The following is a 125,847-nucleotide window of genomic DNA, read 5'->3' as shown; positions in this document are numbered from 1 at the left end:
TTTTGGTAAGTATTCAGTAAATTCTTATGCCGTAAATTGACGGATTATTGCATTTCGATAGTTTTTTATATTTTATATTCAATTGATTTTTATTATCTCATTCTAAATGTTTAGTCGCGTGTGTTATTTAGAGTATTCTTATTAATTAATTCCTACATTTACCTTAATAATAATATAATTCGATTACATACGGTATAATAGCACGTTTTAATTACGAAGGCACGCGAATAATTTATATCCTGTAATTATTTTCGTTATTAACAAACATCGCTTAAAATACATACCTACACTGAAATTCAGTTTTTATCTACATAACATTACAAATAGAATCATATAAGTATAGGGAATATGTGAATCTTTAAAAAATAACCCTAAAATTCAGCTGCATAAAGATGCTTTTACATTGCAACAGAAAAACTTTTGATTTAAAACTTTTAACTTTCGAAAATTGCCAACCCTATTATGATCAAGTTAAGTAAGAGAAATGACGCACAGTCGGAAACCGGACCGGACGTCAGCTGACGGTTTTGGAATCAGGATATAAGTAGTACCAACCTTACTAATAATATATACTACCAATGAACAACAAACTTCAATGAAACAGGTAAATGTAATTTCTATTATCTAACTGTAAAATGCTTAATTAGAAATTGTATAACACACTGTTACATGAATATATTATGTTAACGGTAACTTGGTTATTTATTAAAAAATGTGGATGTTTTATTTTTAAACTTAAATTGTAAGAAATTTTAAGAGCAGCCATACTTATGAGTGGTTTTCTGAAGGCAGTAGTGGTAGGTAGGTGCTACTGCATTCATAAAACAATACGAGTCACAGATCACGAAAAACTCTGACAGAAATTTGGACAGTTTTTCAAAAGATTTCGAGAAGGAGGAGGATCTCAACTTTTCTCTATATTTCGTTTGTTATGTCAGTACTTTGGACTGGATGAACCGACTTTATAGCTTCTTTTTAAACTATTGTAAAGAGACTCATTTTTTTTTACTGCAGAATTGAGTACGTTTTTGTTCTTAAAAAAAAACTATGCCATTATACTACGGTACCTACCAAACATTTTTTACTTTTAAAAAGAGTGAATATTTTTAATTAAATTACGTTTTGTATTAATATTTAAATTAGTTGAAAACTTAGTGAGCTCAAGACAGATTCTAGAAAAAGGTCCCTGAAATAGGTTACGTAAGCAGAGAACTTGCTCAATTTGCATTCGATTAGAATTTTTCTTTAGATTATTTGCATATTTAGCGTGAATGGTTTTATAGTCAAATAATATTACTGAGATTTAAGTTTAACTACACCAAAGTTCTTTGAGTATAAGTGTCAAATAATGTGTAAGAACGTGAAAACTTTTTAATGGTCTTACAAGACATAAAACGTATCCGCCAATACTACTAACTAGCACTTGCTGTCCATCATAATGAACGAACAAGTTAATATTAATAAAAAAGCACCTGCGGCGCCGGGCCCCTTGGTTCAACGCACCAGGTCGTCGCACCATACTATACCGTACGCCGAGAGCCATAAGAAATACGCCCCGCCAACCTAACCGAATGAGGAAGCGGTCACGCACCCAACAAACGAACGCATGCAAATAATCTCCGCAACTCAGCCGGACTACCATTAACAGCCAAGCGTGACGTCACCGCATAGCACAAAACGGGTTACAGGTGATTCTAGTCTTAATGACCTTTCCCAAAAAATAACCCACGAATTTTGAGTCGGTGAAGAAACAAAACAAAATTGTTGGTTTACCAAGACTCGTCGTTACTGTTTGCTATGGCACGCTAATGGTCGGTATAGTACTTTTATGTTAAGCTTGTGTATTGAAATGAAGGTTTTATGCTTCTGTCATTTACCATTAAAGAACGTCTTAACATAAAAAAATAAACAGAGGCTACAGAAATAAATAATATTTAGACATGGTTACATCGTAAACCGAATACCATCTACTGAATATTAACATTAGTCATTAATTCAATGATTAATGGGTGCTTTATGCTACATAAATGTTTTTTGTTGTAGCTTTTTATGTGATGACAGGATAAGATTGAATTATTGTGCTTAATAACTAGATTTGCATTACATGAATTAGATTTAGTTTAGGAAACTAGAAATTGTTAATTATCATAAATGTTTCGTTGCGTGAAATAGTTTTTTTTTTACAATTATAAACATTTCCGAAATTAACTACGATCAAAGAAAATTTGCAAGTCTACTGTGTCATTTAGATTCGGAATCGACGATAAGTTGTATTACCCTCAACTCTTTAATAATTTAAATTTATTGATTCAGGTAAGATAAAAAGTAAGAAGTGTAAGTCCAGGGTTCGTCCATAAATCTTACGATACATTACCCATTAGGTACATTTTTTTTGTAAATACACGACATTTTTCCAACGACCACACATTTTTTACAAATGGATATGATAACATTTTTTCCCTTCAACACCTAGCATCATCAACGTGATTTGCACTTACAAACAAAACACTACGTTCCACGTGGTCGAAGCTATACCCATATATGGACAAAACTGAATAAAACCTATAAAGATCAATAGAGTAGAACAAGCAAAAAAACAAATGAAAACTTTTTTCTCGCGTTCTTTTTTTGTGCGCAGTACATACGTTTATGGCATATTGTATTAATAATGGCCGGTAAATGTCCCATTCTTCGGCGTAAACACGGTAATGATATAGTTAAACCTTCATGGCTTTACTATGGCAAGTGTCTTTCCATGTAGAGGTACATTTTCATATCACAATACAAGGATATATTTGATTACTTAAAGAATTATTGCTTCAAAAGTGCGCGAAAGAGCGTCAGTAAACTACGATAGGCCTAGACATATTACAAGTTGAGCCTTACTCTGATGAACCCTTTGATGATTACAGTCTAATATTAAAAATTCTCCATCCGTAAGAGACAGGACTTGAGGTACACGTTTAGCATATAAATAAGGCGTATGTAGATTGGGTAACAGTGGCAGTGCTATTGAACTGTTTCAACAATTTGGGCAGACTGGCAGACTGAAAATTGTACGACATTTGATAGTTTCTTCCTTATTTTTTATTCAGAAACGATTTAAAAAAGAAATTACAATCTTTTTCTGTCCAGCCAATCTTTTTCTTATTGGCAAGTCTGAAAACCTAGAGATAGAGCTATGATGTTCGACGGAAGCCAGTAAGAAATATGTTTTAAAATCAAAACTTTCTTTAACAATATTCCAATTCAAAAAAAAGCTATAAAAAAATGTGGAGTCCACCCGTAGCGCCGCGTGCCGTACCTGTTATCAGGCTCAGGTATTTTGTGTTCAGCCCAAGTTTTTATAAGCGACCCTTATCCATATAAATATGCCGTTGGAGTATTAAACTATGCGACTGACAAATAGCTTCATATCTACATGTGATGTGAATAGATTCATTCATTAAATAGTACCTAATTGACTGTTTCCGGTTTTTATCAGGAATTTAAACGCACGAGGTATTTTAATATTATTGAGGAGTCACTCTTAAGTTTCGCCTTTTTAAGTATCTTCACATAATTGGCCAAAAAAAAGCCAGAAATCATTAGTAAAAAATTAAGGTATTAAAAAATATGCTAATCTAATTTCGAAAATGTGTAAGATAGGACGCGATAAAATGATAAATAGTCCAAGTTAAAATAATAAACATGTTTAAAGATCAATACAAATTATAGTAACTGATAACAGTGTGATAACGATAAACAAGCAAACAATCTAACGTACGTTTAGCGTCAATTTAGTTCAGAATTATCCTTATGTACTCCAATACAAATAGACGAGCAAGTCTTGTCACTTAAAAAAAAATGTATTTGTATTTTGTCTAGGCACCGGGAAAATGCCCAAAACAAATGATCCAAGACTGCAGATTAATTTAAACAACGGTTGTACAATCAGCCAAGCGATGGTAGACAACTTAAAATATTTAACTACATGCACCGTTCATCCGGCCCTTCACGCATATAATAATGTTATGATAACAATGATAGCACCATCTGTATCATTAACAATGTGTGCACTCGTATCACCGATTAAAGTCCGAACGACGGACAATTAGCCGTAAATTCCTCATTATAACACGAAAAATGTTAATTATTCATCAAAACAGGTTTTACAGTTTGCAATCTGCACCTACAAAATACTAAAACTGGCTTCCCGCTTGCAGTAAGCATAAGCAGGTCTTAATTAAATCCTTATTAAGCATGACTGAACTGCCGATATAAATCTAATCGAAGCTTTCATGATGATTTTTACATAACGAAATTGGGGAACATTCTAGATTCAAGTATTGCTAACACCGATGTTTCGATTCAGAATAATTCAACATACATTTGTCTTGAGAATATTAACAGTTGCTTGCATGGTGCACCTACTGTTGATTTAATTACCATCGTACCACCGAACAGCGATTGAAATGTGATTCAGTCACAGTTTATCAACACTACAAACGAAAGTTTGCGCACATACTTAGGCATGACGCTCTATATACTCTCACAAATTTCTAGAATATCAGGGTTGTCGCTATTAGAAAGTTATAAGAACAAGATCACCTCTGTTCACAATTTATTTAAGGAAAATTGCGGTGGGAGGACTAATTAAAACTGCAGGAAACTCCGTGCGTTATTATAAACAAGGCTACATACCTACATGGAGAGCGTTATCAACGCTATCAATGCAAACTTTCATTCTAGTTTTATGATGGTACGTATAGGTATATTCGTGCAACCGAGGTATGCGAGTTGCAAACTTTTTCTTTACGCGCGTATTGTTCAGCGATTGTTTCGACATGAATGGAAGTTGGTTGGACTATAACATTCAAACTTGTGTTGCAATCACTTTAGGCGTTACTAATAACACCGCACTTTTTTTACGGTGTTAGCAGATTCCTAATTAGATCGAATTGTCGCAATAAAGCGATAACAGATATCAATGAAGGTCAACTCACCGGGTCAATGTCCGCCTCCCAGACGTCCTTCAGATCGTTAGAGATGTCGAAGTAACCCTCCATGTCGGGGCCGGTGTTCACGACGGCCTCCGACCAAAACACAGTGAACTTCCTCGAGAAAAACTCGCACAAAACACAGCAAACTGTCACTCTTTAACTGTCCTCTTCCGAGCGGGCGGAACTCGGCAAGAATGCAAACTGCACTATTACCAACTGTCAGACGACGCAATCCTCACAGAGCACTGTGCATCATCACAAGTTTACGTTTCACTATCGACGCCCATTTGTTATTGGAACGAAATATTTTTTTATAAAGTTTCACTTCACGCGAGGAATGTTATGAAAATGCTGAGCGCAGACAATACACACACTCGCGGCGAGGTACGGCCGGCGAATGCGAGAGCGGCGTCGCCGGCCCGCGCCCCTCCCCGCCCCTCCCCGGGCGGCGGCACGAACCTCTCATTCATAACATGATAGGGGGTAAAAACGTCACTCGCCGTTAGGGGGCTGCCCACACGACAATACGCCTGTAATTATGTGGGTACTTATCACTCAATCAAGTGCAAGCCAGTCGAGATATGAAGCCGTGGGAATTCACATCGCAGCACTGGACCAATAACAAACAATAAACGTTCATAATGTTTATTAAATAAATTCGTAGCAGTACCGTACATGTGTAATGTGTATAAATAGCTTATTCCGTTAAAATATTTAGTGAGACAAAAATCTGTCTTCTATTAGTTTTATGATCAGATTTGTTATTAATTGTATAAATGTAAAATAAGAAGTACGTATAAAATGTTAGATGTGGCCGAATTAAATCTTATATGTGGTAATAATCCAAGATACTTTACGTAGACACATTATATACAGTATGTGATTGAAAACCACACTTACTAATGGAATGCACATAAAATAAAAATACATACTTAACTTTGTTTCCTACTTCAACATTAATGACTTCAAATCTACACATTAAATAATATAAAACTATAAAAATAAGTCTACTTAAATCTACCTTCAGATCATAACATAAATTAAATAAACATTCTCTAATATGCTACATTTTCGATCAATCAGACTCATTGAACTCTTTTGTTTTTCTTACCACACTAGCGATTTCAGATGTTTTTATTCATTTAATAAGGAGCCAAAAATCGTAGGTACAGCTTATAGCGACAGTTACACAAAACGCATACCATACTTTCATCCTATGAAAAACACTGAAGTTTAATTAAAAGAAAATCAATGTAAAAGAAGTATACTGAAACCGTTAGTGTGATTAGAATCACAATATTGCTTAATAAACATTTTTATTTATTTATGGTGTATAAAAAGTCTGCCACAGTACGCCAAATACTCTCATTTCGTGATCAAAAAAAGTGGAAATAACAAAAATACGCAAAACGACATTCAATCACAATGTTCAAATAAACCGCTACGGTTTTGGCTACGCTATATTTTTTATAAAGTTTACAAAATCGTAGAAAATTGACAAAAACTTTTTTGGGTTTTCCTGCTCTGGTTAAGCCATGGTAGCTGCTTGTCGGTCACGTAAAGAAGTGACGAGGTCCACCTTCATGTAGTGGACGTAAATTAATATTAGGCCAAATGCTAACTCTCTTTGTAATCCGAACTTTTACGCAACCGGCAATTGTCTGGTTTAAACATTTTTTTTCGTATTTCAGCAGTTTATAATTAGGTTTTTATGAACACGTAATTTAAATCCAGAGCATGTAGTAGACTTACTCCCGACAGAATCGAGTTGGAATTCTGTACCCCGGACACAAGCGCCATTTGTTGCAGTGGCAAGAGTTGCAACTACGCTTGAATGACAGCTGACGACACTGATAATACTGCTTCGCCACTCGATCTTGGTTTGGTCCGATAGGAACCCGAACCCGAATCAAAATCATAAATAGAATCACACCAGTTACGGGAGTAAGCCTTCAGAACATACTGTTGTGTAAGCGAAACGCACTAGACTTCACATAGCAGTGTCTCGCTCGCACTACAGAAAAAATCCAGGTCGACGATTCTGTTATTTACAATGGCCGATGAATGACTGGCAAATGGATGGACTGTTCCTATTCTCTTAAGAATTTTTCCAATTCTGTATTGATCGTGAGCGTTTCGCCCCGTACTGAATTTCCAATCATTGTGTTGGAATGATTAGAACAATACGAATAGTGCCAATTTAATCCAATTTCCATTCATTCATCTGCCATTGTAAATACTAGAATTGGGGCCCAGCTGTAAGAAGTTTGGAGTACACTGATAACTGATAGCTACAATATAAAATCTACTTATGACCATTCCTCTTGGGTGGAACAGTGAAGAGTGAAGGCACGTGTGTCAGTAACGCTGATATTCCTCCGTGGAGAATACACACCTTTGGCACGTTGCACTTTACCAGGTAATCGCTGAACTGCAACAAAAATATGAATGTGATATCTAGTATTTTGTTGTTAAAACAATCCTATATACATCGAGTTTAAATTAAACCCTAACTGCAAGGATAGTTGAGTGGAATAGATCAAGAATCCCGAGTGGAACAAGGGTAGGAAAAGCATTTGTGTGACTCACAAATGCTAGTTCTGCGTCCTAATTCCTTAGAAAAAAAAACCAAGATGATTGTTAAACAAGAAATTGTGTTTCCACACAAAATTGTAATCAGCAGTCTGTTTCATGGATACTATTGTTTTCTTGAAGAAATTTGGTTAGTTCTAAGCACAAAAGCGATATTTGACAAATTGAATACATATTAAAATTGCTACAACATGTTATCACTTTGAAAGCCAAAGCTATAGCTTCAATGAATATGTCATTTGAAGTTTGTTCATATTTTCCTTGGCAAACCAGTTTTTAATTGCTTTTCATTCGTCCAAACCACAATAATTAGATAAATCAATTGCACAACATCATAATTGTTAGTGTTAGTTAATTACATTTCTCCTTTCTTTAATTAGTTTTAAAAATTTCTGTGTCAGTCGTTAGTTATTAATTAATTTAAGGCAGAACAGAAAAAGATGCACTATCATTTTTACTAAGGTTATTTAAGATATACATAGAGCGCCGATCCAATCGGGTGTTTGACTAAAAACCTTATTAGTCCAAAAAAAATCGGAAGCGTATGTTTGGCCGCGCAAACAAAAAAAAAAATCTCGTTTGACGTACTCAATATCCTTTTACCGACAAATGACGTAATGAGCCTCCACTTCCATGTTTTACCATACTTTTTATCTTGTATTATATTTTATAAAACAAAAATACTCATCCAATTAGATATCTAACTGACGGAATGATTCCCTATTGCTAAAATGTATGGAAATTTCTGGAAAATCTTTTTCAACGAGTGACATCACTTTTACTATAATTGCTTATTAGAATTAGCGCTCGGAGGAATATATACTATTTACAGCCCAATGATTCTACGCGATTGAGTTACATTCTAAAGCCATAAAATTATATTTTCATTTAAAACCAGTAGAATTTTACAAAGTGGGTAATATTTAATACTTACGCTTAACATTTACTTAACGAAATAGGTTAACGTAATGATTACACAGCCTGGCCAGTTATAGTCGATTTAAATGTACAAGCATCCATATTTTATTTTTATATATTCGTGTTGCCAAGACCTGTTCTGCAGATCTTGTTTTAATTTATGAAATACTTTATGATAAGGTTGTATCAAAACAATATTAATACTGTTGTAAGGTAAGTAATTTAAAATGAGTGGTTTACTTCAAAATGAACTTAACTTATAATTATAACTTAAGTGCAAGTTTTATATGTGTTTACTAGCTGATGACCGCGGGCCCGCCTGCTACAAATATTAAATATTCAACGGGAACATAAAACTATCCCGTTTGTAAACTATCTGTGTACCCAATATTTCGGTGTATGTATTTTAAGCGATGTTAATTAATTACGAAAATAATTACAGGATATAAATTATTCGCGTGCCTTCGTTATTTTAAACATGCATTATACCGTATGTAAACGAATTATATTATTATTAAGGTAAATGTAGGAATTAATTAATTATAATACTCTAAATAATACACGCGACTACACAGTTAGAGATATTGATTATGAGATAATAAAAAATAATTGAATATAAATTACAACTATTCTGCAGTGCCTACAGTGTTTTTTTGCGTGAAAGAGTAAAATATACTAGTAAATACTAGTAACATACATACTAGAAGGATATGATCTAGGACAAAACACTAGTCGGTTTGTTATTTATCGGTTTAGTAGGTCTCTAAAGTTTGCCACTTTGATTGCCGAGTTCCTGTGATCTTCCCATTTCATACTAGTGCATGGTCGCGCATTAGTAATGCGTGCAAAATTTCATCTCAATAGGAAAAGGGAAGTCGGACTAAGTTGACTTGTTCTAATATAGACAGAAGGGTCAGGTTTAGGTCAATAAAAAACGAAAGAACGAAAAGGTTTGTAAAAGGAAGCATGTGAAACCACCGCATAGCAGTAAGTTACAGATCAATAGCACACAAAGAAAACAAAGATAAAAAACCTAAACTTAAAATTTCTTCTCGTTGACGAGGAAAGCCGTCTCTTAAGTTAACGAAAACAAATTAACCAGTTTAGCCTTCAAAACAACCGATCAATTAACGATCGTAAAAAAAATACAGAAATTAACAGAATAATCACAACATCTGGCAAACGAACTGGTGATTTGCAAAATTTAATAAATTGAAAACTGATGAAAACTATTACAAGCCAATTACATTGATCAAAGGTCTAAACGGACTTATATGTTGACGTTTAGAGTTAATCACAATCGTTAGCTGCAAACTTTGTAAGCCGAATCATTACAGGTCATCCTACCAAACCTACTGAGCGCGATACGAGAGTTAAACAAGCGGTGTGTTGGGTCTGGGTGTCTCACGCATGTGAAACCCAAGCGACACAAAGATTGGGTTCCCTACTACAAAGGTATTTTTAATTTTAGGTAAATAGGTCGAAACAAAATGTTATTGTTTCATCAACGCCATCTATGGACAAATCAAGGAACTAAGGATTCAAAACACTTACTAATTGCGCGGTCTCTTCCTGGGCTGAGGCAACGACTACAACCTTCTTCAGTTTGATGGCTTCTTGTAGCACCCGCTGTGGGTGGAGGCCGAGCGCCCTGAGCTCGTGTTGTCCGAGGTGGACGCCGCTGTATGGTACGTTTATACTGCCGTCTATACAGCTCTTCTCGTAACTATGAAAGGAAAATAATGGGAATTTAGTAACTGTTGTCGTTTTTCTGTTGGTCTGCAATAACTACTTAAACGACAAATTTTGGCCCTTTCGACTTATGCATGTGATTCAGACTGGACATGCATACAGCTTTTTTTATAGCCATTTAAATATTGTTCGCATTGTAATATTGTTTCTTTTCTTTTTACTGCGTTCTAAGATATAAAATATTGTACGCTGGAAACAGCAGAAAATTCTGGCTCCTATTTTATTTTATCTGCACCGTGCCAAATAAAAAAATATTCTAGTCTAAGGTTCTTTAACTGGTATCTGAATACTTATTCTTGAAACGATCGTTACATTGAGCCCCCGTGTCAATTATTAATATAAATTTAATATATCAGATTACACTTCACACTATTTCTGATTTGGTCTAAGCAAAGGATCGGTAATTATCAAGTCAACTAATAATATAGGTTATAAATTACTGAAGGACTACATTACCGTCTACGCCGTTGAGATAAATAGTTAAAGAAACCAATTCAGTTTCATTTTTTCCAACAAGGTCAATGAAGAAATATCTAGATAGGACAGGCAAAGGGCATCAGTACGAAGCAGTTTTTATGAAAAAAAATATAGAAAAAAAGGTGAAGGGAAAATGATTACAAACAACAATACAATAAAAATTATACTCACAGCAAATTAGATCTTATGTCAATGACACAGCATTTATCTTGGCATATCAGCGAGAAGAAATCAGATAAATTGATTCTAGGACTTATTTCCGTGAATAATACTTCCATTGGTATTTCAACTATATCCTGAAAACAACACTGAAATTTTATTTACGTTCAGAATAAGGTACATAGCTACAGTACAACGCAAAACATAGGCAATCCGTTTTTAGAGAGTTAATGTCATGTTTTTACGAACGAATTTGATCTGTTAAGAGTTCCAAAAAATCGAACGTTTGAGTTCGATTTAGTTTGCAATGTGTATTTGTTTTGGCTAATTATCTATTACAGAAATAGATCCACGGAGGCGTGTTCCTAATCTACATGCCTGTTAAATACATGTGAGAAGTGGTGTAAGGATTAAATCCCGTAGACTCGCCCTACGGAAGGACTCGAATCGTTGTTGCGCTAGTAAAAGAGAGTCGTTTATAAAAATGACAAGCTCAAATTATTTTGTAAGAGTCAAACGGGTTGATTGTCTCGGGGATGTCTGCATTTCCTCTTACATATAATCTTTACTTACCATGGGGTCTTTTACTTCAGCCTCATTTGTAAACCTTCTATAACTTATACTTCGCGGTGAACTGCGACACATTTCTATTGATTCCTGTTGAAAAAATTGTGTTTTAAACATAAGAAAAAGGATCATAATTATTCCTAATTTAAATTACATATCTAGCGCCGTGCAGAGCAGCATTGCTGTTTGCTGTAAGTTATATATTTTTTAATGTTTATTCGCTTGTTTGTGAATTAAATGAATAAGAATTATTCGAAAATACAAAACCATTTTTTTTATTTGATTCGTAATAATTCGTATTTTAATTTTTAAATTTGAAAATACAAAAAAATATTAGCATCGAAGATGAGGATACGTATGAAAGTGGGGGCTAATAAATTTGTCAGTAGTGCACTGATAAGTGTCGTCACAGGAGATTTAAACTAACAGTATCATCTGAATTACTTGATTACAAGGTAAAAGAAACTACGTTTCCGATTTTTTTATACTCAATTATAACGTGTAGACCCGACCACTATAAGTTATTTTCACGCCAATAAATATAAATAAAACTATGGCCATTGACCTCAAATTCATGCTAAAAATTAACACGATATACAATGATTTTCCATGAAGTTCTATTTCAGTAACCGCGAAGTCATCAATTCTAATGATTTGATAACAACCGCTAAAAGGTTGTATTCTAAAATGATCCGGATCCGATATTGAGAGTACATTCTTCACACTTAAATGTGAAAAACAAAGCAGAGAACATCTGTTGCTTTTTTATGGAGAAGTGATAATTAGTGTCCTACATTTACATGGTTATTTAACTCAATGGGCACTAACTGTGCAGTGAACAGACTTGTTAACTACACAATGATCAGAAAAAGGATGAAACTTCTTTTAGACCAACCGTCGACTGAGTACTAAAGTATCAATAATTATTTATTAATTATATGCTACAGCTTTTACAGGGCGCTATCTATTCTACAACTAAGCAAAGACTGTATTATGATAAGACAAAAAGGTAAAACTTACTGCAGATATTTTTTTAAATACATAAATAATATAGATAAATAACACCCAGACAGAACAAATGATCTTATTCATCACACACTTTTCGGATTGAGAATAGAACCCATTAACTCCGGCATGGTATGGTCTAGGACAACCACTAGACTTGACTAGAACAAAAGGCCTTAAAAGGAAATTAAAAGTAAAATAAATCTGGATTCTCTTTCATGCTCATATCAAACACAGGTTTACAACCCCCCCCCCCTCCTTATACCAAAATAAACCTTCGATCATTTCCGTTGTAATAACTCAAACAGTACAAAAACGACAGTACAGATGTAACTACCAAGTACCAAGAAAATCATGTCAAGGCAAAACAGTCTTTCAGTACCTAATATCAGTGAAATTACGTTAAGGATTGGCCATTGTTAAGCGCCCTTGACACACTCAACAATGTCAATGTCACGAAGGTCAATGCAGTTGTGATCGTTACTGTATGGAAGACGTGTATTTGTGGTCTTTTGTGCGTCAATAAAAAGTGATTGATGAATTTTGAAGATGGAGTTTTTCATTTATGTTGAAATATTTTTTTAAAGCGAGAATTGAAGCTTCGTATGTTCTTTTTAGTGTAAATGTTACATGTATGGGAAGTGAGGAGTGTCGTTTTTTTTTATTACATTTGTTTGTATATTCTGCTATCTACAATGACAAAAATAGGCAAGATATACTATATAATACAATTTATGAGGGCGACTTTTGGGCTAAGCATCGTTTTATGAAAACCTCTTCACTCATAAAGTGAACATTTTATAATTAGGCGTTTTTTTAGGATGAGATGAGGATCTGCTGCGTCACCTTCGCTACTAATGTATCGCATGAAAAGGCTGCTTAGGTACCATAACTAGTAAGGCCACTCAGGAAAATGGACAATAGTATATCGTAATGGTACATAATCATTTTAACGACAGAATATACTTGATATTTATTTACATATTCAAAAGAAACGTACTTATTTCACTTCTTTCGAGATATTAAAGTGTACAAACCTTAACACACTCCCCAATATCAATTTCTGGTAGATCAGAGAACAGTAGAATACATTCGTTGAATCCGGACGCTAGTAACGTGTCTCTCAGCTGTCTGAGTATACCGACACCCATGAACAGAGGCAACGCCGGCCCCTCCACCAGCAGCGCGTCCCATAGGTGCACTATCTTGTGTAAGGGGAATACGTCTGTAAAATAAAAGTTAGATAAAATAAGGTTAAGCTAATAGGATTATAGAAAATCAGTTGTTCTATTAAATTGGCGTAATGTGGTCACTGTTATACGCAGTATAAAAAAACTAACGACACTGGAACCAGAATAATCTAGGGCAGGGCAAATACAGCGAAGCACTTAAATAAGAATGAAATAATTATGAAATTTCATTACATATTGTAAAGAAAACCAACTTTGCCAAAAACTACATTCTGGACGATGACTTTTGTTCTAATTCACTCAATAAGTCCAACTCACAACTCAATGTTTAAATTGGTTTCCAATAGGCCAAGAGTCAACAGTTTTCCGGCCAGACCTGTGTCGGTTTTATACTAGACTAATGGTTTATTATGACCATTATTTATCATATAAATTTGCGAAAGCGTCGTTACAAGCACCAATGGTTTAGCAGTGACATCTACAATAAAACAATTTATTTTATTACTTACGTGAAAACATAGTAAGGAACCAGGGTATCGCAAACAGCTCTGGAACAAAGTTGATCTCGTGTAAATGAGTTGCTAGCTCCGGCTCATGGAAGGCTGTCATCTGCCAGAACTTCGCCAAGTACTCCTTTATCACAGCGCTGTTGTCTTTTAGGAAGAACTTGTGAAGGAACTTTGGTACGAAGGCTGAGAGGCAGGCGAAGGCGCGCGCTGTGGGATAATTAAACTGGAAGTTAGTATTAAGGTTATTTTGAGCCATTTAGTTAATTTTAACCTTTTCGAATAAAAACGAATAGAATTTTGCTTGTTTTCACAAGTTCTTTGATATGAAGGTACGTGAGAAAATCTGCATTCTACGTATTGAAATCTGGTATCACAAAGCGGATGATTTTTCTGTGGATGTTAGATAGACACTTAACGCTAAAAATGATAACTAGCCGACTCGGTAAGAGTCTGGTATTGGTTACGGACGCCAACCAAAACTTAGCTTAGAGAAAGACTCTGGTAGAAATCTGTTCCAAATTCATAAACGATTTTGCTATTACCGCAGAAATTAAAGTAAATGAAAATCAACAAACCTTCATTACAGAAGTTCAAATATAGGAATGGTGCAGTCAACGAGTCTAACCCTTGCCAGTAAACGTACTGAGGGTTGGTTAACAACCAAGCTTTGAGCAACCGCTTTAATGTCCGATGTCCCGCCGACCCGCAGAGCAACCAGCAGTATTGGTGACAACGGGGTATATCCACGTCTATCTGTTAAAGGAAATTCAACTTTAAGAGTGAGCAGGTTAGGTTCAGAATTGTGAATCACCTAAAGTCTCAAATCAAAATTTCCTTCTTATAAATAAGTTAATATTGATTGTGAACTATTTAATATTATTCATTCAATTTAATAAGATAATTAGAAATTTCATAACATTTTTCCTGATAACGTCATCAGCAAAACACTTGTTATCAGCTTAAAAATATTTATCATTGTAAACCGATAAAATATAAACATTAGGTAATTCCCAAACTACAGGAAACAGTAGTAGTAGGTACTTAGTTAAATAAACATGTATGAGTAACCTGATAGTTAATAGAATTGCATCTTTGTGCATGTATCTTGAACGTTTCCCGCGCGACACAAGGTTCAAAATCCAATGCCAGGAGTCGTTTAAGAAAAAATAGAAGAAAAAAGTTTAGAGTCTCACCTGTCTGTCAGTAGGAGTGGGGGTTTCCTTATCAATCCTTTCGTATTGCTCCTCTATATCCCCGACGACACCTAATAGGGCTGCCCATACGTCGCCGCGGACAAGAGGGGGGATGTCGATCTCAGCTTCCGCCCTTATGTACGGCGCTGTGTAGGGATAGCCCTGGGGAAATATTGGGTAATTGATTAATGACCAAAGGAACGATGGATAGATTGTGTAAAAGACGATATGGCTGCAAAGAGTGTTTCTTGTTGGATGACGTCCGATAGAAAGGTATGCGCCGAACCCAAATAAAATAATTAGGATAAGAGCAGGGGAATGATGATGATGGATTAATGAATGAATGTTAATTGTAAGAATGTTGGAGAATGAAAAGAGTACCTTACCTACAGTCTCGCAAATTAAATTACCAAAAAAAGTAACATAAAAACAAACTAAAAGAGTAATCCGGCTATCAGTTATTAGAATAAGAAACTAACAAAAAGTACTCCGATATAAGATACGTATAATTTACAATACAAAAGAATGAATTAAAGTGAATTACGTTTAGCACATCTGTAAATTGGAAACCGACAATTACGATCCAATATAAGTTAAGATGTTATGAATATGACTCTTATTGCAATACATTAAGGTTTATTTTCGCAGAACTTTAATCCTTATACTTACATGCAAGAGTCTCTGAAACCACAGCAATCTATAAAACTGATATTCAGTGTCTCTTTCCCGAATTATCTTTGGTAAGGCCACAGCATCGTATTCTTTTTTCCTTTCGTGCATGAGAGGGTAATAATCTTGAGGCGGTACGTGACTTAGGCGAGACTTTAGCAAGTCTAAGCTATATTTAGCTATCCGTCTGTCGAATAAGGCGCCATCTTTACCGCCTATGGTGCATCCATCTAAGAGAATCGCTCTGTAAAAAGTAAACTATATATTTTTATGCCGCCGCAAATACAACACGCAAATAAAGTTATATGGAGAACTAGACAATATTTGGGAGTTCCCTTTGGCTTTTCGAAACCTATGTTGCACTAGCCGTTTTTTTCTGCAAGTGTCAATAATTATGCCCATTCTTCTTTTTTTTGCTTCGAGTGTCAAGATTTTAGCCGATGTTCCATGGACCCATGTATCAAATATTTAATCATCACGATAGTTGAGTATTTTTAAAAAATATTTAACAGCAAAAGTTCGCAGTAGAAATGCTTTTAGTCTGTAGGTATGGTGATGAAGCAGAACAACTTTTTGCCCATTAACAAAAAGAGCAGCAAATAGTATCTATTGTAGAAATGAGACTTAACTCTATATTCTATTGTATTAATTTAAGTTTTTGTCACACAGAAGAAAGTTAACTGACAAGAAATTTTGGAATTAGAAATGAATTTCTGAGAATTTTACTATGTAACAAGTTTTTCAACTTCATTGAACTAAGCTAAAATCGTGCTACACAAGCAACTAAAACTTTTCACTTACATAGGCATGGATAATATGGGCGGACTGTTTTTTATAAGGCAATTTCTTTTTAATTCTGCTTGTATATCGCCTCCAGCCAGTTGCCACCAGTGGTAAAGGTGTTGCAGCTTACAACCCATCAGACCTCGAGCTGGTTTTACTTCAACAAGCTGTTTTAAGTCCATTTGAGATAGTTCCTCAACTAATTCATTAAATGTTGCTCTCTCACTGGGATAGATTTTAAGACATTTTTCTATTACCTTCCTTAGATTTTCTGGTACTTGCTGAAACAAAAAGATCAACATGTACATAGGAGACTACTTTATATGTCATGCACTTTTTTAACTTTTCTAATTGTCTACATAAAGTCAAAGTAAGCGATAAAATATTTGCTAACATCATTTTTTTTTGGTATTATTATTACTTTTTATTTTTATTTGCAAGTTATACCTAATACCATTACAGACAACCCAAAGCAATTGTTAATACACACTACATGTTGGTGACATGTATTGATATAATCATGCTGTTTGAAGATAAATAAATAAATAAATGCGGACAACATCACATACATTGTTCTGAACCCAAAGTAAGTTGCTAAAGCACTTGTGTTATGGAATTCAGATACAACGAAGGTACCACAAACACCCAGACCCGAGACAATGTAGAAATGACAATTTTTACATTTTCATATTGAGATACAACACAAATGAGTGCACAGTTTCATTAAAATAGCATCTCCATAGTATTAGCTCTAAAGTATAAAAAAAAATACCCACTTTATACTGTTCAAAGCAATCATGTTCTCTAGCTATCCTCTCCGCAGGGTTGTTGGCATGTACTAGTGTCAGTATCCTTCTCAGTATAGGGCCAGGTTTTAGATTGCTCCAGAGTTTTCCAATGCACATTTGAAGTAGGATGATACCATAACTCCATACATCAGCTGCTGGACCACCACCATTAAGTATTGTTTCTGGACTTAAGTATCTTGGTAAGCTGAAATTCATGTTTTAGTTTTAACAGTAGAATATTGTGGTAGCAATTCTTTAATGAAACATGTGTAAAATATAATTGAAATACCACAACTCATTTCATACAAAATCTTGAGATTAAATTGAAAATCTGTCTCATTTTTGTAGGAATAAAAAGTTTCTCTGGATTTGAATTTAGACTAAATACAATAAGAGCTGTTTATTCAAATATTGTGATATTATCTTTTGGAATTCAACGAAATTCAGTGAGTCTTAAAATTTTTGCAAAACAGTTTGAAAATTCAATCATAAACTCTCTCAGTTTTATATTCATGTTAAAGTAATAATGTATGTATTAATAACTTACCCCAAAGGAAAGGAAACTTCACTACCAGCATCAGTCATGTAATACAAGCCATAATTGAAAAGCTTAACTCTTCCATTGTTATCTACTAATATATTATCATCAGACAATGTGCGATGTATTATGTCCTGATTGTGCAAGTACTTGAGGGCAATAGCTACTTGTTTCCCTATATTACTTATCTCCTCATACGAAAATTTACTTTTACATTCTTTTAATGATTTGCCTATTACCTCTGCTACCACTATTATTCTTTCTGTAAATAAGAGTTCATTATTTATTTATAAAATTTAAGATGAAAAACAGACAGCAAGCTTTTGTAACATACAAGTAGAATGATTGCATACTGTGAAAGGTTTGTTTAGTTATAATTATATAGGAGTAACGAAATATTATCTATGCTACATACATAAATAATCATCTTAAATGAGCAATTTATTTCGATATCTGATGTCCACACATTAAACAAACAGTTTTTCCACAGATAGTACTGACTTAAATGGATGTACATTATTTGATTTGAAATCATGAGAATATGGATGTGTTTAAGTAAAAAAAACAATTGAAAACTGAAATACAGCATAAATGATCAAATTAACGTACCGTGTTTGCCTCTGATTACATCGAGATAGGTGCATAAGTTAGGGTGTTCTATGGTCAGTAGGCGCTGAGCTCGCCCCAATATAGTTATAGAACTTGGCGTAAGGGGTAAACCGTTACTACCACACATTTCCCCAGGGTGATTCCTCGCAAAATACGTACAAGACGCAAATTTGTAATCATCTTCGTTTTCTTGAAACATTTTCAAGTAATGACTTTACAAACAGTAGGCTGTTTATTATTACACTATTAACTTACTATACGAAGCACTGCTATTATTTTATTTCCACAAAATTTTAGAAAATTTTAATGATTATAACTTTGTTTTGAAAATATTTGTCAAAATTTAGGGGCGGAGTCAAATACAATGAAATATTATTTCCCGGTTTCTGACACTGACACTTTTCCTGACGGCTGATATTGACGTTTTGCTATTTTTAATTTACTTGATTTGTAAATAAAGACTTATTTTACTTCATTTACTATTTTTAGACTGTAAACGTAAGCAAACTTAGTAGTAACGTTAGTAACATTCTGGTTTTTCCTCTTAAAATTACAAATAAACCATTTTCTTTCCTATTTATTACCTCGCATTGATAACACATGTTATAAATGCGATCAATATTTCTTAAAATACCATGTTTCAAGTTTTTAGTAGAGTTGGTAGACAACCGCCATAGACGACATAGACATTTCAAAGGGATGGCGGCGTCACACGAAACTATCGATAGTATTTTATTACTTCGAAATCAATAATTTAGTTGGTCAACTTTTTTATTTTACATTTATGTTTTATAATTATATTAATAACAGTCCTCTTTAAATTTGATCTTCCAAAAGCCAAAGGTGTAATTTTAAACAATATTATCCAACCCCGATTTATTGAAACTGTTTTTTACCTAGCTGCGTAGGTCACAAAATCGTAGAGCCTATTAAAAATATTGAAAAATCATTTTGAAATATTTCATAAAGAATAAAATGAATAGATAATAGATACACCAACCTCGATCGATTTTGTTTTTCGTTAAGCGATTAATTAAATAATTATTTCATGGTACGTCACACACAGCAGCTACTAATTTTATCGATAAACTTTGTCCGTCACTATATCTGAAATTGCTCCTGACGAACGGGCACAGATTTGGAGAACGAACAAAAAGTCTGAAAAATATTTTATAATTTTGTATCCGAAAGAAAGTGCCATAATAATGAAGAATTAAAAACGGTACGTATGTGAAATCAAATCTTTTATTTATATAAAGCACTTAGTAAATGCTGTTTGTTTAATTAGAGTTCAAAGTAAGAAGTTGTAAGAACTTTCTATTACTCCAGAAGACTGTCAGTCAAATAAATATGGCTTGTGTTGAGAATATACCGCCGCCAAACGCGGATTCGGAGATGGAAGAAGGAGAAATCGTGGACGATTTGTCCGATATATCATCGGAAGAAGAGTTCCTATTGCGTCAGAGACTACAAGTGCTTGAAACTTATAACAATGTCCTTGAGCGTAAGAAAGCTAAGCGGTCGACTATGGGACCGGGTAAGATGTTCAAAACATAGTTCTTAATCTAAGTTATCACATAAATGTCAGGTTATAACCTATACAAAAATGACCTTGGGAGCTCAACCTTTGACCTAATTTTATGTTAAATCTGTTGTCCCATAATATACACCAGGATAATATTTTATGACCTCTACTATTGATGAATCTCAACATAAGATGTGGCTTGTAAAAAATTTACAAGTAAACATTATAGTTCTCGATGAGCACTTTTTATTTGTTGCAACTTCGGTAAAAAAATTTACTTAAATAATTATGAATGAATAAAATTCAAATTAAAAGTAATGAGCTTTATTAGTCAAAGTTGATTCATGTTCAATAAAATGAAATTAAATCTGTGTTTTGATCAACAAAAGCTTAAGATATATACATTTTGTCATTTTATACTCAAATAAATATCCTCCACAGGACATGGTAAGACATTGCATCCTTAGTTTAAGAGAATGATAATCGTTTGTAGGCACATAGAGTGCATTTTATAAAATTTTAGGTACAAAACGTAAAAAAGTGGACACATTAGGTGATCTTTCGGAAATTTCTGCAACCGATTTGGATGACTATTATCCGCAAGTACCCCAAAAAACGATCAAAGTACAAAAAAGACTTAAAGTACATCATAGACAAAGAAGAAAAAAAGATGAACCCATTATAAGTTATAGAAAAACCAAAGACCACAAAAATAAAACTAATTATCCTAAAAGGAAATTAGAAGTGAAGGTTGTAAGTGAAACTAGTGATGAATCTGAAGATGAATACAGAAATAGAAGAAGAAAATTGGCTGATGCTGTAGTTGTAAACAAAAATAAAAATGATAAAACCTCATTGAGTGAAAGACTTCAAAAAATGCTTTGTGGTATTAACCCAGAACCAAAAGCCTTAACAGAGATTAAAATTGTGCATACGGAAGATTCTCCCATGTCTCCTCCACAGATAGACAGACAGCCAGTAGACAAACATGCCATTTTAAAATCAAAATCTGAACCACCACAAACCAAATCCAAAGATAAAACAAATTCATTTGAATTTATAGACTTATGTACAGATGAAGACAGTAAAACTAATACTACTGAAGTAGGGCAAGATACTGTTGATTCGGTAAACAGTGGTAATGTCATAGAAGGAGGAAACAAGAAAATTTCTGAAATAAATATATCAGACCAAAACTCAGACGAAGATCTTGAATTACTTAGGCAACATGCTCTGAAAACAAAATCTGCTAAAGAGAAAGTAGCCTTAACTAACCCATCTCCTCAAGACAATAAAGTAATGTCTGAAGATGAAGACAGTGACACGGCAGAGTTAAGACTGATTTGTCTTAAATCAGCATTACTAAAGAAAGCTATAGAAATGAAACAAAAGCAGAAGTTAAAGAAAAAGTTATCACAATCTACTAATTTTCCAGATGATCTTATTACCGACAATAATACTGATATAGAATCTGTAGATATGGATATTGGTTCAGATGCCGATGATAGGGCAAAAGAGAATCCTGAAAATTGTGCCAAAATTATTGAAACAGATGCAAATACAGCGAATGAAAATGGTACTGAAAAAGATGTTAAGACTGCTAATATTCCAGAGCAAGATGAGTTAGAAGATGATGAGGATTTGTTAAGGGCTAAACTTCTAACTTCTCTGAGTAAAAATTTGCCCAATTTGGTCAATCCCAGTATAGTGAGTGCTATAGAGCTAGAGAGTACAAAAGAACCTGAAGCCATATCAAGTATACCTTTACCCCCTATAACAAAACCTGTTGTAAGTGCTAATCCTGTACCTGAAGAAAAGAGATTTATTATAAACCTTGGTGAGTCAGATTCTGAAGGGGAACATGAGGCAACTAAGAATCTAACTAAAATGCATCTAAAACTATCAGAACAGATAGACTTCCAACAAAAATTAGATATGTTTTTGAAAAGTACAAGGATGGAAGTTGAAAAGAAGAAACTACCTGATGTAGTCCAGGAGTCAGATACACCAAAGAAAAATGAAAAGTTTGTTGCAAAGGTCTGGAGATATTATCTTTTTATTTGTTCGTTTTTCGATGTTGTCCTTTCTTTCAGACATTACAACGTTGATATTGCTTTTAGGCTGTTAAACATTTGCCAAAATCAGAGCAGATTGAATACAAAATCTTAGTTAAAAGAATGGCGGAATTGGAAAAAATAAAGCAGGCAAGACAGTCAAGTATGAATTTGAATTTACAAACGAAAATGACTACACCCTTAAAAGATACATTAAAGCAAAGAAATGCAACCATAGACTCCACGAAACTATCGGCTTTAAATAGTTTAGAAGAAAAAATAAAAACATCAAGGTACACTTTTTATTTTAAGCTTTTTTATTTTATTTTGTTTCAAGCTCTTCGATTGGGTACTTATTTTACAGAAAAAATATTGCTGAAGAATCAGCTAAGATGCTCAAATTAAAGGAGGAAGGAAATAAGTTGTCCCAGAAGTATAAAATTGTTGCCACAGAACTGCGCAATATTAAGACTGCAATTGCATTGAATAGAAAGCAAACAAGATCTGTTCAAAACACTCTTACGAAAATAAGATTGCACCACCAAATGCTTCTGAAAAGGTATACTTAAACTTTTTTTAAATCTATTCATTTCCATTTCTCTGATTGAAATATAACTCTCTTCCTTTTTTGATTGCGTAGTCTTGGGCCTACTATTATTATGCTTTACGTAACACAATTGTTTGTTTCTTCCTCTAAAATTTTATTTTTCAGCTCAATAACTTCGACACATTCCAAAATAAACGGCGTTATGCCGCCTATAAGTCACATAATTCCGAAATTGCAAAAAGAGAACAATCCAAGCAAAAAGGATGAATCTAAAAATCCAACAGTACAAAAGACTGCCAGAGTTGTAAGAGACCCAATGCTGATCACTCCGAGATTATCAGTGCAGATTGACGTCACTAGTAATATAAAAGTTGTCAAAATGCCAGATAAAACGGATGCTAACGATAAAAGTAAAATAAATTTGAAGGCTGGTAATAAAGATGATTTGCCTGAAAATAGAGGTCTATCAACTCATCCGGTTGTGGAAAAGGGTGGAGGGAAGAAAGAGTTGGAAGTGTTGGGAAACAGGATGAGAGATGTGGATGATTACAGATCACCTCTAGACGCTTTTGGGAGCACAACGTAAGTCGCAAGAAAAGGCCAAATATTAATACTCGTCTAAAGTACTACTGGGATTGTTCATTTGATATAATGTTAGTTGTTACTTTGTTGGCCAAGTAGGTACTTGTATTTCAGCAAATAACTATTTTATGTTATATCTCTACGGAATGTATCATAATTCGGTCTTAAATGTTGATATTTCAAATCAACTTCAACAATCAACACGTAGATTATCTTTTTCGTTTATAATAATGCTCTTTGCTCATCAGTTAGAAATCAGTTAGCTAACTGCGTCTTCGTCCGACTTTAAAACCTTAATTAGAAGTATGATGGATGATGCCAATTTTCAACCAAAAAAAAACATCACATTTAGCGCAATCGTTTACACAATAATTATATCAACGTGCATTATCTCCTAAAAAAAAAAGCTACAAATTCTTTCATAGTTATAGTTCATAGGTACAAAATAGCACGAAACAAAAAAAAATATCTAGATAATTTCTGTATCGATTAAAAATGATCATCAGAAAATTCTACCACATTAAATTATTTACTAATTATTACTTTAAATTATTCAGACTTGCAGTTTACCGAGCTAGTTTGTTTTTACAATATGTTTATGGCAAAAAAATCTTGAGTATAGCAATTATTCTGTTTTTAAGTTTTAGGAAGGTAGTCTAGCTTTCAAGTGTACCGTGAATAACTGTAACAGTGAATATATGTAATTTCAACAGGCCTACCATCATCATATCAGTTGATCGTCTAATAACTTCATACTTTCAGTTGGGAGGGTGACCCGAACGCGATCCTTTGCCCCTTCGAAGTCGGAGGCGAGTGCAAGGATGCCGACTGCAAATACCTACATACGAAGTCCCGTACAAAATAACTCACACACACGCACATACCCACCCACACAAACACACTGGACTGATCCCATCCTTTCCCCTGCCCCGACAGCACAGGATTCCACAGCGATGTGTAAAGTATACATCTTTTTAGCAAACCTACATTTTGTAACCTGTGATTTAGAATTTGTGCTAAGATCTGGATTTTATATTAACTTTGATATTCCCAATTCCATCTTGTAGTGCGTTTATTGTATTTTTGCATGACATTCTATAAATTTACTGATGCGGTTACTGCCGTCATTTAAATCCATGTTTTGTTCCACATAAATGTATCAAATGCTGCCCGTATGACAATAGCAAAATGTTTGATCTCATTTTAAAATAGTTTTAAATATAAATATAAGCACTTCTGTGATTTTAAATTGTGTCACTTGATTGGCATTTACCAATAAGTATAGGGTTACAGCTCTTAAAATTTACTTATAATATATAATTGGTTTTCTACGGTTCTCTTGGCATGTCTACCCAGCAGTGTTTGAGGTGAAGGCATTGTTTGAGTACGTTATTTTGGAGTCTGGCTCGCAATAACATGGTGTTATACAATTTTAGTTGGCGCTTGGTCGTGTATCTCCGTCGCATCGGCTTTGGTGGTAAGTTTCGAGTAACTTTCTAATAGTGCATTTGTAGTGCTCTGGACTCTGGTATTCGTACGACACTACGGGACAGCGAAGACGTATCTGGTAACGTGTTTTGTGTTACGTAAAATATATCAAACTTTATATTATTTTTTATTATTGAACTTTAAAATATTGTACACATGTAAAAAGTTATTTTAATAAATGATACTTTAAAATATTGTATTTTGGACTTTTATTGAAAATGAAACAACATTTTTAATCTTACAAATAGACATTTTATTCAGACATTGTAAAGAAAATAAAAATTAAAATACCTCTTCACACAGATAGGTACACTTAGATAAAAATATGTACGTATATTTTTGGAATAAAATTCGATATAATTTATAAAACCCTCGAACTGACGTGAGTTCATTCTATTGAATGACTACTAAGTATTAATAACTAGTTATGTGACAGGATAACTGTGGGCACACGTGATAGTACAGAACATGAGAATACACCACATCATCTGGATAAATATACAAAAAAAAACTTTTCCAAAATTAACGCCTTATATAAACCTCTATATATTCATAAGATTTTTCTTTGGGTGTTCCAAAAGCTCAATATTTTTTTCCTCGAGAACAGTAAGGAGTTATGTAAAGTTTTAACAAGATAAATATGTTTCTACTACATTTGTTATAATATTTATACATATATATGAAGTTAGAGCCCACAGTTGAGATTGGACAGTACAGAAGGCAGGGAGTGTAATACAAGTCAAGTCTTCATAAGGGGACATTAAACTTATTTATATACCCTAAACGTGGGGACATTGGAACACGCTCACATGACATCTCACTAGTTTATCGGTGAGCGATAAATCTAGCGGATTATCTACATTAGGTACCTCTATAATCAGTGCTGTGTAGCGATAGTTTATAACTTTCATAAATAACATTTATTATTCAGTGTTTACAGTTCTATGTAGATACTAAGTAAACCTTGCCCTCAATATAGACAGCTATAATAAGGGTTGCCATCTCTAACTGGCAAACTGGCAACCAGTACCAGACGTGGAAACCCCGGATTCTCGGAGCCCAGGACCCTGGTCACGTCAACAGTTGTTGCTTTTAAAACATGCTGTCTTAATTTTAAGACGATTCTTAACTTTTTAAACCTGTATGACAAATATATTCCCCCTCCGGAAGTTCCTGGGATCCCCTCTGAACTATGGAAAAGCCGGGGTAATCCGGACTGACGGTAACTCTTGCTATAGTAGATAGGTATACTGTTGCTACAGGTTTTCACTATCTATTTCCAAAAATTAGGCTCGAGACATTTCGTTAATTTCTGTCTATTTATGGCAAGGTACAACTAGAGGCATTCGATTAAATAAACGTTGCCTACCCACATTAAGTGCATAATCGAAAGTAAACCTCAAAACAATTATTTTGCCGTCTAGCCACGCTCACTAATAGCACTGAATAGAAAAAATGCATTTAAACTTGACATTATTGATAAGAACTAAGTACTCACATAAAACCGCAAACACTTACATAGTTACGATAATATTTCGATATCAATAACATGTTATATCAATGACTAATGACATTCAAGTACAACTATTGTAAGATTCAAGATAGGGAACCGTGACACGACGATTAGACGAATTCATGAAGCTATTAAATATTGAACATGTTACACGTATTGCATCTACACAGTTATTAAAATATGCCAATCTTTGGCTGTATACTGAAGCGACCAGATACGAAGTACCTATAAGTATACTAGTATAGGATAATTATTATAATGTAGATTATTGTTATATTGAAATGACTACTATAGTTTGTAGACAAGTAACAGGTATAATGGTGATTCAGTGACGTCATAGGGATTAATGTTTAAGTACCTACTCGACACATTGAACTACATAGCTAACAATACACATTGATATATATTAGTGGTTAAAAAATACTCCGTATGCGTCTAACTTCTAAGCTTCGTGTGTTAGAATGTGGGATGTTGTGAAAACAAATATTCTGCATTGCAAAAATGTTGGATTCTATATTTTCTACCTACCTACCTATCTAGAAACGTGTACCCGTGCTTAGTTGTCTACCCTTAGACCAAATCAATATTTTGAGTTAAATGCCTCCATACTTTTAACATCCAACCGTTTCTTACTATTTGAGGTTTAAAAGCGTTCTTTCTTAGTTATTTTGTTTAGTCTTCCATACCACACCCATTTAATCTCTATGACGCCAATGCTAACTATACAACAGTCATATCTACAGAAGGACAGACTTAACAAGAGTTGCATAAGTGCATATACATGCATAAATCGGTCTTGGATGAACTAGACGAGGTGTAACCACGAGCTATGGGCAGTCTATCTGAGGGTGTGCCACATGGCGACGGCTTTGCGTGTCTCGTGCGCCATCTGCGCCCAGTGGCGGCCCTCGGCGGCCGGCTCCGCGCCGCCCACACAACACCAGCCCACCACCAGCCCGCTGCTGCCGCCGCTCACCACGCATACCTGATAACAATTGAGATTTTTAAGAACGGAAAAAGCAAGGATGCCCTTATCTATTTTGGATTTTAATGGAACAAATATTTGTCTGCGAAGTCATTTGCAAATGTGCAATATTCAGGGTAAATCTTACCAAAGAAGTGGGTTCTTAACTTTATTCTTTGTTAACTGAGAATTTCGAATGTTCTATATAACAAAAACTAACTTATATTGTCCTGTCCTGTTCCAATAGTACCTTACTACGTTTTAGTATTTGATTCTTCCTATTAAGTAGCCTTGAAAATCAGACAGTGTTCATGGAGTTTTTTTACCGACTCTTTCATCCGGCCTAACCACTTTTACACTTTTAGCGATTAAAACGTACTTGTGTATCTCCCTCGCAATTAATATTTATGGACTTAGTAACTTTACCTCAATGGAAGCCTCTTGTAGATTAGCAGAGGGCAAGCTGAAGGATAGAGCCTCGTTCCACACGGGGCTGTTGATTTCTTTCCTATTTGTCTTCTTCTTTTTCACGCGCTTGCCATTCACCAGCAGGTATACTTTGACATATACATCTGTAAGTTTTAAGTCGGAAAATACCTATTAGTAACAAAACCGAGACATTTTAAGCACCTTGAGGGATCTGGTTAAAAAAAATTGTCTTTTTTTGCGAGACCAGTTACGAAAGCTCAATTTTTCTGCGTTGCTATAGCGATGCTAATGTAAGGTAAGGTATTGATTTAATTATCATATATCTACCTAAAGCATCTTTCCCCTCTTGCGGCGGCAGCAGATTCCTTGCCTTCAGTACAACGACGGTGAGTCGTTCAGCTGACGGTAGGTAAGATAGAGACAGCAACAGTTCCTGCAGCTCCTCTGGTGGTCGCCGCTCTCGCGACAGCTCAGCCCACACTTCTGCTCCCCCGGCTACTTCCACGCGGGAGAGAGGGACTTTAGCAGAGCCCATAACTTCGTTGCGAGAGAACCTGGAAATTAAATGGGGATGGTTTACTTAAAGGGTCAGAATATGCAGGCGTAGTTTTTTATATGTTTATGGAAATCTTGCCCGTTTTTCCTCATTACTGTGAAGTTTTAAAAGTGCCTGGAAAACGGCCTGCTTGAGATAAAACTAATTATTCTATTTCTTAGCTTACGATGTAACTAAGTGGGACGATGTAACGAACGGACTGAATTCTTCCGAGTATCAAGAAGTATCTAACAGTAATTTTCACGTTTATAGATTAAGGGCCGATTTTTCAATCGTCTGATAACTTTTATTTGACGAATAAGTTTGACGTTTTGACAGCTTTTGTATAGAAAATATGTCAAACGGCCATATTTATTCCTCAGATAAAAGTTATCTGGCGATTGAAAATTCGGGTCTGAGAGTAATATATATTTTAAATCGAATCGAAGTTTCAATGTTTATTTGCTGTCCTGTTTAATTACCTGTCATAATCAAACACTTGTAGCAACAGCGTCTTATCAGACAGCTCATCATGCGACACGGGGAACTTGAAGTGTTGGTCGAAGAACGGATTCGCCTCGTTCCGGTGCACTGGCGTCTGACGCACTCGAGTGTCCACTTCAGGCAGTAACGTGACACGAACGTATGGGTCATTGAAGCCGCCTGCTTCGTAACCAGCTAGGTCGTGAGCTGGAATTTGGGATTAATTCAGTTTAATATGTTTTCAGAACATTCTAAGTATATGGTAATTCATTGCATTGTCACCAACGATTAACAGATAAATTTATCGCGATTGCTCGAATAGTTTTGGTCTCAACTGAAGTCCTTTGTCACAAGCTAACAAAGGCTACCTACCACATATTACGATGGTACTTAGGTACCTATATGATAAGCATAAAATTTAATTACACTTCAAGATCCTAGATACGATTTTGCAGTTGGTTAGGGTATTTGTAAGTATATGTTTGCCATTGCTAATGTTCTGTTTTTCAGAAAGTTTGATCAAAGCAGAACGGTAGCGTAGGTATGGCTACCTACTATGTGACGACACACAAAAATTTATCGATCAATGGCTATTAATAGAATGGAAACGACTCACCAATCATAGATAGATAGCTAAAAATAACTTTTGTTGGTATTTAATTTTGGACTAGACAAGTTAGCACCGTGTCTAACTTCTGAAAACAACATTTATTACCTACTTACCCTTTACGGGTTACAAATAAATAGATAGCCCACTCCAAATAAGACTAAAAAGCTCTATTTACTAACCATTTTTATTAGTCTCCCGTCCAACGAACCACGCTCTCCAAAAGTTATAGCTGTCCAATACAATGGAACCACAGCATGAGCCATGAATATAATATGGGAGTTCGTAACTGTACTACATGTGGTTGTATTCCTCCCGACAACGAGCTGAGTTTCAAACTTTCAAATATTCAACGAAACAACTTGTTAGCTAGCTATGTTTCGGACAATAGAAGTTCATCCCAAGTCTTCTCGGTAAATAATATTATAGGCTTTGTCGTGAAGACTTGAGCAAGTTATCTAACTATCTAGCTACATAAATACTTTTAACAAAGGGTTCTGCACTAGTTGGGATGCCTACATGCAGAGAATAATTGGAAATCTTAAAGTAAACTTAAAAAACGTTTTTGGAATGATGTTTGGGTACTTCCTCTAATAGGTTTCTAAAATGGACCACGGATTTCATTGAATTTCGAAAAAAAATTGTCTATAGCTGAGATTTCACAATCTCAGCTAGGTTCATACCTTCAATAAGATGCACTTCCAAATCAGAGCGATCGAAGTCATACTTCAAGCGCAGATGGATCCTGCCGAGCGAGGGTCCAGCTCCTTCCAGTTCTATTACCAGAGGTGCTTCTCTCTTGGTGTAGAGGTCGGGCTGCAGAGCTCCCAGCGAGCTGATGGTGGCACTGGCGCCAGGACTCAAGGGCCCGAGGCCGCTGCTGCTCTCCACTAGAGAATTGCTGCGGTCTATCCGCCTGGAAAAAGTAATGGTAAATGGTTCAGTGAACCTTGTTTTGTATGCAGTATTAGGTGCTTTCTGAAAGAAGGAATGCTTGCATTTCAAAGGGAATTCCTAAAGCTTTTCTTAACTTATGCCCCTTTTTAGGGTTTTGTACCCAAAATTTAAAACCGACACCCTATTATATTAACCGAAGCCACGGAAAATCAAATTCACTAGAATTTGTTTTTCAGTGGCTTATATTTACCGAATCCTAAGTGTCGTAAGTATTTGACCAATTCTTTTTATCATCTCATCCTTTAAAGTGAGTACCTAAGTAGGATATTATTATGTACTTAATTGACAATCACAAACCTAATTACTATCTGCACTAGGATCGAATATTTTTTGCGACAGTTTTCTACCTCAATCTTACTCAGATAAAGCTACGTCATCGTCAAAAACTGTCCGATATCAAAGATTGTATATTTACAAAGTTTCTATACTGCACGAAGAATATTTAGCTTCCTGTTTTGCGACGCATATCGATATCAAAAGCCTTTTTACACGATCGAAGGACAGTTGGATACGTCAATATTTTAGCGTTCAAGGGTCGTTGGAAAATAAAGTCTTCGGGTATAGTAGACTTGCAAGTCCTCGTTGTTTGTATTTTCACACAACGCCAGCTAGTCTTAAACTAAACAAAGCTTGTATGATGAGTACTAGACAACTGATAAACGTACATAAATTACACCCAAGCACAGAACGAATGGTAGTGCTCATCACACAAACATTGGTCCTGAGTGGGAATCGGACCTACAACTTCGTAAATCACTCAGTTCCACTATTCACTAGACCAGCAGGCAGAAACAGAAGTTAGGCGGGGCTTTCCGGCTTATTTTATAGTACGTTGAATAAACGGTAATGGGCTGAAGGAGACGTCAATATACTCGTATCCTGAGCTCATTACCGTTCCGTTCCGCACGCACAGCAGTTAAGGAGCTTAATATCGGTAAGACCCTTAGCTGCAATGCTAAGAGTGAAATGAAACGATTTATTTAAAATCTTTTGTTTTTCAAATAATGATGGCATTATAAGATCCTTTTAAATAATAGGTATGGAAAAATTGCAGGTAAAAAAATTACTGTTTTTGTTTGCGCGTTAGCACTAAGTTAGTAGTTATTCGAATTGGATATAAAAATATTCTTAATATTACTATGAATGTTTAGAAACGGCGAAATTTCCAGCCTTTTTTAGTAATACAGTTCAAAATATTTGCTTAAAAATCTTCCAAAACAGCAATAGAAAAGAGGCAATAATATCACATATTATACAACAAAATGGTGACTTATTACAATTGCCGTCAACATCCAAAAGTCTCCCAACAAAATAAAAAGAAAAAAAAAAACTCGCGTCATACAGCCAGTATGCTACTTTGATCATCACCCAACTCAATTACGATCGAGCTTCATAAAGGGGCGATACAATATCTACATAGATAGATACGTAGATATATGTACGCCCAAACGTAGGTAACTAGGTCATGTCATTCATAGGTATATGCGGGTTAACGGGGAAATACATGACCCTATCAATATTTTAACAGTACTCAGCCTGTGTAAACAGGAGTACAAACGGCTTTATGTACTTGAGGTTTTCCTAAAGCCACAAGTTGGTGTTAAGACGATTGGGAGAAGAGGAGATTTTGTTAGGAGGTTGGGTGACGTCTAGTTATTCTTTTTAAGTACCTATGCTTAAGTGGGAAATGACAGAAACAGCACAAAATTAATCATTAGGTAAGATCTAGATTGTATTTTCATTGGCGGTCACGATTTTCGTTTTGTTTTTAATTAGAATCTTACCACCACGTCTTAAAGTATTATTATAAAGGTTGTGAAAAGAGACAGTACAATATACGGCGTAGATCGACCGGTCTCTCTTCCACACCCGCAATAATTTAAAAATAATTTAAACAGAGCACAATGTTTCCAATGAAAAGTATACGTCATATACCTTCTTCGTGGACACATTAAAAACATTTAACAAACGCATTTTTTTAACCTACAATCATGCAATCGTTTACAAAAATAGTTTTCTAAATTAGACACTCATTTTGTTTTTTCAAATCGTTTTTATCACAAGCAGGTCTTTCCAAAGCTACAAATAACCTTGTAGGTATACGTAACTCCACTTAAACTGACAAACAGCTTTTGATATTCCGATCCATAAAACACAGAGAGACACTATGAAAGCACAGAATGCATTTCACTCAAACATTCGCAGAACTAAATGCGTTAATCGCGAGTTCTGTATTTTTTTCCTTTTCAATTAGTGTGAAAAGTTTTTACTCGGATCGACATGGATGCTTAATTAGGTCACACAGAGTGGTCGTACAAACTTTAATGGTAATCTCATCGGATAACGGGGATTCTAGCAGTTTTGTAGACTTGCAAAAATAGTATGTATTGTATGTAATGTAGTTTTTCATACATTTTGAAAGGGGTGAGATCATTTTCCGCTTTTGGCCATATGGGAGATGGATTTACGATACTAAATTATTGTTCCGTACAAATAGGTTAAAGAAAAACAAATCGGTTGGGTACTAAGTAAAATTGCCCGTACGTATCACGGTTCATGAGATACCACCTTGTAACTGACGGAAAGAGAGCCGTGTCTCAATAATAGGGGGCTGTTTTGCTCTTACGGTACCGAACCCTAAAAAACTGTTCTTTTGCTAGGCTTTTTATCGAGACACGCTTTTAACATTGTAATTTACCTTTATAAAAGACGGATGACGCATTAAACTAGGCATTAACTCTTCTCACTTTTCTAACAGCGACATTAATGTTTTAAGTACGATAACGGCAATAAGGCTAGTCAACAAAGAAGGATAGACCTTCTTGGGTGCGCCGGATGTGCTTAGTTAACCTTAGGTCACTCGGGAAAATTCTACTTGTACCTATTTAAAAAGTATTGCACCTTAAGTTTTGTCAACGGGGTCTTAGTACATTGAAATGCTTCAAGGAAGAATAAACTAATAGAATATAGTAAGCTGCCTCGCTTGCAAAGTATCATTTGGTTAACGTTAATAAATGTCGCTCAAACATATAAAATGACTTTTCTTGTTATGATAAGTCACGTGACTGTGATATTTCATCTCCATTTGAACGTTTCTAATGATGTGACGAATGCAGAAATTTTACAGACAGTTCTAGAGTATAGAATAGCTAGCTGACGATAGCAATACTGTCAAAAACACACAATAATTAGATGAAAATATCATGTTATTCTATCAATCCAGTTGGATCATACTGCAAACGGTGTGCAAGTGAAAAGCGGTTAAAAAATTATATATTAAAAGAAGATAACAGTTTGAAAACTCTGAAGTGATATTAATATGACGTTTAACATACACGGTGATTTTTTAGTCGTCTTACAAAAGCAGCCCAGTTCATCAACTAAGATAATAAGTACGAAGAAAAATTAAACAAGAGAAATCTGAAATATACTCTTAAAAATGATAAAATTGCCGCCGCCCGCGCCCCTCACCATTGGCTCGGACCGCGCTCGCAACAGAGATGTGTTTCTAAAAAACTACGAATTACCTCATAATATTGAATAAAAATTGCATTTAATTGTTTTTCAAATCTCATAAATACCTATTTTTTTTATCATGAACGTGTTCTAGTCATTGGATACATGAACTGGGCTGCTTTTGTAAGACGACCAAAAAATCACGACGTATAATAATACGGTTCGTTTTATGTCGACAAATATTTCATATCACTATTAATTTATGCAGACAACGTTAATGCACAAATCAGATCAGTTTAGTAATTGTTACACTAAATTTGTGAATTCGCTTTTCAGCTTATTTGATTGTTACCGAATCACGATACACGAGGCATACAAATGGAATTTTGAAATCAAACTGAATATGTTACGAATATACGGCAAATGTCCCGTTATAATAAACTCAGTAAAATGTTAGTACATTTTACGAAACGAAATGTTATTCACAATACCTCCGCGCTAACAATACACATTCCTACAAAATAGTTATTAAAAAAATGCCAAACAGTTAATTGAATTTATTTGCTTTAGTTCGTTCATACAAAATTCCATTTTCCAATTAAGAGCCAGTCATACAAAACGTTTCGCTCTCGACATTTTTTGTTCAATATTTTCCGAGGTTGAACTAGGAGTTTTACTAATTAACTTTTACAGAATGTATATTATAGTTCTAGGTGTATCGATAAGGGTTAATGTTGTAGGCGACGCAGGCTGAGTGGCGCACTCTGCGCGCTCAGTCGGCGGGTGCCTATCAAAATTGAGTTTATCACAATTTATGTCAGACGGGACGCGGCATTGATTCACAATGGGGTAACATGACATTTTCCGTACCTATGTATATTTCGTAAAATAAATACGTTGTTATGAAGGCAAGAGTTTTCCGGACGTTTCTTGCAAAATATACAAATAAAACGGGAAAAACTCTATTACCTCAGTTATGAGTTCAGACAGTTATATTATCTTTTCATTTTCATTCAAATTGTCGAAAAATACCGGTTTTAAAACATCATTTAGAAGGACTTTTAAGCTAATAATAAAAGGACAACCAAAAGGTTCCTAACTAACAAACAATTACATAATACGCAAACAAAGTATTGGTGAGCATCTGTGGCGTTTATCGTTAATCACGAGAGGCAGCCGGCGACAGATGTGCTCCCTACTTTATGGAATTGAACTTCAAATACACAGAGCAAAGTATGTACATTGTACGTACTAAGTGCAGAAAGTACTTACTGAATACTGAATAGAGACTTTAGTAGTCTCCCTCACTATATTTTTTAGAAAAAACGTAGATATAATGTCAACAAATTTTATTTCTTTGAAAATAATTGAACCATATTCCACCATTCCATAATACATTTATACGCCATCGGAGAAACAATAGTTTGACTCTTTCATATATTTTCAGGAATCTACATTGTGGGTGGAATTGCGTTTGGGGGGAGAGATACGACATTTTACATACATTAGGCAGTCTCTCTGTAGGAATTGATAGAATGGCTGTAGAGATCTCTGTGTAGATATGTTTCTGGAGGGTTCCCCCTTGTTCTATGATAATGGCAATTTCCTTTACTTTGGGCCTGTTTCCTATACATATAATTGAATCTTTATAGCGTGGTACCAATTTGGGGCATGTCACAATTAAGCATGTTTTCAGTTAATGAAACTTTGCAACCATTCAACATTGTTGACAAAAACATCAACACATTTTGTATATTCTTCCGTAGATAAGATTCCTTCAACTTCTTTTTAATAAAGAAATCCGCTAATCCTCTTTCCTCTTTTCGTCATAAAATTCACCTCATCTTTATTCCTGCATTTTTGTGATGTAAATTCCCTCAGGAAAAGGTCAAGTGTTTCTGGAGAATATTGCTTTGTTGATAAATATTATGGCTCTTGTATTTCATAAAACGGGATTGCCAGAGAGACTCTTGTTCCTGTTGTTACTTGTTCTTGAGACAGACTTTATATCCTTCTATAATGGTACGTAAATATTCTATCTTAATCTAAATAACGACAACTTTTTCCAAATGCATTTTCATGAGTCACACTAAACCGTAGTTAGAACAGAATAAACAGATCAAACATTACATTTGCTTCTACTTTGTGCAAGTGATTCGCATCAATGCTGTGCAGACTGAGGACTAGTCACAATAGCGTTCTGTTAATGATAGCAGGTATACTTGACTTTTCATACAAGAGTCACTGTATGAATGCTCACATGAATGTTGATACTTTGATTTATGGGTCAGCCGAGTAGCGAGTAGATTAAGGCTGTAACACTAAAATTTGGATCCTTGGACAAGTTAACGTTAAGTTAATTATTTGTGTTTCATTTTATCCAATTCTCATTCAGCAATTTGCTGCTAGAACTGTGCTAGTATCACGTGTATGTACCACAAGCATATTATGCATCTACGAGTGAATTTCCTTTATACGAACCTAAAAAATGTAATCGATCGCTACACGAATTGCTAGCACTTAAGACAAGAACTACTAAAGCAACTTAGTAGCTTATATAAGGTCGTTTCACAGTCAATCATGAGTTCTAACTGCCGAACGAAATGCTGGGCTTTTAGTCCCGGATCCAAAGGTCAAAGGTAACGCCCATAGCGCTCAAGCTTACGTGTAATACTTTATTAAATAACTGATGAAGTGTAACGCGGAATATTTGATCTCAAACAGGACTCACGATGTGATTTACATACCGTGTTAATTATTTAAGTGAGCTCTTCAATTAGGTTGTTAGTCCCGTTTCCTTTTTTTTTGGAAACTCAAAGAGATTAATGTTTTATAAATGAATCTGACTTACTGAGGTACTTTTAACTGCTGTTGTGACTCAATTAACGTAGGAAATATGCTTTTGAGAAAACATTTTTACAGGAATTGTTTTAAAGTTATTATTAAGTCCATTACGTTTCTTGGAATTGTATTCTATCATAGAACAGCAAAAATTGGTAGTTTTAAACTTAGAATGAAGCTCAACCGCTTGCAGACTATTACAGTAGGTATATACCATTACGCCTGGAAACTGGTTCTTTGCCCAACAAAAGGACCAATGCCTTTGGCACGGATAGAGAAGTACGTATCTACAAGGTACAAGATGGCAGTGTAAATAGTGTTGGTAAATTACTGCCTGGTCTTGTACTTTGAACCTGGGTGAAGCATGCAACTATCACTGACCCAGTTGTGGTCTCCTCCTTAATTAATAATCTCCATTGAAGTGCACGCTATTAACGGGAGTGAACCTATGGGGTTGTAGGCTATGGTAAATGAAGTTTCTGAAACTAGATGTTTTAGGTAAAATAATAAAGTAGTAAAGAAAAGCCACGAACAGTAAAATTTAACGAAGACAAGAAAATAACAATTTACCATTATTACTGAATTTGCATTTCGTGCGTAGAGTTTAAATTCAAAGAAAAATATCCTGCTATATAGAATGTTTATGTTTAATTTCTCTCTTTCCAAGGAAACTTTCGATCCGGATTAATGAATTTACAAGCCCTAATAAGCATAGTTTAAATTTATAACCTCCTAACTTAATTAATATTTCATCGTCTAAGTATGACACTGACATTATAAGCTGTCGTGTTTCAATATGATCTAGACTTAGTTAAGCTTTCGGATTAGCCTTTGAAATTAACTTGTGGTAAAGTTACTCATTACGAAGTATCCAAGGAGTTAACTCCCGTCAAATGTTAGATAGATAGCTAGATATTGGTATCTAGATGTATTTTGTTGCATTATTACCGTTCAAAACGAGCACACATACATTTCAAAATTTTAACAATAATTTTTGGAGTAATGAACTTTCTTTTCTGGAATTCTTTTTATATTAATAAATTATTTAATTTCAATTATATTTTCGTCAATAGTTATGCTGATATTAAAAGCTTCTACGATGTCATCAGAATACATTAAGAACGAATCTTCTTCTTAGCTGGTAACCTTGATTTAAGTGGCTTAACCTTTTTAGAACAGTACTCAGCCACACTGTCAGCTTTGTATATACCGGTACAATTTGAGCAAAAAACGAAGCCATTGAAAACATATACATACTAACCTTGGCGGCATCAAAAGTGGTGATAGGCATCGTGGCGGAGCGTGCCTGGGACTGGAAGGTGTCGGTGTATCAGCAAGCGACGCGAGCGAGCCATGAGCAAGGGGTGCCGCCCTCACGTCCAGGGAGGCGGCGCGCAGCGGCGACGGTGAGCGTGGCACGCCGCTAGCACCAGCCTCCAGCGTGCGACCATCAGGAGCGAAGGTACGGATCGCTGGTGATGAGCCGCGGTGACTCTGGGGAAGAAGACCTCTGTTAAATAATTAGCTACAATGGGAGGGGGGGGGGATTAAAATAACGGTGCGTTTTTATTTTACTGCTATAGAAATTAAACTGGGGAGGGTATAAGAGGGCATCAGGGTGCTGTCTATTAAATCATAGTCAGTAAGTGTAGATATTTGGTGAGTTATCTGATTTTTTTTTTAACTGTTTTGGACCTAGTTTTGAAATTATTTGTAACCCACTTCGAGCGAAGCTTCTCAAGTTTTCCTATTAGTTAACTCATTATTTTAAGGTTCGGTACTTTAGCGGAGAGCTAGTTTCTGGACTGATAGAGAACGCGTCAAACTAAGAAAACTGGCTTCTTAATTCCACAATAGCAACAATCCTACTTAAGGAACTCATGGTAATCGTGCAACTTGCTCGAGAAGAGCATTTAATATGCTTCGTCAAAGCACGTGCTAAACTGTAGGTAACTGCTTATCTCGGCGTAAGGTTGCGAAGTTAATTGACTTCCCAGCCATTTCACTTCAGCTCACCAGAAACTTTTTAATTGCAAGCGCTCAGGTAAAATGTCTTAAGGAAAATACCGCGTTTAAAGTATACGCCTAGACAAGGAATATAGGTGACACCGTCCTTAAGATCCGTCGGTGATTTTTCTTTAGATCTGCCATGATTTTTGATCTTTGGGAAATTATGAAAAATAAAAATGGCCAAGTTGGAGTCGGATTTGTGAAACATTAAAATGATTTTCAGCCTAAAAACATACGAAAAAAGGGTTGCCAATAACAAAACAATATATCCTTGATGTTTTTCGATAACTCAGTCATAAGTAAAATTTTAGATGTTCTCTTCTTTAATAGCGCTTTAAAATAGCTCCGATTTTCTCTTATAGGGTTGACTCACGCGTACTCACATGAAACGTTTTATTATTCATATGTTTAAGTTCACGTAAAAACTTTGTCACTTTTCTGTTATATTTGAGTTATAGTTCTTACAGTTCATAATTTCCTTTTATAAAAGTTGAAACGAATGTAGAAAGTTTATAGGTGAACTGTTTTGTTTACTGTTTCGTACATGAGTACAATTTACTATAGTAAATAATGTTAATTAGTACGTCATTCGAGACGTATTTCATATCAAAGGGAGACTAGATACTTTTTGTTTCTTGGTCTCCTTTTTTTTTAGAAAATTATCTCGCTCTCAAGAAATGTAATCCTTGTATCGTGGGGGGTTTCACTAACATTCAAGTCACATGCACAAAAACACTCAAACTCAGGACCAGTATTTGTGGATCACACAAATACAAAGATCGACCTGAGAATAAATTAAAAAAAGTAAATTAATCTTAAGTAATTTAACAAGTGAAAGTCTAATCTAAACCACAAAAATGTGTGAAAGAAAGAAAGCGCGCTACACTTCGTAGAGCGGCATCTCTCTTGCACACCTACTTCAGGACGTGGTAGCAAGCCTCCAGGGTTAATGACCTATGGCAGTTTTCCGTCACTTTATTATTCATACATTTTTGTTCTACCTTGAACCATTATATCGCACTTTGTTACCGAGCTTTGAAGCCTATTCAAGTTTCCGCGAGAAATGTATAATGTTATGAAATGTTATAGCGACTTCGGGAAGATTTTCAGCTTTACTTTCGTTGTCTACTTCATTTTGGATGGCATTTACTGGAGTGATTATTTGATTATATTGTATTGATTTGCGTCTTTTCTTATGATATCCACCATTTAACTACTAAACAGTTTTGACGAAGACAAACATTACATTTAGTAGAATTAACACAGTTCAATAATGAAACCATTACAGCTACGAGTCCAAATTAAGAGTATGTTGAGGAATTTCAATTAAAAACCTAGCTATAACAAGACATTTATCGTTTCTGACACACAGCCTCGTGTTAGACGGACATACTGCGGATCTTAAGTAATAGAGCTCCACTTTCTCTTTGCTTACGAAGCCCTAAACACAGAACATTATTTTTCTCCTCCACCATTACCTATACACTAGTAATCCGGAACGGATAAGTAAAATGTATTATCTAACCATGAATACAACATAAATAAGTCATTACTCGTGAATAGTGAGAAGATAATTATCACACCACTATTCAATGCCGGTCGAAATCATTAATCTTCGAATAATACAGGAACTCTGGATCTACCAATATGTCTGAAAGTAAGATTATTCTTGCTGTTAAAGAGAGATGCTGCTATAAGCTGTGTAGAGCGCTTTCTCGCTCACACAATTTGTACAGTTTCACTTTAGTTGATAGGTAGTACACAGACACAGGTGGCTGATAATGTTGTAAGCTTGTTATATTCATGATACAGATTATAGATATCCTTATTAATGAGAAATACAAAGTGACATTGTGTTAGACAAACTTGTCTGTTTGCAGGCTTTGTTTGGGGGCTTGGCTTTCCATAGTGGCTTAAGTAATTCGGTTTCCTCTGCACCTTCTCGGGGGAGGAAGTAGGCAGTGACTCAGACTCCTACTGACTTTAACTGAACCGCTTACAAGGTCTTGCAATTCATCATACATTAAACCTATCTTCTATACATATAATAAAATTGTAGAAAAGTGAAAACTGTACATTGAATATTTTTTTTAAAGAATAATTGCTGGGTGGTCTACGAATGATTCTGAAGCCGAAAATATGATTTTTAGAATTTTTGTCTGTTTGTCTGTTTGTCTGTTTGTCTGTATGTATGTCCGGAAAGATCTCGGAAAGTACTGGATAGATTTGATTCAAATTTTCAGAGAATATCAACAAGAGGTCCGGTCAACATACTTTTTACTTATTATCTCGCTTTTCCTTACAGGGGGTGAGCAGGAGCCTTTTATATCTATCAACAAATATCAAATCATTTCATAAACTACTGAATAAATTTCATTCAAATTTGGCATGAACATTGTCGAACGCTTGATTCAACATACATATAAAAACCATAACGCTACTATGCGGGGGGCATGAGCAGTAAAGTTTTAAATTTTTGGTCCCACCGTAACATTGTGTAATATAATTATGAGGTGTATTTTCACCCAATTTGGTAGTGGGTAGTACGGTCATCAATTTACACAAAAAACATCACGCTATTTATCTTAAGACTTTTGGCAGAGTAATAATATATTTTTTCGAAAATTAATCATTTTCACAAAATTAGTCATTTTATTCTCTTTCAAGTCTATTACAGGCCTAGCGCGACTAAATCACAAGTAAAATAAAAGAAACATAAACTATCATACCTTGCAATTGTTACTTTGTAATACATTCTTGCAACATTCGAACTTAAATTATTTTTATTTTTATTGATGTACTAAAATTACTCAAGTTCAAACGTGAAATGCTGTAATACTTATTTTGTATTTATTTACGATAGGTATACTTTAAACTTTTACTTTTACCTATATGTTTAACTGAGTGATGTTGGCCATGCTACTTTAACATCAAAACATTCGTATTCACACTCAACCCAAAGTCGCATGTAGGTCACATTGATCTCATCTATACCTGTGCATAACAATAAATTAATGAACAACATAGTTATTACCTTGGTTCATCTGTAACAAGTAGCAACAAATATAGGAACTCATAGCCTTTCAAAAAATGAAATCATGTTTTCTTAAATTTGCAACATTACATGGGCCAAAAGTAAAAAAAACCCACAAAATGAAAAATTTGCAAAAAATCTGCATATGGAATGTGGAAGATATAGATCTATAAGACTAAAGCTATCATTGAATAAGACGGTACGCTAGACGGTTTTGACATATGTATCTATTGAATTTCGTTAATTATATCAAAAACACACAGACATCAATAGAACAATGTCTACTGATAGGTATCTGGGTTTTTTCAATGTCTTGCGGAGTTTATCAGTTTACTATATCCGCCATTATAGAAACCGTACACATGGTTCTTCCAAATATTCATTCCTATCCGTCATACACTGTCTGGAAAATACTTTTGGCTGTCGATATCGGCAGTCTTCGTGCGGTCAGCGTAACTTCATCACCAACCTCATGGAATAAACCAGACAAGTGAGGGGCTAAATAAGCTGAAAAGTTGAAGCTTGGTTAGTGTTTAGCAATTCCAACAATTTCTTATATAATTTATGACACTCATTTTTACAGATCGTTCGAAAGACAACAACCTCTCAATATCTAGAAAGGCTAGGAATATTATACTTGCATAAACTGCTAACCCTCTTTTTTTAGTATAGTTCTTTATTTTAATTCCATTTATGCAATAGGGATGTCGGTAATGCACTTCAATGATCGTCACGTAAGTTAACGAATAAAATACGTAATTTTTCTTCGTAAATCGGTACAGTAAATGGAACTCATGCATAAAGTCACTTTTATGTTCATATTTTGCTTAGTCCTAACATTCCACATCTAGGAGATGTTGTCTTCAGAATTTTGTAACTGTCAATTTCAAAAAATGCGTGATTGATATTTTTTTATAATCACGCTATTTATTTATCATGCTATTTAAGAGCAAGTCATGATCAGAACACCAGGGGGCCAAGATAACACGTGTAACAACTTTTCTATTTTGTAAATAATCCTCATGTTTGTTTGGAAGATCAGTTTTAATATTAAAAGGACTGTCAAACATAAAGTGTTTCACTTCACCAGTTCCGTCCACAAAAATAATTTGACGTCTCCTTTATATCGCCAGAAAACATCGTGTGTAGAAATTATTTACTGTCTGACTATCACCGTTCCTGAGTGCATCTCAGGAACGGTGATAGTCAGTTGACAGACGAATAGACAACGGGGCCTCAGTAATATGGTTCCGGTTTACCTCTTTGGTTACAGTACCTCTACCATGAGTTGCTATCGAAAACGTCAATGACTTTACTACAGTCGATAGCGTATAAACGCGAATCGAATAGTTTTCGATTGGACTCATACCATGAGTTTAAAAAACCTTGACGCGCTCGCTATCGAGAGCTCGATTGTTATTGTAGTATTCGTGTTGTCATACTTGTCATGTTGTCGAACGTGCCTAACTTCACGCCTAATGTAGTTATTTCTTTCTAACGTTGCTTAAAAGACAGAGTAAGATATATATTCCCGAAAAAGCTTCAAATCTACATTAATAATTTCATGCAGGACTACGGTAAACTCGATCGAAACCTTATATGAATAACAAAACATAAAAATATATTGATTTTGAGTCGACAACATATATCCGCAGATTTCGGATTATGGAGAATTTCGTTAAATTCCGATGGCAAAAAACAAACCGTTCAAGTCGCCATCTTTACCGTTGAAGTTTCGCAAAGTTTTTTTTTTTTAAATTATGCGATTGATGTAGATATACGAACTCTTTTGATATCACAAATAGATGGACACTTTTCTTGCTCTTTTGGGTTTTAGTAATTTTTCATTATTAAATTGAAAGCGGTGTCGTGGGTACCTAGGAATGGTTATGTGGCGCAACTTTGGGGAGTACCTATGTCTTCCGATCGATCGCTTTAGTTTTGTAGAATTGTTTCATATATCGATAAACTGTGCATCTATTGAAACTCATATTATAAATGCGAAAAATTATCTGTCTGTCTGTCTCGCTTTCACGCCAATCCTACTGAACCGATTGTATTGAATTTGACAGATAGCCTGATGGAAACGGAGACCACCGAACGCTATAAACTGAAGTCCACGTGGACGGAGTCCTGGGCTACAGCTAGTGTTTGAATAATCCTAATACTTTTTAAACTTCATAGAGCATAAAATATTCAGTATATTTTAATATAATTTAATATTACTTAATGAACTATTGGTTGGGATGGAGCCCTCTGTGAACGCTGACTTATTTCCAGCGTTTCCTTAATAATGAATTTATGTATGTTTCATTGTAAAAAAGTGACAGCGTGTATTCAATGTAAATTGACTTTTAACTAGTGCTACTTGATTTTAAATACTCTCTTAGCGACATGATTCTCACAAGAAATACTCAAAACTAAACAATTACTATAAACCGAATACCGTTTCACACCTTGTTTAGCAAGTGAGTTACTTAACTACTATCGTAATGGTATTTGTCGATACCATCTGTCAAATTTGTGACTCATGGTACCGTATTCTTAGAGAAACCACCGCAAAACGTTACGCGCTCGCTACTCGCTGTCGAAGACGTTTTGAATGTTTCGATAGGTTTTATTTGTCAACTCATACTACCGATTTTAGTTTTTCAAGTGACCGCTAGGGGCGCTGTACATTTTGTCATAGATATTTTTTACGCAGACGCTAGCGAGCTCCGTCACTAAAAACTCATGGTAGAGGTACAGAACATAAAAATTGAATGATACCTCAACTGTCATAATCCGTCCAGCCATTTGAGGTGTAGGGCGGGCCAAAGTACAGGCGTGCTCGAAAATCATAACCCACCCTTCTACAGTTGTTGGGTAAATAAGAAAAAATTAAGAAATGGAAATTCCTCGAAAGTAACATATTTTTAGCAGAAGCGCTAAGACTGATTTATAATCTAGCTTGACAATCTGAGTTCTAAATCCATTTTTCTACCACCAATGTTATCATCGAACGAAACTAAGAACTCGCTTGATTAAGTCTTTAATATTCTATTTCTGTTATTCTTTCCTACTTACAGCCTCAATTTTTAAAAACTCGATTATTTCAAACATGTCTGAGAAAACTCGCATATAATTCACTTTTAAAACTAAATTAAAATTGCTCAATACGTTCGTCAGCAAATTTATAAACCCCTCTTCTTGATAAATAAGAAAAAATCATTAAAAACGCTGTGAAATATTTGACACCAGGATAGTATCGTAAACGATGAAACGTGTTTGATTCAAACATCTGATATTAAATAGTGATTGGGGCTCTAGACTCATACAAATTTAGAAATAAAAAAGCAAGCTTAAAATGTTAAACAAAAATATGTTTTCCAATATTGCGTTACATTTTTGCGATGATCATTTTTATTAAACTTCATTGTTTTCACATCTTGAAAATCACGCAGACAAAGTCGCGGGCAACAGCTAGTTATTAATAAAATTAGTGTGCAGGCGGGTGGTATCTCAGGAAACTTCTTTAAGAGTAATGTCATATAGATCATACTATTTGGCTGACAGTACACATTCACTCTGGAGTAGTCCGTGTTATGTTTTGAAACGTAAAGAAAGGTTTGGTTTTGTTTGCAATAAATGTATTTAAGCGTTTTCTATAGCCCTTGACTCTGGTTTAATAGGATAAAAACTGAACCTTATTACCAGTGTCACCAGGTTAGGTTAGGCAGGATAGCTTTTTTTTCTATGATATTTGTCTGTTTGTATGAACTTTCGTGAGGATGTCTCAGATCGCGTTGCATCATATAATGATATGTTCGCTTTGTCTATATATTTTTGTTCAGTATCTGTGCCGCAAGTCCGACTTGACCGGCTTTTTTATATCATTAAAGAAATTCTTTACGGCATGTAAAAATTTCTTTTGAAATCCCCTCACTGTCTCGCGAAGTTAATGTATCTAGTTCGTAGAACATCTTCAGTGATCAGTCTCAAAGTAAGTGTAAAGTCTTTTAAAGAACGTGCCCGCATAAAAGTATCGCTTCCTTTTAGGATTTATTATTACGCCCAGAGGTGCGCTGCAGGCTTAATAGAATAAAACATGGGTTTCAAACTAGCATTATAGATAAACTAAGATTTTTAAAATGTTCAGGGAAATATATGGATGTTTGTAATATGAAAATAACCTAGCAAAAGACTCAAGATGGAATTTTTTGTATATACAAAATGGTAAATATGTTTAAATTAAGCATTAGAGACTAATTAACGAAATTACCTTTATCAAATGATACCTACATATAAATTAAATCATTAATTCCTGAAGTAAGTATATATCATTGCTTTGGTCATTCTAAATCATTATACTAGGCCTCTGTTTCTCGACTCATCCAAAATGGCAAACGAACCTCTATCAGCAAATCAAAAATCTATACTAATATATAAAGCTGAAGAGTTTGTTTGTTTGAACACGCTTATCTCAGGAACTACTGGTTCAAATTGAAAAAATCTTTTTGTGTTGAATAGCCCATTCATCGAGGAAGGTTTTAGGCTATAAACCATCACGCTGCGACTAATAGGAGCGAAAATAAAGTCATAACTTATATATTCTAACCACGCAGACGAAGTTGCGGGCAACAGCTAGTCAGGTATATGTGGCGAAAATAAGACTTAGTTGTAAGTTCACACATACTATTTCGTAGTCTCAAAATAGCTATTTCAGAAGCTCAGATAATAGAAACAGTCTTGAAACAGTTCGTGTATCGCGTGTTAGTCTGATTGCTTTTCTTTAATAGTATTTTTGACTTTATCTGTAATACAATCGCGAAGGCTTACAATGTAAACGTCGGAAAATTAGGTAGTAGTCAAATGAATTGGACTTCAACTATTAGTGTGGTTAACACGAACCTTTCGTGTTTGAAAGTAAGTATTTCGTTAATGTAAAGAAAGCCAAGAAGAATTCAGGAGTAGGAGTAAGCGGAGAGGAAGTCTGTACTTTAGTTAGGAAAATAATGAATAGAAAAGTTTTTAGCTTAAAGCGTGATTTGGAAAAGGAACCAAAAAAGCGGATGTAATTAAATCCCGCTTCTGAATAAACAGTATAAGTTTTTATAAAATCGGCCAGATGCGAGCCAGACTCGTGACATTGTGGTAACCGTACATATAGGACAATTAAAAACGAATTGCTACTAAAAATAGTCATATTTCTTAAAGTCTATTGATTATCATGGTTCATGAGATACAGCCTGTTGGCAAATGGACAGGTAGAATAGACTTTCACTTTTGGATAATATCGTATACTAGGTACCTACAAACAGCAGCTACGTTTTAAATATGATCACGCCTTTTATTATTAAATAATTTACTTTGAATATGGCTCCCAAGCTAACATTTTGAACTTAAAATTATCCAATACCAACAATATCTTTAATGGCGAAAATATCCAACGCGTGTGTCATAAACTTCGGCCATAAATGTGCCGAACGACCTATTTCACTTTAATGGTCTACGTCAGCAAGAGGAAAATTTGCATAAATAATTATTTCACTCCAAGGATAGAATATAACCACCGCTCCTAATCTTTTCGTAATCAAAATCTTTCAGTCCTCGGCTTTTTCTGATATCCTTCCTCTTGGTCCGTCGAATTTGAATAAACTGGATTATATTTATTTCAATCCGCTTCATTTAAAATTCTATTCAATGCCAACAACGGCTACAGATTTCTTTTGGAATTTCTTGTAGTAGTTACTATTTCTTTGATTATGAATTCAATTGAGTTTTTATACAGTATTTTTTAATGTTGCTCACGTTAAACATTTTTTTGAGATGAAACTTTACGTCACTGATTTATAATAAATTAAACATTTTATGATTAAGAAAAGAATAAAAAAGTTAAGGATAAAACAGTAATAGATCATACCTAAGAATGGAAGGCTTCACAGAGAGGCAGTCACGGCAAAAAAAGGACCTAAGTAAATTCAAAGGACAGGAAGCAATCGCTATTATGGCGGCAAAAAACCTCCTTAATTAAATTGTAAAAAAAAGAATATTACGAGTTTCTTTATTGCTTTTTCTATAGTCCAGTAAAACGGGGCTGTTTGGAAACCTATTTGTCAAACATTTTATCTTAATTTAGATGTGAATTCTCGTTCTATATTTACGTTATTAACGATTATTACGGGCCACGTTAGTTGAGGAACTGTGGTTAAATAAAACTGCCCAATACGATCGATCACTGGTTAAGCCACACTTGGTACGATTATCCGTGAATGGGTGATCATCTATGTCATTAGGAATTCTTTCGTGTTTTGGAAGGCACGTTAAATTGTGGGTCCCAGCTGTCATTTATACACCTGTGACTGTCGTTACGGTTAGAAGGTAGGAAGTCTGACAGCCAGTTTTATTAAGGGCTATCGTGCAGCCGACGATACGAACTAATTTGATTGAGGAGGTCAAGCAGGCAGTCGCTCTTTGTAAAACACCGGTAAGTTGCTGTAAGCTGCAACCGACCTAACATTGATAGGAAAAAGGGGGGTGATGTAAACAATAACATTAGATGAAAACTCTTTAATATATTTAAAACTGATTTCACCTCGTCCCTTCATCGTGCCAAAAAGCACTCAACAACGCTATGACGTAACAACTTGACTGATGTCACATTCCCAGCAAAACTAAACATGTAGCGATCAGGACAAACCGAGGTGTGACACGCGTCACCTGCGAGCCTGTCAAGCGTTAACCACAGCGCTGACGTACCTAGATTATCTGTTGGGCTATGCAACCGTGGTAAACATAGCACATGAACATACCTAGACACGTTGCAGGACGGACAGAACGTGATAATTGAAGTGTAAATGTGTAATAGGCGGGGAAATTGTGCCGTGTTTGTGTATCGTTAGATATATTATGTAGGTATGTTTGATAGTGTTTTGTTTGTTGTTTCACATTTGAGATCTGGGTACTCGTATATATATTTTAAATGATTCGAGGAGTAGCGAATTTCATCCTTGAGTCTTTTCAGATACATTCACAAAGACACACAGAATCAGAACAAGAATTTATCGACGCAGATCAGCCTGGCAACAATGTCGCAGCATGACTACACGAAGAAGACTGGAATAACTATTCCACACCGATAAAAATCCAGTAATAGCCCAAAGCTAGTATCTTGGCCACAAGTTGGACGAAACCAGGAAGTTCTTACAAGAAAGACATACCATTGAACATTAGTGAACGTTCAAAGCTACGTCACGAATAATTAAACCGATCACCACATACTCAACGTTGTCCAACTAAATTGACATAGATTGAGAACATATCAATTTACTTGACGTGTCTCAAGATTGATTGATCACTGAAGCTAGACATGAAATTTGAATAATAGCGTTAGTTCTAATCGACGAAGTAAACAAGCGATTTGATGATTAGTTAAATTAAGTACATTTACTGGTTGGCTACAGGTTTCAATCTGTTTTGCCTTTTGCACCATAAAAAACATCCTTGATTATTCTAAAATATCACTTACACTCGGTAATGGAAAATATAAGGAAGACACCTAGAATCTGACAGGAAATCGTAAAGCATCAACGAAAAATTGACATTTTTGAAAAAAGGCCATTGACAACGGGGTATGTAAAGGCGAATTAGAGGAGTAACTCTATCAGGGAAAATTATATGGCAGTTTAAAAAGTGTTGCCAATCATTCAGTTAAATTTTCTGGATTGAGCAACTTATAAAGGCAATCAATTATCAACAGCTCTATGCTAAAAATACATCATATTGTAAGAAAAGCTAACAAGGGACATTGTTCTGAATGGGAACCCCACACTTAATAACAAGTTTTTGGTCACGCGAAGCATTAATCAATCGTCTTGTAAGCTTTCTTTTGTTTAGTAGCATTACACTAACCCAAAAAATATTAAATGGTGACAATGAACTTACAGCTATGAAGGTAACTGAATAAGGCACGACACATTGGTTAGGGCAAAGGTATACAACTAATTTCATACACGTCTTATTTAAAAGTCGTGGAGGCCTTTCAGATCTATGAATGGATTTACATGCGCAAGATGCAGGTTCGATCCCAATGCAGAAAAAGAAGCATGGTGACTTTTTAAAGTACTTTCTTCAGCACTATCCTGCAGATGCAGGAAAACATTGGCAACTGGGATTTCAAATATTGGATGTCCCTTCAGATCTGTACAAGCCCTCTAGGTGTGGCAAAAGTGGACAAGATTTCTGAAATAAGCAGTACCCTTGTTCAACCTAATATGTTTTTTGTACTATTTCGTGTACACAAATTTGAAAAAATAAAAACATCGTAATGAATTTAATAAAATACACGTATATTATTAAACAATTTTATATTAAACAGCGTCACTTGAAAGCCCTCCTGTTTTGCCTAACGAGTTGAAATTAAACTCCAAAATAATTTAATATAAAAATCCTTGAACGTACCTGGATTAAGGTAGAGTGTCATACCTTCAAGCGAAAAGATAATACCTTTTTAACATTCAACTTTCTGGGCAACTTCAAGTTAATGGGAAGGGGGAAATTAATTAAAACAGGGGTTTGTTTTAAATTGGGATGTTATTATCTTAAGGTATTGTAGTTTTTAAAGAGAGTAAAATCGATTTTCTCATTAGGGCCGCAAATAATTATCAATAATTAAACTCTGTAGAGAAGTGTCTTAGCAAAAATCTAGCGATCTAAACTAAGAGATTCACGACACTGGGGATTCTGTGCAAATTGACATTCATTTTAATTGATGTAATAGCGACAATAATAGTACATTTCTCTATATAACGGTTCATGCGATACGCCATATTTATAGACGGGCAGACGGACTAACAGAAGAGCGATAGTAATAGAATAATTTTACCCTTTGGGTACGAAACCACAAAGCTACTATCGTGATTATAGAAATCATATACAAATATGGGGCTTAATCAAGCATGATATATAACCTTTTTTCTCATTTTAAAGAAAAAAGAGCAGGTACACCGCACACTGTTTATTTATTTAAAAAGAGAGCTTATAAATCCCTAGCATCATTAGATATTAAAAACTATCTGACGTCATACGGTATTACGAGCACCTATATTACACAGAGCGGCTAAAACAAAACATTGTTAGCCATAGTTTTCGCAGCGCCCCAAGCTCTCATTAATTCTAAATGTACCATGGCTGGCTTACTGGAATATTTATGCTGTGGCATACCTGTATTAACATAGGACACTGCAGTGCATTATTAATTTTATCGGATGTCGTCGCTCGCCCAAATGTCAAACATTATCTAGGTATATTATTAAATATGGACAGTTCATTTTTAACAAAAAAGTATTTTGTTCCTTCCTAAAAAGCTGCGGAGAATTGAAAAGTGTAGAAGACAATCGTTGAGTACAAAAGGGCTAAGGCAATCCACTTTGAAAAATATATAGTCACCAATCATCTGAAGAAATATCATGAGTTTTGCTACCACGGTTTATGAGATGAAGCCTAATAACAAATGGCGAACAGAGAGCTGAGCCTTATGATAAGGTTCTTTTACACTTTCAGGCATCCTGTAAAATGCCATTTAATCATGGACATAAATAGGTATAATACTCGGTTTCATTCTTATTTCTAAACCTGAAGGATTCCAAAAGCCGTATAGCAATGGCTTCCTCATATTGTTTTCCAAGTAAAATATAAATAAAAAGTTAAGTAACCCACTAAAAGAAAAGTTTGCTAATTCAATACGTTCCGATCTTTCCTGAAAAGCGGAGCAAATGTTTGCTATATGGCTTCTTACGTGAAAGCAATCGGTTGACTTTTATCGTTGTAAATTTTCCTCTAAATGTAATTTTGTAAGGATGCTAGTTTCCAAACTAGACTAGAACTTTGCTCTCTTTGAGAAACAAAAATAACAAATATGTTTGGACGAGTTTTTTAATGTCTGTACATCTGACACCAGGCTGTATCTTGAAACCACTTGATTGTTTGTTAAACTTTTCCTGTTTCCACTATAGCAACAAAGAATAATGATTAATATCGAAATTAAGGGTTTGGTCGTTAAATTGATGGCTGACAACTTTCTTACAAAAATCTGGGTTTCTCACTGCATTTTTACGGAACAACAAAAACATTTTTTTCACCCTTTTGCGTTACCAAATCAGCCTCTAACCATATTGTAGCCTAAAATGTATCAACTCTGCCTAATCTAAATAATCTGTGATAATTTATTCGTGTATGCATTGGTGTATTGATTGTCAACCGCCGCGCTGCAAACAATATGATTTAAGGCAAACCACATAATTAAATTTAGCTTTCAACAGATTGCAGGCTTTCATACTCATTAATATGCATAGGCTTTTAATTAGGGTGCCAAATAAACTAAAAGCTAAAAAGCAGTCATTCTACCATAATTTTTATTAATGTGTGTTCACTTATATGAAGAGTTAGGTGACCGATAAACAGTAAATATTTGATTGCTTGGAAGTCAGTATGTAACATGTGTCTTAAAAATAATTGTGTTTTTTTTTGTAAAACTCAACTAGAAACCTTAATCTGTGGGTCTAGCACTACGTCTTAAAGTAATACGAGTATTATTATGATTGTGGAAGCGTGATAGCGCAATACGCAGCACATGACGGCATCTCTCTTCCACACCATAGGAACATTACTTTAAGATGTGGCTGAAGGACCCCTAAGTGTAATGTAGCGAAAACGTAAAAACTGGGCGAATGAGTATTTAGTATTTCGCTAAAAACCCCTCAGCCAGTTCTTAAGACAGATGCTTATGTAAAAGCACCTCTTACTATCTCGATTTTCGTCTACATATCCTGCTATCCACGACAAGCAATCAATTGATTGTTTAGCAATCAAACGAATTTCAACTCTAACACTCAGCTTAACTAGGTTTCTTTTTCAATACGATGGCGACGGGAATTTTGGCGTGCATAGTTATAAAGTTTCAAGTGTTACTCACGGTAGCTCTGGAGGTTCCGCTATCAAGGCTGCTCTGGGATGATATGGAAGGGGTTCTGGCCAGCCTCGCGTGTGGCAGCGAGCTGGCTGCCCGGCCCTCGGTAGCTAGTGGCTGCACTCGACATTGCTCCTTCGGTATCAGCATCTCCTATCGACAAATAATATCCTATAGATCCTGGAGGAATAATACATTTTAAAGAAAAAAAAAACTTTCGCAAAACTTTTGATATAAGGACTGCAAAAGGGGCCCATATTGTCGAAATTCTACTTTTTTATAGTCTCGTGAGACAATACAAGAAGGATACCTTTGACAGGGATGAAGATGTATTTTTATGCTTCGTAAATAATATATTATACACAGTCATGTTCAGTATATTAGTTTAGTTTAATAAAGTTATGCAAAGTAAGAGATATAAGTTTGCATCTTAATAAAAAAAGACGATTGAAATATTATTTTGTTATGGCCTCGTATAATATCTTAATGAGAAGTTATGGCTTGAAAATAATGAGTTAATAACTTCTTTCATAGGCAACACAGCATTTAATAGACATTTGAAAATGTTTAGTAAATTTCATATTTATTGAAGTGTAAAAACATATCCCTATACATTTCTTAGAAAACCGGTGTATCGTAGAGGAGAAAATTTTATTTTCTTGAAAAGAAAAATATAAGGAGCTTAAGCATCATAATATTTAAGACGCAACGCAGTGTAAAGTCTTTGAAATATCCGACCTTCAGAAAAGACTGGTTCGTACCGGTATTTTTATACGCAATATAGCACTTTACAACTTTATTAAACGACCATTTTCAGGTTTAATATTGCACAAGAAACCGTTCATATGAATGTCCTTTTCTATAGAGCGAGAACTGGTTTGTTTTTATATTTTTTTTTAAAAGCTTTTTCCTCGCTTCGTTTTTTTGTACTGTTCATTGAAACTTACTGTTATGATCTTCTGTATGTGTTTTAATATCGAACAGTTATCATCTAAACAGGTTAAATACCACGAAAAAAATCTGCTGAAACTTTTCTGCACTAACATGCATATCCTAACAAAATTTTAATATTTCCAAATGCAGTCCTGGAATGTCAAAACCCATGACAAAAAACGTTCTGAAATCTGCGAATAACGTGATTTTTGATAACATTCTCAAAATGAATCGTTGTTAAGTAAACTTCATACATTTTCGCTTACCGATCGTGTGAGAGTTTGCCAAATCATTTGTGAGGGTATAACTCAATTAGTTGAAGAGGAGTCTGACAAGTCATCATGAGTAGGTAAGAAGGAGGTAGCGAGAGAGAGGATGACTACCCTACCTACATAATATATACTAAACTAAGCAAGTTTAAAAGATTTGTTATTTTTCATCGATATCTACGGCTGATGATACGAAATCGACATTTTTTGTCTTTAAATATTCTTCAATCCTTTTCATCAATTTCTAATATTTTGTTAAAAAAATAGTAAAAATAGGATTGGAGGAGCTCGTGGCTAAGCTATAACCGCATAAGTGAAACGATCACAGGTTAAGCTATGCTTGACGCGGTTGGTCTGTAGATGGGTGACCATAACGAGTTCCTCCGTGTTTCGGAAGGCACGTTAAATTGTGGGTCCCGGCTGTTATTCCTACATCTTTGACAGTCGTTACAGGTAGTCAGAAGCTTGAAAAAGTCTGACAACCAGTCTAACCAAGGGGTATCGCGTTGCCCAGGTAACTGGGTTGAGGAGGTCAGATAGGCAGTCGCTCTTTGTAAAGCACTGGTACTCAGCTGAAACCGGTTGGACTGGTAGCCAACCCCAACATAGTTGGGAAAAGGCTAGGCCGATGATGTTAAAAAAATAGTCAAATCTTAATTTTGGGAAAACTAGTCTTAGTACGGAATATTGTATTAACCTGATCCCACATTAACTAAAGATAATTATAAGATCAAATAAGACAGTTTCAAACTATAAGAATAATAAATAGCAAAACCTGTTCAAAGCCAAACTCCCTATTCATAATTAAGACACATTGAACGAAGATCCAAAAACGCTTTTCTGCAAAACTATAAATTAAATTTCTGAGATATTAAATGTTCCTCAAACATACGCTGTTGACTCTATACCTCAGTATATCAACATTTTAATTAAAACTAAGAGAAAATCGCATTAGAATGTTGAGTCTACATTTTCACGTGTGAGGTTCACGTATTTACTTTTATTAGTGTGTGTTCAAATTTAATATCATACGTAAATCTAAAGACCCTCTGAATATTGACTTAAGAGTGTTACTTTACGTTTTGGTACTTTTTTCGTAAATTTAGGTTGGGCAGGGTCTTTTTAAATTTAATTGCGAGCTAAGTTTTTTTGTAAAGACTATACTATTAAATGTTTTCTTTTTGCTATTTTATTTTTATATCAATTCTTAGAACGTGATTTTTGTTATAACATCTAAAAGCAAATTTTATATAGAATTAAATCTATTTAAAACTGTTTTAAAATACATTTATATTTTCTTAGAAAAATCTAAAAATAATACATATGTGCAACAGGATGGAAGGGTTCATTTTATATACAAAATATTTGTATGATGAATCCAGGTATATACCAGGAATCGATGAAAGGCTGGGGATTCTGAATTTCTCCGTGTTTGATATGACCTACATTACTACTACAAACTAAGTTCCGGGTAATACATTATCCCATAAATCAAAATCAAAGGAAAAACGTTTATTTTAGGTACTCCTGTATTTTAGACGAGCCTGTTGGTCTAGTGGTTCGATTCACTGACTGCTATACCGTAATACTGTTTGAGTTTTAAGCACGATCATTTGTTTGTGATAGGGTGTAAGTTATCTATAATGTGTTTGTATTTAGAAATACATTCGTATTTTTATCAGTTGTCTAGTACTAATACAAGATTTGCTTAGTTTGAGACAAGATGGCGTTGTGGAACATTATTATGATCAGATACTTTCGAAATATGACATTCCTGGGGAGAAGAATCGGCAATAAAACAAATATAGACATTACACTTTACTTCGCCCTGGGGATGGCATAAGGGTGTGCCGGACTTTTACCGGCTGTTGCCCCGTTCCCTATAGTCGAAAGCTAACTGGGAGCGCTTTCGCAGGCTACCGCGAATCAGGCTATCAGATTTTCACCTCGAATCCCCATCAAGAATCAAGAAAAAAGTTTAATTCGTTTACATGTTATGGAAGCAGACTGTTACGAACCGAAGCAAATACATTGTAAATAATAAAGGACAGAAAGCGATTCCCTTTGCTACGATAAACAAAAGCACTTCCATGGGATTTTGATTCCGCATAAATTATGTATGTGCTTCAAATTGCCTGTCAAATCAGCCCTTTACCTTACTTCGAAGGGCTCAGAGACAGAAGACTATTTTTTATTTATGTAATAGAAGCAGTGACTGTTACAGCGTACGTTGAGTGGGTTACCGGGGAAAATATATTGACAAAGCTTAATTTTATGTTTTGCTGGTGGAGTTTCGCGGTTTTATTTGCGTTCTTTGTAAACAGTCCATTCGAAGGGGATCCTGTAGACAAATTCCTAAATGTCTATGAAGTTATTTATCACTATTTTCGTGAATTCAATTACACAACTATCACACATGGAAAATTTATTATGTTCAAAGAAAAAATAGGATATTTTGACTAGACAGGCCGCTCTGCGACTCGCGTAGTATAGTGAACTGACACGCTTCTACAGCTGCAATAACATCACTTGTCCGACACGTTGGACGAGGCGATATGTCGCCTGGTTTGCACTTATCTAAAACATTCTGTAAATCGAAAACATATTTTAATCAATCTCTTCCGAAGCAGCTCCCGTGATTTTAACCTTACATCGAAATAACTCTTCAACTTTATTACATTAATATAAATTGTAAACTATGCTATTCAAAAGTTTCTGAATAACTATCACGCAGTTTTTAAGTAAAAACCCTTTGACGCAAATTTTTTACTAAGTACTGCTTTTTATTTGAATGTAAAAATGTCAATAAAAATCTACGTACGGAAAGCAATTGTAAAGAATATGCATGAAATAAATTCGATAGGGAAAATGTCCGAGCTTTGTGTGGAGAACGTCGTCGTTCTTTTTAATTCTGGTAAATGTTACATGATTCTGCAAATACATTGGATACGAGATTGGTATTTGATCTAATAGCGTAAGTCAAAAGTTTGAACTTACGTACTTGAAAGCTGAATGGTGCGGTTTTTCCTCAGCTTAATGTTTTGGTATTGATAAAAACCAAAAAAAAAAATGTTTCGGAAGGCAAGTTAAATTGTGGGTCCCGGATGTTTTTCATACATCTTTGACAGTCGTTACAGGTACCGAGTCAGAAGCCGTCTGACAACCAGTCTAACCCAGGGGTATCCTGTTGCCTAGGTAAATGGGTTGAGGAGGTCTGAATCCGGTTAGTCTGGAAGCCGACCCCAACATAGTTGGGAAAAGGAATGGATGATTTAACTGACGCAACATACAGAGACAAGTCAACCTATTTTCGCCATAAAAGCGTTTTAAAAATCGTAAAACATATTTAACTATCTATATTTCTTCAAAAACAAAAAGTTTTACGACAAACAACAAGAAATATTGTCTTTTGTTTCACTCAACGAGAGCACCTCGTTATTCCGATCTTTTGGATTGTAAAAATAATAAGCCGCGGCGGCTTGTTGTTTTAACTAGTAGCTCGCCCGCGGCGTTGCTAGCCAAAACACTGTAACGATACTGTAGGACGAGGAAAGGCTCTCAAGTACCCCTCTAACAACAGATTTTTCGATGTTTCTCCGTCGAGTGTCTGGCTCCTACGAGTCTTCTACCACCACTCAAAGTAAGGGCCCGTTTAGACGATTCGAGAAACACAACGCGAGTTGCAATACATTGTTCAGCCACGCAGCTCGGGTATCTAACATGATTTATGCTCGCCAGCAATGTATTACACATTGCACGATATTTCTCACATCGTCTAAATGGGCCCCTAATATTATTAGAGTTGTGGAAGAGAGACGCCACCTTACAAAGTGTAGTGCGCTATTTCACTTCTACAACATCAATAAGATTTCTCAAAGACGGTATCGGTAAGCACTCTTTTATTTTATATCGTAAGTTACGCCATTTTGATGAAAACCTTTTTTGCATGCACGGATTATGGGTATCGAGAATTTTACATTCATTCTCGGGAACTGGATTTTTGTTAATACTTTTAAAACCCATTTCAATCTATCCGTTAGTGGAATATTTCGGTACTGTACATGTAATATTTAGAGCGGAATGTGAAAGAAAAGTTTGAAAGGTTACTATGGTGGTGTGACTAGTGTGAAAATATATTTGCAAGTCTGTAGCTCGTACTCGTACAAATTAAAATTCGTTAACGAGAAATTATTTTAGTGTTGGGCAATACTGAGTAATATATAGGTATGGATGAAGATGTTATTATATTTTAGCCGCGCAGAATGGTTATAGTCACCAATCAAAACCCACTGTACGCGACATGTTGCGGGTTCGATCTCCGGGATTACGAATGCTTATTCTGAGTCCCGGTCTCTTTGTGCATATGACTTGAATTTTTGTTTAATCACGCGACACAACGATTAAATTTCTTATTGCCGGAGTAACGTTTTTTTTAATCAAATTGGTTGTCTTTGACGTTATAGCTTTACGAATGTTTTTTAAAGTTCGTCCTGAAAATATCCCAACGTTTATCGTTTACCATTCCAGGATCTAGTGTAGTTTGTCAGTCGATCTTTGTATAACGAGAACGAACCGTGAATGTATTTCTAAAGCTCTCCAGAGCTCGGTTAGAGTCCCATTTCATTTTAAATTAAAGCTTTGAGAAACTTTCAATGGACTCAAGTCCCGTTGTTGTAAAAACACTGGGGTTTCATTTGATGGCTTCTTACATAAAGTGTTTTTTCTGTAATGAAATTTGAAACCAATTAGTTGCGGCATTACTTTTTTTTCTTCGTTAAACATTGATTGTTTGTTGAATCGTTAAAAAAATCGACACGCATAACATATTTGTTCTTTTAAAAACATATTGCTCTATTTATTTATTTTTTGAGTACAGAGGCATCTAATCGTATTGTGTCGATACTTATAAAAATGCACAGTTTACCAGAGCCCAATGTTGAAACGAAGTTAGATAAGCACAAAAACAAAACCAGAAACAAGACTCCTCACTAAACCATTTTATCGATAATTAATCAAAATCTATGTCCCAACACTACTCCACAGAGCATCTTAAGTAACTTTTCTCGTCGTCATAAAACGAAACTAAAAGGAGTGAAACACATCGCATAACTTACATTAAGACTGCCATGTGACTTGTCATCGCCAAAACTGTCAGTAGAGTTGTGACTTTGTCCGCTACTGGCGCTCGAAGTTCTTTCCCTTGCCGCTCGGGCCCACGACTCCAGCCGTTTCTGCGCGGCCCACACGCCGGGCGGGCCTAATCCACTCATATCGACTATCGATTACACTTTTACCATCACTATACACTACTATATAGGCCGTTTGTGTTTTTTGAAGACTACTTTTTAATGGTCACTTATTCGTTGTAGGTTTTTCGGTTATTGTTTTATCACTAGCTATGGAACAAGAGGAGAATTAAGCTGATGTTATTCGACTGTCGTTGCGACACAGTGCTCAGTTCAAGTATTTAAAAAAATCAAGTATAACAATTATGAAATTAAGAAACTGATTGCCGTTAATCGTGATAGTATAATTATTGTAATAACATTTGTGAACTGAGTTTGTAAAGGTTTTTTTGACATAGAATAAAAAAAAACTGTTGTGTTCTAATCTGTCCCTACTACATCAAATTTATAAAATCACAAAAGATTTTTCTATAAAAACATTATCTGGTTTTAAGGGCCACCAAACTAATTCCATTACTTGGGCAAAGAAGAAACGAAACTTGGCTAAAATTCTTAAAGAAATATAAAACGTTTGTGAAGCGGAAAGTAAAATATGAAAAAGAATAATGTCACTTATAAAAGTTTGAAGGCGTCTTTGACAAATTATGGCGGTTAAACACAACGAAGGAAACTATAAAAAGCTTATTACTTTAATTAAAAGGTATGATGGATAGAGCCGCCAAGTCCAGTGCCAACCAGCCATGTTAATATAGGAAAGATATTACAGCTGTTAATTTGCTTTTAAGAATTTAATTTTAATATATGAGGTGTTTGTTAAGGAAAAATTTCGCTCACTCACGAGAGTATTTCTTTACCCAATGTTTTTTTTAAAGTATCAAGATATTGAAATGTATTAGAAATAAATCGATTTCATGGTATTTGTTTCTTGTTTTTTTTTACATCAATTTTAACTTGAATACAAAATTTATGATTTATTAAAATGATTAATGATTAAAAACTGTCTACATATATTGAATTCTAATCCTCACATATAAAAATGTGTGAGATTTATCTCGTGTGGCACTTTTTAATTTATTTGATCCAGACGGCTTGCCGCCTACCATGACGGGGTCGCAGACATCGTTTGACTTGCGTGGGCGCCGCTCATAGTATCGTGACCACACAACAGAAACATCAGAAGTCAAACAGTGATTGATAAAGCTTAAATTGAACGCTGGCAGTGACTAAAGGCGATAATATGAGTTATCGGGTAACGCTTTCGATTTTTTTAAATTGTATTCTCCATCAATTGTTTTCGTTTCTTATTTCGTTGTAAAGGGGGACCGAAATTATCAAGCATTATTGGATATTGAATTCAAACTTTTAATGTTTTTTAGAATCGCTTACGCTCACCCAAGCCCCGTCTAAACTATTAAAAAACATAACATCAAATGAGCTTCGAACAGAATTTCACATATCAAAAATCTTTTATGTATCAAACAGTTTTAATAGTCTCGAGGGTCCTGTTTATTAGTATAAAGTGGACTGTTCAAAGTTGATTTTCTGTAATTTCTTGTTGCATATCCGTAGTAAGAGCTACTACGTGTCGTAGTAATTCTACGGTATTAGATGTGGGTGTTTGTTTACTCTCATCGCTAATCAGGCTATACTCGAGCTGAGTATTTCTCCGTTATTATCAAACAATTCATAAGCAACGAACATAACAACGCGCATTGGAAGTTTTAGAAACAATCACGAGTTTTGATTGATCGCTTCTACTTTTCCACCAAATTAGGATCCTAAGATGGATCATTTGATTTTATCTACGTAATAAAATACTAATATAAGATGAGAGTACGCGAGATCGAGTGACGGCCGCGCTTCGATACAATTCTCTTGAACAATATTGATTTCACATTGACATTTCGTGAACGTTATAGCCCAATGTCTCGTGTAATTGCTTTTATTTACTTATTTAGTAAAGGTTTCAGGCAAGGACATCAATCTACGTCGGCCCCAAGTTGGGCGCCACAAATAGAATACAATTACACAGTTAACAAGAATCACATTTTCTTATCGAATATGAAAAGTAATTAAAGGGAATCCTCTCAGTACAAGCAATGGTGAGGTGATTACAGGGAAGCATAATAAATCCAATTATGTTCTGACAGCATTTTAATTACTTTTGGGGAATGCTTGTGTTTAGCTTCACATACAGTACGTTACATATTTTAGAGGGTACAGCGAACTAAAATTGGTATTATAAAACGCTCGGGGTTTTCAATTTGAAAAAGGATCTAGGGAGACGTTAGACGTGAAAGTGGTTTCATACATCGGTAATGCGGCCGTGATAAAAGACGGGGAGAGATTATGGACTAACTGTTGCGCCTCAACACTCCCCCGAGAGATCTTATCGCGGAGATTGCAGCTTTATTTGAATATTTGAGCTGATGACGCCGTGATTACGTTTTAAGTATTAATGAATTTGAGGTTGGAAGGTTTATTTTTAAGCCCATTGTTTTTAACAGCCAAATTCTCAGTAAAAATCACACGGTCGTCGTTTTTGAAAAGCTGTCGTCTCAAATGCGCATTTTCGTTCTTTAGGGTAAACTTGCTTATAGTTCAGAAGTAGTTTTAGTTGTTTAATAATGGAAAACACGGCTTAAAAGCATAATGCACTGACACTTTAAAGTAAATATGTAAATTCGCATTAATATGCAAATATGCGCAGACTCGGCCGTAACACGAAGATTTACAAAATACATCTAAAGTTTAAAATGACACCGTTGTATAAACAGATCTCATTAAAAAAAAGAGATGAACATTCTTCGATTAAATTTTAAACATTTTAAAGTAATTAAAAAAAAACAACAAGACGCGACGCACTTAATTCAAAAACCGAGAACAAAATTCAAAATTACTTCTTAATTTAAAATCAAATTGAGCACTGCGCGGTAATCGAAACGCAACACGGAATTTTTGGCCGCGGACTTTTTTTTAAACACGTATAACTAATTAGAGGTGTTGTATAGTCTGTTGTCACTTATTACTAGGGGTGTCTGGGAGCGGTCGGCGCGGCTGACGGCTCGCGCACACTGCCTCCGCCCGGGCCGGTGTTGCCATCCTTCCCCCGCAACACTACACTGACATCGCGTAATAGTTTCAAATGTGCCCATCCGTGTAATTGGGGCTCTCGGGTCAGTGCGGATGTGCAGGATTTAGTCTAATTGTCAGTCATTAGGTGGACGTTAATGAACGGAATTATTCAGTAGGAATGAACTTAGAGGTTACGTATTGTACGATCTCGTAATCGTCACTACTTTCTTTAATCGTCGGGCATTCAATTGGTTTGAATGTTATTTGGCGTTCATGAAATAGGTGTTTTGGGTTGAAATGAATGGTGTGGTTACGGAAAAAAGCATTGCTAACATTGTTTTTACGGTAAACACAAGTAGAAATGTGATATTATAATATAAAGGATAATGGAAATAATTAGTATCGTTAGATTACCTAAGTAACTACTAATGTTCAAACAAATGCCATTTCGCGATTGATCTAATGAATCGAATTTAAATATAGGAACTCACATTTAATAAAGGTACATAAAAAAAATTATACAAAATTAGTTCTTTAGCTAGGACATCGTTTACCAGCTCCTGTCGCTGTTTCATTGGCAAAAAGTATTACTTAGTCCTTCAACATCAATCTTCCAAAATAAACTTAATCACCCGTATTTCGGGCAAATTAATAACCGGGTAACCCCGAGCGACGGCGCATTTCAGCCGCGTCACTTTCTCGAGGCACTAGCAACAGGTAAGCATTGTACACACGACGAATTCTAAGTCGAAGTAGGACTTGTGTACGATACTACATATACCAGCTATAAAACCTTTTTTAACAACCTACTTTAATTGCTTACCGATTCCCTCTCTGTACCGTTTGAGGGTCAATCGATATCATCGATTCGTAACGGTTAAAGTTTTGGAATTCGAACGTTTTAGAATTGGAATTGGGGTCGTAAATTAATAATGGCGACGCATTTTAAATTTGGAATGATTAGTCTATTAACTGTTTGGGTTATAACTATATTAAGGTGATTCATTTTTGTAATACGTTCTTATTCATTGTATCTATGATTGAGCAGCTCTGCTTTAGATCTTCATTACTTGTGGAGGATATTTGTTATTAGAACTTCTGTCATTTATGAGCAAAAATCACGTTACAGTCTAAATATTTCATCGTATAAATTAGAGACCCAATATCATAGACTTTTGAAGACATGCAAATGTTAAATTTAATTCCAGTTTCATTGTTTATGATCCATTTAACGTACAATACAATACAAATATCATTTATTCCTCTCAAAAAGGTTTAGGTTAGGTTACAGTAGGTAATAAATGTACAGCCTATTATATAAAAAACCTTTATGAGAGCTGGAGTCCGCACTAGGTTCAGTATTAATGAGGTTTTCTGTCTCCTCGTAGTCCAAGTCAAGGAGCCAGTCAAAAACAACTTTTTTGCATTTGAGTGTGGTCATAGGATAAATTTTGAGTATTTTGTTGATTTTGTTATATAAGAACGGACTTAAGAAGTAAAAACAACGTTGGGCGAAACTAGTTTTAACAAGAATCGGTGGACATAGAACTTACAACGTAGAAAATAAGCGAAATATCAAAACACATCACCCTTTCCGTAAAGTAAATCAAAATTATACGGCACATCATTTAAGCAACCCAAAATAAATTATAAAGCGATGCTATCGTGGAATATAATCAAAACAACAAATAGAATTCAAGGAACGTCATTCGGGCTCAAGCTTTGAGGGATAAAAACCGTAAAGGAGTTTCAGTTAAGTTAAACAGGCCGTAAAACTAATATTTGTTTAAGAAATGGGGTTCTCTATTATGCCGCGAGCCACGAAGATTCAATAACAGAGTTAGGAACTCGTATTTCGGCAATAAAATAAATATAAATCCTACTAATATTATAAAAGTGTGTTTGTATGTATTGATTCACGCACAAACCACTGCATAGATTTAAATGAAACTTGATACACAGATAGTTTATAACCAAGATTAACATGTAGAATTGACATCCTTATTTTGTGTGTTCGGTGGGATTATTTCCGATTTGAAACAGCTAGCGAATATATATGTGTTTAAATACATATTTGAAGTTTATCTGCAGTTAGTTTTGCAATGCATTAGGACAGTCAACCTTACTTACGTAGTTTTGGACACTTATTTTGTTACAGTAGTGTCTAATAAATAGTATTCAATTTAGTTGGTTTATATTTCATACTCGCTCATTATAGATTCATTGGTTTCATGAAATCAATACACCGGTAAATATTTCGTACAATCGCTGATGTTTTCAACCGCAGAATTATCCGGAAGGCATACTGAATTATTTAATGGATCATCGATGTCGTTTCATAGATTATTTTTATCACTTTTCATTTTTAATTTTTTGGCCATGAAAATGTTTAGAATCCTGAGTCGTGTAGGGAATAAGAGAACTTAAGAACTTAGATATTTATTCTTGATATTAGTTACTATCCGACTTTTTTACACGAATTTTCGACACGCAGTTCGTTTGCCTAACTAATCAAATATCTCACGAAAGTTTCAACACCCTCTAAAAGATTTTATTTTACTTGCATATGAATGCAAGAAAATAATGGTCAAATTCGAGCCCGCGACCCGTAGGGTTCTGTACAAAACAAAATAGCAAGGAAAATTGGTCATCTATTTAAATCAATATTATTTTTTATTATAGTGGCAACAGAAACACATAGTGAAAATTTTAACTATTAGGCTATTTCGGTTCATGAGATAGAACCATATGACAAACGACATTTGAGCTTTATTAAGGCATTAATTCGGTCCCATTTTTAAAATATGGTTACGGAACCCTAACCCAATTACCTAGCAACTTGATGAACGGATAATTCATCATTTATCAATCGCGAAAGATTGATAAATTGTAAATGATTATGATTGATCTTGTGGCAAACTTACTAAGCGGGAGAAAAGAAGTGGTTCCCGGGTTTCCTTAATATTTTACTAAAACGGTTTATTGTATTTACTGTTTATACTAAAGCGCCTATTTGAGTTTATCTATTTCTGTTTTCTAATTTTATAGTTTGAGCTCTTAAATGTGGCCATAAACTATTTTAATGAGTTCGTTTTACCGCCAACACCGCCAATGACATGACTTAGAGCTGATCTGATTCTGAAGCTAGAAGATGGCCATAGAAGCTCCGCTGCATGACACCAAAGAGTTTAGATTCGTTTCAATTGTTTTTGTTTTTGTACTTCGCTTTCAAAACCAAAGCTTATTTCTATTTGTATATGAGCTTGTTTTGGAGAGCCACTTATGTTTTTGTACTAAAGTGCATTTTAAAACATGAAATACATTACTTTATTAAAGCTGCCGTGTGCATTGAAATACACAAGCCTTTAGGAACTATTCCTTCAATCAAATTCAAAAATACAGTAAATAAACTACTAACAAGTTAACTGGCCTTGCAATTATGAACACTCTGATAGCTATAAAGCAAATCATATTGCTTTTCCATCGCATCCAATTATTATGAAGTTTCTTGCGAAGGGCACGTATAAATGTTGTTACTAGAAAAAGTAAATACCAATTAATTTTTCTCGTTATCAATATTTAGTTCCGAGAAATTGAAAATTAATTATTTCATTATAAGTTCTTCATTACGCCTATCTACTATGGACTCTAGAAGCGAGAAAGTTGTAGAAGTGGAAACGAGACAATATACTAGTCTGTATGTAGCAGCTTCTCGCTCATATAACGGCAACAGTATTGGTTATAAGTCCATGGTACGGTTGATCTCCCTTTCAAGTACTGAGAGCTTACCAACTATTATACCTATGAAAATACATACACGTGTTATGCTATTCAGCGTGATAATTTGAATGAGGATAGTTCAGAAAATAAATTTAAAATGTCGCTAATATTTAAGTAAATTTTTCTTTTTCTTTAAAGGTGAAAGCAACTTTCCCTGTCTACCTGAAACGCCTTTACAGCTAAATCGATCTTACTACTTTACAGAAAAAATATTTGGGAAATTGTGGAACCTAAAGACGCTACATAAGGGGTGGTGCGGTAGCCGGCAGCGGTATCCACATGAGCTAAGGCACAGGATTATACAAAATACTCTCATCCATGTCATAAAAATAGTCCTTACTATCTGGTAAAAGCTATTTGCAGAGAGGATTCATCTTTCAACACATTACCGGCTTAGCATTGTACCAAACGAAACACATTCAATTCGTGTTCCAAAAGAGAATGCTTAATAATAGTGCCGTAAAGAGCATAGTTGATTAGCAAACATCTGACCAAGGTATAATGTCTATTTCTGTAAGACTTTCGTCGTAGTCTGTACTATTGTTTTGTTTTATTTTACTAGCTGTTGCCAAAATCTGGTGACAGACGGATAGACAGATGGTGGTGTACTGAGACACCCCTGTTTATAGGGGTCAGGGTTTTTTTGGGACTATTTAAATTTTATCGATGATGTGTTGTTTAAGGTTTCATACAGGACACCTGTAGTAATGTTAGAATTTTCAAAATGACACAAACAATAAATACGATTTGTAAAAAAATACGCACAGTCAAACATTCACACATAATTAATAAACCTTGATGAGTGCAGTACGGCCTCATTTGAACACTTTGGACATATGCATAGATTAAAATAAGGTTAATCAATAATAGTAACTTCATACCCGTACCCATACACAGTTACAGCAATACTTGCCAATAACTAATCAAGTGTTCAATAACATCAAATATTCAACTGGGTTTGAAAACGAAATATAATTGGCCCTTACTAACAAACTAAGGGCTAACTTAAATTATTTACAAATGTTTGTTCACCGCCAATAACATCAGAAAGTCAACTTGAAACTAAAACAATTGGTAGAGATTGATTGCAGTGCCCCCTGCACCACTCCCTCTCATAGTAAGACCTTTGTATAAGTGGAAGCGAGACGCCACTATTCGAGTTGTAGTGCGCTGTCTCGTTCCCACACTTGTCGCAGTTTCACTTTAAGAGTTCGTGGTAGGGTGTCAGGTTTACACTCATACAATTCATTTCGTTATTGGCAATATCAATTCACGGCAGAAAACCAATATTTGTACGGCATACGGTTATTCACATGGGCATCGAGTACAAATATGAGAAGAATGAATGTGAGAAGGAAATATCGGCAATACTGGACTTCGAATAAATTGTATTGCAGAGAACTAGTAGTAAGATTGCTTTTGTTTTTTATTTGTAATCATAAGATTGTACTCTGCGATTTATTTCTTGCCATTAATTTGGTAGGTTGCGAGCCAGAAATTGAAAAAGGTAGATTTTTTTTTTCGAATTTCTTTCTTGGTCACTCAAGTGTTTTAGTGGTATTATACGTACTTACACAACTCATAACGAGAAATAAACAAAAAACAATATGGAATCTTTCAAACAGGAATAATATATGTTTGAAAAAGGAAACGGTTTGACACACTTTGCTTAATAAAAAGACAATATTTGTACCCATTGTTTTTCAACACCCATTGAGCATCTCTTCAAAAAATATTAAGGTAATTATCAAATTCTAGTAATTGACCTTTTGCATGTACCATTATTTTTCGTACTATTGTTCCCGGCGAATGAACTCAAATGTAGCGAAGGGTCTGTTTAATCGCCGATTCTAAAGGAATAGTTAATTACACGACTTTGTGCTGTAACACCGATATTAAGCGTCAAATACCAGCTAAGTCTGTACGTTGAACTGGCCGATACGATCGTTTGTGCATGTCTGAAACAACTTGGATACAAAATGTTTTAAATTTTTGAGAAGATAGTTGACTGAACTTTTGAAAGTGTTTATGCGAATGGTCGTTTGAAAAGGAATGCATTAATATAGTTTGCCCTGCAATAAAGCTTAAAATTTTAGAAGAATAATATCTGTATCTGAAAAATGCGAATGGAAGCAAGAAATTGACATACGTCAAATTTTTAACCATACCAATTGCCGTACACCGTCACATAACCATCTTTTAATTTCGATTTTGATTTGGCTGTTATTGCGGCAACAGAAATACGTTAAATAATTTAATAAATTATCTAGTTTTAAGGTTCATGAGATACAGCCTGATCACTGAGAGACTGACCTGACTTTTTCTGTCTATATAGGTTACAGTATGGTAATTACATCTAATATATAAAATTCCCGTGTCACGATGTTAGTTACCGTACTCCTCCGAAACGGCTCGAGCGATTTTTATGAAATTTTGTATACATGTTGGGTAGGACTGAGAATAGAACAACATCTATTTTTCATACCCCTCAGTGATAAGGGTAGCTCACACTAAAAAAAAATATTTTATTTTTTGGACGAAATTGTTTGTTTTTTTTTTATGATGTGGCATTAAAAATACACGTAGACTACGTCACTACAAGTAGAAAAAAAATCGGCAAAACAACGTTTGCTGGGTCAGCTAGTAATAATATAAATTAATACCAATATAAAAAATAAATTCAAGTCATGTCTGTTGTCAGTCATGTTATTTTTTTCCAGATATTTTTTTTTTTAACTCTTTAGCCTCATAATACCAATAATACACATTTCAGTAATATGTTAAACATGGTCATCTCTATAACTCTACAAAATAATAACAAACCTATACATTGTTACACGGCTACTTAATTCGGAACCTTGAACGGAATGAGTCGTACTAATGTATCCAGCATAGCTGCATGCCAGCCCCGCGGGCTAAGTGGCAATCACAAGTCTCATCTCACCCTGTAGGTGACGTAAATGCGATCTAGCTTCAGAATAGATGTCTAAAATATATAGGGAATACAGCTTTTGAAGGAATTGTGAGTTTGACAGATAAGTTGAACAATAAGTCGCTGCTGAATTATCACCGTTTGAACTGAATAATGATTTGTAATTATAACTACCTAAAAAAGTACGCAGATTGAAAGTAGTAAAAATAGCAACAGACTTGTGGCATTTGTTAGTGTTTTTTAAATAAGTGTCTCTTAGAGTAGTTTCATAGATTAATTAAGACTTGCGGTGATGTAAACGCCGATGGGCGACTATCGTGACCAAGACTAAATCTTAGACAATCGCTAAATTAATACGTTGATTTTAAGACATATTTTTCTTTATTATTATAATGACTTCCGGGAGGCAGATTCATAATTAGCTACTTAATAACGGTTCGGGATAGCCGTAATACACGTGTATAAACCGTTATTTAAAAAAAAAAAAATTTTCTCTGCTAGGTAGTCCCGAAGGACTGGCAATTACTCAAAATTAAGCTTCTACTTAAAACCAGCGCCTGTTTTAATAGCTATAACAGCGTTACACACACATTCACTTCCATACTGAACGGTGTATGCTTTGGATGTTTGACTTTGAACCGAGTGGCGTTTATTCAAACTTTGGAAATTACTCGGCGCTCTGGAGCCGTTGCCTAACATGTTTATGCGACCTAACCTATGTTGGAGTAGATGTTCACGCGGCGTATTTACTAAATACAGGACGTATGGAAACTTTCAATAGTGCTTTGTAAAAGCAAACTATCTTATTCATACTCGCGTGTAATGTATTCAATTATACAGGGAGGAGCTGGAAATATTTGGCAAAAGTTTGACAAAGAGAACGTTTGCTTCTGGTCATCGTACATTAGAATTAGCCATTCTTGGTATTCATGAGGATCAGATATGTGTTTAAATGAATTTATCATTTGGACTGGTCGTCTGCCAGACCTATGCAAAATGTATAGTTCATTAGGACTGTTAACGTCCTTAGTCTTTAATCATTCTTCCTTTTTTTTCTAAAAATTCATATTGGTATCGGATACCAACCTAAACATGTTACTCATAAGATGTTATTCAACAAATACAGCTAACACACCTCCAATATTCACCCCGAATTTCTCATTTCAAAAAAACAGGGAAAACAACATCGTATTTTAATTGCGTTTCGTTCAGGAAGCGTGAAAGCTCCTGAAAAACGCGCCTGCTTCTGATAGATTGGCAGGCCCTTTTTCGAAACAAGTTCACCGTGGAATAACTTTCGAGTTAAAAATAACTGAGGTTTAGCATACAAACACCGCTCGTGTGTCAGTTATAGATTTTCGGCGAAACACTTTGATATGTTTGTGCAGGGAAAACTTCGGTTATTTATGGACTGTTTTGTCTTTGGATTGACTTAAAATATTATTACTTAGACGATGGACAAATCTTTAACTATAGTGTGGTTTAGGTATTGTTATTGAAACTTGCATGTTACATGAACAGAGCTCTTTATTTAGAAGCTCCGTACTAATTATAACGTTGACGTTGCGAATACTTTGTGGATACATCGAGAATATATTGCGGGGTTCCGTGTCCAGGGTGAAAATGGAACAAATATTACTAAGGAACTGCAGTATCTTTCTCCGATAGTAATATACTCAATAATGAAACATAATCTTATGTAAAATAGCGTTTCGGGACCGAACACTCATTTTTGAAACAAGGTTTCTTTGCATGATAATACTAATTTTTCTTCAAGGAGTAAATAATACTACGACTATTTTAGTTAATAATATACTATTCCACAACTTTCACACAACGATAATAAATTATTTTTTCGGATTAGGCTGTGTTACTGCTGACAGTCTTTTATGGCTCACCTTAATGTGATAACAAACTAAAAATATAACTTAGGAAATAACAAAGGAAACTAAAACACACTGTACATTGGACAATATTGTCGCGTACAAGCATCGCACGTCCAATAATTGCAATATGGCGGACGCAACGCAACTACGAAATTGCTGTAAACACGAAAATGAAAATCAGGATGCATACTACACTGCGTACTACATTACTCGCGAGAAAACAAACAGAAAAACGAGACATCGTGCCTTTGTTGACGAAGTTCCCAGGTACTGAGCTTAACTACGTAAGTATGACTGAAGGACATTCACGATAGCGACGTTTAAGGAGCCTTCAAAGTCGTTGGTCAAATAAAAAAAAGAAAATTTCGTTTGTTTACGATCCATGTTGTATTTTTTTAATGTTAATTTGTCGGAAGATGCAATATCATGATCCAACCTTATTTGTCGTCTTTTCAATGATGGACGTATAGGTAAGAAATCAAATCACTAGAGCAGTGTGATGTGTATGTATGTGAGTGTTTGCTTGGACCTTCATGTTGTGACCTTGGTCGGTAATAAATTAGTATCCATTGACAAGGGTGGTTTAATTTGGTAGCTGGCAGATTTCGGTGGCTACGAGTATTCAAGAAAAGATGGCCAGAACTCAATAATAGAATTTCTCCAAACTTTTTTGTGTTTCTACATTCACAATCAAGCCTTGACATAACGACTTGAAACCACACTACATTCTACGACGGTTTGACAGTAAATACTCCTTACCACTCAAATGTCTTTCACTCACACAGGCTTGAAAGTTCCTTATTTAGTTGAGTAGTTTGTTCGTGTTTTAAATTGGAATGAGGTCGAGAAACTCATCTACCTTGATTAATTACCTTTTAGGTTACTTGTGTTCAGTTCACCTTTGGGGTTGTGGACAGAAAGTAAATATTTGTGCATGTGACTCCAATATTTATGAAACTACCCGACAAAAAGGGAACATTTTATGACATTACCTCATGAAGTCCTTTAAGAATTTTCTGCCTCCAAACTATATCCACGTTATCGGAACTCTGTCATTAATTTAAACCAAATTATCCTCCAATCAGCTCAGATACCTCAAAGGGAAGGTACTGAATAATAAAAGCATAAAGTAATGATTGAACATTCACAATAATTCAACCCTGTCCACCGGATTAATTGATCGGTGTGGCGGGCCGCAGCACGTCAAAGGCTATTTCCTACAATTTAATTGTGAGATGAGGACCGACTGATAAATAATTACATTTTATTGTAGCATTTTGTTCGAATGCAATGAGTTTCGGGATTGCCTTTGTACGTATTTTAAAAATGAAGATACTGTTTGCTTTTAAAGAGTTCTTAAATAAAAACTGTTAAATCTGTATTTTAAGGTAATTTACATAACAGGTAAAGATTTTTGCATCGATTATTAAAACGACATATTTTTTACATATTCAAATGAAATAAAATGACACCATAATTATCTAAATATGTGAATAGTTTACTATGTAATTTCGAATAGTCAGTGTAGCTATCACAGTTTGGAACATTTGAAATTACATTGGCACAAAACGTTGCATGCAATACTCGACTAAATCTGTGAATTATATTGTATTCCCAAAGCGTTGATGCGATCGCTAAAACCCGCATCGTTTGAAATTAATGTTTCCACTTATCTCATTTTAGTATTGTTTTATTGCCAACACTGGAAATTAAATAACATTTATTATAGAACCCTTTATTAGCCTTTTACTGTCCTTTGTTTTACGTGTTTTATTAAGTGGATAATTTGATACACTCTTAAGCAAGTTTTACAAAGATTTGGATATCTTAAAAAAAGAAAGTCATAAAAAAAATTTGATTGAACATTTAATTTTTTAATTAAATGAATCAGGCACCCAACCAATTTTAAATGCAACGTCATTTTAAATTCTTAAATTCTTTAAGAATTTAAAATGATAATAATTTAGATTCTACGGAACGCTAGAAAAATCAATTATCAAGACAATTTTGATGTTTTTCTTACGTTCCGTTTTAGCTGCGTACGGCACGTTGCATTTAAAATTGGTTGGGTGCCTGATTCATTTAATTAAAAAATTAAATGTTCTATCCATTTTTTTTATGACTTTCTTTTTTTAAGATATCCAAATCTTTGTAAAGCTTGCTGGAGTGAACTATTCCAAACTGGCTACGATGAAAAGAAAGGTCAAAACAAACACCGGGGTGAAAAAGAAATCAACACCAACAACATTTTGACCACATCATTCGTGTTTAGGTATCTATCCCACTGCACTATACCACGAGGCGTCGCGTGGCTGCATATTAAATAAGCGATAGTGCTTCTGATTGCCATCTTATACGGCATCAGACATGAGAGTAATTGAACCTATTATATTATGTTCACACTAACACACGTTATTAGATTCTGGTGTTCCAATTTCTTGTGAGTTTGGGTCAGTATTTAGGAAGAAACTGTTCGCTGATGAAGAGAGGATCCAGGAGTTAGTCTCTATAATGTCTTTTGTCCGTAGGATTACGTTTGTCTTTAGGTGTAAATATGTCACACATTTGCTAAATAATATAAGTTCAATTGGGCACAGGACCCTTCCGATATTGAAAAGAATTCTTGAAAATGGTTCAAAATATAATCAGTGGATTGTTGAAAATTGGTATAATTATTATTCTTTGCTGTCGACTTGTAATTGATTCATTTAGAGTTAGGGTTAGAATAATGTGATGATGGCGCGTAATTGGGGATTGTCCAGCAGCCGAAGAATATGGGCTGATGATGATGATGATAATGATAGTGATGAATGTTTCTAAACAAATTCTAAAAGAAACTATTGTATTATGTTAAAAAGAAACAAAACTTATTTGTGAAAGAGAATATTATGGTTTTTTGTTATGGCTCTTAGATAATAGAATAATCTCATTGTAGAATTCCCGATGCAATCTTAATCCCTATTAACGCTCATCTGCGAGCGATTATAACGTTATTTTTCCCTTTCATTGTGTTATTCTAGCATATTATGTATTTGCGGTTGTTATCACTAAGATATAGTTCAGCCATAGGCATTTTAAGTGGGTATTTCAGGTTAAAACTCGGTAAAATACAGTGTGTCAGACTTTCGAGACTGAGGATGCCGCAAAGAACAGGCTAACAGGAAGAAATTTGCACCCAACGCAGCAAACGCCACATTAAATAATGGAATGACTTGAATTATAACAATGAAAGTTAAGTATAGTTGTTTACTTTAACTTAAATTTATACTATGTTGAGTAAACATACTGTAATGTCTAAATATGAAACCGGAAAAACAGTTTACCGATATCTATGAACTGAAAAATTATGAGTTCGCTTACTGATTAAAATTCTCATTCCAAGACGAAGTAAAATTCACTTAAGTCGCGGCTTCCCGAATATTTCCCTGAGTTTCATAACAAAGCATCTAATTAACACCAGTCTTGTACACAATTAACTTCTTAAAGTAACCTGCCTTGATAAATATTATTAGATTTATAATTATTAAAAAATGTACTTATTAGTATATTTCACGTGTTTAAAAGTAGTATTTAGTAATTATGAGTAATATGGTAAACAGCTTATCATTTTCATAAATGTTTTTTCGAAATGGATCAGGTAATTTATCTGTACATCGATACACGTATATAATATTGCAGTGCTTGTTAATAATATTAAAGTAACTGTTTTTCACTACACGCATATAAATATATTTACGGTACACATCTGTCTATTTATCATTCTGTCTGTCTATTCATCTGTCTATACCGGCTAATGTCTGAAATGGCTAGACCGATTTTGACGGGACTTTTATTGGTAGATGGTAGGAGTAACGTAGGCTTCTTATATTTTCTTAAAGTATTTTAGATCAATTCCGTGATCGGGTGAAAAAGCTAATCAATGAAGTTCATGTTTCTATATATACATATAAACAATAATTTATATTCAAACAAAAATGTTTACTTTTAATATTTAATTTTAAATTAAATCTATGAGAACTAAGTTTGTTTTCAAACTGATAGATCTTTCTCCAGAATTCTCTAGGTGAAAATTTGTGGCAGTGCAATAAGTACTAACTACAGCTCAGCGATTCCTTCGGGAAATATCGAGTTCTAAACGAAAATAATGTGTTTCGTTCGTCCCAAGCGGCGTTTATTCTATGATTTAAAATTTTAGATTAGAATTGAACTGTTTTTTCAGTAATTATGACTATTGAGATTAGAAACTGTTTAGAAACTGGGAATAAAAAAAAATACCAATCTCTTGCGATAGTCGAGTGATAAAAGAAAATCGTTTAAAAATTTAGAAATTAAGGTACACAGAGAGAGAGCCCTTTCAAACATGTCAATAATATAATTGGCAGTATTATAGCGGGTTGAAAAGCAGTTAATAACTTGGATTTTTTTCTATTTCGAGATATTTATTATGAAGCCACTCGATCAGATTGTTGTGGAAGGCCTCTCAGTGCTAATGCTCATACATTAGCACTGAAACAAGGCATCCCGGTACCAGGAAAACATAAGTTTAAGAAGAGTTCGGGGCCTGTTGCTATTGTATTTAGATATTTGGCCTGTTGAGCGCGGCAACAAGTGCTGCATCGATCAGTGACGCAAGCAGCCCCCCCCGCGCGCCCCGCGTCGCCTTGCCCCCCTCGCCGCGCCTGACAAGCCCCAAAACCGATTTACGGGACGATCCTCTATAAATGCGTGTATTGCGATTATCCTTCACAAGTTAGTAAGGACTGCCTTTTATGTACAACGTGATGAGGGTTCGAAGGTTTTACTTTAGTTACATGATGCAGTTAAGCTTTTTTAACTTAATTCTTGAATAAGACCTCCTTACTACTGTTTGTAATATTTTTTTTGTACGATTACCTCCTTGTCCAGTTTTTGGGAGACTGTTGATTGTGTTGGAGAAGGGTTAGGTCAAGAGCGCCCTTAATCGAGCGAACAAAGCGTGTGATGGTGGAAATGACGCGAAAGAGGTGTGTCCCTCCGTTACGAGTGGGATATCGTTGACATTTTTTACCCCTGAATATAAGCGTGAATTAATCTTTCCATGTTGTCCTTACTTAACTTTCAATGTTGGATTTTGTCGCTTTGAACAAAAATGGAAAAGACAACTATGCAAGGTAGCAAAAGCAAAGGGGTCACTGTAAAATTGAATAGGCTCCATAGAGAATAGGATTAAGTGATAACCAGTATATATAAACATAGGTAGATAAACTAGGTAGATCAATACTGCTACGAATGATTAGAATCTAGTTGTTTTGACTAAATTTAGGCAAAATAGTAATAAGTAAAAAAATCTAGTCGGTTCAATATGTGTTTCGGTTCTACGATATAATAAGTCCTGAAGCTGCATAAACACGAAAGATTAAGAACCTGTTATTATACCGATACCCTAAAATATTACTAAAATGAAAAATCTCATACATATTAAGTTTTATTTAAATTTCGTAAATCTTCCCTTATGCGGGGTCACATTTTACACTATTGTCCTGATAGGGTAGAAAAAGGCTAACGTAATCTGGAAAAGGGTACAATCACATTTACCTCGATCAGGTATTAAAGTGAATAGCAGCTTTAAATAAAATAAGTCCTTACGTTCACAGAAATCTTCAAATACAAGTGCTTTGACGCTATAAAAAAGTTTACGAAAAGTAATATAATTTAAATCAATCGATTATTGACAACTTACTTATTCGTAGAAAAGCCGCACTATTAATTTAATTTTTAATTAAAACAGTGCTCAACAAGCCTCTCTACGTCGTAGCAATAACTTCGTAGCAGCACTGCTACAGCTACGCGGCGTAGCACTATCATATTTTTACTAGCTGTGTTATTTTAGGCTGCAGCTGCGACTACTAATTATTAGTCTAAACTGAATAATGAATCTTATTTGTATCACCTATAAGCTTAAGTTACATTGGCGAACAACAGAATTCGAGCACTTAAAGAGTAACAAGTTATGAGATGCCAATTACTGATGATCTATCTGCGAGGTGCTATTGACCGGGCCGGGTCGGGGCCGCGGCCCGACAGCTGATTTCGGGCATCTAATGTTATAAATATACGTACACTATATAGGAGAGGTCGTTAATTTTACTTGCTTTAGGATCCTTGGTAATAGCCAAGATAAGTATAAGGATGATTTCGGATTAGTTGGACGAGGATGGATTTCGTAACTTTATGATTGATTTAACCTACATTTTTTTGAAACGAAAAACGTAAGTAATTTTGTGAAAAAGAAATGGACACTAGTCCTATCAAAACAATTATTTTAATCATCATCAACATGGTTACTTGGGTTTATCACAGAACTATGAATAGAGCTGACTAATTCCCCTTTCAAACGAAAAAATCGAAATCGCTTCATCCATTTAAGAGCTACTATACAGACAAAGCATTAACAGACACGTCAAACTTATAACTCGTTCGTTACTGACAGTTTGCTAGAATTAAGGAATTGGATCCAAACCAATTTTTAAGTCGAAATTATGTAAAATTTCAATCTCAGATTTATGTAGCGTGGCATTTTTAAAACCCATCAAAATTCTATTAAATCTGCACACAAAGGTGACCTTCTCTATAGTAAGAGGGTAAACCTGCTTAGAAATGCATATTTTAAACTATGCAAAACATTGCACAGAGTGTTCTATATTGGCGAAGTTAATTAAAAATCGCTTGGATAACGTTTTATAGGTCAAGTGCAGGCGAGATACTTGCGTTGTATGAGTGTTTGTGTGTAGGTGAGTACGAGGCGCGGGCTGTCAAGGATTGACAGGGTAGGTATTCCACATTCGAAAAATGGCCCACTTGGATTTTGTTTTGCTTTTATTATAAAGGCTAAGTACCCTTATTTAGATTATGTGATTTGAATAGAAATCGAAAGATACTAAAATGATGGGTGATACATAACAAAAGTAACTTAAGGATAATAATGAAAGTAAAAAAATTGATCCTTTTTTAATAAAGTCAAAGTAGAGACGTTATCATATTCACAGATTAGACAAGGAAGTCGATCATAGCTACGCTTGATACGATCTGTGCGTAGATAGGTTACCTTCTGTCCAGTACGTCGTAACGAGTTCATTCCGGCATCTTAAGAAACGTTGATTTGTGGTTCCCAGCTGTTATTAACACAATTTTAGCAATCGTTACGGATAGTTGGAAGCCGGAGAGTCTGAGACTTACTAATCAGTATCGTGTTGCCCAGATAACTGGGAGGCGGAGGTCAGATAGGCAGTCGCTCCTTGCAATAAATTGGTACTTAGCTGCAACCGGTTAGACTGGAAGCTGACCCCAACATATTCGGGAAAAAACAAGAATCACGTTCAGGATTCACGATAGAAATATATAATTGAAATATAGAGTAATGTTATTATAACGTAAACGAATATTTAAATGAGAAATAATAAAATGATTAGAATAATAGTTATTAAATAAGACTGAATAAACCTCTCTTCCTCTCTCCTATTTTTACTTTTACTTCTACTTTGCTGTGCCCGACAGGGTCCATGATGATCTCATATTTTATAATTTACCACCTAAGAAACACATTGTGGAATGCAATAAATGATTGAGTATTGAGTATTGAAGATATAAATATAACATTGGAGTGTTTTATAATACTGCTAACGATTGTTATGTCACTTGTCACCGGGAGCCCTTAAGTGTCTACAAAGTAACTTTTCCGCATTTTAGTAAAACTGCAAAGCGATAATTTCATAGTACAGGTAAACAGATATAATAATACACGGTTTATCTGTTCGAAGCGGACGGGACATTAAAAGGGTCCTGACATAATTGAGAGTGCTTTTAACGAAAATGGAGTTGTAATGCTATTATACATTACGATATTTTATTCGGCGTTCGAAAAATTGCGATGGATATTGGACAAGTTTTGTTAATGAGTTTTGTGATACATCCAAAATTATTTTTATTTTCCCAAATTACTTAAACTAATAATATTTATTCAGAAATATTACACTATGTTATCATAAGAGGTGGTTTTTATTTAAGAGTTTAAGAAATAGTATTTTCATCGTTTCTGATTCAAACAGAATAGCTGTTGACACTTTAAAAAAGTCATGAAAAACAATTATAAGGTATGTCGAATTAGGTCATCTTTGCGGCAGCTCAGCTAGAAGGAACTTATGGTGTTTGGAGTTTACAGTCAAACTTACACTGCCATCTACTATAAGCTAAGGATCTTAAATTCAGACTAATGGGGTAGAGTGAACGATACAGGCCGTACCGTAGTATTTTAAAGTAAAAAACAAATACTCTACCTGAATATTACTTTAATTTTTTATAAAATAAAACGATTTTGTTGTATTCGAAATGGTTACGATATGAAATTAAACATTAGAACCTACAGACGTCAAGGCATTTCAATGCAACGCCACCTGTCGGTAGTTTTCAGTAACGCTTGAAATCTTTCGAGTCAATGTTCTAGTCTGGGAAAGCTTCGACTTGGTTTGCTCGTGAAACCGATAGGTGGAGCTCTATGTTAACTTTATCAAATGACCACAGATGTCAGGGTTAAGAAGTACAACCAAATGGCAGGGTATTAAAATTAATGAAGACTGTAATAAAAGCCTTTTAGGTAAAAAAGTAACAGGAAGAAATAGGAGAAAACACATTGCAATGATAGAATTAGGAATCAGTACCGAAAAAAAAATACAGGTTTTTATCACAAAAGGTAAATAAGGTAAGGTTAATTTTGTATTAAACCTAAGAAGATACAACAACGCAATTTCCTCGCAGCATTATCTGACACGAGCTTTATGAAGGTTTAATATTTCTAGGAAATTGGAAAAGGCAAGAATTAGAAACAAAACAAACCGTGCTTTTTGTATACGGGAGGTACAGCGACCATAAATAATTGCTTGGACGACACCTACTCATTTTTATTACATTTGAATGTATTCTTTAATATTGTAAACGACAAGACAGGTAATTGAGTTTATTGCGCCGTTTCTTCTCAAGTAGCGCTTAGATAGCAGTGGTTTGCTAAACTGGGTGGTATCTAATAGTACTACTTAGCCTAATTCGAATAAATGACTTTTGATTACTGATTTTGATTTTGATTAAAAAATACAAAAAAATACGCCCTTTGGGTAGTAAATAATGGTTTTCGCATCAATACACTTAAATAGGAAAATCGATCACAAATGTCCTTGTGCATGTGACTTGGACGTTTATAAAACCTCCGCAACATAGGATTGAATACATTAGAGCTTGAGTAGTAATAGAGAAGCAATAAATGTTTCGCCATATAACAACTTCAACAATTTAATTTAACCTCCAAATGTATGATGTATACATACATATGTATGTCCGAAATCAAATAATATGACGTAAAACATGCTAAAATATTTAAACCAAAATTCAATAAAAGCTTCGCAATTCAAATGGTAAACATGAAAAGTAATTTAATAAAGCAACCGCGAGAACAAACTTTTCATATTGTCATGAAAACTCAACAAATATTTATTTTGGGATGAGTATTGGGTTTTCGTTACTTTATCAAGTTTTTCAAAAGGAAAGCAAATATTATACGAAATATAATGTAAAATGGTATTTCGCGGGTATTGGATGAGGTAAAATGAGTATAGTCACGTGTAACCTGTTTTAAAATGGAAAGTATGGTTTTGACAGACGATAACTGAGTAATCTCGTTGGGAGAGACTGGACTTGTGTTGTAACAAGATAAATTAAAATACAGTTTATTTTGCTATCTGGCAAAACGATTGCTGAAAGGAAGTTAACGTTGTATTAAATTTAAAGTTAAAGTTAAGTAAAATGGGGAAAAATAATGGAAGAGGAATAAAATATGTCTGCTTTTTGAAAAACCATGAATGAGAAAAAGTCAAGTTCCAGTCTCAACACCGATAGCTATATACAAATAGGCCAAAGAAAAAAAGCGAAATATTAAATGAAGCTTAACCTTCGATTATTTCAATTTGTTGTTGTAGCAACAACAATATATTATCCATAAAAAATAATAATCTGGCTATAACGGTTTTGAGATGCAGCCTAGTGACAGTCGGACGTACTGAGAGACTGGAACTTAAGTTACTGGTGAGTAAATGGTTCCGTTTTTGCAATTTGAAAATATTATGGCAAATCCAGAACACAGTACATGTGAAAATAAATATCTACTTACCATAAATATTTCGGCAAAGGCAAAAATGACTAGGATACGAATACGGGATTAGAAATATACTGCTACAGATCTAGTTCTAAAAATAGAGAGGCTTACAGAGCATCATCTGTAGCACGCTTGAGTAATAATAAAACAACACTCAGAAATTAGACAATAGATACAGACACCACTAGTTGTGAGAGAGTGATGATGAGTTCGATAATAATCCCAAAGTAAGTATATATTATGAAAAATTTTGTTAATCATCAATTGCTTTGTCATTCAAAGCAATTCCGGCTTTAATAAAAAGAAGTGTATTTTTTTTTGCTTTAATAATCTTCCTAGAGATTAATAGTTTATTGAACATAATTAGGCACACATGAAGGACGTACGAACAAACATTTATTCTAACTAGAAAGGCGAAAGCGTTACAAATTGAAGTGACTGCGTGTGATTGTGGACACTCCAGCATCGTCAAAGTGGAGACTTGATCAGATTTCAAAGTTTGCTTTACATTATCTCCCACAGTATATTATCTCGCAGCATATTTACTAAGGAGGTTGGATATAACGAAATAAAGCTCAAAATACAAAAGCCCCTTTAGCCTAGAGACATTTCTACAATTCTTATGGTCAATATATGTAACATATATCGTCAAGTTCAAATGAGACTTCCAATGTCATTTCCATGAATAACATTTGTTTTCGATAATTACGTGACCGACCTGTCGTCTCCAAACAATTGAGCGTTTTCTATTGTAGTTAAAGGCTTTTAAAATGACACTAGCATTCATGTTTTGTAAAGAAAATATGTAATGTATTGTTTAATACAAATGACGACCTTCTATACGACAGTCAAAAAGCAGTGTCGGTTTGACTCAAAAAAATTCAGACTTGATGCAGCTTGTTAAACTTTTCTCAATACATTCTTTCTTTCTTTCTTCTTCTTCATTTACGTTAGTTTGACTGTCGTTTAAAGGAGCATCAAACGGTTACAACAAACTCATTACAAGTTTGATCATCTCTTTTAAATATTTAGGTTAGGAAGATATTTTGAGGTACTGAAGGACCCTTAGTCACGTAAGAATAGGTATTACTGTTTAAAAAATCTAATGACTATTGACACCGGTTTTATGCAAACAGCAAAATCAGACCAAAAATGAATTGCATACGTTAATTTCAAGATTAACAGTCATTTTTGGGACACACCGAGTATTTAGTGTTTCAGTAGTATTCGTTGGTTTTATTCAAATCTTCTCTAACTCTCTAACTATATTACAACTTTGCAATTTTCGCTGTAGATTGTGGCTTCATTTCGACGAATTTATCATTGTTTGCACATAACTTACACTGTTGCTGTATTTTCGTATTACAAGTTTGATCATCTCACTGGGCCTTAATTGAATAAATGCTGCATAGTCTAGCTATGTTGACAGGCTAATTAAAAACCCGTTAAAAATAGACTTTTCAGTCCTTGGTAATGAGAAATAAATACTCCGTTCGTTTATATGTGTGTTCGGACCTTCGGAGCTAATTAACTCTTAAGAGTTGGGTTATTTCAGGCAAAGTTTACTTACAGCTTTCAGTCCCAGCGGTTTCTATTATGGAACAAATCTTTGAACAAAAAGTTGTTGATGTTTTAATTGTGAATGAATTTTTCGCTGTTGAATTTCAATTAAAAATGTTTTCCTTTTATATTTTGGAGTGTTTGTAAATAATTTGTTGTTGTATGTAAAACGATTTCATTGTAAGCTTTTTTGAAATGCTTTTCATTTGCATGTGGATTACATAAATGGCGACTCAGAAAGGAAAAATACTATCGTCAAGGCGGAAATTCAATATTAATATTATGAAGCGGAAAAGTTTGTTTATTTGAACGCGCTAATCACATTAACAAGTGGTTCGATATAAAAAAATATTTAAATGGTAGATAGCCCATTAATAAGGCAGTCTATAACATATTTAAAAACATAACACACACGCCGTGATATAAGGATTAATGAAATATGTTAAAAAACCGAGAAAAGATGCATGCCATGCCTAGATAGGCATGCTGAACAGCTAGTTTAGCAGCTAGCAGCAGCTAGTTTATAATATATTTATGGAATAATACACTTCTTATCGTATGACAATCACCAAGGTCAATAAAAAAGTTGCCACAAAGCTTCAACATTGCATGTGCATAAAACATTATAAAAAAGAACAATATTAACACTTATGTAGTTCATAAGAGTCTTCAAATAGATTTAGGTACTATGAAGCTAATAAATAAAGTGAGTTAAAACTAGATTTGTTTTTAGAAGCGAATTAATTAGCGACGTAGTTAATTACTGCTCCAATTAATGCGTCAGTCGTTAAAGGCTTTAGAGCAAGCAGATTATATTACAGTACAGGTTAGCATAGATCAAAGTAAGGTGTAGCGTTAAGTTAAAGATGGCCGATTACTTTTTCAATGACAATCCCGGTCAAATATTGTATTCGACAACAAAAAATCTGATCATCAAACAGATTTCTTAAAAAATATTGTATTCGTATTTCTTTTTTATCTCGTAAACAAAATTGAGCGTATACACTTACATTAAATTTCATGTGACGTCACTTACCAGTTTTTTACTAGTAAGCCCGCACTACACTACATTTCATCATTTTAAGTGCTTTTAAGCTTCCTAAATTTCTTAATGATGTGATAAAATGAAAAATACCTTTTTAATATTTTTGGGTAACCTGTCTGATAGATTACTTAGATTTTTTATTAAGTGAAAATTCCAACTGCCTATCAATCACGGTTATACAACCTAGTGACAGACGGATACACTGAAAAATATGCATACACAATATGTATAACAGAAATAAACAAAACATCAATACAGAAAATAGCTTATGCAAGGTTAGTCGCAGAGCAACATTACAAACATGTTATCTGAAATTTAATCTCGAAGTTTCTTTCTAGGAGCAAATCGAAGAAATAATAAGCAAAGAGCGCATCGTGTGGGCTGAAGGCTATTCACCGGAACGAAATGGAACTCCTGTGTATTTATATCGTAACTACATTCGAATGAGTATTAAGTACAGTCGCAGAAATATAGAATGACATTGTATGAACATTTTTCAATCGATGAATTCTAAATTTGATTCAAAGCTTTTTGTAAATAATCAACAATTTTCACAAAAAAAACCGACTTCAAATAAAATGGTGATAATTGGACCACACGGGAAGCACAAGCTTTCAAATAAAAAAAGAATCATGAAAATCGGTTCACCCAATCGCAAGTTACGAGGTAACAAACATAAAAAAAAAATACAGTCGAATTGAGAACCTCCTCCTTTTTTTGAAGTCGGTTAAAAAAAAAACGAACTGAATGACAAATGATATTATTATAGTATCTAAGTACCTAACTTTTGTAGATTATTAGTTAGGAGACAATATTATTTAGTAGGTATTGCAATGGATGAACTGCATATATGGGATTAGAGGATGAATCAGAAACGTCTACTCTATTGAATGAGCATTCAAGATTATTATAGACACGTAAGTTACAAATAAGCATTTTTGAGAAATGTCTACCGCTAAGTATAGGAAACGAGGTGTAAATGTGAGTAATTTAGGAAAATAAATCTTATGAAGGATATTTTTGAAAATTCAACCAATGTAGCACTTCATGCCCTGAAAGATATCATTTATCAGAATAATCTTATTACGTCTACCTCGAACTCTACCATACATATAACACATAGCAAAACATGGAATGTATTCATGTTGAAGTACTTTGTGTCAGTATTAGATGTTGTAAGCCCACTGTGTCCCACAGATGGACAAAAGCTGACCTCGTTCCGCTTGAGAGATGTAGGACGAGACCTTTAGGAAAGATTGAAGCTTATTTCGCTTTCTTTTGTACATCATTCGTTATTCGTGAAACATTTTCTTTTAAATATTTAGGTTAGGAATATATTTTGAGTTACTGAAGGACCCTTAGTCACGTAAGAATAGGTCTCACTGTTTACTGACTATTAACACCGGTTTCAGGCAAACAGCAAAATCAGACCTTAAGATAATTCCAAGATTAAGTCATTTTTTGGGACACACGAAGCTTAACTGTTTCAGTAGTATTCGTTGGTTTTATTCAAATCTTCTCTAACTCTCAAACTATATTACAACTTTGCAATTTTCGCTGTAGATTGTGGCTTCATTTCGACGAATTTATCATTGTTTGCACATAACTTACACTGTTGCTGTATTTTCAGCGTTATATTGGCGAAGGTAGGATGAGGTTTGAGCACCTAGGGAAATTAGGATGACCAATTGCAATCATGCAGTGCTTTGACGAACTCAAAGTCAACGTTCACAGATCCATTACGACTGTGATATATTGATGTACTATTGCGATTAATTTCCTCATATTCCCTGATTTGATCCATATCTCCGATAAAGTTGGCAGAAATGAAAATATGATTACAGGTTTATATGAGCGTGTGTAACAGTTGCAAAATATCTTTATGCCTCTTTACATTTTTCTGAGCTAATGCGTTTGTATGCTCTCCAATGTATTGAACTGACTATTTAATGTCAAGTAAATTAAAAGATTTGACTACAATGACATGTGTCCTCCAAGTATGCCAGAAATCGTTTGAGACTAAAATTGTAGGTTAAAGAAGATTTGAAATACATCGTGTACGCAATACCTTTGCTCAGCACCTGAGCAAAAGTATTAGAACGATTTTTCTCAAATATAAAAATCAATTTTGGAGAGATGTAACGAAATCTGCCAACATCTGGGATTCTGGCTTGATTGAAAATGATCGAAATATATTTTTAATTTGCGTTATTAGCAAGATGAGTTCAATTGGATTTCGCTGTCAAGCTCATCATGATTAGTGATATAAATTGGTGTTGAAATTACGAAATTATGTGTGGATTTGTAATTTGTTTTTAGATATTGATTATGACGTCTTTTGTTTGCGAGATATTGTTTTTTAAGATTGTTATTCAATTTGAATGGTTGACATTTTATTTTTGTTCTGGTGAACAATTATTTGTGATTTTATTATAATTACGCACTTTTTAAATGTTTAATTCATCGAGCAAAAGCATTCTATAGAGAAAAACAAGCAAGAGTGTTACTCTAAATGTAGTCGAAACATTCAAAGCCAAGAGTACATACAAGGAAACAAGAAAGTCATAAAACTTTATGACGTCAGAGGTCATATTTGAAAGCTAATGGATGATATTTTATGTTTCTTAAAGGGCCGTGAGTTTAAATTAAGCGTCTTAACTTTGGCATGGTGTGAGAAATTTAGAGTTATTTTGGTCCTTTTTGGGTCAAGTATTTATAACCTACGTGGAGGATATATTAATAGGATTTACGATGTTATTATTTAGATAAAGAGTTTGGCTTGCAAAAGAGGTTCTATGATTACCTTTTCTGATAGACCTAATGTCCCCTCTTAAATGAATATGACTTATGTTTGCAGTTTTGGAAGCGTATCGCATAATAATTTTACTTTAAAGTATGGTGGTAATATATAATCGCATGTGATCATTCTTAAAAGCATCAATTTATAGATTTTAAATGTTATCAAAATCGGTCCAGCCCTTTTATAGTTGTAATTTGCATTGTCATCAGGATTTGAAGCTTCCCTGAAAATATCAGCCTGCTAACTTATCGGGAAGTTTCTCCAAAATAAGCTGCTAGAATCCAACCGGAACGACAAACAAACAAGAAAGTAAATGTATAAAAATGATGGGAAAATGGTTTTCTTTTTTCAAAGATGATGTGAAGTGATATCAACATGAATGGAAAAGTATTTTTTTTTAATTATAAACAAAGTATCTTGATTCAAGATGCACTATTCTCTGTATAACATTAAAATACTAAATAATAATTATAACAATGGTTAGTTTTCCGGAGAGATTACACTGTATGTCATTTCGTTACCACAGTTACGGTGTCCAGGTGTTACGTATAACCAAGATGTATGAGAAAGGGGCTAGAACCTACTTTACTAAACTAAGGTATAAATCTCAATTTATTAACTTTCTTGTGGTGGATACATAATTGTTAAATTACCTGAAACTAGTCGGGCAATAGAGATATATACGGGTGAGAAAATTGTTATTAAATGAATTGGTATAAATCTGATTAAACCGTGTCGTAGCTGTCATGAAGGAAATTATTATATTTAATGATATTTTTCCAAATATAACTATAATTAATATGTACTTACTTTTAATTTAGTCTATAACACTTTCATAACTTGTAGTGAAAAAACTAACAGTATTTTTTATATTGATCAAAAGAACGTTTTACATATCTATACTAATATATAAAGCTAAAGAGTTTGTTTGAACACGCTAGTCTCAGGAACTACTGGTCCAAATTAAAAAAAATATTTTTGTGTTGAATAAACCATTCATCGAGGAAGGCTTTAGGGTATAAACCATCACGCTGCGACTAATAGGAGCGAAGATACAAAGGAAAATGTGAAAAAAATAGGGCAGGTATAAATCATAACTTATATCTTCTACCCTCGGGGACGAAGTCGCGGGCAACACCTAGTTATAGAAATAAAAATAAATTAGCTCACAATACAGCTTAAAACTTGAACTCGAAAGGTAAACTGTAAGTCGCTTTATAACAATTAAAAAAAAACAATGTTAACTGGATTCCTACCACCATCTTAACCATCACACTTGAAGAAGCGAGACAAGGCGATACAACCTACAGAGCGCCATCTCGTTTCCACATTCCAAGAGCATCACTTTATGAGTAGTGAGAGCCCCCCTGATTGTCACATCGACAGACACAACACTGCATGGCGCCATGACACTCATACATTCAGTTATATGAGTCATAACTGTGTTTAATCAAGGAAGAGTGCGATTGACTGACGTTAATGCTAATCGTAATGTGAGGAGATGGAACTTCAGCCTTAATTAACAATAAAAACGAAGAATAAAGCGCTTTAGTACATTTAAATAAGTTTATTATTAATTAAGTTGGCTGTCAGAGTTGTGACAGGATTTTATAGCGATTTTCAATTACTTTTTACCTGTGTACCTACAGAACCAAATGATTATGATAACTTGGTATTACTGAAAATTTTTTTTAATCAAAGTCATTTAGGTTGACAAAGATTGATAACAAATAAAATATGTGCAAAACCAAAAGCCAAATGTTTCAAAACTTGACTTTATTAAAAAACTTTGGCTCACTAATATCTGAACTTGAAGGTATCAATAATAAAGTGATTTTGGAATTCAGTTGTTATAAACTTAGATACATACCTAAGTTACGTTGTAACACTAAAACAACATGTAAAATTCAATAGCAAAACAAACAGGATATCTCTAACTTGAGGGATTTTAGAGTACATTATTAAAACCAAACACCTAAAAGACAAACCCAGGGGTAGTCAACACGTAATGCGCTTAGCAAGAAATATAGAACGGGGAAGACGTTATTAATTCAGATATAACGGTAACAAGCTGGAAAGTCCAGAGTAGTTGAACCTTTCCACGCTATTGTGTCAAAGAAGGTTCTTATACAATGTCCGCGTAGCAAAATGTCAAGTGGACACGGCACTGCACATGTTTTTAAGACCAAAAGGACCAACAATTTTTCGTCGTGACAAGTTATAGGGATAAAATGTTGGACGTAGACTTGATATAGCACAGTCATGCTTATATTTATAGAGTATATTGAAGTCACGAGAGCAAGCACGTGCATGGCATTAATACCCTACTTATAAATTTAAGTGGTATCAAAGATAGCGTCAAACATAAACTGTTACAAAAGTACCAACGCTTTTGATTTCGTTGATGCCCAACCCATTAAAATTATGAAAGGACAGACGTGTCTGCTTCTAGTTTAGATCTAAAATTGCAAAAGTAAGAGCACTAATAAAGTATTTCGAACTTGGTCCTTCGAGTCTTGGTCCTGAACAATCTACAGTTAGATCGAAGCGAGCGTCACGTAGCACTGAATCGTTGACATGCGAACTCTTTGTGGAAACCAGAACACGTTCTATTGTAAATTGGATCATTTAGTGTAGAAGTAATGAAGGTTTGTTTTCAGTTATTTGTTATCTCTTCATATGTATTATCGATACTCAATTTTCTTTTTTGTAAAGGTTTTAATGTCATTTGAAATGTGTTTCAGTTCGTTATAATATCATATAATTATGTAGGTATCATAGTTTAAAAGAAACGACAACATGACTTGATGGATTATCTATCTGAGAAACAAACAAAATTGTTCTTTATACAAAAAAACAGGTATACTATCATCATGTCAATACTTGATAAGTCTGGGAAAAAATATTTTAAATAAAATGTTATACTTTTTGTAAAATATTAATTAAATTTGTCCTTGACAGTGTTCAACTATATGTAACGTCTGATCAGATTTAATAAGATTAGTATACGTATCGTAGCGTTAGTACATTGATTCCGTTATACCCCTGCAAAAAGCCACGTATTTCTTCAATCAACTTATTATTTATTTCCCAGGAGGCGAAGCGACTGTTAATATAAAAATAAATTCTCAGTATTCTCTACGACCAATAAAGGCGAGGTTGAATACTGAAGTAAATTTTATGTCACTTATAGTGCACTCAACTGCTAACTACTAAACATAAAAGTCAGGTGTGGTTTAGATTTAAAAATTGAATAAATATTTTGGAAAATATAATTTAAAAATGTCTTTATTTCAAAATAACAAGGCCCCTTGAATTGACCATAAACGAAATATTAATTGACTATACGGTAACTCTGTGATGAAATCCTGAATGTCGTATTATAATTATAACATCTGGAGTAACGAACAAAAATATCTTGAATAAAAGGCCGTATTATCGTTCCATTCAAAAACGTTATATTAAACCCAAACATCCTATTGATATTTTATTAGTTTGATCCTTGGGGCTCAAAGCCAGAAACATAACTAGAGTATAAAAATAAAATTGTATTACTCTATTATATTTTTATTTCATAAAAGTATTTTCGTACCAAATCCCCAGTACCTACTTACAACCACACAAAAACTACTTCTGTGAATCTTCAGGGAAATAAATAGAATATTCCTTTATCTTAAACAACGTTAATATAAAAGGACGCAAAAGTTTGTCTCGAAGGACCAAGTCCTGTAAAATGTTTTCTAAAGTATTTTTTTATGAAATGAGTTTCTTTCCAAGTATCGATATCCATCGTTTGTTTACTAAAGCTGCAATTTCCAAGCAATGATATTGTTTCTAACAATCGAGAGATTCTTGTTCCTTGAAAAGCTATTGCGTTTGAATTTCAATCGGAGTTCTTTTTTATTTTATCCTAAGACCGTAGCGTATCACAAAACTGCTTTCACAAAAACATCCTAGTAATAGAAATGATGAAATTATGATAGACTTTTGGAATATATTATGAAACTAACTATCAAATAGATAAGTAAGCGTTCAAGATAAGACAAAAATGGGCAAAAAGACTCACGGAATGAGCAACATCCATGGGCGCCAGCAGAGGCAACTCCGACCTCCTCGGTTTTCTCCACATGAGGACTATGACAGCAAGGATCAGGACTGTCCCAGCTCCTATCACAGCTCCCAGGGCCGCACTCCAGGCATTCCCATGAGCCTCCCATCCTGACACGCCCACTCTAGCCTCAGATAGCGCCTCCACGACCTTCGTAGTCGACTCTTTCTCCATGTTTTTAAACACGTACTCGTCCTCCCATGGTGTCTCGTATTCGCGCCTCTCAGCCCACTGCTTATCTGTTAGATAACGAAATTAGCTGCGTACAATAGTGCTACATCGATCCGATGTGTTTGCTGTGTATGGATTACAAGTATTATAACGTTGAGTGGAAAACTACATTTTTTTGCGGAAATAAGGACCGGAATTTGCACCTGTGTGTTACTATCAAGAAAGAGTTGTTTCTTTGGTATATGCATGTAAATGGAAGAAAATAGGTTCTGTTTCATTGTTGTGAAAACAATTAGACAATGCAAACGTGTCACCTGCCAGATATTCTCACACTTGAATATTTAAGTTTACTTTGTTAAGTTACTCGTGGATTCACGTAGGCGGTAACCGTGGGTTGTAAAAGGTATTAGATAATAATACTTTCTTTTAATAATAAATTAAATTACTTTTATGAAAAATGAGTCACTTCTAAAAATTTGAAATTTAGTCATTTGTAGATAAGAATAAAAAAATGCACCGTTTTTTAGCACTTCTTTTAACGTAAAAGTAGTTATTTAAGTTAAACCACAATACAAACTATTGATTATACGAATTCCTAGTAGCGAACTTAGTAACATGAAGCCTTTTAAAAATGAAAACAATACGCACATTATGGGAATTAAAAACTAATATTACACGTCACACGTACCGCCACACATCACCTTAAAACAAGTGTCACTACATCACGAAAATCATTGTCCATAAAGTTGGAAATAAAAAAAAAACACTGTCAAAAAAAACCCGTTTGACATTAAAACACTTTTAAAAAAGGAACTTACCCATAAGGTTGAATTTAAGTATTTGTTGTTATCTGTTGCAGCTTGAAACACGTGCGTTGGGCGGGCGGGCGCGCGCGACTGGTTGGCGGCGGGTCTCTTCTTATCATTAAACCGACTTGTTTACCCCGACACGGCACGCCGTGATCTGTGTCGCGATGTTGACTTTATTGCGCCGAAGTAATCCTACAATGTTGTTCTGGCTATCACATTTCCATACTCACCTAAGAAAAAAAAACGAAATTCGAATGAAGTAAAATTTGTATTTGTACCTTTTTTACGGAGTGTTTGATTGTATAAGGATTGAAACGATAAATTCGAATGAATTCAAATCCACGCTTCTAATGTTCTATTTTTAAATATTCATTATACCGACGATAATTTTTAAGACGTTTAAATTTAAAATGTTTTTTTTATTAAAAAAAAACATGGCTAAAATAATCTAGGTAGGACAACTACTTTTTAATAATTCGTATTTTTTACATCTGCGAAAAGAAACTGAATTATAGTAAAGAGCAATCTGTCATAGGTAATAAGCTGCATGATCATGATATAATAAGCTGCTAAAGAATGTAGGCCACCCTTTAGAATTGATACAATTATTGACGTCACAACATACAGGATCAATTGTTGTAACATTGTTAACAACAAATAATAAAAAAGCGAGGTTAAGTAACAGTAGCTACGGTCTCAACGTGACCAATATTTTTTGGCACTTTATTATTTATTTGTATGAAACTGTCAGTGTCCCGAAGTTGACGGGGTTTTTGATTTCTAAAAAGCCCGAAACTTTTTGCAATAACAAAATAAAAACAATTTGACGTTCACGACATTTCAGCCGCCTGTTTCACCTTATCTATGAAATGGAAATATGATGTTGTTCGCCACACTGTACACAGTAGGTAAACATCTAATGGTCGGAATAGACATCGCAACGAGTCTATTGCATTTATTAAAGACGGCCCGAGATGGGTCGGCAAATGAAATATTATGAGGGCAGGCAAAGAAGTAATATTATTAGAAACGAAGATTCTAGGAAAATTGCAGAATGAAACCGGTCAAGTGCGAGTTAGAATCGTATACCTTGGAGTACCTACCATACAAAGAGGACAAAGAATAACTAATATTTAAAAAAAAATGGTCATATTCCTACCTACCTTCAATTGCTTATGACAGAATCACGTTATCGCTGACGCATGCTCTGACTCTGACGAACCAACAATCTTCTATACTAATATGTAAAGCTGAAGAGTTTGTTTGTTTGTTTGAACGCGCTAATCTCAGGAACTACTGCTCCAAATTGAAAAATTCTTTTTGTGTTGAATAGACCATTCATCGAGGAAGGCTTTAGGCTATAAACCATCATGTCATAGGAGCGAAGATACAAAGGAAAATGTGAAAAAAAATAGGGCAGGTATAAATCATTACTTATATCTTCTACCCACGGGGACGAAGTCGCGGGCAACAGCTATATTGAAATAAAACTACTTTTACGGATTGAATCGCGGTTTAATTTTGATTTTAGTTGTATATTGTGATTCTACATACCGAGGTTGTAAATTACATATGTTAATCTATCTACATCTGTAGACCGAATGTTCAGAATGCTGTGATTCACAAACACGTCGGCCCGTTATGTTATTATGTAAGCGGTCGCGCCGAAAGCTCTGAGTACCTATTCATGACATGAAAGCGGTGATAGGCTGTTTTCTCTTACATAATCTTTGTTGAAAGATCTCGAGTCGTTAGCTTTTGTTCGTTACTAAGGAGTCATTGTTATTGTTTCAATCCAGAACAATTAATTTTCATTTTAATTTGTTAAGAAGTTAGAACTTACAATTAAATGATAGGTCTGTGGAAGTGGACTTAGTCTCAAAGATGGCAGAAATGGTTTTATGAGCATTTTTACTTCCAATAGTTGGTTAGACTATCCTATTTGGAGAAAGGTTTATGTCCAGCAAGTATCATACCGAAACATAAATACTGTATAGCATCACTTTGATATATTTTGGTACCGATTATCCTTCACGAAGAATCCTCAATTTTACAGACTCTATCGTAAAAACAGATGACTCCTGTTTTTCATTTTCAGCTAACCAAAACAAATCATTGTCCTTGAACGACCGAACAAAATGAACTCGCCTAATATTGACTGATGGGTTCGTGTCTTTATTTATCAGGAAGACTTCGCTCCAGGAATGTTAATGCTGGCCGATCAAGTTGGTCCAAGGCAGGAAAATTGGCAATTGTACACGAACCATTGCTCATTTGTTTACCACTTCAAAGTACTTTACTCATACATACCGAGAAGTGTACGCGTAACGACCGCTCACCAGTAATCAGTATGGCATAGGGTTGTTGATTCAGGAATTTGCATAGCTATGAAAATTGACGCTGTCGGTTTTAATATTCATAGAATTTGTATCGTTTTTTCTTCGTATTAATGGGATATTGGTTGGCTTTTCGCAAAGCCGGCTTTGTATATAAATTGCGAGGGAAGGAGTTCTCAATAAAGTTGGTATTGCAGGTGATGCGAATTATCGAGGACTACACTGTTTCATTACAATACTACATACATATTATTATAGATTACATTACATACATTACAATATTCCTTGTCTTGGAATCTATAACTAAATATTTTGGAGCTTATTCTTAAAAAATAGTGGTATTCTGAATAATTACTGTCATCGGCAACCTATTATTTTCTTTAATAGCTACTCGACATGTAAAAGTGTATATAAATGTCTATCTTACTGTGTTCAGTAAGAACTTATCTTGAGCTTAAGAGCTGCACTCTCTCTTTTAGATGATGCTGCATAACCCAAACGCTGAAGAAGAATAAGGATTGCGATATAACATTGGGTATAAGTAGATATGGTAATATCTATTTATCCAAGTAGCCACATACTGAAAACAAATAGGCAACTTACGTAGGAAGGGTTCGATGGTAACGGCTAACTATTATGTTTTGGTTTCACCTTTCCGGGAAATATTCATAACATTACCTAATGTTATGATTTCAACCATACTTAAACAACATTTCATAAAATAGGAAGGTTAATTTAGTTACTTTTTGTTTTTAAACCTAAACTAATTCAAATCTATACTAACATATAAAGCTGAAGAGTTTGTTTGTTTGTTTGAACGCGCTAATCTCAGGAACTACTGGTCCAAATTGAAAAAATATTTTTGTGTTGAATAGACCATTCATTGAGAAAGGTTTTAGGTTTTTTTTTTATAAACCATCACGCTGCGACAAATAGGAGCGAAGATACAAAGGAAAATGCGAAAAAAACAGGGCAGGTATAAATCCACGGGGACGAAGTCGCGGGCAACAGCTAGTAATATTATATGAATTTAGGTAGGTACGTGACCATTACTACTGACAGCCATTTCATCTGCCTCTATGAAAAGACTGAAGAATTATTGGTTACTCAATATTCGAAAAGCAACGGAAACCAGAGCCTTTGCTATCACGTCTGAAAGTAAAAACATTGATGAAGACCCAGATAATTGTCATTTCATCCATACGATTCTGTTAGTCCTTTTCAAATGAAAATAATATACATGTAAAGTGCGGACAGTGTAAAATTCAGTGACGACGCTAGTGTTTGGATATTCAAGAGTTTTGAGACCTCTACTTTCATAGTCACCCTTATAGTCATTACCAGACGTAATCAAAATATTGTCAAAGTTGGTGTAGAAACAGATTATAGACTCCCCCGCTCTTAAGACTCTATAATCTTTTAATAAAGCTCTCAGGGATTTCATTAGCTAGGTTTTCTGCAGGCGTTTCAGTTTCAGGTAAGATCGAATCGAAGTTTTTAGGTAGATACATATAGGTGGGCCAATTTAATAACAATGATGTCCGTCCTGATTAAGGTACTCGTCCCTTTTTTATTATGTTTGCTAGAGTATTAAAACCGGATTCAGGGATAAGTTTACTGAATATTTTCGATAATTTTGGTTGAACGTAAATTATGATTACATTCAACTACACTATTAAAAATTATACCGGCGTATATACTTCCCACTGTGGACAGATGCCTCTTCCTAGGTTTGACCACCACGCTACCTAACTCGGGTGCGCGATTTTCAGATTATAATGTTTTCGAATCCTGGCTACTACGTTTTAGTTCACCATTGAAAAACTAGAGGTTTTATAATTTTTGAGGAAAGCGAAACACTTTAGCATACACATTCCTTATGACTTAAGATACTTTTCACCAATCTCCTACTTATACCTTGCCTGACAGGTACCATATAAGTTTTAAGACTTACCTATACATCGGAGTGCAAATTTAACATTGTGTTTAATGAACATAAACTGAATTTATTCTGAAGCTTTACCTCTCATAATCTCTACTAAAATGAGTTACATAGGTAAGTACGTTGCAGCCATAATAACGTCACGTTTCAGGTTTTAGGCATACCTTTACACGAAGTAACATTATTTCAGTAATTGAATAAAAGCCTTACTCTCATCTTGAGTGTATAGAAACATAGATATGACGGGCAAAGCGGCTCGCGGTCGTCTGTAATATGGGATTATTTACGAAGAATCCGACTCATATTTTATGTATGTAGAGTTTGAAGGTAATATCAATCAATTTATAGAATTTAAGGTAAGTTTGATAAGTTTAGGTAAAAATAGCAATAAAAAATATAAGAGTATTTTTTGTGCTTTTATCTCTTTGCAATGTTCTTTGCCCAAAAATTGGATTACTTGTGAAGGGACTAAGTACATAGTAAGTATACGAATACATTCGCATTTGTGAGTAACGAACTACGTAATTTGTGGTGGTACCAATAAAGACCTCTTTCCAATGCTGAAACCCTTCCACATTTTCTCCTTCGTGGAAAAGACGCTGGATCTGGCTGATGTAACTGGTTACAATCTCAAGATTAATTTAATTCTCCCTTTCTGTGACCAATAGAGAAAAATTTGGATATCTGTACTATGAATAAATGTTGTTCAGCGAGACAGCTCTTAAACGTGTGCCTAACAGCATCTTCTCAATGTACCTATTGGAAGTCCTATGAAGCTCACTAGTTTCTTATTTAATCTTGTTTCTGGTACCTATGAAACACATAATATCCATTAAAATGAACGACATTCTGGTTACATCATATTTTCAATCATATCCCTTTAATTTATTGCCTGGCCTTTAATGGAATCTCGATTGACCGTCCGTAATCAATCCCCTTGACGATGTGCGAGTATAGGCTGCAATATCGGGTTATGGTTCCAATAATATTGTATTAAGTAACTATAGAACTATACATATAAGCGTGTAGCCGTAAATGCCAGTTCCATTTTCTCGATGACATCCACGTTAAGTAAAACTGAGTAGGTTTATTTAGGAGAACTTGTTTCACGTGTAAATGTTTGCAAATACCCGTGCATTTAATATAGTCAGAATAATACATTTTTTTTTAATAATCATTGATCACCGTGCCATGCTAGCTTACTGCGGGTTGGCGATTTCAGACACGGATATTTGGAATCCAGGTATCCTGACTCGATTTTTCCTTTGCCGTTCGTCAGAGGTGTTTCAGAATAATGAAGAAAGTACAAATTACTTTGAAAAACACACTTTGCCTGCGTTAGAGCCGAACTTGTACCTCATGTATACTAGAATCGCGAGGTCACCACATTATTGGGGTTCTTCTATAGAGGGACAAATATTTATGAAAAATCTAACAAACACTTCCAAAGCTCAAGAAAATATTAGAACTTGATATGCAGACCTAAATTTATTAATTTATTTAAAAGTTTAATTTAGATAAATAATGTAGGGAGCGCGAAATCTAGAGAAAAAAAAAATATTTAAAAAAGCGCCATCTATATAGCGAGTTAGTTACTAACACAAGTAGTTGTGATTCACCAACTCCTTATGTTAAAAGTACATAAAGAAAACCACAGATGGAGCTGCTAAGGACAATACGAAATAATTGCCTTACACTTTATTTTATGCACATTTTTTTTGTTTTAAGGCTTTCAGTACAATAATACAATGTACACCTTTATAAAATAAATTAAAAATTATAAAATAACATTACAAAACGTAAAAATTACATGACTTGAGAGACAGGTATTGAAGCTGACAAAAATATGTTTTGTATTTTTTTATTCTACAACATAATTAACAGTACTAAATTAATTTTTATTCACACAGCATTTCTTTACAGCTTACATACTAATTAATTAACGTTTGTACAAAGGTTTACCTACATATGATTATTTAAGACTTAAAATCTTCATTTTTGTTGAAAGGAAATGTTTGTTTGTATCGGGCTACACCAAGGCAGATGAAACCTGAAACAAAATAGTTAGGATAGTGTGTTAATTTCTAAAATAATTATTGTGTCTACAGACAGCAACACACTTGATAGTTGCAGGAGAATAATTTAAGGCTTTTCTAGTTTTACTCCGGCCAGTAAACAATTATCTTTTCAAAAACCTTGCTTCCTGACACATTTTTGAAAACATAAGGGACACATACCTTTGAAATAACAATGACCTGTACATGCTTATACATGCCTACTATAACAATCAGATAAACCAGATACGCGAAGGAAAAAGAATATATTAGATTTTAAATGAAATATAAAAAAGGTGATGAAATAATTACTTTTTTATTAAAAAGTAGTTATTTCATCACCTTGAATATATCGCACAATGTTTTTAATTAACACCATCATTTTAACAAGCTCTATTTTTTGGTGAGGATTAATATATTATTTTAATATATAAAATGAAGTGCAAAAACCCAAAATACACCTCCACCGTTTGATTGTCAAGTTATAAAAAATCCAATGCAAATATTTTGTTTGTTGTGAAACCTTAAAAAGTACAATACATTACTTACCAAATGAAAGCACCGACAGGGTATATTTTCCGGATAAAGTAGCATTTTTGCAAGCGCTGTTTGCGAGGTAACCTCCAATGCCAATCATTCCCGCTGCCCCTACGAGCCGGCACGCCATGCAGTCGCGGGGACGCGATGTCACAGTCGAAGTCATTGTTTGTACCTCACAAATCAGCTATCTGTGTGAATTTAATTTATTTTCCACATTTAAGTGAATTGTGCAACTGAGTTTGTTTGGATTCTTGATTTTGACTTTGACGCTGACATTTGATTTGATTAGACGTCAAAGTAAGCTGTCAAATTGCGTTCCAGTTTTGTATTAGTTTAGTGAGCATGGGTAAAAATACGAAGGTCGGGACAAAAAGTTTGGGTGACTATTCGTTTATTTTTTAAATAACTGTGAAGACCAGATTTGCTTTTATTTGCAGAAAATCTATTTTCTAATCAAAAACATAAGGAAAATGTGTGCCCGGCTTTTTTAGATCAGAAATACGTACGACGGACAATGACATATATCATAATACATATATCATAATACATATGTCATAAATTTACTTAATAAATAGCATTATCCTCCTCTCTCCTACTTTTGCTGTGCCCGACAGGGTCCATAATGAGCTGTGAACCTAGTTATAATTTACCACCTATGTAACATTATGGTATGCAATAAAGATTTACTTACTTACTTACTTACATACTTACTCAGTGAAATTAAATTAGAACCAGTCAAAAATATAACCTATATTTTTTTCAGGTACTTACTACGTCAAGTTTGACTTGCACCAACTAGGTCAAGGGGATGAAATGACAATGACTAGAGTTATCCAGCGTTCTATAATAACTTTATTAATGCATCGTTTAGGTTGATATTATCTGCAGGCTATTCAATTGCTTGGAACCACTTGAAACAGAATATTGTAGCAATGTCCACAGATACATTATTTATGTTGCTCCGATTCCGTTGAACTACCGAACTGCGTTTTACTTAACGACTACCTAGTTGTTATGTTTCGAAAGGATAATTAGGTTATAATGAAGTTTTCTGGTCTAGATATTTAATTTAAATGAATATGTACTTACTTATGTATCTGCAGTGGCAAATGATTACAGAAAATACTCATAACGTTAAATCAATTTTTTTTTGTCGATACTTAAGCTATTAAAGCCTACTTAACCGACTGCAATCCGTAGAAGGTTCTGTTTTTTTATGTCCCACTTTACTTGTATAATATTTATTATTTATAAATACTTAATGATATAACGTCATTCTGTCGGGAGTATCCCAGATACCTGTTACGTCATAAGCGAAGATGATTCATATTGGTGAGGAGTTGCACTAATCTGCTAACAATAGGGAATTACTCGTAAATTATTTCCGTTGATTTGCTCTGAACGAATGACGTTAAAGGTCGGGCGTAATAATTTCCTTAAAGACATAACTGAGTTGCTATGTCATGTTATTGGATGAAAAACAACTCAAGTTACAGATTATTTTTCTTTTTTTAATCCTAATATAGTTTTAAACAAATGAGTGAGTATTTGTGGCCTCCGTGTACCTACTACCGCGACGTTGATAAATTGATTGCATCGGGATTGATAACGGATAAATTTAAATAAAGTAGATAATGTAGAAAATAATGAAATATCATACAAAGAGCCGATTCCAAATTAAAAACCAATATTTTCTTGACTAAGTATAGGTAAAGTGAGATAGTTTAAAATGGACCTTAACTAACCAAGTCAATTCTGAGTTCGTGTGCTATCCTATTGAAAGAAAAACATTTTTACTCAAATTATTCCAAGTAAAACCGAAGTAGGAAGAATAAAAGTGAGTGCACTTATTATTTGAAAGTCGCATACCCACAATATATCATTAAAGAGCTATCAACTACAACGGAATTCGATACAAATATTTACTTCCTCTATAAGTGAAAGTTGGTTGGATCATGTTGCGTGTGGCGCGGTCCTTGGAGACTTAAAGGTATAGAAATGATATATTATAACTTAGGCTTAAGATCGCGTAAAGTATTCAATCATGTTGGTGGAATAGTGCTATTGTAAGTTGGAAATATTATGGATAAATGTTTGAAGTAAATTTTAGTTTCAAATATTTGGTTTGAAGCCTCGAAAATCGAATGTGCAATTTGCTTTTTCAGCTACATTCACAGGGGCAAGAAACAAAAATAGTATTTATTTTGGAAAAATTAAGTCTAACGAGGAAGAACTTTAATCGTTTTATTACTGAAAAAAAAATATGTACGTTAATAAGAAACAGCCGAAGATTGAAGTGTCTTAAATTGTTTTAGAGTCTTTAAGCGAGAATTTCTACCACCGTCGACCGTCGACGAAACATCTCATGATAAAATTTCATAAGCAACGTAATAAAAACAAACGACGAACGGCAAAGTGGGTACATACTACCCATCAAGAAACAAAATCTAATTTGTAGCTACGTTTCACAAACCCAATAAAAAATCTCTAGGACAAGATTAACCGTATAAGATACAAATGGAGTCAAAACAAATTGGTTTTACCTGATGCGGGGGTCAGGGAGTTAAATTAAGTTTGCGGGCTGAAGCACCCAATTCATCTTTTGCCGCAACGCGTTTGCCAACTTATTTGGGTACTCTCTATGATTAATAATAAAACTGAAGATGTATGGACTGTTAGACTGTATTTTAGAAGACGAACATTTTATTTATTTGGGGATAATGTTTAACTTTCGACTTCAAGAGCTATACTTAATGGTTAGTTTAGGGACTTTTCTCTCAGTAAAAATACGTCAAGTCTCATTAAATTTTGAAACACGCATTGTTAGATACTGTAGTACATATCTTATATTGTCCACTATATATTGCTAAAGATTGAATCTGAATTTTTTTATCGCTTTGATATATTCGACAACCTCGATGATTGTCGAGTATATCACGATCTCCAGAGGCTATTAAACATAGGTAAAGACAGTACTTGGTACTATATTTACATCAGAAAATTACAATCATTTACGAGAAGCAGCAAAAAAGCCCTCAGCCCCCATCCTCGCTAGAAATAATAAAAAATACCATTTAAGTATTCATCCGTTGGTTTATCACGTACTTATCTCAAGCCTGGCATAAAACATCGTCGCCGCAAATTGTTTAGCCGCATCGGATACGCAATCAGAACCGGGATGGTCCGGAAATTGTTCCGGCGCCACCGTATAAAGAAAGCCACGTTACGTCTTCTATTCGAAAAGTAAATTCTATTAAGATGTTTGACAACTTGTAGCTTGTGTTTTGTTCTTACTGTGTTATTAGGTGGCTTGTTTTGTTATGGGTATTGACTACGTTTAGAACACCTAAGTATGCAAGAAGTAGAAGACCTTATAAGGTAAAGGTCTTAATCTTTTTAGAGTTCGTGACTCAATGGGTAAACTGGAAACCTTTTACTAAGGTTCCGCTCTCTGTCCATCCACACGAACCAGGCTGTATCTCATAACCTGCTAGAATGTTAAAATTTTACAGGTGTTGTATTTTTTCCCTATTGTGTAGAACTCTCAGTTTCGCAATTCTGACTCTCATTTTGCCACTTTTAGGCTTAAAAAGTGGCAAAGTCAGTGTCATCTTGGGTAACACAGGTTAGGTACAACATAGGTTTTTCAAGGGTTTTCAAAGGTTCAAAACCTTTTCAGTTTAAAAGAACCTTGAACATTTAATCCTTACATTTAAATTTCAAACCTAATTCTGAACTGACCTCGCACAAACCAAATAGAAAAATTAACACGCATTACAATTACGAGGGTCGAGGAAAGTAAATATGTAAGTACGAAGTAAGTATACGCATAATATATTAACTGAAATAATGGGCTAAGTAAAGTGTAGACTGTTTTACGAATAGCTGTTAAAAATACATTGTTCTAATTGAAATCTCGCTGCGATACTGCGTAGTTAGAAATGTTTTTGACTGACTGTTTTAAATGGCTGGGTTTAGTAAGATTGACAGTTGTTTTGGTGTAACCCAACCATAAACGTCTTGATTTAAGGGCGATGTGCGAGTTCTAGAAATGGTTAGGTGACGACTTTTACAAGTACTAATTATTCTGTTCATTAAGATTAAAAAAAAATCGAATCCTCATTTATTAGTTTGTCCCCCTTATTTTCCCTCATAAAATGTTATCAATCCAAACAAGTTATTTTAAAACGCTGTCAACATTTTATCATCATTCAACCATACTTATAGACTAGGGTGCATAACTGCATAGCGTAAGTGCTGTTTAAATATATATTTTTTTTTGCGCCGGAGCATTAAATTAATGTAAACACACCTTTACTTGAATTCACAAAACAACCGTTAGATACTTTACTTATGCGTTCACGAAATTTGAGTTTAGAATGTCAAACATTCCTTTGTTTATTCATAAATTTTGTACTATCCCAAATATGCAAGTCGCTGATTATGACGTTACAGCGCTCCTAACAAAATTTTCAACATATTTTTTTAGAAGTGTTTTAATATATTCAAGAGTATTAAAGTCCAGACGATTTCAATTGATGGTAGTACCAGGATTACCTTCAATGGCATTTCGTTCCCTTTATCTAGTAAAGTAACCGTTCTACATTCGTTAGCATACTATGAATATTCTACTATGTTCGTGCTGCGTTTAGTTATGCAATTCTGGAGGATTAGTAGCTGGCCTGCGGTAGTCTCAACAGCTGTTTTATCGGCAGTTTATTCTTCTCCGCTGTCTATCTGTCTGTCTCTATGCTTTATCTTATAAAGCCTAATTGCTGCACAGTTAAAATATTCAGTTGTCGTATTTCTGTTTTTGCTACAAGAACAAATCTATATCTATACTAATATATAAAGCTGAAGAGTTTGTTTGTTTGAACGCGCTTATCTCAGGAAATACTGGCCCAAATTGAAAAAATATTTTTGTGTTGAATAGACCATTCATAGAGGAAAGCTTTAGGCTATAAACCATCACGCTGCGACTAATAGGAGCTAAGATACAATGGAAGGTATACCTAAATCATAACTTATATCTTCTACCCACGGGGACGAAGTCGCGGGCAACAGCTAGTATAGAAATAAAAATAGAGGTTGTTACCATCTTAAATTTGATGGATATTTTTTGGGAAATTAGGTTTTCTTTACTCTTTTTAGTTACCCTTAGGTATTGGGTCTTGCACTTAACTAGTCGTAAATTATGTTTATGACAAGTAGAAAAATTTTGTTCGATTCTCTATGCTAGTGACTCACTTCGTCACGACAAAATTCCTAAACCGTACTAAAAAGTAGCTTAACTTTCGGAAAAACTCCGCCATCTTGAAAAGAGTCAAAACATTTTTTTTACTTAACAATGTGTCGTAATAAAAACCCGTTTTGCAAATTTTCAATGGACCATAATAATATGAGGATAATGAATCATAATGTTGAATGATGTATGAATTAGAATAATGTTGAACTGTGGGGTTTAGCCGATACAACGTCATACACCGCTGACTATTGCGTCTTTTAGTATGGCATACACAGAAGATACTTCTATCCAGTAGAGATGATATTCCTAAGTGATCATGCTTGTGTTAAAAGCGAATTCTGTATAGTGTCAATGAAAACAAACAATGATCAAGAAAGTTGCCATTAATAAAATAAACAATTTCTTCCTTTCAGATCACGACGTGATGCAGCTGGTTTCAGGGGTTCCGTAACTAAAGTGTGACAACTAAACCCATTGCTAAGGTCTGCTGACTATCCCTTTTTCACAAATTAAGTATTTCTGCGGCCGCTGCAACAATAAAAGTAGGAATCAAGGTTGGTGTGGTCATAATTTTGGACGAAACCATGAGAGTCCAACTCGTCATAAAACAGCATGATTGTTTTGTCCTTGAATTTTGAAAAGTGATTCCGTTAGTTTGTTTATTAAAATAACATCAATAACTGTTACTTATGAAATAAATAGTATTAATCATCACACATTACTGAGTGAAAACGTAGATATTAATCGGGATTCGAATCTACACCATTACGGGAACTCTTCCATTGAATTGCTAGGTTACATATTTGTATATGTTTTAAGCAATGAACTTGTTTATTTATTTAATAATGGAAATATAAATTTACAATCCAAATACCTACTCAAAACACCACAAAAAGTAGACCACTTACAAAGTTACATTACAAAGGAGTACGGAACAGTGAAAGTAACTCGTCTCATATTAACATAAAGTCAAACCGCATCATTAGTACTCCAGCCCCTATTTACTTTTCATGCGGTAACCGAGAAAATTACATAAACTTATTTACGAATACATAACAAATTCACCATAGAGTTACTGGCTTGCCAACTTGCCTGGTTACTGGACCGCGATCCATGGACCGCGCGGCAGTCGCATTACGACGCTCGCCGGCCGCGCTACTCCCGACCTTATGTTGTTTTGTACACTGGCGTGCGTCTAATTCATAAACACGCCAACACTCTGTTTACAAATATGGGCCCATTTAAACTGCGCCCGTTTGTTGGGCCGCAAGTGTAATTATAAACATAAGATTAGTCCGCGATGGAAATTCGGTTACGCTAACTGCTCTCGAAAACTTTTCTTTTGCAGTTTTGAAGTGGATAATTAATATAGTGACGAAGAAATTTGTGGAGTGTGTATTATACAATATATTTCCTATTTATTAGAGTTGTAATAACGAAGATTTGATATTAAGTACAATGATAAATTATTTTTGAAGTGAGTGAAGTCATTTAGATTATAATATAAGGCAGAAGTTATAAAAATAAAAGGGGAAAGAAGAGGTAAGTGTCTTACTGAATAAAAAAATTGTTTGACCATTGTTTTATTAATTGAATCGTTAACAATGTACTTTTCAATAGTGTTGTTTTGCATTGAGATTCGACGCAGCTAAACAAACACACGTCGGCATTTATATTAGTATCTACTTATTATTGTTTGATCTGTATATTCTGTATCGATCTAATAAACCGTCAAGGCAAAATATTCAGAAGGAAAATTCATAGTTTTTCTAAATTAACTTTTGAAAGAAAACTGCTTTGACAGTAAAATATAAATAGTGTGTGTAATTATTTAATCAGGACGAATAATAGTTTTATAAGTTAAACATAAAGTTATAGTCATAAAAGTTCGACTTATCAGGTGTCTTCTTTTACGTGTGTCATTAAAGTAGGGTATCAAAAAACATGTGTTCAATGTTTTTAATCTTTTCTTCGAGAAAACTCTTGCAATTAGACTTGAAGGCTTTGGATGAGTGTAGATGGACGCTACAGTACTCTTTGATGTGATGTGCTAATGACTTACTCATATTGATGATATGTTGGATATATGAACGGATATTATGACAGACTATTTTTTTTTTACGAGAAAGTTTTAAGAGGCCTCTTGGGCATTAATAAGACCACCCAGTAAGAACCCCGTTTGTCACCATCAGCAAGGTGGAAGTTTCTGTTATCTCTCATAAAAACAACCCAAACATATCTTAGACATACAGCTTGACAAAGGCCCTTCAGAGGAGTTCAGGGCTTCCATGAACTTGGATCACACTTCAGCAATCTACCAGTGATTTGATATGTGTTCTACACTATTAGAAAACATTCAACATCTTGTCTAGGTTTAACCGGAGTCACATGATCACTTATTTGTACGGAATTATATTCCACCCAACCCTTTCCTAACCACTTTCAACCTGCAATCTTCTTAATGTTGCCAGGTGACTTTAAAATGGACAAAACATTTTTAAAAGGAAATATAGGCCAAAGCCATAAATATATGTCCTATGTTAGAAAGGCCAATCACTTAAATGCAGTAACAATTTATGGCGATATAACTCAAGTGTTGTAAATTTTACAGGGATTGTCAGAGTAGAAGGTTGCCCTAAGGCTGTTTGGAATTAGTAGCTACAGTAGACCTTACAAAAGTAGTATTGAGAGTCAATGTAGTCCGTATTGCAAAGGATTAAGATTCCTTTTTGTAATTCGTTTTTTATACCGAAGTGGGATTAAGTTTACAGGGTTTTCTGAACTTAATTTTAATGAGGCAACTTTTGGGTAGTCTTGGTTTGGGATTTTTGTAATTTTTGGGCATTTTGTAAAGTTCATAATTACAGGTCAGGTAGGTTAAAATAAAATTTACTTAACTAACTTCCATTTTTTACATCGTAGGACAGACGTTTGTGTGTCTTTAAATTGTGCATGTGACTTAAATGTTCGTGAAACCAGGTGAACACCCCGCGACACTTGCCTTAAATTCTTTCATTCGGAAGTTGTTTTTTGTAAACAAAAAACCAAAAATTATTTTGCCAAGGGTTACAAACCTCAATATATACGTATTAACCCCTTTGTCGATTATATATACCTACTGTAGATATCAATATTGTTATTATGAACTAAATAAGGGAAGTTTCGGGACAGCCTAACACAAGTATTCTAAATTATTAATGCCTCATTTTTTATGTTTTGCAACAATATATAAAGCTGAAGAGTTTGTTAGTTTGTTTGAACGCGCTAATCTCAGGAACTACTTGTCCAAATTGAAAAATTCTTTTTGTGTTGAATAAACCATTCATCGAGGAAGGCTTTAGCTAATAAACCACCACACTGCGACTAATAGGAGCCAGGATACAATGGAAAATGTGAAAAAAAACCGGGCAGGTATACCTAAATCATAAATTATTATCTTCTACCCACGGGGACGAAGTCGCGGGCAACAGCTAGTATGTGATACAATAAACGATTTTTCTAAGAAGTTTTTACTCGTGTCTAATACTGGATGTGCTCCACTTAGGACCCTATGTTTATTCTTCCTTAATACCCATATCTTTCAAATACATCGTTTGATCATAATGACCGAGTACTATGCGGCAGTACTTACTCCGTCATTTGTTTTTAACCGCTAATAAAACGCTGCGTGGTCATAAACAGCTGAAGACTTTCTCTTACTCTTACTCATTAACGTGAAGCTTTTTTCTAAAAGGATTATACAAGCATGCAGTATTTAATTTAATATCGTGCCATTTTATATACGTATCAGCATACTAGCTGTTGCCTGCGACTTCGTCCCCGTGGGCAGAAGATATAAGTTATGATTTATACCTGCCCTGTTTCTTTTCACATTTTCCATTATGTCTTCGCTCATATTAGTCGCAGCGTGATGATTTATAGCCTAAAGCCTTCCTCGATGAATGGTCTATTCAACACAAAAATATTTTTTCAATTTGGACCAGTAGTTCCTGAGCTTAGCGCGTTCAAACAAACAAACAAACTCTGCAGCTTTATATATTAGTAAAATAATATAGATTAGTATAGATTATATGATTGTTTGATGAACATTATCATAGAGATTGAGAATAAATTATTACGTCGTTTTCATTGAACTTAAAAATGGATTATACCAATTTTCACGAAAAGGCAGCCGCGAGCAATAAGTAGTGTGTGTGTGTGTGTGTGTGTATTAAACACGCGTAAACATTTTTTTAGTCCATTTATTGTGTGTTTTGCTTACCAAAAACGACTGACGTTATTCAATTGTTCTAAGTTATTGGTTTTAGAACAATAATTATGTCATCAGATGATGAGCACTATCTTGGACCATCTAAAAACAAACAAGCAAAACGCAAAAGTATAGGATACGGTTTGCACTTATTTCTGTTGTAAGAATATATGAAATAAATAAATAAAAATAAATAAATAATTACGTTGTATCATGTATGAAGATCCTTATTTCGACTTCAATAGGTGTGTAGTCTCAAGCGACTCGTTAGATGATATAGTATAGTATTTTTCAGGAGATTTAATAGGAAAAGAAATTCGAAGAAATGTGAAAAAAAAATAAAGACAATTAGTCAAGAATTTTCTCCTAAGTTTAAGGGTCAACGTCAAAACAAAAAACCATCGTTTTATTCTCTATTTACGTGCAAATAAGAAACTTTGCCGTTCAAACCAAAATGTAAATAAGGCTAAAGTTTACTTTCAAAGTTCGGCTATTTGTGGCATCTGCACCGGATTTGCATCTTTATTGTCGGAATATTTATACTTGTCCGTCTAACTGGCCATAAAAACTACGAGAAGAAAAAGGACTAAACTCCACATAAATTCCACATCATGAAATTTCAAAACAAATACATTAAAATGAAACTACTTTTACGGATTTTATCGCGGTTTTAATTTCGGTATCATGGTCACGGGCAGTTTGCCCGTGACCATGATACCTGCAAAGGTTTCGAAACATCGGGAACTAAAATCTAAAATTATACCGCGATAAAATCCGTAAAAGTAGTTTCATTTCAAATTCATTAAATCTGGCGTCTTGAATACTTACTCAATAAACTAAGTTAATTTTAAAGTATATGTATATATATAAAGTCCTCTTTATTATTTTCGATAACGGCGACCCTTGGTAATTCATCCCTAGCATGAGCCTTGATGTGACTGGCTAGACCGAGTTTGGATCTTAAGACTCGGTCGCAAGCGCTGCAGTAAAGTTGACCCGCAGAATTGAGAGTATCACTGTACGATGGCTTATCCTAGCTCAATAGCGCAAGAATTCAGATGTATTTTGAACGCGTGAAGTAGATATACCTTACATGCAACTGGTAATCAGCTGACTAAGTTAAAGTAAATTAAAGCAACACATAAATCCAAAGAATGAATACTGGTTAATATATCCTGGTTCGGTGACGTTTAGACATTCACTCAAGGGCCTTGAAGGCCATAAAAGGTTGACTATAAGTGTATCATTACCTTTAACGAATGGTGTTTCTTATGATCGATCAATATTGAACTATACCGAAAAAGTTATTTGTCATTTTCTTGGATTAGTAGGTATTTTAGTGCAGTGACAGTTTATGAGTGCAAAACAGTCAACACAATTTATAATACTAATTATCATTAAAAATCGAGTCTCGACCCTGTCTCCGCAACTCAAGATTAAAGACTCAGATATTGAGGGCAGGCATCGAAAAAAATGGATAGAAGAACAGTTAATCTCTAACTACTCTCCTCATCAATAGGCTATTCCCCTTGCTGAGATATTTTTCTTGGTTAAAGAAACGATTACATTGGAAAAACCTAAGGGAGACATGTGCCCTGCAGTGGGACAGTAATGGCAAAAAAAGGAAAAGACTCGGTTTTCGTAAACGTTTAAGTCACACTCCCGTACAAACACTCAGGTCGGATTACACAAACGGTTGTCCCACACGGTTTCGAACCCGGACACGACGAGCACAGTGAGTTACGCTTGGTGACTTCAACCAATCGGTTATCCGTACTGTCCAAATATATTTAAACAATCTGAATATATCGTATTCAAATTCTCCTCAAACAACATGCATATTCCGCACAATTTCGTGTTCATCATTCGCTATCAGACAATTGACGTATGTATTTATGTCAGACCGGGACCTGGGTAATTACTAGTTCTTACCGGTTCAAATAGTGAAACACAATGCATAACACTATAATTAGCATTATGTAAAGTCCCGTCATCTAAAATAGTTTGATTTACGTTTGTTTAGTAGAACTGTACGCTTAGAGGCACTTTAGTTTACGGAATATGTTTTTTTTTTTGAAGACGGCTGTTGTAATAAACGTAAGTACTAGACTCTGACAACGTTTGATTTATTTGTGATATATCATTGGCCTAGCCTTTTCCCAACTATATTGGGGTCGGCTACCAGTCCAACCGGTTTCAGCTAAGTACCAGTGTTTTACAAGGAGCGACTGCCTATCTGACCTCCTTAACCCAGTTACCTGGGCAACACGATACCCCTTGGTCAGACTGGCTGTCAGACTTTTTCAAGCTTCTGACTACCTGTAACGACTGTCAAAGATGTAGGAATAACAGCCGGGACCCACAATTTGACGTGCCTTCCGAAACACGGAGGACTCGTTATGACAAAGATGGTCACCCATCTACAGACCAACCGCGTCAAGCATAGCTTAACCTGTGATCGTATCACTTATGCGGTTATAGCTTAGTCACGAGCTCCTATATTTGTGATATAATGCTTTACAAATAATAATAATCTTGCAACAGCCAGTTTAAAATAACAGTATTTCCACAGCAAATTAATTTCGGTTTCCAGGTGTGTATTTAAAATATCTACATTATCACTAAAAATAGCTACTCATTTGTACAAAGGAAACTCAATCACTCATTTGTAAAAATCAGAACAAAAAAATAAACAAAGTGACGTCGCCCTCCAAATTCAGAAGTGTACAAACGTATCTTGTTTACTCTCTTCACAAATCTTTGAAAATCTCAACCAAAAGGATACAAAAATGTCATAATATTATCTTGTCCTCAAATTCTGCACTTGAGAAGGTCTCAAGGTACCCTTCGTCCCACCTCAAGGCCTCTTCTAGTTGAGCGCTTCACCGGCTGGAGTCCTTGAAGCCTGTTCAAGACATCTGTACCGACTACGGATTGATATTCGATTACCTTCGAATACCCAGTTATGGAAATAACTCGATTCGAGAGTTTAGAATTTCATTTTGTTTTATGGAATATTTTGAAGCGATTTTTTGTTTTTTTTTTTCGTAAGTGATTTGAGTAAACATTAAAGGAGTAGAAAGTGTTTTGTTTTTGGCTACTTAATGATGTTGATCTGGTAATATCACTATAAAATAAAATATTTTTTTAACACGAGTGGTTTTTCGTTAGGCAGTGGGATATGAAATCGTGGAGGAAACAGTTTAAGACTGGCTTTTGCCTAGAAGTGGGACATCATAGAAAAAAAATCAAGAGAAATATAGGTTAAAAAGAGAGATTAATGCAAACATGATAATTTTCATCTTAGTTCTGTCAGTTGTAGAAAAAAATGCCCAGGTGTGCATGCAAAAGGTAAATCAATCCAATATTTAAAAAAAAATAGTTTCAAATTATTTGTCACAGATTTTAATAGAAACGAATTTAATTTCGACATCAAGTCCGAATAAAACACTGTAATCTGGATTAAGTATGTAGGAAACATAGCGATTAAAAATTATGAGGCAGAAGTTACCAACTGTTGGTTGTTTACATGCAATTTGAATAGGCACCAGGAAATATTTGTGCACGTAGTGGAGAACGCACGGCATGCTCGTGACTGGTTTCTTTAATTAAAACCTGGTTTACTTAGCATTTGTTGTGCTCACTTTATATTATCTGTAGACCCATGAGGTTTACTGTCAAAGTCAGATTGTACAGCCCTTACCACACATTTGCCTTGAAATTATTAAATGACGATACTTAGAGTGTTATAAGTTGCATAATATATCCCGAATGGATTGAATGATTTCTGTTTAGATTAAAATTTGTTCTGTGTTAAGGGTGAATTAAGAAGGTACAAAGTTCTTAGATTTTTTTTAATAAAAAACATTTAAGACCTTTAGTAGTTGTGGGGTGAAATAATTTAATTTAATTTTGTTCTCAATCGCTTCTTGGAGAAAACCGTCTTTTACTTATCAAAACGTTCTTTACATGTTGTGATGGGATGCTTTCAGAAAACCAGTTGAGCGTTAAATCCTTTTTGTTACATAGTAGATTTAATCCCCATAGATGTTACGTTAAAATTAATATTGGTTTCATTCGAGTATCAACATTCCTAAGAGATGTTAGCGTTACGGTTTCGCGGTTTTCCTCGTCTTATATTACTTTGAGCAAAGCGATCGCAAGTGGATATTAAAATAATTAACGGATACTTCTTTGTAGATACCTACCTACATAGTAACATGTGGTTTCTTCCTTAAGAATTAATGTGTTTGTACCCTGCCTTTTGTCTAAAAGTAAACCTGTAACTAGGCAAAAATTACCCTTATAGAGAAACTAAAAAAGATAAAGCAGCCAAAATCTCATGACACCCTGCAAATTGGGTCGCAATTCCAAATGCGGAAGATCAAAGACTATTCAAATTGTCAGTTCACTACGGTTTGCTGTATAAATTATTCTGTACACCTGCGCGTTTACTTTGAACTCTTCAACCAAGACCGTTGCTGTTGTTTGTTGAGTGAGCGTGACGGCACTATAGGTATTGTAGCTCGCCGTCTCTCTTCTACTCGAGCAATGTGATTTTAACCCCCGACGCTAAAAGTTTAGTGTTTTAAGTATAAGGTATCTGTCGGCTTGTGGTACCGTAGCTCCCGAATGGATTGAGCGATTTCAATTTAGTTTGTTTTTTATTAAAAGTAAATTATGTGCGAATGTTTATCTTCTAATATCTAAAATTCCCGTGTCATAATGTTAGTTACCGTACTCCTCCGAAACGGTTCGACCGATTTTTATGAATTTTGTATACATATTGGGCAGGTCTGAGAATAGAACAACGTCTATTTTTCATACCCTTAAGTGACAAGGGTTGCCCACACTAAAATTTATTTTTTTATTTTTTGGACGAAGTTGTTTGTTTTTATTTTTTTATAATGTGGCATTAAAAATACATACAACTAGAAAAAAAAAAATATTCGGCAAAACAATGTTTGCTGGGTCAGCTAGTAGATATATATATATGATAAAAATCCATTGAGCCGTTTAATAGTTGTGGGGCATGTCTTTAACTGTCAGAGGTAAATTGTATTTTTTTCTTATATATGTTACTTATTCTATAATTACTGATTTCCCTCTGTCGTCGCGTGAAAATAGGTTTCGTTTTGTTTACATGTCGTGTCGCGTGTTCTAAGTACTGCTGTTCTTATGGCAATTAAGTGAAATTCTTAGCACAACGATTACTACCACTGTCAGAGTAATTTGCGAGTATAGCGTGTGGTGTTATAGAATTACCTTCTTAATTTAGGCTTACGTGTTTTTCTCTACGGACTTAATTAAAAGGAAAGTTTCTAAAAGGAAACTTATTTGTAAGGCATTATAGTTTTTATGCATATACTATGCTTATGGTTCTGAGTTATTTTATTTTACTTAAAGCATTTCAATTTGTTTGAATAATATAGCAACTTACATTTTTAGAACATCAAACATTTTTCAGCGGCGTGAGATTGACTCGCATATGGATTGTTTTTTTGTCATAATTTGTACAAATCTACTTGTTTTTTGAAACTAATTAGGCAATTACGCTATTCATCATTATCTTGTATTTATTTAAAAAACATTTCTTAAACCCATTTAGGTAGCAGATCATTTACAAAGGCTTCCTTTGGGATGCTCTCGGGGACTAAACATTTTGTATTTCGAATTCCTTAATACATTCTCTCTAAGATTAAAATTAAGAACAGAACAAAATAGGAATCAGTGCGTGAAATTCAACCGTTGAATAATAAGTAATTGTTACGAGTGTATACGTAATTAGACAGTTGCAGATTCTATTGACTTTAATGAGTGATTCTTCTTATCGTACGGTTGATATACAACTAGGGTGCTGATTCTGCTATTATTCACTGAAGTATTTTTCTAATACAATAATTAGAAATTTAGTACGGGACGGAATACTCACGGTCAATATAATGAATTTAAAATTACGAATAGGGACATTTTAATCCAATTTCCATTCATTCATCGGCCATTTTAAATAGCGGCATTGGCTGTTTAAGTACAACCCGGTGTCCGAGTTTAAAGTACCTCTAGTTGGACATGAATAAACTACCCTAAAAAATATCTTTACGTTTTTTCTCCAAATTATGATTAAAGTCAACGATGTTAGAATTCACTTTTGTTTGAATCGATTCGATTCTAGAACCTTTAACTTAGCAGTACAATGATCACACCACTTAGCTATCACTGCTCCAGTAAGTGTTTCTGTAACGGCTGAATAAGATAGCAACACTTGATACATGTAATTAATCCACACTCGTTCGTAAGTGCGTCCAATTTATTTATTATACGGCTTCATTGTACGGTGTTCCTGGTTTGCATTTGCTTTGTGACCTAAAAGAAAATCAGGGCATTAATAATACGTGATAATTAAATAAATAAATAAATAATTATCACGTGTTATTAGAAATATAACAGTTTACTCACAAATGTTTATCAGGATTACCAGACTAGTTTCGGACTCAACCGGAGTGCTTAATCATCATGAGCAGACACGGTGGGGTCAGAAGAAGAGTATCGGCCTGAAAACCTTAGAGTATTTTAAGTATTTCATTTCTTTTGCATTTTTTCTACTGAATACTACCATTTCTATACGGTAATTAAGTGTTTGTAAATGCATTCTAGAGGTTTCACACTTTTTGTAGTCTTTTCTTTTTTTGACAATATGACAAAGTCTTCCCGGGCAAGAAAATCCCGGTATAAGTCTACTCATGCAACCGGGCTTCCGTACGTTTAAGTTTTAGAAAATTTTCCTTTATTTGTGTTATTAAATGTTTCTTCACACCAAATTTCAAGATTCTGAGCTCACGGGCAGGACCTTGCAATTTTCAACTCCCTTGAGTGTCGAAAATTTGCTGCATGAACTGCATTCTCCTGTTTGAATTGGCTTAGAAGTTTTTGTTTTATATTTCGCAGGTTTAGGAGACGGTAACCTTGAGTATATTTGATACGCTTTTACCTGAATGCGTTAATGAGAAAGAGGGCTTGACAGACAGATAGACAGGCATCCTAAAAAGATTCCGTTTTTTTATCCGATATCGGGAGTAAACACTCTCACCCGAAACGAAAATTACAAGTCTAATCCATTTGTTCGTTAGACTTTTAGCATTTTTTAATTAGATTCTCCAGGAGTTATATTATCTGTTAAACAAGTATTTACAAAGATCCTCGTATTAAGAAGGTTCATTGTAATTAAAGCGTGGCTTGTTTATTTAAAATAGTTACATGCAGATTAAGTGAGATAAGTCCTTCTAATTGATGTATACGCGTCTTAGATTTAGCTGATAATGTTAATTACTTAAGAACCCAGTTTCCGTTGCTATATTCGTCGGTGACACTATCTGGTCAAACGGAGATGACTGAAGAAGATTGAGATAGAACAACAGTGTTTTCTTGTGTTTTGGCTCAAACAAGATTTTGATGAATAATACTAAGTGATAAGAAAAGTCATTGTGGATTTATTTTTTGCACTGACCTATTACGTTTGCTTCTTATCTAAATATGCTGGTTAGTTGCAACCAAAAAAATAGAGAAAGAGAAAAAGAGAGAGACAGAGAGAGAGAAAAAAACCTATCCTTAATACCTACCCATAATCTTGCTTCTTAAACCGATCAAATTTTAATAAGAATTTGTTTGCTACCAATTTCATGGAAATATTGTACTTTTAATGTATTTCTAAATCAACTAAACCACCACGTTTGCGTATTACCTTTACAACCAAATTCTCGCTGAAGTCTCTAATAAATTTGACTTGCTTATAAAGTTCGTTGCGGTACCTACCTTTTTATTACCATCATATGGTCACGTCGTATTTTAGTACAGTTAGAATGCAAGCCAAGGGCAACAAGGAACATTTGAATGTGGGACATATATTGCATAACGGCTGTTATCAGTAAGATCACTTGCTTCGGACAAAAGAACGTGTTTTGAAAATGGAATCGACAGTTTAGAAATTAAAATGAACTGGCTGGTTAGAAATAACAGATGATTTCCTTATTTTTGATACTCATATTGTTATGCTATAATTTTTAAATACTTTATAGCTTTTAGAATTTTATAGTCAGACTTTCTGACGCGAGGGGTTTCAAAAATCTTCAAGTCAAATGCACAAGGAACAAGCATTTGCATTTGCATTTGTTTCTATCTTACAGTGTTAAGTTACTTTAAGGCCTATTGTGAAGAGATAATAAATGATTTATTTATTATTATTTTATTTATTTGTGAATTACACATTGGCTTTTATCCTACGTGTGGATCGAACTCGCGACCAGGCGCAGAGTGGGCTCACTGTGGTGATCTTTGCCACTCAACTATCGCACATTAAAAACTCTGTATGTCTGTATGTTACGCTGTCAAGGCTAATTTGCTCATCTGATTAGGATAAAATTTTCATGACAGCATTCTATTCTAGCTTGATCTGCGAAAAAGAACAGATGAAACTGTTTGCTATAACAACTGAAAAGAATACGAAAAACTACATTCGGTGTTTACTCAGCCAATAGTGTGTGAAGGAAACAAGAGGATTAACTCGTGGCTGTGCTAACAAAGAAATCGTAATAAATGCTACGTACCGTGTTAGTTATAGATAGATGAACTGTCAGCTTCAGTATAATGTAAGTAGTATACAGAGATAAGGCGGAAGAATTTACGATTGTGATTATAATGATTTTATTCTTTTAATGTAAGATTACCGTGCTTTAGAGATTTGTTGCAAGTCACTATATATGCTTGCTGAACCTGCTCTTCAGTTAAAATAACAGGCTTAAATAGTGTTTTAGGGTTTCATACCATAACAAGGCTAGGATGTCTGTCTGTCGCAAGGCTGTTTCTTCTGATCTCATGAAGCTTGAGAGTTGAAATTTGCGTAGATGACTTATTTCTGTAATCAACAAAACAACAAAAATATATATAAATATGAATAAGCAACAGTCATAAATATGAGGAGCGCCCATTTTTATTTGAATTTTTTTTTATATAACCGACTTTTAGTTTGACTTACTGTTAATTCTTAAATAGCCGACTTATCAAGCCAGTTCACGCCAAATTCAGTCAAAATTATACAAGAAAAACAAACTTATTGAATCGCTTGTCACTACGGACATATCATCAAACAATAATGTATGAGGCACGTTAAATCGGGTCATCAGGTCAAAGACTAGTACTCCAAGTCAACCATTCCTTCCCAGAAATGGTTAACTCAACTCTGAATAATTCACTTCACTCAAAGCAACTGAAGTGAAAAATACGCTGTCATGTCATGTTTCCTTCAAAAATACAACATGAGGAACATTTATTGTTTCTGAGATACGTTAGAAAGGCAGGGGTCATAAAACAGACGCCAATTTTAATCAGGAAGACCCCACGGGGGTTTCCGAACGAACAGTAAAAAACTTTTCGTATATCGAAGTTTTTAGTGTAGCAGGCCTTTGTTGTTAACGTTTTTCTTTGTTTCACTATATTTGTAATGGATAAACTATGGTGATAAATTTTGGATGTAATTGTGTACTTTTGCGTCCAAATAGGCAGTTCGTTCTGAGGAAATTTTCTGTGCTTCAATTAGGAAACGATAAAAGATGTTTATATTTTTCGTCCGGTGATTTTTTTTCTTGATTGTATTTGGATCTCCTTCCATTATTGGAGTGTTCATCCGAATGCCTGTTATCATATAGAGCGGCTGCCTATCTGACCTATATATCGCAGTAACACAGTATCCCATAATGAGACTGGTTTCCAATGGGTTAAAGAATGCGTGAAGTCTCAGAGCTCAAGTGACGATTTCAATTTGTCATCTGAAATCCAAATTTTATATTGAGGTCAAGAAACTCGCAGGACAAAAGGTCTGATACTAATCGCCACATCATGATGGAACGATATCTATTTACCGAATGACAATCCGCTAAACAATATTATGTTCCAAATACAAACAGTGACTCATTATTTACTTCTCTTCGGTCATCAGCGACAGCCATTTGTTTATTACCAGCCTGCTGTCTATTTTCAATAAGCAAATGTTTGTGGATGTATGTAAAACTCTTTTATTCATACGTTCCATTAAAATACTCGTAAAAGTTGGTTTATTGTGCTTCGCGTAAAGCCATTTCATGTTAGCATTATGCCTTATTATCGGATGCTCTTTGTTTTCATTTTGAAACCCTGGTTTTGGAAAGCTTACAGGGGTCTGGCGGTTGTACCTTGGATTCAGGAATATAATTAATTTTAAATGAAATTGGATACTTACGTACTTAGTTGGGATTCTGTGGCTGCTGTACCTGAAACAAATTAGTCTTTGTTATATTGTCTTAGTTATATTAAAAGTAAATTTTCTTGCTGTCAAATATTTCAGGTAAGTTAAAAGTATTAGTCATTTTTTAATGCCTACTGCCTTACTCTTTCCTCACTACCTTACGTGGGAAACCATTTAGTGGATGGTTTTTGGGTGTGAATTGAAAATCTAGGTTAATTTATGTTGTTATACTATTATATGTAAGTGGCAGTTCTGACCTCATTATTTTGGGGATTCCTTTAGGCAAGGTTATGTGTACAAATACCTTGAGAATGTTGAGATAAGGGACAAACCGCATACCTGTATATGGCGTTAATGGAAGCAAAATATTCGATCCTTTTAAAAATAAATACATATATTTTGTGCAAACCTACACTTGTTGTTTAGGTAATTGGGGTTTCAATTCTATGAGGCCTTTCAGAAAAGAGTCAATGGAAGTATGGCATACAATTGCGAACATTCGGACAAGCAAACCCAATGAGACATTGTATGTATTGAGATTCACAAATCTTGTCAAGTATAGTGATATTAACATGACTTATGAGTATTGTGATTGCATGAAATTCTAATATATGTAAATTCATGCCATATAATTAGTGTTCTCGTCCTTCCAAGAAAACGAAAGTATAATTATGTATTTAGGTATGTTATGATATCAATTTACACTTTTATATAGTTGATTATCTAACACTAAACAGATAGCAGGACACGGGGCACTTTCTACCCCGGTAGTGCATTTCCGTTCGAAGTCCAACAACAGCGCGGACAGGATATTTCGTTGAGACTCTTAGTACTTAAGATAGTGACAGACTTGAAAGTCTAAGAGTATTGCTAACGTAATAGATACTGCATTAAGTAAGTTAAGAGCTTGTTTGGTGTAAATACAGTGAAGTTATCTACAAAAAAAAATGGCAAGATAGGACATTGAGAAAGTACGTTGTAATGGAACCCTAATTATTTTTCAATTCCTATTAAAATTAATTCCTTTTATTTGACAATGGGGATATTGAGAATATTGTTTTCAACTAGATCAGAATTTTGGTTGGCTTCGAGACCAAAGACTTTGCCCAGCCGTGAAACATTTTAGCTTATGTTCACCATGTTCAAGTTTTATACTAAATATTATTGTTGCTATATTATTCACTTCCAACACTTGTAGCTTACGTAATATATGTGACGGGTTTTTATATCTTAAAAAGTTTTTGTACTAGCAAACATAAAGTATTGTGACTATTTTTACAGATGGTTACTCGAATGGATTTCGGATGTTTTAACAGTCATTTGTTTTGGAATATGATATTCAGACTTTAATCTTATACACGGCTTGTGTTTATGTTTATGTCTGTTTAGATACAAAAAAGACACTACAGAGATACGTTTAGCATATAATCCACATATTTTTACTACTAGTTAGTTAAAATATTAATTATGTTATGCAATATATGTTATTAGCTTTTTTGCACTTTTTTGAATAAACCACTCTCGCATTAAATTAAGGCGTTTATGGATTGTGTCGCGGTTTCAAAAGCATTCAAGGGGCATGATCAAAGAAATCCAGCCTAAGAATAAGCATTTGTGGATCACACCAATTCTTTACCTACACGAGGTAAGAAACCACGAAACATCGCTCAGTGAGTTGGGATATCCGTGCAGTCATGATATTTCATGAAGCATTATAAAACCTACATCGGCGTTCCTAATGTAAGTACTTAAAAGCTAACGTCCTAAAAATTACAGTGAAAGCAAATGAACTATCCAAACATTTTTAGATAACTATAAATCAGTCAACTTCAAACTGTCTACAAACAGAAATCATAACGTAAGTCATCACCATCTTTTCGGGTTCCAAGTACAGTCAGCGACAAAATTCAATGAATAGTAAAATATTTTTGAGGACAATGTATATTATTAATATGTTAGTTAGTGGGCAGGAATTGGAGAAGGAAAGCTGAAGATCGATCTTAGTGGCAGTGCACTGAGACTGGCTGAAGATGATAAAGATGATAATGATTTAAGATAAAGGCTTTAGTTTTTTTTAATATACTAGATGTCAAGCCTATTATTTTTAAACAATAACAACGCAACTTATTTAATTTGATCGTGTACAGTTCTCGTGAAAATGTAGTTGTGTTAAACAGTTCTGTGGCTGACTGTATTAGTGATCGCTTATGGAATACGTTTAACACATCATTATGGGCAGCACGTGTTAACTGTTAATGCAATTAATAACGTTATACGATTATTTTTAGGGTTCTGTATCCGAAGGGTAATAACGTAAACCTATAACGGAATAATATGGATATCTCGTGAATGTGATAGCTAGACACTTCAATATATTTTTTACTTAAAATATAGATAGTAAGAAACGTTTGGGGCATTCATAAATTAGTGGGTGAGAAATAAATTTGAGGGAGGTATCCACAAATTCATTTGTCCCTAATCTCTTTTTGATTTTCTTTAGCCCATATTATGTACGGAACTCGTTACGTCGTAAGTCCGGCTCACTCTTAAGCGGTTTTTAGCTAGTACCTAATCTAAAAACAGCGTGGTGGTACTTTCACTTTCCTTAACCGTTGACTTTAGTCATGGTTCTAGTTAAGGATACTGTCTAATCCACATCCTTTTGTTGTCTGTTTATGGCGATGTCTAAAGAAAGGTGTTGTGTATGGTATGTATAAATATGCAAAAGTTAAGTATATTCTGAATATGATGTAAAATGTAATATGTATTTAGTTGGCAGGGCTATAGCTTTGTAACTCAATGTAATTAATAACACTAATATTTTAAATGCGAAAGTAAGTGTGTACCTCTTTCTTGGATTTACACATTGGCTACTTTTATCCGGCTTTACGAAACGTCATGTTAGAGCAAGAACGGTTATCCAGCGGGCAAAGCCGTGAGTTACAGCTAGTTAATAAAAAAATGTCTGTATGTTGACTTGTAGTTACCGACCAGCTCAGGTGATTAATTAATTTGTTAACATTAGTTTGTTTTAAGTGTAACTAATTGCAGTATTTAATTAAAATAATATTCCAAATTTAAAGTGTGGGAGCAAACGCGTTTAACAATTCCTTTGAAAAAAGTATTGAAAAGAGTTTCAGAGTCAGGATAATTTCCATCCATCCATACTTTTTGAGTAAGGAGCATTTTACAAACAGATAGATTTATGTTTGTTTACATACTATTTTGGTAGTAATAGTATTACGCCGCGCTCACTAACACTTTTTTTGCCCGCCGCTTTTGTGTACTAGTTAAGGTCTACCTTAATAGTCAACAGGTTGACAGCAGTAAACTGCACTAAATTACTCATTGAGTGCCCGGTCACAATGGAAAATGTACTCTAAGTAAAAGTTGTAGAGTTTCAATTGGCCTACTCTACATTCTTTAGATTATTCGCGTCGCATGCAGATTACAACCGTCTGCGGCGTTACTTAAGTATTACGAGTGAAGGTTAACTTTATTGTGGTTGGTTTTTAGTTCTAGTTTATCATGTATAGAAATAGTTGACATGTCTATATAGAAAAAGAATATAATGGATTTCTAGCTACACATAGATTAACTATGAGTATAGTGGTTTATGAACTTTATGCTGATTTTTATTTTTGTGTGTGCATGTGTCAATTTGTTTGTCATGGGATGTTGTTACCGTAGTAAACTAGGTTCTGGAGGTAGACAGTCAAGCTATCTAAATTATGGCAATTGCTTCATGTCATCATGATCGTCCTAGCCTTCTCCCAACTATGTCGGAGTTGGCTTCCAATCTAAACGGATTCAGTTAAGTACAGTGTTTTACAAGGAACGACTACCTCGCTGACCTCTTGAACCAATTTATCTGGGCAACACGATTCCCCTTAGGCTGGTTGTCAGACTTTCTAACTATCCATAACGACTGACAAAGATGTATGTATAACAGCCGGGACCCACAATTTAACATGCCTTCTGAAAAGTAAAACTAAAAGCTGAAACTAAAATGTTAAGATGGAAAGATTAGGTATAGGCAAAATAAGAAGTTAACTCAATGGTCTCTTTGAAAGATGCATATACTCCATACGAAAATACACTTAAAACAATTACATAAATTACCAAATTACGTAGGTACATCACAATTGCAAGAAACAGATAATTTTAATGAGAAACATTCAAAATATGAACGTCAACACTAAAACAAGACAGACGTATGCAACTCGCATACATTTGGAACAATGTCCACTCTTAAATATGAAGCGGTTATACTTTATTTGAATGGTCGGTTTACGCAGTCGTCTTGACATATGAATGGGAAGCAACAGTCCACGGCTAGGGTTGCCAGATACCCGGGTAAAACCAGACATAGGATTTTTTCGATTACTCGCCCGGCCAAACTAAATGGTGTTCGTCTTGTCCGGATTCTTTCAGAGTGTATTCGATTTTGAGCTTTATGGTAGTAAAAGAAAAAGTTGACTTTACAAATTTATTTTTCATCCCCACTAATTACGCACTTTCATAGGGGAAAATTGCCTGCTTCGGTCACCAGAAGGCTCATCAGCGATGCTCTCAATTAGCAGATCCAAGTCTCTGTGGCCAAAGTTGGTTGGGATCATCACCTACTAATATTCAAAACCGTCAAAAGAGGAGTCCGGCTTTTTTGCCCAAAATTAAAAGCCAATCTACCTGGTCTGACTAACTATAAGTTTTGCCGACGTGATAACCCTATCCGCGATCAATGAGCCGTGATCAATCGGTTTCACGTCAATGAGGAGCTAGTTTAACGACCTGTTTACAATAAGTTAACATAAATTAGTTTATTTGTTATGCAATTTGGTACAAGGTTATGTGAAAACAAGTGATAATTATGACGGCGAGAGACGAAAGATGAAATACGTATCCGTAAACACTGTACAATTTCGACGAAATTTCTAGTGATGTTTTTGTTTGAAAGGCGTCTCCAGCATTAAGAAATTGAATCTTGTCTCAAAGGGGTTTTACAAATTTACAAGTCACATCCGCAAAGAAACCCAGACTCAGAACAAGCGTTTGTCGATCACACGCGCTACGCTGGGTTCGAACCCGGTGACCTATATCACTTAGTTGTTCGTCCCATCCACTTCTGTAAGATATTTTTTTCGCAGCTTATGGCTCTAAATTGCTGTGAGAGATGAAATCATGTAAATTTGGAATGTGTACGTCTTTTTTTCGTAATGAAATTATATTCCGCAACCTTCCGCCCAAAATACTAAGAATAATTGAATTGAATTAATTAGCAACCATTAAAAACAAGAAAAGGTCTGAAAGATGGTCTACAATGTCGGATTGGGAAGTGAAGTCCTTTTTATACAACATTCAAGAAAAGAAAAATGTCCTTCTGATCGTATTTAGGTCACGTCAATCCCTATTAACGGCGAAGAATTACATTGACGGTATTCCAGTGAACCATTGTGTCTGAGCGCAGCTGCAGTCTGTGTAGCCTTGACCTCATTTTGTTCGGTCTGAGTCCTGTGAGCCAACCTGTGGGTAACTCAGCCGATCCCAACGGTTCCTGAAACAGGGAGATAGGACAGGTATATCAAAATATGGAATGTTTGGGATATAAGAACAAGTAAGGTTTAGATACGGGAAGCATGGTTTACTCTTTATGTAGGCTGATTCTATATAGTTTACTCTGACTTCACGTTTAGCCGAGTGGCATGGTTGAGGTAACCATGCCAAACCCACTGACCGCGATGTGTCACGGGTAAGACGAGCATGTCCTGAGTCTGGGTATCTTTGAGCATGTGACTTGAATGTTTTAGTAATTCTCTTCGACACAAGGATTAAACTACGGGGTCGTATAAAAAATCTTAGTTTAGACACCTAGAACATACTTAATATTATGATCCACCAAAGACACGGAGGTAACTGCTCAGGTTTTGCAATTAGATTAAATAATACCAATTAAAGGCGTCCAAACTAATTTTGTGCTTCACCGGCTTCACTGATGAGGGAACCTAATTACAGAATTTGTAGTAAATTGCCTCCAGACACATCTGTGTGAAGTGAATGAATTGAATTCTCTCAAATTACCGTGAACCCCGTTCGTCATAATGGTGTTGGATGAGTGCTGAAATCATACCCAGTAATTATGTTACTTTAGGAGATGAGAACTGATTTACTTAATTATCTCACTACTTATGAAAATGGGTTTTATGAGACGGTATTAAGTTTGATAAAGCTTGTTAATTAGTCAAACTAACAGGGATATAATGAAGTAGCGTTTGGGATAATTAGACCTTTTGGCATAAAACAGGGCAATGTTTTTGATATTAAAAAAATTGCCTTTGGCCAATTGCGAATAAAAAATAAAAAGATGAGAATAAAAAATTGCAAACAATATTAGCAATAGGCGAAAGTTATTAATATATTATACATTCTATTTTATTTCATTATAGTTGTATTGATCGACATTATTGAAAGATAGCAGAAGAATTGAAAGTTTTAAATAGGTCATATAACCTCGCAAAAAGGGCAGAAACCCTCGCGTAGTCCAAAAATCATCACACCAGACACAATAACCCTTTATCCGAAAATCCTGGAAATCCAAAAAGTTCTATGTCATCCAAAAAGTATTTACTCTCCAAAGCTAAAGGTTGGGTCGTGTGAAGGTTCAATCACGTGCCAACGGAATGATCGTTGTTGATAACTCAATAACCTAAGAAAGGATAACGGATTGGGATGACCCTCTAACTCAGTTAACGTAACTAAATAACATTCCGTATGCTCCTAAAGATAAGAATTCCTTTTTGTCGCAGTTGGAGTGGTATCTGTTTTTCCTTATAGCACGAAATTTGTGTCTAATTCAATTGGATTAGTACCGTTATAATTACAAATGTATCTTCACTATAAGTTCATGTGTTTGTGCGAAACAAAAAACCGTTTAAGTGAAATTCGGATTTGCGACATCGAGGAATACGTAAAGGCTGATGAAATAATACTTCAAAAAAATAATTCTCAAGTTTCGCTTTCTCTCTCTCTCTTTTATTTCATTCATTTAAAACGGCAATGTTTTCAGCCAAAGTTATCTCATATCCAGGTGCAGAAGATATTAGTACAAGCTAATATCGGGAGAAGGGCATCCATGTGAAAAACGTTTTATGACCTATAAATAACCCATAGTTACCCTGAAAAATGATTTGATCATCAAATCGGGCCGTGACTGGTGGTAATTAGAACATTAAGTCATAAAACCATTTTAAAATCATGATAGTGTCGATTCCAGTTCAACACGCCAACATCCACTGCATAACGTTCTGCAACTTCTATCTCCATATCAGGCAAAAATTTGTGGTATGTTAAAATGGGTGAAATGTCTTACTACAAGAATTGTTTTACATCCGTTGTTTATAAATTATACCCAATGTTCAAACGCCAAACGATTTCACAACAGTTTTAAGGGTTCTGATTCTGCAACCCGATCCTACACCAAGTTCTTGAAATCAGGACCGTGTTTCACTGTAAAAGCGAGATGGCACACTACACTCCCTGTATAGTTGTCTTGCTTCCCCGACAACATTAGTCATACTTTAAGATATAGTACAGGCAATGGTCGTAAATTAGAAGTGTTTCCTTTTCTAAGAACCATACATCTTTAATGTCGGAAAGGCACATTTTAAAACAAAGCCGAAAAGTTTTGTAGAGTCAAAGTTATTCCAATTATCTACCTAAAACTCCTCAGTAATTTACCCTTCAAGGGTAGCTTAACTCAGAATTAAGAGTGTTTTATGT

General features: G+C 34.6%; 3 protein-coding genes and 1 long non-coding RNA gene across 7 annotated transcripts; 1 reads left to right on the top strand and 3 right to left on the bottom strand.

The window, feature by feature from the left end:
• Positions 1–5,577: 5,577 nt before the first annotated feature.
• On the bottom strand, positions 5,578–19,151 carry LOC113507454 (TBC domain-containing protein kinase-like protein). The gene is made up of 13 exons (XM_026890310.1): positions 18,732–19,151; positions 18,132–18,384; positions 17,573–17,789; positions 16,815–17,077; positions 16,014–16,257; positions 15,345–15,506; positions 14,727–14,904; positions 14,152–14,358; positions 13,490–13,677; positions 11,454–11,537; positions 10,893–11,017; positions 10,047–10,218; positions 5,578–7,413 (listed from the first exon to the last, which is right to left on the bottom strand). The coding sequence occupies exons 1-13, from the start codon at positions 18,928–18,930 to the stop codon at positions 7,288–7,290; spliced, it is 2,418 nt and encodes an 805-aa protein (XP_026746111.1). The 5' UTR covers positions 18,931–19,151; the 3' UTR covers positions 5,578–7,287.
• A 691-nt stretch (positions 19,152–19,842) lies between these two features.
• On the top strand, positions 19,843–24,977 carry LOC113507433. Of its 4 annotated transcripts, XR_003401860.1 has the most exons (8): positions 19,843–19,953; positions 20,061–20,268; positions 20,780–22,293; positions 22,377–22,603; positions 22,675–22,869; positions 23,023–23,439; positions 24,202–24,396; positions 24,876–24,977. XR_003401860.1 is itself a non-coding variant. In XM_026890305.1 (7 exons), the coding sequence occupies exons 2-7, from the start codon at positions 20,082–20,084 to the stop codon at positions 24,302–24,304; spliced, it is 2,643 nt and encodes an 880-aa protein (XP_026746106.1). In that variant the 5' UTR covers positions 19,843–19,953; positions 20,064–20,081; the 3' UTR covers positions 24,305–24,977. The 4 variants fall into 4 exon arrangements, 3 of the variants coding, with proteins under 3 accessions (XP_026746106.1, XP_026746093.1, XP_026746098.1); XM_026890305.1 differs by having other exon boundaries at positions 20,064–20,268; positions 24,202–24,977; XM_026890292.1 differs by having other exon boundaries at positions 24,202–24,977.
• Positions 24,978–25,253: 276 nt separating this feature from the next.
• LOC113507426 (synaptotagmin-5-like) lies at positions 25,254–91,867 on the bottom strand. Its single transcript, XM_026890284.1, has 9 exons — positions 91,442–91,867; positions 90,411–90,691; positions 52,708–52,854; positions 37,974–38,206; positions 30,142–30,374; positions 28,851–29,058; positions 28,161–28,387; positions 27,831–27,976; positions 25,254–27,425 (listed from the first exon to the last, which is right to left on the bottom strand). Exons 1-9 carry the CDS (start codon positions 91,443–91,445, stop codon positions 27,279–27,281), a joined length of 1,626 nt encoding a protein of 541 aa, XP_026746085.1. The 5' UTR covers positions 91,446–91,867; the 3' UTR covers positions 25,254–27,278.
• Positions 91,868–97,368: 5,501 nt separating this feature from the next.
• On the bottom strand, positions 97,369–98,594 carry LOC113507420. The gene is made up of 2 exons (XR_003401853.1): positions 98,314–98,594; positions 97,369–97,760 (listed from the first exon to the last, which is right to left on the bottom strand). It is a non-coding gene; the product is annotated as an uncharacterized LOC113507420 (long non-coding RNA).
• Positions 98,595–125,847: the final 27,253 nt, after the last annotated feature.

The sequence above is a fragment of the Trichoplusia ni genome, chromosome 2 (genome assembly GCF_003590095.1).
Source record: "Trichoplusia ni isolate ovarian cell line Hi5 chromosome 2, tn1, whole genome shotgun sequence".
In the NCBI taxonomy this organism is placed as follows: Eukaryota; Metazoa; Arthropoda; class Insecta; order Lepidoptera; family Noctuidae; genus Trichoplusia; species Trichoplusia ni.
This window is presented reverse-complemented; position numbering and strand designations above follow the sequence as displayed.

Bases quoted from the DNA above. Each gene is read 5' to 3' on its own strand.
- LOC113507426 (XM_026890284.1), bottom strand. The intron at 38,207-52,707 runs GTGAGTAACACT...CTTCTTCCCCAG, and splicing joins GCGGAACCTCCAGAGCTACC to AGTCACCGCGGCTCATCACC. The intron at 28,388-28,850 runs GTAATTAAACAG...TTTAATTTCCAG, and splicing joins CAAGTGTTTGATTATGACAG to GTTCTCTCGCAACGAAGTTA.
- LOC113507454 (XM_026890310.1), bottom strand. From the start codon at position 18,930: ATGTTTCAAGAAAACGAAGATGATTACAAATTTGCGTCTTGTACGTAT. The intron at 17,790-18,131 runs GTAAGTTATTAA...CATGAATTTCAG, and splicing joins GAAGTTTCCTTTCCTTTGGG to CTTACCAAGATACTTAAGTC. The intron at 14,905-15,344 runs GTGAGACTCTAA...TTCCTTTAACAG, and splicing joins CCACTCCTACTGACAGACAG to ATAGACGTGGATATACCCCG.
- LOC113507433 (XM_026890305.1), top strand. From the start codon at position 20,082: ATGGCTTGTGTTGAGAATATACCGCCGCCAAACGCGGATTCGGAGATG. The intron at 20,269-20,779 runs GTAAGATGTTCA...ATAAAATTTTAG, and splicing joins GCGGTCGACTATGGGACCGG to GTACAAAACGTAAAAAAGTG. The intron at 22,604-22,674 runs GTACACTTTTTA...CTTATTTTACAG, and splicing joins GAAAAAATAAAAACATCAAG to AAAAAATATTGCTGAAGAAT.